Here is a 141,252-nt window from a genome sequence, read left to right on the forward strand (position 1 = left end):
GAAAATCTTAACATTTGTATATATGCCATTTGGTATATCTCTCAGAGGAGGATTTAATTTGTGACGAAAAGAGCTCAGATGAAAATGACATTGTATTTTGAAATAGTTATTATTTCACTTGATCCGCAAATATTCTAGTTTCTTCAGCACTTTCACAAAACCGCCAGCTTGAGCAGAGGAGAAAGACTCTAATAAAAGCTCTAATAAAGTCTGAGTGCATGGAGTTGGCATATACAGTTGAGTGAATTTATTTTGGAAAAATAAAATCTAATTTAAGGCCATTTACAAAGTAACTATTCATGAATTGGGTAAGTATAGTTAACGACCAGGAACCAAAACGGTTTATTTGTTGTATAATATAACTTAGTGATGTAATATAGCTATGTATTATGTATTTAATCTGCCAAAACAAGTATTTACAACTCCAGTGTGTCATCTTTTCTATTTAGGATTTTTAAAAAAGATTTTATTTATTTATTTAACAGAGAGAGATCACAAGCAGGCAGAGAGGCGGGCAGAGAGAAAGGGGGAAACAGACTCCCCACCAAGCAGAAAGCCCGATGCAGGGCTTGATCCGAGGACTCTGGGACCATGATCTGAGCCAAAGGCGGAGCCTTAAACCGCTGAGCCACCCTAGTGGCCCGATTTAGGATTTTTTTTTTTTAATGACCTATAGTTTAGTATATTGTTATAAGCTTTACAGAGTGTAAGAAGATTTTTTGTTTAAGCCCAAAGGGTCTAATTAACCTCATTTCATTTGGGTATATCCGGTTTAGGGCTCACAATTCCTGGTGATCTGGAGTTTTGTGGATTTCAGTCCTGTTACCCTGACTGCCTTCAACGAAGGACATCTAAAGAGTCTATGTGATTTCTGGTAACGGGTAAACATGTATTGGAGAGCTGTCCTCTCCAAAGCCTTCAGTGAGCTCAGGTGGGAGAGGTTAGGATGGGTAAGGTGTGGTCTTAGTCAGAACTTAGTCTTAAGAAATCAGGTAACTGAAAAATCTCCAGGCTGTGTGTGACAAGCACCATAAATGAGGTGTAAACTGAGGCACCAGCAGGGGTGTGAGGAGGGAGAGGTCTTTGTTGTGGGGGTAATTGGGGACAGCTTCTTGGAGGAAAAGCACCATCTGGGCTCTGGGTGGATGGGGAGGGCTTTTCTAGGGTTGGCAGAGACGGTCTATCGAGACTGGTGGAACTGAGCCAGAGGGATGCAGAATTTGTTTGAAGCTGTAATACTACAGGGCATTATTGGAAATCAAGGCCCAAAATGCTGTTACTGCCTTGATTAGAAGGGCTTTATTCTTTGGTGGGAATGAGTCACTGAAGACTCAGCAGACGATGATAAAGGAACACAGTGGTTTAGGAAGATTAATCCACCAGTAGTATCAAGACCGAATGTGATCTGCCTGGAGGCTTTAACAGCAGTGAGGTCTCCCTAGGACAGAATGCAAAGGAACAGGTGTGCTAGCTCACGGCAGGTAGAGAATTTTAAGGGCTATGCTTGAGGATGAGTTGATGTAGGTTGCAAAAACCATGAACTTGAGATATTGGGGGATATCTCTTTAGAAGTACTCCCCAGAAAATCTTTATTCAACATTGTCTTAGTCTGCGAATCCTTATTGAGCACTAACTGTATGCACAGCCGAGCTCTGTGCATGGTGCTGAGGGTTCAATGTTGTTATTGTCAAGGGCTTCAGGGAGCTAGCTGTCTGATGGGGACAATGACACAAACACGGAAAGCAGCTTGGACCTGAGTTCACCTCCTCTCTACTAAGAGCAGCCTGTGCCCACCTTAGGGAACTCTGGGACCAAGCTGTGGCCTTGACCTCATTTGTGGTTTCTGACATTCCTCTGCATTTTAACCCCTTCTGTCCTCCACATCGGATCTTCCCAGTATTTACTGTGATCTGCACCCCTCTTCCCTGTGGATTATCTCCTGGCCTGTGTACTGTGTGTGTGCGTGGGGGGGGTGTTTTTGACATACAATGTTACATTCAAGTGTACAACTTAGTGGTTTGACAACTCATTATCTTACGCTGTGTTCACAACTGTAGCTTCCTTGTGTCCCCACACATCCCTATTACAGTATCATTGACTGTATTACGCTCTGCTGTTTATTTCCACGACTCACTCATTCCATAACTGGAAGCCTGCATCTCCCTCTCCCCTTCACCCAATTTGCACAGCCCTCCCCCACCTCCTCCCCTCTGGCAACCATCTGTTTATAGTTACAGTTCTGATACTGGTTTTTGTTCATTTATTCATTTTTTCAGATTCCATTTGTGAGTAGAATCATATAGCATTTGTCTTTCTCAGTCTAATTTCACTTAGCATAATACTCTCATGGTCCATCCACGTATCAGATAATATGATCTCACCCTTTCTGATGGCCACGTGTTATTCCCTTGGGTCTTTTTCTATAGCACATCTTCCTTTTCCATTCGTCTATTGAAGGACACCCCCCTTGCTCCAGCATCTTGGCTATTGTAAATAATGTTGCAATAAACACAAGGGTGCATGTATCTTGTCAAGTTAGTGTTTTCATTTCTACTGGGTAAATAACCCCCAACGGGGGAAATACTGGATCATATGGTATCTCCATTTTCAAGTTTTTGAGGAGTCTCCGTACTGTCTTCCACAGTGGCTGTACGAGTTTGCATTCCCTTAACAGTGCACGAGCATTCCCTTTCCTCCACATCCGCACCGACACCTGCTTTTCCTCTTCTTGATTTTAGCCAATCTAATAGGTGTGAGGTGATGTCTCAGTGTGATTTTGTTTTACATTTCCCTGATGATGAGTGATGTTGACATCTCCTCCTGTGTCTGTCCACCATCTGTACTACTTCTTTAGAAAAGTTTCTGTTCAAGTCCTCTGCCTTTTCTTTCCCCCATTTTTTTTTTTCTCCAAATAGCACATACCTTCCCCAATGGATTGCTGTGGAGTTTTTTTATGTTGAGTTGTATGAGTTCCTTGTATGTTTGCATGTTTTAAATATTAATCCTTTATTAGATCACCTGCAAATATCCTCTGCTCAATTTGTTGTCTTTTTGATTTGTTGGTGGTTCTTTTTGCTGTGCAAAAGCTTTCTGTAGTCCCAGTAGTTTATTTTTTGTTTTGTTTCCCTTGCCGTAGGAGACCTATCTAGAAAAATGTTGCTACCTTTGACGTCCGAGAAATTACTGCCTGTGTTCTCTTCTAGGATTTTTATGGTTTGGAGTCTCACACTTAGGTCTTTAAGCCATTTGGGGTTCGTTTTTTTCCTATGGTGTTAGGAAGTGGTCCAGTTTCATTCTTTGGCATGTAGCTGTCCTGTTTTCCCAGCACCATTTATTAAAAAGGCGGTCTTTTCGCCATTGTATACTCTTGCTTTCTTTGTCATAGATTAGTGAATTATACAAATGGGGGCTTATTCTTGGGGTCTCTGTTCTGGTCTATTCTGATCTATGTGTCTGTGTGCCGGGACCACACTGTTTTGATTACTGCAGCTTTGTAGCGTGTCTTGAAATCTGGAATCGTGATACTTGCAGCTCTGTTCTGCTTTCTCAGTATCGCTCTTGTCACACAGGGTCATCTTTGGTACCATGCGATTTTAGTATTTGTTCTAGTTCTGTGAAAAATGCCTTTGGTATTTTGAGAGAGATTATATTTAATCTTTAGATTCTTTTGTGGGCTCCAATTTACACTGGGGGTTCCGGCTCAATTTTTTTTTAAGGTTTTTTTTTTTATGTATTTGACAGAGAGCCAGTGCACAAGCAGGGGCAGCGGCACGCAGAGGGGGAGAGAGAGAACAGGCCCCCTACTGAGCAGGGAGCCCGATGCGGGGCTCGATCCCAGGACCCTGAGATCATGAACTAAGCCGAAGGCAGCCACTTAACTCACTGAGCCACCCAGGCGCCCCTCCAGCTCACTCTTGACCTCCCCATTTTTCTCTCCACCCTCCCTTCCTGACTCTCCCCCAGCCCCCGACCGCCAACCGTGGACCTTGAGCCCTACCACCAGACAGAGCCTGCTTAATCACTGCCACAGCTGTATAGGGTCAAAACTCTGGGACGAACCCCTTCACGGACATGTGTCGGTATCCCCTTCGTGGTTCTGCTGCTGAATCCTGGGCCCTAATCCACAGGGTAACAGTCCTGTTGTTCCCACAAGAACTTAACCTATGTTTCAAAAGAATAATTTCACGCTTAGCGATGTTTCAATGGTTTTTGCAGCTTTTCTCAATCCCGGTGTCATGAACTCAGGACTAGGGGCTCAGCCTTTGTAGTCAGTGTCCCCACGTATGTGATAGGAGTCTGTGAGCCCAGACACATTTAACAGCATAAACAGACATCTTACGGACTGTGGTAACTGCCTGTTTTCCCTCTAAGAGTTGTCTACTAGTAGACACAAGCTCTTTAACAGCAGAGAACTTGTCTGTTCTCTTTACATTCTGTTCCAAACCCTGGGCAATGCCTGACACATAGGAAATACTCAAATGATTGCTGAGGGAGTGGGGACTCCCTTGGAATCTGAAGTGTTTAACCTCTGGAATTAGGACCCTGAGATCATGACCTGAGCCGAAGGCAGAGGCTAACCCACTGAGCCCCCCGGGCACCCCTCTTTTTAAGCGTGAATTGATTCCACCGTTTAAAATGAAATCCCAGTGGGTTAGGAGGAGACTCCAGAATGTGCGCTCATCCCCACGGCCCATCCAGAGAGCTAGATTGAAATTCTCCCTCTGTGCCACCTCCCCTTCCCTTTTCCCCTCCTGCCCCATCCCTGTTACTACCCAGGAATGTAAGCAATTTCCTAAGTGGACTTTGAGCACATCTTTTGGACTTGGCTTGTTCTAAGGTCACCGTTCAGAACCGCCCCAATCCCTGATCCTGCTGGACGACCTTGACCTCCGTCTCTGTGGGGCTTCCTTGTGGTCAAGTCTCAGCTCAGCGGCCAGTCCCGAGCTGCAGCAGCCTCCCCTCCGCCTGTCTGGGCGCTCCTCGCGGGGAGGCTGCGGGCCCAGAGCATCCGATGTGGTTTCTACCTCACGCGGTCCGCTCAGCCAGGCCAGGGCTCCTCCTCGGGTTATTCTGTAGAGCAAATCTGTTCCTTATGACCGTTATATCCTCTGCTCATCTAACTGGTCTAAACTTTTTCTCATAATAACCATTTTCTGAAATCATTTAACTTGGTAGATGAATACTATGTAAAGGTCATAATGTTACATAAGAGGCCATGCATTGCTTATTGAAATGAAGAACTAAACATTTAAAATTAATTGCTAAAATATCCCTTTATTAAAAAAAAAATCCTGAGTAATAAGTCATTTGGGGTACCACGCAGGCACACATTTTAATGTCTTCGAACCAAATAAGAACAATCTCAACATGCTTTGCCTTAGTGTAAAAATCAATTTATTATACAACAGCCATACAGAATGCTCATCTGTCTACAAAGGAAAATGGCTTCTCTTGCCTCCCTGTCCACCCCAATCATGATATTATGTTCTTAAGTATTTTCAAAGGAAAACCGAAAAGTGACATCCCCATTTTCTAAATAAGGAAGTCCCCAGAAACATCATAAAATGGTATGGAAGAATCAGAATGGTCTCTTACCTACAAAGTGCTGTTCTGCCCATCACAGTATCATTTTCGTTTCACAAATAAAAAAGAATACTTCTTTAATGGGGTTAGGGAGGACGTTCTCTCTCAATATGCCTAAATGCTTCAATATATCATGGCGATGGGTTGAAAATATCACTTCATTTCCATTTAACATTCTATTTTAAAAAAATTAGAATTTTTAACAGGTGCTTATAGTATTACATATTTTCATTCTTATTAAGAGTAAAAGAAAATTCAGTAACAAAGTTTTTGTTTTTCTAACAGTATATATAGGCTGTTTTTTTTTTTTTTTTTTTTTAAACTGCTTTAAGAATGTCACATTAAGTGTAGACATTTTGCTTTTTAAAGTTTCAACACTTAATGACTGGTTACAATAGTTACCTGATCCAGTTTTTGTGGCTAAGATTTCAGAGCTCTGTGTATTTGTATCAGCCCTTGAATGGTTTAAGGCTAGAAGTGTTTGATTAGAACTAAAGACCTAAGGGGAAGCAGGGTCCTGAAGCTTCTAGGTTGAGCTGGGAAGTGCAAACTACCCCAGTTTTTCCCTTTGAGAGGTTTCCCGCTGCCTTCTACTTAGGGCTGGTGGGCTCCTTCACTCTGCTGAAGGATGGTTTCTCTCCTTTCTCGGCCAGTACCAAGTCCAGGGAAGCCGCAAAGCAGCAGGTAAACAGAGCGGGGAGCACGCCCGGTGAGGTCCGGCTTCTCCCTGGGTCCCACTTTCCCCCTGGATGTACTTTGAAAACAGATTTTTAGCCCTCACTTGGGACCTAAAACTGAACTCGAGTCCAGTTCCTCTGAGGAGCTTAGTCCAATCCGTGTTTTGCTGCAGAGGAGAGGCCAGAGGCTGGCCCTTCTTTTGGAAAGAGTTTCTGGGTGAGAACGAAACTCAGAGCAATACTGTTAGGACGCGATGGAAGGAAATGGGGATGAAGCGCCCTAGAAAAATCAGTTTTCAACAACTTTTTATAAGCGTAAATACCGAGTAAGTGGGCATCAGAAATGCGTGTTGGGTAAAAACGGCCCAGGGGCCCGCAGGCTGCACGGGTGTACACGCAGCGCGCCTGCCCCGCCCACCAGCCCGGCCGAGCCCGCAGGCTGCACGGGTGTACACGCAGCGCGCCTGCCCCGCCCACCAGCCCGGCCGAGCCCGCAGGCTGCACGGGTGTACACGCAGCGCGCCTGCCCCGCCCACCAGCCCGGCCGTCACCCTCGGCAGAGCAGGCCAGGTCGGGAGAGGGGAGCGGACAGGAGCGGGAAGGGAGAAGACGCGGTCGGGGTCTGTGTCGTACCAGAGTCCGCACTCTTTTTCTAAACAGGGAAGAGAATTTTAACACTGGAAATCGAGGGGCCAGGAAGGACAGAAAGGCGGCCCTGGACAGTCCGGACCGGCCCAGGCAGCGCTGAGCGCGCCTTTCTGGCCCTTGCGCATCTGACCTCAACGTTGTGAACTCCAAGTTGTTTCAGAGAGAAGGAAGGAAAAAGAAAATATCGAATGTGGCAAGTCTTACCGGTATAAATCTTCCTCGCATCTTCAAAAACTACTCTTTCCGTTCTGGGTGCAAGTGAACAGTAAATGTTTAATACTTAGAAAAAAACAACATTACTGCTGCTCTCTGCTTTTGTGCTTGTTCTCAGGAGAAAGCCTGTTACCTGGGCAGGGGAGGGGTGTGCGGAGTTTGCCGAATTGGCAGTTTTCATTGAGGTTCATTACCAGCCCCTGGCTCAGCGCTGGACTCTGCATCATTCTCCTCTTCCCATTTTCAAAAAAGTTAACCTACAAAGCTTGACAGCAGTGTTTGGGGGTATTATCCACAAGCAGGCTCACAAGAAGTAGCGGCCAACTCAACATCTGTTTTGCCCCAACGGCTCTGACTTCTAAGTATTCCAGTGCCTTCTCCTTCTAGGGAAAAGGGAAGATTCCTGGATAAGAAAGGAAAGAGGCAGCCAGATTTAGATCCTGCTTTCAGAGCTGAGCAGGGTGTCTGTTCACAACATAACCTGGGGGAATTTAACATAGGAGGTAGACAGGAATCTATGAATAGTCACGAAAACCAAAATAAAACAGAGGAACGACTCCTATCCGAAGCCCCTGAGCTAGGAGGATTTGGCAGGTTTTTTCCTCCTTAGAAAAAGGAATTGTCAAAATAAAATACAAATTTCATTACCATATCACTAAGTTGAGACTTAGAGTCTGTCAAATTCCTACTCTACCTTCAAATTTTTGCTAGGTTTTCCTGTTTTCTGTGTTTTAATATTTTCTGGGGTTGGGACAAACGGACTGATGAGGTTATTGCTTAATAAGGACTAAGCGATTATTGCTTAATATAGATGAAGACCCTGTGGTTAGAAGGTAATTGACATTTTGTTTTCAACATTTGAATCTAAAGGAAACGTTTTATTTGAAGACTGGCTTCAGAAAACAAGGCTCCATGTTTCCTGGCTTTGCATGTGTGTAAGGCGGTACAGAGACAGTTTCTGGTGAGGGGGTTCAGTTTGTGGGGAGGAGGACAGAGAAGCTGCACCAGGTCTGAGGTGACGTGGTGTGCTGACGGAAGCATTCAGTTAACAGGTTAACCTAATAGCAGTATATTAATACATTCCAGGTACAAATGATTTATAAACTCAAAAGAAATTAGTTTATGCTAAAACATATATAACTTTCAATTCAGTCTTTGCTTTAAAACAAGCGAATCTGTTAGGCTATTATATATGCTTTGTCTGTCACTTGATGTTTACTGTGCTTTCTTGTTGATGACCCCATTAGTGGCGGTGAAGTAGGCTTTGGAGAAACCATTCTTCACTTCTTTCCCAGCAGGTGGCTCTTCCGTAATTTTCTTCACCGGCTTTTTCCGGTATGTCTGTTGGATGTGTAGATTTCAAAGAAGGAAAAGGAAAAAGGATTCTTGAATAAGACTTTGTCTCTGACATGGCGCATAATCGAAAACAGCTCATGATATTATTATATGATTATAACATGGACATATAAGAATTTTTGTAATAGGACAATTTTTAAGCTAATGGTTAAAAACAAAAGGGTAAAAACCAAGACAAATCTGAATTTCCATGAAAGGTTATTTCTTTCACCTTATCCATGTTGGTTAGGATTCCCGTTATGGGATGAGCGCCCAAATTATTCTGCATTAGTTGCTTCCTTGTAGTTCCTACAACTGAGATACTTTCCAATTCAAGCTGAAAAAGTGCTATTATTTTAGAAGTACTGGTACTTTGGATTCTGGCTTGATTTGAGTTTTGGCATATCCTTCCTAATTCTGACAAAATACCTGATTTCATTTTATTTTTGTCTTTTTTTTTTTTTTTTAAAGCAATGGTATCAACAAGGGTCAAGGCTGAAATTATAAACTCTAAAGGAGGAAGACTCCATTTGAAGGACAAGTAGGGATGACGTCCCAGGTGCCCATCCCCCCCCCCCCTGCTGGGCCACAGGCTCCTCCTCAACACCAAGCACCACATGTATTCCCTGAGCTTTCCTGGAACGGTCTGTGTCTGTTTTTGTTTGGGTGGCTTTGTTTGGTTCCATCAGTGGTTATTTCTTTAGAGATTCTCAAAGGACACTTGTATCTCTTATGAGACAAAGCCTAGCCCTTCCAATTTCAGAAACACAGGGGCTTAAAAACCTGTCAGAGGCTCAGGCTCCTACCGCTGGGCTCTGTACGAAGCCTCTGTGGGTTAACTTTCATCAAATACAAACTAAAAAGGAAAGAACCTGTTGTCTGAAGAAATATCCTTGATTATAATTTCGGAAAGTGCTGTTTTGAGTATAAATGTATGTATGTTCTCATTTCTTTTTCATGGAGCTTACTTTCCCTGCCCACCCCCTGGCCCCAAAACACACATAGGAGAGTAATTTAAAATCCACAGCAACCTGAGGCCGGTGCCCTGCTACGGCTTTCATCAGTTTTTTGTCTTAACGGAGTTTCATTTAAATTGTTGATTAAAAAGAAAATGACCATGAAGAAAAAGCCAATGTGACCTTTCCATGATGGCTGGCCTCAAAAGAATATTTTCCAAATAGTGAGTTTATAATATCACAGTGTTGATATGGGAACAATTTTTTAATACTAAACTCATTTAGCTTTTGTTTTTCTCCATTCAAACAGACTTCTGCGTTCACTTAGAAGACTTTGGTAGCGTGGTGCAAATACATCAACCAAACGTGTGACCTGACTGAATTCTAATAAAATGCCCACTAGGCTGGAATAGGGGTTATCTTTCAAGGGGAGGATGCGGGGCATGGAATTAGGAATGCAGGTTTCTCTGGTTCCTTTGGGTGCCTCTGTTCCACACAAGTCTGTGCTGTTATTTAATTGCGTTTATGTAAGGCAAAAGCCCAGTCTACTATGTTTTGCCGCTGAAGACTTACAGGTCACTTACCTGCATGTAAAAATTTAAGAAGAGGATGACTAACGTCAGCATGTAGGAAGACTGGAAGATGAGACAGCCCAGAGGGAAGCCGCAGGGCTTCACCACTGCACTCATGGTGTGCGTGATGGTGAGCACGAACTGCACCTGGTGGGGGCAGGGGGCGGGGTGGGGGGAGAGGCGGCGGGTGAGGCGACCTGGTAAGCCATAGAAAATCCATTTTGCAATGCTATACGTTGAGAACTCGACTTCTAGTACTAAGATTTGCAAAAATAAGATGCTGAAGCAACCCCCCATCCTATCCAGACATTTCACCTGAAGCACACTAGTAGGCGGCTAGGATTGCCCCTAGTTTTCTCATGGAAGAGTAGCAGTTGAATTCTTTAGATAAGAAGGAACTGGTTAAAATTAATGTCTGGGTTAAGGCATCTACATTTCAAAGCAAGGGATGAGCTAATTGTATCCACAGAGGACATTTTAAAACACCAGGTTTAATGCTTAAAAGGTTAATTTTAGAGAAAAATGGGCAGCCTCCTCGCCTAGAAGAGCCTCTGTCCAGGATGACCGATTCCTTTCCTCCGTCCCTGAGAATACTTAGATGTGTCCCATGGAGAAGAGCAGAAAGGGGTGACATACCAGCTGAGCCTGTGTGAGGTATTTCTTCCACCAGAGATACCTGTGCATGGACGGGAACACGGAAAGGCCGTAGTAGGAGTACATGAGGATGTGGATGAAACTGTTCAGGGTGGGTCCGAAGAAGCCTGTAACAGTCCAGTGTACAGTGGAAAAGTTACCGTTCATTTTCATCGAACGAGATTGGTTCTTCCTGTGTGTCATCAGGGAAGATGAGTAACAACTCCGGTACCAATTTACCAGAATTAACTGGTAAGTTCAGTTAAGTTAACCAGTAAGTTAACTGGTAAGTTCACCTTCGTTTCTATGTTACTGGTCCAGCAGGATTTGGCAAAAGTTGCCAAGATAGGACAAAACTGGGATGGTTTTTCAGCCAGAAGGTCAACCAAACAGGTAATTCCTGATCTGCAAAGGCTTTACTGTCTCTTACACCATCATTACTGTCCACAAATTTGGGAGAAAAGGAAACATTTGCTTAAACCTGGTGGCAGAGTTCCTTTGAAAGAGAAATGCCTCCACTTTTGCTAAACCTGTGATGAAGCATTCTGGTTGCGGGAAGAGGCTGCGGGTATGAGGCTGAACAAAGCTCTGAAGCGTCCAGGAGGGCATGTTGCTGTTTATATTTATGACTCAACCTGAAAGGGACCTAGGAAGCAGGCGCTGCTGGGGGAAAGCGCGGGGGAAGGTCCTGCAGGAGAGATGGCTGGGACAGAAGAGGGGTCAGTGAGTGAGGTTTCCCAGTGGCCGGGCCAGCTCCTGGACTTCTAGGACAAGGAATATCTAAAATCCAGTTTTAGGATCTATGCTGTGCCCTCCCTGCCCCTTCCTTCCTGAAGTCCCTGTAGCTGCCATCAACGGGAGGTGACTGGTGTTTCAGGAAACCAAAGGAAAAAACTAAGTTCTATGTTGGCTCAACTAGGAAGCAAAAGAATTTAGCTGCCAGAGGTCAGATGTCAGAGACGGGTTCATTGCTGGAGAGCGGGATACTCACGGTCATGAGGATTAAATCCATACATCCACGCACAGTGATTACAACGTGCCCGGCAAAGTGACTACTACTTACATGCCACCTCGGGATCCAGATGGAGGTGACTCCTGCTCTTGGAGGGGCTGTAGAACTAGGGGACCCCTAGAAGCTGGGTTCCCTTGGATGTATTTGTTTTACCTTATAAATTTTGTCATCTGGAAAAGGGGCAGGACATATCTGACTGAATAATACTGTATAAACTGAAAAGTTCTGCACCTATTTCGGTTAACCAATTTAAATTCTCCAGCCTGGTTTTCCAATTCTAGATCAGAGGTCTGGTTAGATAAACACAAATCAATGAATAAGAAATGAAAACGCTCACATCCAGTAAGTCCTTCACAAACGCTGGCTGGAATAACTTTGTACAGGGCTCGGATTTACATGAAAACAGAGTTTCAGAGAACCAGCTAGCATGGCAGTGGGATTTCTTTACTCACCTGAGTTTTCATTACCATGAATGAATGGAATTGGACTACTTGCTGTTTATAATTTTATAATATTTTAGGTTCATGAGAAATTGTCATACACAGCATCTTAACAGGAATCTGATGTCTTTAAACAGATTATGTGAGACGGTCATTCCGATACTTAGTGATTGTAATGAGATAGCTGATAAACACAAAAAATACTTAACCTTGATAATTCTTTGATATTGATTACAGCACAAGTCTATTGTGATCTTAACAAAACTGTAGACACTAGATTCGGTCTAGGGGAGGTATAAAAAACTCCCTCTTTCTGATTCCCGCACGCCCAGCAATTTCCTTTACACTCTGGTTTCAATGTATGTCTTCATGGTCACTGATACTTTTTAAAATGTCAAGAATGTTTGGAATACATCTTTAAAACCCCAAAATCATTTTGACTTAAGTTTTTACTTGTTCTGAGTTTTCATAGAACAGTTTTAGATTTGGGGATATAAGACAATCAGAAAGGACTGCTGTCTCTTTTGCGGGTCACAATGGACCCATTAGTGAACCGTGAAATTGCTGTAGTGAGAGTCATAAGCTTTATTAAAATGTGCAACAGAATTAACCACAATAACAGAACCCAAAAGTGCATCCCCCAGAACTAGGGGAAATAGTTTCTGAAATTCTTGTTTCATACAAAGTATATACATGTAAAGAGGCAGGGATATTATGTGTATTGTAGTTCTCAGTTTAAAAAAAAATACTGAAAGCCACAGAGAGATGTGGCCTTAATTCTTCAGAGTGGGAAGAGAGCCCTAGGAGTTGAAGTGACCCCAATCTGAAGCACTGCTAGGTGGAGACTGTGGAAAGTGCCAGATTTATTTCTGCAGGTGTCCTTGAGCCCCTAGGGTTGGGGTACAATTGCTCCAGCTGGGGTACATGCTCCTGGCCCTCAGCCTTAAAGATGTTTTTAAAATTTACAATACTCAGATTTTGCCAGAATCAAAGACCAGATAGCTAAACGGCCACTGGCAAACAGGTGCTTCTCTGTATAACAGTGCAGCCAAACCCCCATGGCTTCCCTTTTCTCTCTCTCCTGATCCATGTGCAATATTCAAGACATAGAGGTCTTAGAAGACCAACTACAGAGACCTGAATAATCAGTGAAAGCACTTACTTTGCCCACAAGGTATCCAGTTCAAAACGCACCACCAGATGTTAAACATGGAGGCATGATGGTATACGTGAAGAAAAGTAATCTGGCTGGTTTTTTTCCGCAAGACAAAGAAAATTGTGTCCAGGAACTCTACTGATTTGGAGAAGTAGTACCACCATAACACCTTGGCTACCTGTAAGGATGTGGAAACAGGAAAGAGAAAAGGTGAGCAACGAAAATGCCCATCCTGCTGCCCTACCTACCTCTCGGCAACCTGGGGGACACTGGGCTTCACTAGTGTGCATTTCTCTCTCCATCCCACAAGCACCTTGCCGGCCTCTCTACCTCCAGCTTCTCCTTATTCCCAGCAATCCCCCCCACTCTAGTGAAAATGAGTCAGGCCTCCAACACGCAGATCTGATCAAGGGAGTCCTGGGCACCTGCAGAGCACAGGTTCTTTCCCTGGTTTGCCCTGGCTGCTATTTCCAGCACCCCTGTCCGGCCACACTCCCCCATTCTCGGGGCTCACCCCTACTCTTTGAGCACACCACCCTACGCTGTCCAAGTGCTCTGCTTCCTCTCACTGGGCTTCCTTGCACCCTCGTCCCCACATCCGTGCTCCTTTCCTCTGGAACTCTACCTAACCCTCTGCTTGCTTTTCTTAGGCTTCATCAGCTGCTCCTTCATTTGCATTCCCCACTTACCTGCTGCCTCTGCCCTCAGTGAGGAGGACAGTGAGGTGAGGATGAAGCACAGCCGGCCCACCACACAGGGCAGGAACTGCCCATCTCTGCTCCGTGCTTGGCACTCAGCAGATCACTACTGTTCCTCAACACTGGGTTTACATTTTTTCCCCCCTCTTCCTCTAACCTATGTATGTTTTTATCTCTTTCTTAACTGTTACAGGGGCCTGGAGCCGTCTGTACACACACACTACGTCTTTCACGTCTTCTCCTCAGATTTAAAATCAAGATGGCGTATGAAGTGTTGACCCACTGCACTGTGCACCTGAAACTAATATTACCCTGTATGTTAACTAACTGGAATTCAAATAAAAACCTAAAATCAAAATGCTTTTCCTCCTCACTGAAGTGGTGGGTCCGGATTCCCCCTTCCCTTCCCTCCTGAGCCCCTTACAAAGTCTCAGGTACAGGGCGAGTACTTGAAAGGTGCTGGGGTTTTAGCGCTAACATTGAAACATGAGGGAGTGTGGAGAACAGGGACTTTGAAGCGAGACCATCTGCTTCCTGAGAACATAATAAGGTGTGGTGGCTTCCACCCTAATGTTGGAGGGTCTAGTTAAACTTCACAGACATCAAGCCAAATAGAAATGTAAAACAACAACCCTTAGAGACTTGTATGGTAACCCAAAAATGTAATGGTCAGTGAGAGAAATAAATTAGAAATAAAATGGGTGCCAAAAAAAAAAATGCTTTGGTGAGTGCTGTGAAGTGTGTAAACCTGGGGATTCACAGACCTGTACCCCTGGAGATAAAAATATATGTTTATAAAAAATTAAAAATTAAAAAAGGATGCAGAGAAATCTATATACCCTATTTTGTATTATAGCTTTGAAGATTTTTTAAAAAAGAGTTTAAAAATGTACATTCTTAAAGACTTTAAAAGACTTCTATCTAATAAACACGTTTTTTTTGCTATGGAAATTATCAAACACCCACAAATTCAAGGACAGTTAAGTATAAAGACCCTGTGTATCTATCACTAAGCTTCAGAGTTTTCAATATGATTCCAACTTGTTGAATCGGTTCTATTTCTAAACATTTTTACAGGGGTGTGGCATTATTACAAGCAAAGGCAGAGGGACAAGCAGGCTCCCCAGTGAAGTGGACATGGTGCTCTATCCCAGGATCCCGAGATCAAGAACTGAGCCAAAGGCAGACGCTTAACCCAGGTGCCCCATTATGAAGTTTCTCCATTCACTTTTCACTCAACAGTTTTATCACTTATGGATGACTGCTGAACACAGCCACTGTTTCACTAAGACTTGCAAAAGGATGATTTTCTAATTCTCTCATTAGGTGTTTTCCCTCTTCTATAGAGAAGAGCTTTTCCTCTATTTGGAAATTCACATCTGAAAAGCAAAGATAAAGGTTTCTTTCCCTTTAACTTTTTTCCCCTAGAAGGAGCTGGTGTTCTAGCAACCTTCAGACAGCAACAATGTGTTTTTTAGTATCATTTTAAACTCATGGTTTTTAAATAAATGTATCTCAGTCCATTCCAGTCAGTAATCTTTTTGAATTGTCCCATCCTGAGCACTAGGAGTCCCCTTCAAGGTGGCTCCTAGATCTTTTTGTAATGACCTGAGTAGTCCTGGACAGCTTGCTTACTTTCTGTCACAAGATGTCCTGGATTCTGCTTATACACTTTTCCCACCCCAAACCGGGAATTGGCCAATTCTCTAAGAACCCTAATCCCTTCTGGTGGAAAATTATATTTAGAAAGCACAATCTGGGTATTCATGTTCATTGCACCGGGTTGTCAGAGACTAACTAGGCCTTTTCTGGAGATAAGAGCTAAAAAACACATTTGTTTTTAGAATAAAATTAATTCTGACATTTCCAATTTGAAACTGATTAATGTTAGAAAAGAGATACTAATAAAAAAGTTAAACTAGGTTTCAAATAGTAATTGTAATGATATTAACATTATGTACTTATTCTACAGTATACCTATAACAGTCTCCAAAAAGCAATACCAATATTTTCATTAATAGAAACAAACAAACAAAAAAATACAGTGTATTGTTAAGATATATCCCCCTCAGGAATTTCAGTCAAAACACTATGTTTTTAAGTCACTTGAAATAATTCTGTAGGTGGTTATGTTACCAGCTTCATATATGGCTCTATTCATTTATTATTTTAGTTTCCAAGTTCTGGAAGGAAGGCTGCCTTGCTTTCTTTTCAAACTTAATTTTGTTTCATATTATGTAAAACATGTAATGGTTCCCAAATCAAATATGACACCAGGTACATTCAGGGAAGTCTAGCTCCCATTCCTATCCCCCTCTGCCTAGTTCCTTCTCCCAAAAGAACACTTTGTTAGGTTTTGGTTTCTTCTGTTTCTTTTCATAAACAAACACACACGCACATATTCATATCACTTCTTGTACTATACTATAAACACAGTCTGCAAGTTGTTTTTGTTTTGTTGTTTAGAGAATGTCTTGGAAATTAACAGTATAGAGATCTTCCTCCTCCTGTTTTGCAAAGGGTCCATTTCTGGATGTGCCCTGGTTTATTCAGTCAGTCCCCCATAGTTAACTGGGACATTTGGAAAATATTTTTGTTACCAAGTGTTTCTATTAGGAGGACTCTTTTTTTTTTTTTTTTTAAGATTTTTATTTATTTATTTGACAGACAGAGAACACAAGTAGGCAGAGAGGCAGGCAGAGAGAGAGGAAGGGAAGCAGGCTCCCCACTGAGCAGAGAGCCCGACGTGGGGCTCGATCCCAGGATGCCGGGATCATGACCCCAGCCAAAGGCAGAGGCTTAACCCACTGAGCCACACAGGTGCCCCAGGAGGACTCCTTTTCTTATGTAATATCCCAGCCCCATCCTCATATCTGGAAGGAGAAAACCTCTTCTCCTTATCAAGGAGAGATGCCTGCAAATGGTCAGTTAGCGTCTCAGGACTCACCCGGACATCAGCTTCCCCGGCACTGGCAAGATCTTGACACTGTAAGTTGTAGCCTCCTTCCCAGCTGGAGAGAATAAGCTGCCAAAGAAACAAAGGAGGAAAAATGAATGCTAAAATTTGGAAGGGAGCTGAATTTTCTATTCATGTTCCTGGCTGGTGTCTATGCAAGGTCTGAGTAGGAACTCCCCAGCACTTGAGTTTCTCAATCCTGTCCTCAAACACATGTGATCAAAGGATTTCCTTCTTGCTGTTGAACAGATACCAATGGTTGTATTTCTGATTTGGTATAATTTACTTCTAACCTTTACAGTGACCCTAAGGAACAGAATTTGGCTACCATTTGAGTAACAATATCTACTCCCATATTTCTACAGGTGAAATGTAGAATTACATGTAAACACCTGAGGAAACACTAAAAATTTTTTCAAAGACTTATTTACTTGTTTGAAAGGAAGAGAGAGTGGGGGAAGGGGCAGAGACAATCTGAAGCAGGCTCTCTGCTGAGCATGCAGTCTGACCTGGGACTTGATCTCATGACTGAAATTATGACCTGAGCCAAAATCAAGAATCTGACACCCAACCAATGGGGCCACCAAGTATTTTTTAATAATTCTTTAATATTATTTAATACTTTGTATTGGCTTAGACTGATCTTAACTGATCATCACCATAATTTTATGAAGTACATACTTATTACCATTTTACAGATGTGAAAACCAGGGCTCAAAGGTTTTTAAGTCATTTTCTTTATTGTGTTTATGCTCCTTGGTAATCAGTCATTTGTGTGATTATAACTGATTAATATCTATATCCCTCATCATGTTGAAAAAACAAAAGGCTCTATGAAGGTCTGTGCCTTTTTGCCCATCTTTGAATCCACTGTTCCTTGCCCAATGCCTAGTCCATAGAAGGCACTCAGTAAGTATATATAAGAAAATGAAATTTTTATAATTCTTTGTGGAAAATTTTGCCAAAAAAATTCTGTCTTTTCTTTCCTGCTATTACTGCAAAAACTCAAAATTCTAGAATATAAAGCATGTATATAAGTTACTTTCCCCTTCATTTAATTTATGAGAGAATGTTTAACCTTTCCAACTTAAATAATATGGAGCAGGTAATTATCTACAGTTGCTGAATGAAAAAGATCTCTGGATATGAAAAGAAACCTATACATCTGACGAGTCTGACAAGGCCTTTGAATATTCAGTAATTGTGTATATTGTGAAATGATCACAGGAAGTCCAGTTAACATGTCACATAAGGTACCAAAGGCCTACTATTTGTGGCTGTTCATCAGAGATGTGTCAAGGTACAGCTCTGTTGAAATACATACAGAGTACGGAGGAAGGGGATGTTAAAACTGAACATTAGGAACAGCTGAACTACTAAAAAAAAAAAATTTAGATTGTCTAAAACTACCTGACAATTTAAAATTTAAATAGAATTAAGCAGTTGGGGCTCCTGGGTGGCTCAGTCGGTTAAGTGACCGACCCTTGATTTCAGCTCAGGTCATGATCTCATCAGGGTGGTGGGATGGAGGCCAGCTGTCAGGCTCCACACTGAACAGAAAATATGCTTGAGATTCTCTCTCTCCCTCTGCCCCTCTCTGCTGGAGGCTCTATTTTAAAAAGGAGAGAGAGAAAAAAAAATCCTCCAGTGGCTCGCCATTATATTCAGAATAAAAGGCAAACTCGGTTTCCAAGACCCTCTATGAATCTGCCATCTCTCCACATTGTGGATCGCCCCCTCCTCTGGCCAGGGTGTTCTAGCTGCATCTTTATGGTCTTTGAACACCCCGAGTTTGTTCCTGCCTCAAGGCCTTTATGTTTGCTGCTCCTTCTGCATAAACACACTCTCCCCAAATCTTCATATGCTTGATTTTCATCATTCAGTGTCAAGTACCACTTGCTCAGAGAGGTCTTCCTGCCCCGCCAGCAGCCCAGCACTCACTGCTGCACAAGGGAAAGGCCATGCTGTAGAATCTGGAATAGACTCTGACACAGTGTGGGAAGTCCACACATATTTCTTTAAAGAATGTTAATAATTTTAGCAGTACAGTCCTAGCCTACGCAAACCTCTGAACTGTGCCTAACAAGTTAACAAGGTTAAATCAACCCATTACTCAACTAGCAGCTATTAAATATAACCCAAAAGTGTCAAAGACCTTACACTTGCCCAGGAAGAGTCTATAATCAGAGGAGACTAAGGGGCAATCAACAGTAGTGATTTTGAATCACGAGGTACAGAAGTGTGCACAGAGCAACGGCAGATAAGCAGTAGATAAAATTCATAGCGGGGAATGGGCTCAGGGCAGATGTCCCCACCTAAAAAGGAGCAGAAACCATTTATTTGCTTGAACACTAACGTACTGTCCGTTCCTTTAATGGTGAGTAGTATGCATTTTATTATTTATACAGCATTTTCACATTTACATATATAACTCCATATTTACATATATAACGCCTACTGTGTACTATCCTTTGAGGTTTTTAAGTCCAGAAATTGCATGTAACCCATCTTCCTATCTCCTTGGCTTATCAGGACCAGTCACAGTAGGGAACGGGTGCTCATCAAACGCTGGCCAAGCAGAACTGATAGATCCTTATAGCCCCCTCTTGAGTTCCGGAGGATAAGCACGGGATCTCCATCTTAAGGGTAAGTTGCCTAAAGGTCAAAGCCTAAGTAACTGCTCTCGAATTACAGGGAGTGAGTGACCCACACGTCCAGCAAGTGTTAGAGATTCTGGTGTCGTCAGATTTTCAGGCTGTTCTTCTGCCACAGGGGCTGCTTCTGAAAACAATCCGGGAAAGATAGTCTGGTTCTTCCCAGAGAAATCTTGCGAGCTCATCCCGTGAAGGGAAACTTACCTACTTGAAAAGCTCACTAAGAACTCACCTTTCAGGGGCACCTGGGTGGCTCGGTGGGTTAAGGCCTCTGCCTTCGGCTCGGGTCATGATCCCAGGGTCCTGGGATTGAGCCCCATGTCCAGCTCTCTGTCCAGCAGGGAGCCTACTTCCTCCTCTCTTTCTCTGCCTGCCTCTCTGCCTACTTGTGATCTTTGTCTGTCAAATAAATAAATTAAAAAAAAAAAAAAAAAAGGAACTCCCCTTTCAGAGTGAGGTAAATCAGGAGAAGTGATGGGACAGGACGGGAGAGTGGCTTTCCTGACCCTGGACTCGATCACCGGTCTCTGATCATGGGACGCTGGCGTGGAAAGTGATGGCTACGAACCGTTCTCAGAATGGCGCAAACCCGAACAAGGCACAGGTTAAACTCTGTGGAGGCTCTCGATGTCAGGCAGGGGTTTATGTCCTTTTAGAATTCGAGGACCAGGAAGGAAACTACACTCATGTCATAATCAGACATTTACACCTGGACACAAATGACTTTAACCTGGCTGTTCCCCCAGGTTTGCTGGTGTCCCCTGAGGCTGCTCGCTGGAGCGGGTCTCTTTGGCAGTTTTTGATTCTCCTTCGCAGGGATCTGAAGCAGCCTTTGGTTTACAGGCAAGACAATTGTTACTTGTTTTCTTGTAGAATTACTCGGGTTTGGCACGCTGCAAAGGAATGGGCGATGTGTGATGTAATGGGGGCAGCCAGAGCCCGGCTGGAATGGCAGCTGGCCTCCGCCATCAGTCCGGAGAAACAGCCCCGCCGCTGTCGCTGACACAGACACCCGAAGATGTGGGCAGTGGTCTTGGAGGGACTATGTATTTGTATTTCAAACCAACTGCATTTGATATGTAAGTTGCCTTAGAAACTACTTTGTCAGTCATTCAATAGCGATCTGGTCTCAGGCAAATCATGTACCTTTTCCAAGCCTCAGTATAAATCTGTAAAAGGAGAAAATCTGAACATCTGAGCTTTAAAGACCCAATCAGATCTAAACTGTGATTTTAAATTACAATGGAAGACTAAGGACTAAAGAAAGGGGCCTAAGTTGGGATGAGAAAAATTCAAGTTAGAAACAAAGATTTCCAAAACTTCCAGAAAGAATATAAGCAACCACTGAAACAGTTCTGGAGACCTTAAAGAACAGTACTGAGAGTGAGTGTGGACAGCTTGCTGGGGCGCTGCCTTGTGGCCGTGGCTCCATGGGATCACTTACCTCTGCCAGCATGTACACGGAGAGAAGCGTGATTCCCAGATTGTACAAGGTGAGGATACCCTTGAGGGAAAGAGCAGGTCTGGTCTTCATGTATTTGTTACCCAGCCATATGGAAAGCAGATACAGGACAGTAAGAAAAAAGGTGGGAAGGTAAGAGTCCAACATGAACCATCCTCGGACTCGGGAATCTGAAAAGAAACAGTGAGAATTCTGAGGAGCAGGACTTCTGTTCAGTTATAAAGTTTTACCACATATATTGAAAACATTGGGGGGGGTGGTCTTTTTTTTTTTTAATGGGAGTATGCCTGATACACAACTTAAGAGTGTCAGGAGTACAATAGGATTCAACATTTGCAAATACACTGCAAAACGATGACCACAACAAAGTCTAGTTAACATCCATCACCTTAGTTACAAAAATGTTTTTCTTTGATGAGAACTTTAAAGATCTACTGTCACGTTTCTTTGTACACACTCAATCCAACAAGGAACAGTAGGACGTGGCACTGACTAAGCTGGGTTTAGGTTACGGTTCAGAAGAACCACACCATGGGGGCGAGAGTAGTTAAGGAAGGTTCCATGGAGCAAAGAGAACACAGAGTGATAGGACAAGTAATTAAGGTGGGAGGTAGTAGTTCTAGCAACTTCTTTGGAAGAGTTACAATGTTTATTCACTCTAACTCAATAAATAGGAAGTACTACTATGCCATATGTGGGCAAAAACCAGCTCAGAAAGCCACAATAACTTGCCAAGACCATACAGTAGTGGGCAGCAGAGCTGGAATCTGAATTCATGTCTGATGCCTAGCCCACAAGACCTGCTGCTGTCTCCTCTGGGGAAGTCTGAAGTAGGCAGGAGAGAAGGGATATCAGTAGTATATAACACTGCATAAAACCTACATTCCTTGGAGCCTGCCAAAGACCTCTGAGCGGTACGCCAGGCAGAGCTCAGAGTTCAGCCGAGCCAGAGCGGTGGGACTGCACTGCAAGCAGGGGAAGCTCAAGAAGGCAAAGGAAAGACTCGGAGCTGATGATGCAGATGAGTGGGCAGAGAATACAACAAAGGACCTAAACCTGACCATGGACTAGAAATATAAACAGCCAGGAGGGAAGGACCAAGACACACCAAGTGTTCCTTACTCTGGAGAGTGAACACATAAAAATCTAAATAAAATACACAATATAGTTCTATAATATAATTAGTAACATTTGAAAAGAACTATACACACAAAGTGATTTCAGTTCTCTATTCTGTTCTTTTTTGTTGTTTACATAAAGAAAATAAACTGGCCCACAATTATAAAAAATAGCATGCTGTGGGACATCTGGGTGGCTCAGTCAGCTAAGCAGCAGCCTTCGGCTCAGGTCATGATCCTACAGTCCTGGGATCGAGTCCCACACTGGGCTCCTTGGTCAGTGGGGAGCCTGTTTCTCCCTCTGCTTGTGCTCTCGGTCTCTCTCCCTGAAAAATAAATAAATTAAAAAAAAATAGTGTGCTGTTTGTAATCTCTGCAAAAAAAGATGGAAGGAGCGGATTTTTCTAGCAGATCATGCCCTTTCTTCCTGTCTCTGCTTTTCCCCCTTCTCTGCCCCCTTCCTGCTCCATTCTACCTACCCCGCACACCCCAGCTTCTCTTACTCCACCCCACCCGACAGACAGTACTGAGGAAAATGCCTTCTCAAGCCATCACTGTCCTATCACCTGTTCTTTAAACCGCTCCAATTGTGGCAGAGATAATAAGGAAGGAAAGGGGTTCATTTCAGTGCCCATGTGACTAACAGATTACCTGTCATACAACTAGCTGGTAAGCACTGGTCGTAAAGGTTTGTGCTATGTGCCTGCCGCTTCCTAATGCCTGCCTCCGTATCTAAATCCTACGCAGCCTCTCAAGACCAGATAAAGGTCCTGCCTTTTGAAGGGAACTGTTTCCTAGCACTCTCTCATCACTACAGTTCCTCATCTGCATAACAATTCTCATTTTAGAATTAAGATATTATGACTGTAACTGTTATTGCAACTAACATTTAAGAGCACTAAGCCTTTCTATATGCATTCGTGTATTTAAATCTCAAAACCATCTAACGATACAGGTGACATTTCTAACAGTCTTACTGAGGTATAGTTGATGTACCTGCACATATTTAACATTTACAATTTGATGTGTTTGGCTTTAAGCAAACACTCACCATGCCATCACCACAGTCAAAGTAACAGACGTATCCACCATGTAGGAGATAATATTATCCCCAGTTAAAGTCTGAGAAAAATTGAGGCACAGAGAGTAAAAAGGTTAAATACTTGCCCTAAACTGCTACCCCACCTCCTGTTACAATGTTGTGGATTGAACTGTATCCCCCAATAGATAGGTTCTAGGCCTAACTCCTGAAACCTGCGTGAGTGTGACCTTATTTGGAAATAGGGTCTTTGCAGATATGACCAAGTTAAGATGATGTCATACTAGATCAGGGGGGCTCTAGCCCAGTGACTGTCTTATATAACGAGGGGAGATTAGGACACAGGGAGGAGAAGCCGTGTGAAGGTGAAGGCAGAGACTGAGGAGATGCATCTCCAAGCCAAGCAATGCCAAAGATTACTGACAACACCAGAAGCTGGGAGAAAGGCAGGGAACAGACTGTTCTCTAGAGCCTCGGAGGGAGCACGGCCCTGCCAACACCTTGATTTCACACTTGTAGCCTCCAGAACTGTGACAGAATAATTACTGTTGCTTTAAGCCATGCAGCTTGCAGGGCTTTGTTACTGAAATCTAGAAAACTAGAAAACCAGGATACATGGTTTATTTCCTTGTTTTCCACTTGTTTCAGATGGGGTAATTTGACCCCCCCCCCCAATGGTATATGCTCTGTGAGACAGGACCTAGGCCTTCTACTCTGTCTCACTTATGCATCTACTTAGTTCCGAGTTATTAAATATAGATCAACTGGCACAATGAGTCAAGCACATATTACAAAATGAATACAGCACCTGAAGTTTTCTTTTGTCATTGTCTTGTAAATGTTTGTCACATTTGTCAAGGAAGACAGTAACTGTCCCAACCAAAAGACAGGAACAAATATTTATAAGATTATCTTTCAGACGTGAGGGTTAGCTCTGCATGGAGGTCAGGTATTCGCCTGGAAGAAAAGCCCTTGATGGGAATATGGAATCAGTAAGTATGGAAAAGACGAGGGGACACCCAGAAGTCTACAAGGTAGCCTGCCAGTCACCTTAAGCTTGTGCCATTTTTAGGAAGAGGAAAATGGATTCTTGATGGCCCAGATGCTAGCCTCCCTGTCATCGTGGAAGTCACCTGATCCAGTTGTCAGCTGTCCATCTTACAATCCCCTCACTACAGAAGGACGTCCCATAAAAATGCTCAGAGCTGAGTACACGACTGCAACCCTATCCGGGACCCCCATCCACATAACTCCCGTTCACCGTGATCTTGGTAAACACAAAGCTCAGTGTGAACCCGGGTCAGAGAGACTGTTCCACTCTCTAGTGGCAGTGCCAAATATAGAAAGCCACAGTCCTCAAGAAACCCTGCATGCCCAAGTGAGAGCACTGTGCCCTCTGCCTGAACCGTTCCCCTTCCCACCCACGAGAACTGCGAGGCAGAGAACACAGTCGAGCTTCTGAGATACAGATATCCTGCCCTGCCTACCCACACAGGGTTGTCACAAAGATAAAATGCGGGGGGGGGGGGGGGGGGGGGATCGTGTGAGAAGCTTTTTCAAAGCTCCATACAAAGGCGCCTGGGCTGCCTTGGTTAGTGGAGCAGGTGACTCTTGATCTCAGGCCCCACGCTGGATGTAGGGATTACTTAAAATCTTTTTTTTTTTAAGCTCTGAACAATTGCACAGTATCATTATAATAAAACTATACAAACAGCCATTCATTTAGGAAAGCTTCTAAAGCCTACACAGAGACTGAGGTGGCCTAAGTAATCTCCACATGGTTCTGTTTAGATTTTTGAGAGACAGGAAAACGCCATTTCCCTCCACCTCTACCCAGCAGGGCTGGGGAAATAACTTAAGAGAACCAGAGAACTACAGAACTGTTCCCACAGTATGAACCAGCCGGGCTCATTCATCTGCAAGCTGTGAAGTGTGACTAAGAGGTCTGTGGCGCTGGAGAAGACCGTGCTCCGCGGCGAGGTGGTGACCAGGACATGGCAGCCACAACCCGGCCGGAGTGAGCGCGAAGAGGGGACACGCAAGCGCACAGACTGCTGCTGACTGCGCATGTGCGGAAGGTGCGCGTTGAGTGGGTGGTGCAGAAAGGAGTGGAAGTCGTGGAGCGCACAGGGACAGCCACAACCGCACTGCAGTTTGCCCTTGCTTGCGGCGGCTCCCAGGACTTTCACCCCAGGAAGACTGAGGAGAACTGAGGCTTTCTGGATGACCTGGGAGAAGGGTATCAAAGGTGAGGGAAATTAAATCTCTAAGTGTTGAGCACTGTCCTGTTGAAAAGACACCAGAAGTGAGGAAACCCTCTTCCACGAGAAGTTCTCGAGTAGCTTACTCACCTCGAGGTCCAAACATATTGTCCAAAAAAGCATTGATTTCATCATCCAAGGCCTTTAGGTGCTCCTGAAAAGGAAAAAAATAATTAAAGTGGGGTTTTTTTTGGGGGGGAGGATGAGGGGGAACTCTCAAAACAGACCACTACCAACAGAACAGCTACCAGAATCTCCCAGTCCTAGCTTCAGGGACTCTCGGATGCAAAACCTTAAGGAAAATGGACGAGTTAAATGCAGCCTCACCATTCATGAGCTTGTGTGGATTTGGAAGGAAATAATTCCTTTTTCCTTTCCTTAGGCAACAGGAGTCCTGGAAAACAGGCTTGGTACTTTTAAACACTGAAGGGTTATTGACCTTAATTTCATTTCCCTCTAAAATGCTTAGAGGCATAAGCTTTCCCATAAGCAACTTCTATTGTTACTATTAACAGAGGTTGTGTGCAAACAACACGGAGGGTCTGTACCTACAGGATATAATGTAATTGTTAAATGAAAATTCAGCTGAGTTGTATTTTACAAAGTTGAATCTAAAGCTTTAAAGGGGACTAATTTTTCAAATAAGGAAATTAAGCAGTACAGCTATTTTTTTTCATAACCTTCATATTTTGTTTTCAAAACTTTTTCTATTACATGAATATTTATTTAATACCATAGTAAACAGTGTCACTAGGGTCCATCAGATTATTATTGTCACTTTAACTGGATTTAGGTTGAGACAGGAGAATTTCTGTTAAGAATCTTATGGTTGCTAAATTGGCCACAGGCTCTTGGTTTAGCTCCTGTTCACTGCTCAAAATACCTGCTAAGGTGTTCCCTACCCCTGTTCAACGGTCTAGAGCACCATCTCAAGCAAAGAGAAGAAAAGGCAAAGCCAGGGTTCCTAGCAAAGGGATGTTTAAAGAAAATTCTGGGATCAGTAGATGGGTGAGTTGAGTGTGACAGCCCTCAGGACGTTCATCTAGAACATTCTGTATAATCAACAGCGGGAATGCAGTCAAAGCATCTCATTCTCAAAGAAAGTCTAAGTGCCAAAGAGGAGAATTAACTTATTGGCATTTGAGAAGATCTGTACTTTTGGTGATTGGCACCTATCATTTGGACCTTTTTTATTTGTGACTTTGATCCTGAGAAAATTTCCAGGAAACTTAGATTTTTGGGGACTTTAGGAAGCTTGGGAGAGTGGATGAGGATTAGTGGCTGACATCTGTTAGCACCTATACCTGCTGGCCATGTATTACGACCTTTATTATTTCATTGTACCTCTATAAAAAGTATCTGGGCTCAATCAAGCTTGGAAGTTTCTAGTGTTTTGATTTCCATGAAGGACATCTTGGGAGACCTCTAGATTTGAGAATGGTCACCTACCTCACATGACAGTGTGACAGAGTAAGAGTTGTGCTGCCATTAGAAAAGAGCAGATCTGTCCTGAGGCCTCTCACTCTTAAGCAAAGAATGTTAACCTCACTGATGAACCCACCCTCCTAACAAACACCAATGCAATCTTCCTTTCATTGCCACATCCACCTACACATGTTTAAGCTTTTTCAGTCTGTTTGCTTTGTCCAAAATCCATTTTCTTACACCTGTAGGTCTAAAAAAACTCTTAACTAAAGGTTACAGAGCTTATATTGGTTCTATGAGGTTGCAGAAATTTAGTCACAGTGGAAGACCAGAAATAAAAGAGAGGGGAGGATATGGAGAGAGAGCAGAGTGGAAAAAAATGAGTTACAAAGGGCATTCCACACCATTACCCTGATAACAAAACCAGAGGACACTAGAAAAACAAAACAACACAACAACAGCAGCAAAACCCTAGAGGCCAGAATCTCTGATGAACATAGACCCCAAAAATCCTCAGCAAAATATTAGCAACCAATTCCAGCAACACATTAAAAGGATAATTCACTAAAATCAAGTGGGGTTTATTCCAGAGATACAAGGGTGGTTCAATATTTGCAAATCAACTGGTATATCACATTAACAAGAGCAAAAATTTTTTAAAAATGTGATAATCTCAATAGGCACCATAAAAACATTAGACAAAATACAACACTCATTCATGAAGAAAACTCTCAACAAAGTGGGTTCAGAGGGCCATACCTTAACATAATAAAGGCTCTATTTGAAAAATCCACAAGGAGCTAACATCATCCTTGACAGTGAAAAGCTGAAAGCTTTTATCTAAGATCAGGAACAAGACAAAGATGTGTACTCTCATCACATTTATTCAGCATGGTACTATGAAGTTGTAGTAGGAATCAGGCGAGAAAAAGAAGCAAAAGGCATCCAGATTGGTAAAGAAGAAGTAAAACTGTCACTATTTGCAGGTGGAAAATCCTAATGAATCCACCAAAATCCATTAAAATGGATAAATTAGTAAAGTTGCAAGATACAAAATTAACAGAAAACTGTTCTATTTCTATATACTAATAATGATGTAGCAGAAAGAGAAATCTAAAAAAAAAATCCCATTTACAGTTGCACCAAAAAGAATAAAACATCTAGAAATAAATTTAAACAAGGAGGTGAAAGGACCTATACTCTGAAAACTAAAAGTCAACTGATGAAAGTTGGTAAGACACTGATGACACAAGCAAATGGAAAGATACACCATGCTTATGGATTAGGAGAATTAATATTATTAAAATGTCTATACTACCCAGAGCAATCTATAGATTCAATGCAATCACTATCAAAACACCTATAGTATTTTTCACAGAAATAGAAAAATACTGAAATTTGTATGGAACCACAAAAGACCTCAAACAGCTGAAGAAATTTTAAGAACAAAGCTAGAGGTATCAAAATTCCAAATTTCAAGCTATACTACAAAGCAACTTTAATCAAAAACAGTATGGTACTAGTATGAAAACAGACACAGAGATCAATGGAACAGAAAAGAGCCCAGAAATAAACCCAAACCTATATGGCCAATTAGTCTATGACAAAAGAGGCAAGAATGTACAATGGGAAAAGACAGTCTTTTCAATAAATGCTGCTGGGAAATATGGACAGCTATATGCAAAAGGGCAAAAGTGGACCACATTCTTACACCATGCACAAAACTAAACTCAAATGGATTAAAGACCTAAATGTGAGACCTGAAATCATAAAACTCCTAGAAGACAACATAGGCAGTAATCTCTTGGGCCCTACCCTTGGCAAAATATTTATGGATCTGTCTCCTTAGGCAAGAGAAACAAAGCAAAAATAAACTGGGACTATATAAAATAAGATTTTGCAGAACAAAAGAAACCGTCAACAAAACAAAAAGACAATCTACTGAATGGGAGAAGATATTTTCAAATGATATATCTAGTAAGGAGTTAGTATCCAAAATATATAAAGACCTAACTCCCCACCCAAAAACAAATACTCCAGTTTAAAAATGGGCAGAGGATGTGAACAGACATTATTCCAAAGATATACAGATGGCCAAAAGACACATGAAAAGGTGCTCGACCTCACTGTCAGGGGTAACTAACTGAAAACACAAGGGGATATCACTTCACACTCGTCAGACGGCTGGTATCAAAAAGACAAGAAATAACAAGTGTTGGTAAGGATGTGGAGAAAAAACCCTCACACACTGCGGGAAATTAAATTGGTGCAACGATTGTGAAAAACAGTAGGGAGGTTCCCCCCAAAGTTAAAACTGAAATACCATATGATCCAGTAATCCCATTACTGGACATTTACCCAAAGAAAACAAAAACACTAATTTGAAAAGATACATGCACTCCTAAGTTTATTGCACCATTATTTACAATAGCCAAGTTATGGAAGCGGCCCAGCTGTTCATCAACACATGAGTGGATCAAGAAGATGTGGTATATATATATATACAATGGATTATCATGTAGCCGTAAAGAGAGATCTTGCCATCTGCAACAACATGGATGGACTTAGAGAGTATAATGCTAAGTGAAAGCAGTCTGACAAAGACAAATACCATATGATTTCACTAACATGTGGAGTCTAAAACACAAAATTAAAAAAAAAAATGGACTCTAAAATACAGAGAAAAAATTGGTGGTTGCCAGCAGGGAAACAGGTAGGGGATGGGCAAAATACACAAGATTAAGAGGTACAAACTCCCAGTTATAAAAGAAATAAGTCACAGAGATGAAAAGTACAGCATAGAGAACAGTCAATAATATTGTAATAATGTTGTATGGTGACAGATGGTGGGTGTCTACATTGATCATGATTAGCACTGAGTAATTATCAAATTGAATCAATATATTGTACATGAACATAACACCGTATCTAAATTGTACTTTAAATAAATAAAATAGAAGGAACACTCCAATCCTTCAGTCATTAATGTGTGATTCATTAACCAATTACCTGACCATTACTATGTGCTAGCATAATCTTAGGAGCTGAAATACAAAGTCAAATAAGACCTGGTACTCATCTTGACACAGGATACTGATAAGCAAATCAATAATTACGATATTAATGTCTTCAATATGAGAGAAACGTCAGGGACGTGCTTTAAGAACAGAGAGGAAAAAAAATATTTGGCCATAAAAAGGAAGGAAATCTTGCCATTTGTGACAACATGGATAGACCTTGAGGGCATTATGCTAAATGAAATAGGAGAGAAAGATATCTTCTGACCTCACTTAAATGTGGAATCTAAAAATACAAAAACCAAAACCCCAAATTCATAGGTACAAAGAAGAGTTTGGTGGTTACCAGACGCAGTGATATGAGGGTGGGCAAGATGGGTACAAACTTCTCTGTAAAATGAATAAAAAAGAATAACTATATATGTTAATCAGACTTATTGTGGTGATCATTTCATATATATATATATATATATATACACATATATATATACACACACTGAATTATTATGTATATACTGAATTATTATGTTGTACCCCTGAAATGAATAACATAGAGGTAGCAAATTTAATATAGTTCTTTTAAAAAGAGAAGCTTCCCAAGAAGAGATGCTATTGCTGCTGAGTTCTGAAAGACTCTAGGACACCTTCTAGATGGAGAAGGAAGATCATTTCAAGAAGAAGAATCAGCACGTACAAATAGATTAAGACAGGACTCACTTGGGAATGTTTACAACCAGGGTCTCTACGGACCCACATGATAGGTGGAAATAAAGCCAGTATTAAGAAAATCAGAAACTTGAATAAAAATAAACTCTTCTATTTCTGGGTCATTTAATACAGCTTAGTAAGGATACAATCTAAAAAGACGATGAGATAATGAGAGATCAGAAGAACAAATGAAAATTTATCCCAGATTAGTAAAACATTAAGTGTTAAGTAGAAATTGGGTGGTGTTAGCCAACGAAGGATGAACACTTGGCCCAGCATGGGAGAGAGCAGCTTGGGTAACGAATTCATAGCCGCACCAGGTGCTATGGTAAAAGCGTGTTGGGTGATTTCCTAGGAAGAACACCATAACCCAGGAGCTAAGAAAAATCAACAAACTACACTACATGCAGCACACTTCACTCACTCAGCCAACATAGGGAACAACCATTATGTACTAACACTTTGCCAGACAAAGGAGGACAAAAAGGACTCAAAAGCTTACAGACAAAATGTGAAAGTGACACATACAGAGAAAGGCAAAAGCAAACACCTGAGAAGGAGGAAATACACAGAACTGCCCCAATGACGGAGGACCCTGATGGAGTCAGGATTTAAGGTACATTTTTAAAGATGGTTATTTGGACAGATTAGAAGAGGGCAACAGTACTGCCTTTACACCTCAGCAAAAGGAATGCCATCTTGAACACCATACTTCAGAGGGCCCCATGCTAGCCGTCCCGGGGTCGTGCCTCTCTCTCTATGCAGGAAACCCCATGAGCCTATGAAGATACCCATCCATGGCATCAGCTTCCCCTCCAGACTATGTTCTAAGTTCCCAAGGCCAAGTAATTCTCTGTCAAACAATTCTCTAACCCCACTTCTAAAACAACTTCAGGGGTTTCCCCTTGCCCACATAGTAAAGTCCGTGTGCTGGACTTTATCTTTATTGAAGTACAGGTGACACGCAATGCTACGTTGGTTTCAGGCATATAACACAGTTATCTATCACACTAGAGGCTATGCTATGCTCACCACAAGTGTAGTTACCATCTGTCCCTGCACATTGCGATTACAGTACCACTGACTATATTCCCTGTGTGCTATCTTTCAGGCCCATGACTTCTTCATTCCATAACTGGAAGCCTGTATTTCCTAATTCCCTTCATCCATTTTGCCCATGCCCTACCCTAACCCACCTTCCCTCTGGCAACCGTCAGTTTGTTCTCTGTGGGTCTGTTCCTGCTTTTGTACTGTTTTTTAGATTCCACATCTAAGTGAAGCCATGTGGTATTTGTCTTTGTCCATCAGACTTCTTTCACATAGCATAATACCCTCTAGGTCCATCCATGTTGTCACAAATGGCAAGATCTCATTTTTTATGGCAGAATAGTATTCCACTATAGGTATATTTACATTCATGTATTGATGGACACTTGGGTTGCTTCCGTATCTTGGCCATTGTTAATAGTGGTGCAAGAAGCAGTGGGGTGCATATATCTTTTTGAGTTTTGTTTTCTTTGGGTAACTACCCAGTGGAATTAATTTACATTTAATTTAATTTATGGCTGTGTATAACAAAGGCTGAAGGATAGAAAGGTTGGAAGTAAGCTTTATTTTGTGTATCCCTTTGCTTACCACAGCTGCTAAGAACGTAAAATGGTACAACCATGTTGAAAAACAGTTTAGTAGTTCAGTAAAACATTCACCTACCATATGATCCAGCATACTACTACTAGGTATATTTACCCAAGAAAAAATACAGCATGTATGCTTGCAAAGACTTGTATACAGATATTCATGGCAGCTTTATTTTTAATAGCTAAAAAAATAGAAACCTTCCAAATGTTCATCAATAGGTGAATGGATAAATTGTGTGTCTATACAACAAAAAACTACTCAAGAGAGTAAAAGAACGACTGATGCACACACAACACAGATGGCTCTCAAAATTATGAAGAAGCTAGACAGAGAAAGAGAGAGAACATACCATGTGTTTCCATTTACACGAAATTCTAGGAAACACAAACTTAGATACGTGACAGAAAGCAAATCAGTGGTTGCTTAGGGACTGCAAGGTGGACCAGCGCATCCTTCCAAAATGAAGGTGAAATAAGGACGTCGTCGCACGAGGCCTAAGTAAGAGAATCCGCAGCCAGCAGAACTGCACTACAATGTGTGCTGAAACTGTTCTTTGTGCCAAAGGGATATGATTCCATATGGAAAGGATTTACAGGAAAGAATCAAGAGCACCAGAAACAGATCTTTCTAATGGATGAGCCAGAACCCATAGCAAGGTGGCCTCCGCCCACCTCATGACATGCCCCATACCAGCCATCCTCACCCCTCAGACCGAGCTCCTCCCTACCAGAGGCACAGGGCCGCATAACCTCAGGTGATGTCCTGCCCCTGCTCCTTGTTCTTTGGCCACCTGGAGGCAGTGTGACGCATCGGAGACAAACCCACAGCCTTTGTGTAAGGCTGACTCCCTACACAAAGCTGAGATGGTCTCCAGGCTCTGTGCCACGCACCTCACCATGCTGGGGGACAGGCTGGCCAGGCACTCCTGCCTCAGCTACCTTTTTCTGAGTACCTGGAAACAGGAGAGCCATGAAAAGCATACCTACTTTTTTGCCAGCACAATGTTGAGTGGGACTCCCACCTCGTCTGAGCTGGGTCAGCGGGAGCTCAGTTTCTTCCTCCCTTTCCTTCCTCTTCCTCCTCTCTTCCCTCCCCCCTGCCTTCACTCACTCCTCCTTCTTCACATCCCTTCATTTATGTATTAGGCATTTTGTGGGTTTTAGCATTTACCAATCATGGGCATTATATTGTATACTGCGGTGATTCAAGATCTTGGTGTTTGTCCTCTTGTTGACACTGTTTTGTAGAACATTTTAAAGACACTTATTATTAATTATTTCCCACCACCAGCTTCTTCCTCACTTCTTTGTAAATGAGCAAAGGTTATTAAGGTCTTGAGACAGATTGCTGAGTTTGTAAGAAGACACAGTATCTAAATCCTTGACTTTAAAAAAAAGAAAAGAATTTAGAGAAAATGAAGGCTGAAGCATTCCATAATGGCAGATCGGGAAATGGGATCCAACCAGCCCAGGAATGGATCCTTCTCAGACTAACCAGACACAATTCTGAAACCTCCCTGGGACCCTCAGGGTCAAGGCGGAGCTGTACAGAACTGAGAGACAGGGACATGACATCTCCTTCCAGAGACAAGGGACACAAACCAGAGTACTGTTACATAGTGAGGCCTCTGTGTTGCTTCCAGGGCTCGGAATGGCTGTCTAATGCTGACACTTCATTTGGCGGCCCCTGAGGGATGGCTCCCCGCCAGTACGGTCGTGTGTCTGAAGAACAGGAATGTGTTTACATTCGTGAATGAAACTAGAAAGTTTAGAGAATGGCTAGAAGTGGACATATGAAATTCCCTTTCATGCAGCTGACTTCCCAGAATGTATATTTATTTGTATTTCACACTGATTCGTGAACCCGCTCACCATCTATCTCCCAGCACGGTGCTCTGGAGGGAGCGGCCAAGGACAAGAAATGGGTGAGAACTCCCTAGAATTCTCACTCATTTAGAAGAACTGAATTGTTACTGTTTCTCTTATAGAGTAATTTTCACAGACTGAAACCATCTAAGTCAGGTACGGAAGCATATTTGAACACTGAAACTGAACATATTTGGTTACCATACCTGAAGAGAACTATAAATGAACCGTAGTGATGAGGAACGAAAAGCAGGGAGGGAGACAAATCGTAAGAGACTCTTAATCTCAGGAAACAAACTGAGGGTTGCTGGGGGGTGAGGGGGAGGGATCAGGGTGGCTGGCTCATGGACATTGGGGAGGGTATGTGCTATGGTGAGCGCTGTGAATTGTATAAAACTGATGATTCACAGACCTGTATCCCTGAAACAAATAATACACTATATTAATTTAAAAAAACAAAACAAAACACAGCATCTGTTTACTAAACACTCATGTGCCAGGCATGGGACATATATTATCTAGGATTTTCACAATATTACTGCAAGTTGGGTGTTTTCCCAGTTTACAGATGTGGAAATTGAGACTGTGAGCTCAAGACGGGCACTGCTGTGTGAAATGCAAACCAAGTTCAGTAACAATCAGTGTCTTTTACACCTTCCGAGTGAGAGGTTTCAGAGCTGGGGTGGCAGAGGAAGGGTTCTTTGTAGAGTTCCCACTTAGGTTTCCTGCGTTGCAGGACATCTCAGAACAAGAAGCGGACAGAGAAAGGAGGGGTTGATTTTCTCTGCATCCTAGGGATCCCTGAGGCTGCAAGACAGTTTCCCTCCAGTAAGAAGATAAAAAGTTCATTTAGAACAGAATAGGTCCCTGTAGTTTTGCTGGCTGTGTTTGGTTTCCTCGAACAGGGATCTTTATTTTCTTTCACTCTAGTCACAACCCGTCAGGGGCTTCCCGGATCCATCTCTCAGATTACAAAGCAGGGAGGGAAGCCTCTGCCCTGTGGTGTCCAGATCTCTGTGGCAGAGCCTTTCTCCTCACCTGCTCTGTCCTGGATAGCACATACTATACAAACCGTCCCTGGCTAATTTATTGTCAGGCTCCTCCAATAGGTCTCCAACAGCCTACTTTATCGCCAGTTCTAAGAACAACGGGATTGCATAATACTCAGTGAAAGAATTAACCAAACTCTTCTCATTGTTCTAAACCTTTACAGGATTCACTTGATACTTCTATTTCATATTACTTCGCATTCCTACCTAGATTTTCATATGTGCGATCTGGTTTTCAGTGCATTGTGAAAGTTCCTTAACCACCCCCCCCCTTTTCTTTTCTTTTTGGTAAGATTTTATTTATTTATTTCACAGAGAGACAGAGAGCACAAGAAGGCAGAGCAATGGGGGTGGGGGGGGGGGTCAGGAAGCTGGCTCCATGCTGGGCAGAAAGCCTGATGCGGGACTCAATCCCAGGACCCTGGGATCATGACCTGAGCTGAAGGCAGCCGCTTAACCAACTAAGCCACCCAGGCGCCCAGATCCCTAACCCTCTTAACACCTGATATGTCATCAGGGTGTACTGGACCCAATTTTTTATTTTGAGTCTTTTTCAGATGATTCTTTCTTCCAAAAAACAAAGAAAAAAATTTCTTTTTATTTTTAAAGTAAAATAAAACTCATTCTATTTTGCATTTAACATGAGTCCAGTGGACTCTTTTATAAATTTAAGGTACATTGTGCAATCTTAGTGCTTTTATATTTTCTATATTTTAAAATATCTTGTTATTTATTCATCCCAGAAATTATCTCATTATTACTCAAGCATTTAAATTTGTGCAAAAAAAAAAAAAGAAAAAAAAAGAAAGAAAGAAAGAAAAAAGAGAAAAACTGTGAAAATGTAAGAATGACGGAACTGCTCAGGACAATGAAATAATCACAAGTCATCACTACTGCACTGTCCTTCATTTCTCTTCTTACTGTATCCCAGGAATGGCATTGTGCTATAGATAATATAAAAGAAATTTAGAAACATCTTTATAGCTTTTTAAAGCTCTCATTGAACACGCCTGAGGGTTCAGAATTTTTCATGCTCTTAAACTTTAATTATCATACAAATTAGCTGAGGATCTTGCTAAAATACAAGTTTTCATTAACTTGGTGTGGAATGGGGCCCACAAGTCTGCATTTCTACTAAACTGCTGGGTGAGGTTGATGCTGCTGGTCCACAGACCACACTTTGATTTAGCAAGGATTTAGACCATAGTCTCTTGAAATTTGTGTGGAATATAACAAAGGTAGTAACTACTTATGTGCTTTTATTATAAAAATACCAAGTTCTTGCTTATTTTCTGCAAATCTACTATGTATATTATATATACTACTGTATGAAATTAAAACTTACCATATACTAATTACATCACCACTCACTTCATCGGTATTTAGTAATTAACTCTGCAAACTCACTCAGACAGTATCCACAGTATTCCAAACAGAAATGAAATCACTGGTTCAGTTGTATTTTTCCTTATACTTGCTATGTCAGAATATGGTATTCAGAAAGTGCCTACTCAGGGAAGAGCGCAGAAGGACTGGTGGCCTCTTCTGATAAGATTATGTTTCTATTAAGGTATCGAGAGACTGCATCCACACTCTACATCAGTCAGTACTTGTCAATAAGCATCACCAGGTGCTTTTCATGTAAACTGCTGTCAAATTCAAACCTTATCCATCCTATACTTACACAACTCATTTCTTTTTTTTTTTTTACTTAAATGGGATTTTAAGTTAAAAAATCATAAAGCTAAAAAGAAGTTAAAGTTAAAAAGTTAATAAGTTAAAAAGAACATTTTTTGTTCTTTTGGAACTTATCCTCTTCATTTCAGCCCCAACTTTGCGCTCTGTTAAGATTACTCAAATTCTGGACTTCCAGGGAAAATGGTGGAATACAAGGACCCAAACAAAGCTCACCTCACCCCATGGATACAAGTAGGTAAACACCCACCTCCATGTAAATAACCCAGAAAATGACCCAAAGACTGGCACAACAGAATCTCTGCAGCTAAATGTAGAGAAGAGGCCACATCAAGAAGGGTAGGAAGGGCAGGAACGCAGTTGGGAGCAAAACTGACCCATGAGATTGTCCTTGGGGTGGGGGGGGGGGACACTGCAGGTTTGGGGAGGGGAGAGGAGCAGATCCCATACCAGGCACCCCAGACACAGGAGACCCACACTGGGTAGACAAAGCTCCCTAATATTTGGCTTTGAAAACCAGATAGACTTAACTTCATGAGTTCTTACAATCAGTGGGGCTTAACACCTGGAAATTCTAAGTCAGCAGGCTGGCTCTGGGAGAACCAGAGGGTGAGAGGAAACGAAGTTTACCTTAAAAAAGACAGCACAACAAACAGCCCGCAGAAATACAGTGTAGAAGCAGCAGTTTGAAAACCCCCTGGGATATATGGGAGAGAGATTCCTATACTCGTCTCAGAGCGTGAGCTGGACAGGCAGGGATATTTAGGAGACTTCTCCAAGAACAAATGAGCTAGCAGGTGCCATTTTCCTCCCCCACCCACTCATGCTCCTGTGGACCTGCCCCCTTCAAAATGCTCTAGGCCGGAACCCATCCAAAGTGGTACCACAAACTGGCATGTGAAGCAGCCCCACCAGGGGCCAGCAGCACTCCAAAGTGAAAAGAAGGTAACCACACACACCTGTCCTACTGCAGCCCCAGTGAGGGGCTGGGGGCAGACATCTGACTGCAGGCCCTGGCCACATACAGAAGCTTCTCAGGGGACAACACAGGGAGAGCCCCCTGCAGTTTGGGCCCAGTGTGGCCCCAGACCAGCCCACTAACACAGGGACTAAATCCTGCCCATGGCCAGCAAAGAGAGCCAGTGCAGATGACTGCACTGAAGGCAAATGAGGCTTAGCCACAACAGGAGACATCCCTGACAGGCATGGTTCTGATACATGGGACACTGCCCTGCAGGGCCCTACAGGACCTCTTCTTCAGAAGACCCCACGTTCCAGCGCAGGAGACATAGCTGACTTTCCTAATAGTAGAAACAGACACAAGGAATTAGACAAAATGAGGAGACAAAGGAATATGTCCCATATGGAAGAACAGGACAAAATCATATGAAAGGAGCTAATAAACCAAACAGAGATTAAATAATACACCTAATAAAGCATCTAAAACATTGGTCATTAAAGATGCTCCCCGGGCTTGAGAAAAGAGCGGAGGATCTCAGTGAAACCCTCAACAAAGAGAGAAAACGTAAAAAACATAAAAAAGAACCAGAGATAAAGAACTCAATAAATGAAATTAAAAATACACTAGATGGAATAAACAGAGCAGAGGAAGCAAAACAATGGATCAGCAACCAGAAGAGAGAGTGATGGAAAGCAATCAAGCTGAACAAGAGGACAGAAAGAGTAACAAACGAGAATACATGAAGGGAACTCAGCAACATCACCAAGCACAACAACATTCACATTATAGGGACCCCAGAAGGACAAGAGAGGGAAAAAGGGGCAGAAAATCTATTCAAGGAAATAAAAGCTGAAAAGTTTGAAAATATGGGAAGGAAAAAAACATTCAGGTCCAGGAGGCACAGAGACATTCCCTCCCCCAACAAAATCAACCCAAGGACATCCACACCAAGACACATTAGTAATTAAAATGGCAAAAAGTAGTGATAGAGAATATTTATTTATTATTATTTTTTAATGGGAAGTTAAATTTTTTGCAAGGGTAAAATGATATAGCTTTATATTTGGGGCCACAGAACACTTTAAAATATCTATCTATATATATATAGATATGTCACAGACATATATATAAGGAAAATTTTGGAAGGAGCCATATTAAATTGCTAACAGCAATTATCTCTGGGGGGAAAGAGAATGACATGGGGCAGGGAGTGGGTGAAGGGAAAGGGAGACACCCTTTACTCTGTATATGTCGAATGTCCTAGTTTTTAATAAGATATTAACAATATATTAATTGTGTAATTAAAAATATAACTAAAGGGAAGTATTGTTAATGGAATGAGTATCAAAGAAAGTTGTAGAATTTCCTTAAAAAACCTAGTCATACTTTTGAATAGATTTGTCTCTTCCTATTCATATGAAATAAAAAATGAGATTAAATAGATGACATCATGATGTAAAACAATTAAAAAATATAACCCTATGTAAAATTCCTGACCAAATACATGATAGGAATGTAAATTTTCAAATATGTATTTTATTATTTTGTATTGGTACAAAAAGACTAGTGATTACAGTAATCATCCCAAAGTTAGTTTGTTGTTGTTGTTGTTTTTCCAAAAAGACAGACAAAATTGACAAACCTTTGGCTAGACTAACTCAGGAAAAAAGGGAGAACTTAAAATCATAACTGAAAGAGAAGACATCACAACTGATACCACAGACACACAACCATGCCAGACTACTATAAACAATTATACACCAACAAACTGGTTAACCTAGAAGAAATGGATGAATTCCTAGAAATACAACCTATGAAAACTAAGCCATGAAGAAATAGATATCTGAACAAATGAATAGGAGTAAGGACACTGAATCAGTGATCAAAACCCCTCAGACACGGAAAAGCCTAGGACCAGATAGTATCACTGATTAATTCTACCAGAAATTTAGAGAATAATTAATGCCAATTTCTCAAAATTTTCCAAAAAATGAAGACAGGGCATTCCCAAATTCATTTTACAAGATCATTATACTGATACCAAAGCCAGATAAAAAACTACAGGAAAAGATTATAGACCAACATCCCTGATGATAATATAGATGCAAATTTCTCAAAAAAATGTGTTAGCAAACTGAATTCAACAGCACATTACAAGAATCATACACGATCAAGTGGGATTTATCCTCAGGTTGCAAGGATGGTTCAATACAGACAAATCAGTAAACGTGATACATCTTATCAACAGAATAAAAGATAAAAATCATATTTCAATAGATGCAGAGAAAGCCTCTGACAAAAATACAACATCCATTTACAATAAAAGTGCTCAACAAATTGGGTATAGAAGAAACACATCTCAACACAATAAAGGCCATTATGACAAGCCCACTGCCAACATTATATTCAGTGGTGAAAGGCTGAAAGGTTTTTCTCTAAAATCAGAAACAAGACAAGGGTGCCCAATCTAACCACTCTTACTGCACATAGTATTGGATCCTAGCCAAAGAAATCAGGCAAGAGAAAGAAAAGGCATCCAAACAGAAAGGAAGAAATCTTTGTCTGTAGAGGATATAATTTTATATATAGAAAATCCTAAAGATCCTGTAAAAAAATATGTAAATATTTAGAGCTAATCAATAAGTTCAGTGAAGTTGCAGATTACGAAAATCAACAAAATTGCATTTCTACACACTACCAAAAAAGCATCTGAAAAAGAAATTTTAAAAAAAATCCCATTCACAATGGCATCAAAAATAATACTTAGGAAAAATTTTAATCAAGAAAGTGAAATATCTGTACACTGAAAACTAGAAGATTTTGATGAAAGAAACTGAAGAAGATATAAATAGATACCTCACAGTCATGGATCAGGAAGAATTAATATCGTTAAAATGTCCATACTCTCCAAAGTCATCTACAGATTCAATGCAATCCCTATCAAAATTTCTATGGTATTTTTCACAGAAATAGGAAGAAAATCCTAAAATTTTCATGGAACCACAAAGACCCCAAATAGCCAAATCAATCCTGAGAAAGAAGACCAAAGCTGGAGGCATCAAACATCTTGAACCATACTAGGAACTTTACTACACAGCCATAGTAATCAAAGCAGTATGGTACCAGAATAGAAACAGACACATAGTCCAATGAACAGAAACAAGAGCCTAAAAATAACCTTCACATATAGTCAATGAACATTTGAGAAAGGATGGTCTCTTCAATAAATGGTGTTCTAAAAACTGAGTAACTACATGAAGAGGAATGAAATCGGACCTCTCTAATATTCACAAAAATTAACTCAAAATGGGCTAAAGATTTAAACCTAACACCTGAAACCATAAAAAATCCTAAAAGAAAACACAAGCAAAAAGCTCCTTGACATTGCTCTTGGTAACATTTTTTGGATGACATCAAAGCACAAGCAAGAAAAGCAAAAATAAGTAAGTGGGACTATATCAAACTGAAAAACTTCTGCAAAATAGAAGAAACAGTAACAGAATGAAAAGCCAAAGTACAGAAAGGGGGAAAACATTTGCAAATTGTAGTTCTGGTAAAGAGTTAATACCCAAAAATATATAAATAACTCAAACAACTCAGCACAAAAACCACCTGACTAAAAAAATGGAGAGAGGAAATGAATATTTTTTCACAGAAGACTTACAGATGGCCAAAATGCACATGAAAATGTGCTCAACAGGACTAGTCATCAGAGAACTGCAGAACTCTACTGAGACCTAACCACACACCTGTTAGAATGGCTCTCCTCAAAGAAAGCTCCCAAATGTTAGCCAGGAAGTGGAGAAAGAAAACGCTTGTGTGCTGTTGGTGGAAATGGAAATTGAGGCAGCCATTATGAAAAACAGTAGAGAGGTCCCTCAAAAAATTAAAAACCAAACTACCAGGATCCAGCAATCTCACTTCGGGATATATACCCAATGAAATGAAAACAAGATGTCGGAAATATCTGTGCCCTGATGCTCACTGCAGCACTATTCATAAGAGTCAATACATGGAAACAAACTAAGTGTCAGCAGATGGATGGATAAAAAAGAATGTGGTATAAATATCCAATGGAATAATATTCAGCTATAAGAAAGACAAAAATCCTCCCCCTTACAACTCAGATGAACCTCAAGGGCATTACGCTAAGGGAAGTAAGTCAGAGAAAGACATGGAATCTTAAAAAAGCTAAATCACAGAAATAGCAGAGTAGTAGTCACCAGGAGCTGGGAGGTACAGAAAATGGGCAGATACTGGCCAAAGGGTACAAACTAACAAATTCTTGGCTTCTAATACACAGTGCTGGGAATATAGTTAATAATACTCTATCAAATACCTGGAAGTTGTTGAGAGTAGATCGGAAATGTTTTCGTCACAGTAAAGATTCTGAGACGGGATAAAGGCATTAGCTAATGCTATGGTGGTAACCATTTTGCAATAGAGAAGACCATCAAATCATCATACTGTACACCTTAAACTTACATAACGTCATACGTCAATTACATCTCAAAGCTAGGGAAAAAAAAAAGTCACCAGCCCGACTCTCTACAGTAATTGGCCGTGTTTGGTTAAATCTTGAATCTTGTATAAAACACGTTAAGCTGGGGCGCCAGGTGGCTTCCTTGGTTAAGCATGTGCCTTCGGCTCAGGTCATGATCCTGGGTTCCTGGGATCGAGCCCCACATTGGGTTCCCTGCTTGGCAGGAAGCCTGCTTCTCCCTCTACCTGCAGCTCCCCCTGCTTGTGCTCGCATGTGCCCTCTCTCTCTCTCTCCCTCTCTCTGTCTCTGACAAAGAAACAAAAATACAATCTTTAAAACAAAACACATTAAGCTACCAAAACTCAACTATCTTCAAAAGATCAGTAACATCAGCAGCGTCACCACTAATATTTCACTATAGGACTTTAGAGATGCCTAGAGAAGGGTCCAAGAGGACCGGTCCTCCAACTCTTAAGTTACTCCGCTCTGCTTTGTCCACAAACACACCATAGGAAAAGAGGTCTGGCTGAAGAATGACCTACTCCCTACTAAAAGAATTTTCCTTCAATCAAAACAAATAAGCTCACACAGGACTTCCCTCAATGGGTTTGCAGCAGTACTCTCCTAAGAGTACTGGTCCAATTCCAATTTTGTTAACAGTAAAATAGGATTATTTTTCCCCTAGTAGTTTAAAATTACATAAAAAGCAAAGCCCCAAAGCAAGCCTAGTCTAGTGACAACCTCATTATTTTTATCATTACAAGTGTTCACTGTTATTATCGATATTTTAATACCGTACAAACACAGTAGAAAGACCAGAGGAAGTAAGTCCACCTTATCAGCAGACCACACTAAGGTAGTCGAGACACGTATACTAGGCATTTTAATCTCCATTTCTTGGCATCCAACTAAATGTTGCATCCTTTTTGGCATAAAATCTGAGAAGTTTTTATTGAAAAAAAATTTTTTAATGCTACATAAGATATTGGGGTTGCAGGAAAGAAGTGATTTGCCATCTCTCCTGCACAGAACAGAAAACAAGAGACCCGCATTCTCAACTTTTCCGCAGAAAACAGCATGGAATCTGGTACCTGCAGGGCTCCTTTGCATCAGTGGTGACACCGAGCAGAGTCTGGGATACCTGCCGTAAGCACCACTGATCTCTGCCAGCCAGCACCACTGGCTGCCGGCATTCTCTCAATGTAGTGGCAGATGTCTGGTGGGTACGGTGGCACTGGCTTCCCCCCAATAAAGGGGATCTGAGCAAGACAAGAGAAGTATCCCCACAGATGTCCTGAAATAACAGACCAGAATTACTCATGGACATGAATTATACAGAACTCCTGAAAAAACTGTCTGGGTATGGGTGTATGTCAAAGATAGAGGACACTACAGGGAATTTATCAGGTGCTGGTGAGAACACTGGCGAGACGTGAAAAGCATATATACAAATTACTCTGAGCTAGTGCTTAGATGTGTATCTCTGGCACATAGAACATTCCCTGGTTAACAAAGACAGGAGATAAATATATCTATCTGATTTGTTAACTCTCAAAAATAGATTTGAAACACCTTAAAAATGTATTCAAAATTCTTAGATGATTTGTGAATTAATTCACCAGTCGCGTAGATACTTACCAAGTTTAAGGAGACTGAAATTCTACTAGACAAATATATTTTCTTCACAGTGATACAATAATATTAGTTTATTTCCAGTTACTTTGCAAATTATGGCCTTCTCTCCAAGAGTATGGAAATAAAATCCGAGACCATACTTCTTTCATGACATTCTGGGCCCATTAAAAGATATCAAATAACTGCAAGTGTAGCGGGAATAAAAAAGAAATCTGCTGTACAGGAAAACAGTGTGTCAATTTCACAACTAGAGAATAAAGTCATTCACAGATTCAATACTGAATACGTAAGGAACGAAAAAAAGCTAATAATGATGCTAAGGTTACACTTCAAGATCCTCATAATGATTATTACTTCTACTTCCACAGGAAGTAGTGAGTGAATACAAAACTCCTTGGAAATTTAATCCAAAGCCAGATAGTTGTATTCAGGACACCCTGGAACTGTACCAGATTCTGAATTTGGGGACATGGGGAAGAATAAAGCTCTTTCACGATTAACAACAGCAATGAAAGGAAATTCTGTTTGTATGTGCCTTGGTTATCAAGTACCGACCAGAGGGGAAGCAGGTTGGCTATTCTGCATGTGTAAGTGGTTTCCTTTTGAATGAAAACAAGGAAAGTTTTTTAATGATTTCTTGAGAAAAAATGAGCCAGGTTATATTTCTAATTTTTTCTTTTCTTTTTTATTTATTCGAGAGAGAGATCACGAGTGGGCAGAGAGGCAGGCAGAGAGAGAGGGGGAAGCAGGCTCCCCGCTGTGCAGAGAGCCTGACGTGGGGCTCGATCCCAGGACCCTGAGACCATGACCTGAGCCGAAGGGAGAGGCCTAACCTACTGAGCCACCCTGATGCCCCTTTATTTCTAATTTCTTAAGCAATAATCATACCTATTTATTTCTGTGCATTCTGTTTATTTCTATATATTCTCAAAATACCTATAGTTTACAGTAGATTTATGGTAAAGTCAAAAGATGTGTTCTTTTATTGCTAATACTGAGCAAGAGACAGAATGTGAGTCATATGGACGATTCTATATGTTTCTTCCAAAGTATATAAACCCATCCAATAAGGGGACTTATTGAGCAATCTAGATTCTTTCCCTGTTGAATGAAATCCTTAATCACACACTTTGCTGTTTGGCAGTATATTATCATAAAGTGACAGTCGGAGTCACACTTCATTAAGTGAAGTCTTTTCTAAGAGGTGAAGGAAAAGAACACCCTTCCCTTAGCATTTTAATCCAGATAATGGAAGATCAAATTGAGCACAGTTGGCAGGCTCTAAGAAGAAAATCAATCACTGAAAGGCAAAATGCAGCCTGAGCTGTGTGGGAGGGGAAAAAAAAAAGGCCTTTGTTGATGGCCACTTAACCTTTATTGATGGTCAGAAAATTTTACAAACTAATTTTATATATGTAAATCTCGTGTTATTTTGAGCATCTTTGGGATATTGCCTTAGTTCACCTTAAGTAATTCATCAACATTCAATCATCAACCCAGCTTGGTCTCCCAAAACACTGAGCTAATGGATGAAGACAGATAATTCTATGGGGAGGTGGATGGAGGTAGATGAAGAGGTGATAAGTGTTATCTATTAAGAGATAAGAGGCAGAAGACAAAATGATCACAATTATATACCACATGTGGCTCAGCCCACTGCCTTTGCCAAGGTATTGTGTCAAAATAAAATTAAGGAAATCTAAGTGTCTGGCTCCCATTTTTTTCTGTTAGCATTGCATGACAAAATGTTCTCTCTGGGTTCTTCTTGCGCTATTGTTTGAACCCTGCTAAATGAGCACTTTTATAGAACATTACTACCCTTTTTCTTACTGATAAATCACTTTTATTCAATGGAGAATAGAAAGCATTTTGTCATGTTTTCTCTTCTTCTTTAAAGAGCAAATTAGAAGCTTCGAGCTTCCTTCCCAAATCCCTATCCTCCATACAACCAGATGGCCAACTCATTCTGGGCCCATATAAAAATTCTGAAGAAGCCACTACTGGAAATATAAAACACATAAGGAAATAAATGATTAAGTATTTTAGCTTCATGTATGTCTGAAGTATGTAGAACAAATGCATAGTTTTGGAAGTAAACTGCACAGGTAGGACTGAAATCAGGTAAGACCCAATGCCACCTTCTAAATTACTAGGATAATTTCTGCTCAGTAAGCTGGCTTACTTCAGTCAGTTCATTCATTACACATTTTTTTTAAGTTCAACTGCCTGTAAGTAAGCAAGGTCTTCTTTTGAATGTTTATCTTCAATGTAACTTTTAATAGGGTAGAAAAAACATTTTAAAGTGAATAAATGCCTATTTGAAATGATTATAGATGCATCATAAAAATTGGAATTGAGTTAGAGAAGCACAACCATTTTAAGTCATATAAATAATTTAAGAGACTATTACCAGGTTTTCTTTAAAAAGTGAGCATGTCAATTTATTCCTTTGACTTCCATAAAACAAACACACACAAAATACAGTTAACTTCATGACCTTAAAGTTTAAAAATATTTTCTTGGCAGCAGTCTTCACCTAGTTTTAGTTTTTCAGCACTCAAAGCTTGTTTTCTTGTTAAATACAGCTTTTTAGAGATGTTGACTACTATAGCAATAGTGTTTTCCCTCCCAACCCTTTAAAGGAAAGGATAAAGTCAGTGACACTACTGAACAGTGACCCTGGGCAGCAGAAGGGGTGGGTGAGAAACAGTCCTGAGTTTCCTTCGAGAAGACCCTGGATGCAGGCATGTTTTCAGGAAGATACAGTGGAAGTAGCAACTGAACGGTAGTTATGAGAGCCTGGCTTCCATTTCCCCTAGTGATTTGGCTGATTATTGCTTCCAGTGTTTTCTCAAATAACAGCCAGAATTAGTCACCAGAGAAGTAAAGACTTAAGGAAAGTTTTCTAGCCTGACTGTGTGAAAACAAATATGTTGCCTTTAGACATATTAGAAAAGTTAAAGATGTTTTGTTATTTAAAAGGAGAGAGTCAAACTGACTCATTTGCATAGCTTTTTTTTTTCCCCCAAAGATTTTATTTATCTACTTGACAGATGAAGATCACAAGTAGGCAGAGAAGCAGGCAGAGAGAGAGGAGGAAGCAGGCTCTTCGCAGAGCGGAGAACCCAATGCGGGGCTCCATCCCAGGACCCTGGGATCATGACCTGAGCCGAAGGCAGAGGCTTTAACCCACTGAGCCACCCAGGCGCCTCTTTGCATAGCTTTAAAACAGCCCTAGGACTGAAAATGTAGTGACTCCAGCAGCCAAAGGCAAGCTAGGCATAAAGGTCAGGTAATGCTGTGGTGGGCTACCTACATAGTGGGGTGGCATGTGGTAGGAAATCCTTGGTGATCCTTTTTGGCTGTAACAGGAGGAACAGTCAACTCCTATACTAATCCTGGACGTGGGAATGAAGAGTTATGATGCAGATATCTGGGACAGCCACCAAGGACCTGATTCTTAAATAGAGAGCCTCCTTTGTTTCACCAGACAAACTAGGAACTGTGGGAAATGGACGCTGTTTATCAGTACTTTATTCAGGTTCATTGTCTCAGTAATACAGCAGTCTCAAGTCCAGGAGACTTAGGAAGATGCAGCCGGGAACAATCAGAAGGAAACAAAACAAAACAAAACAAAAACAAAACCCGTCTTACAGTGTTTCCTTCCAGCTTCAAGGAAAACCTTACAACACGGACTTGCCACTTCCTCTAGCTCTTCCCTCTGAAGGACTGAAGTGAGCAGTCCGATTATCACCTAACTGTTCATTCTACCTTACTATTCCTTCAGTCTCTAGAATCCTCTAACATAGGAGTCACTTGAATGTATTCATAGAGAAAGCTATTTAATGCCATGACAGCAATGGTTACTTTAGCTTAAATCTTTTAGAATAAAACCTATTCCTGCCAAACCTGTAAGGAGAGATTGCATGTACTTGGCAGTGTCCAGAATGCAGGATAAAAAAATCAGTGTTATATATATTAATTAAAAATCCTATTTAACAAACACGAGCTTTCCCAATTCCACAGGATCTCTTACAGGGAACTGCCCACACATTTAGCCACTTAGTAAACATAACTGCTTCACTACAAAGCCAGTAATTGTTATAATGAGACAGAAAGCACTGGAATATGAATTAAGAAACCCAGGTTCTCATCTTGACTCTGGCACCAATAAGTTCTGTCTTCTGGAACCTCATTTACATAATACGCGGTCGGGGAAAACCACCTTCCCTTCTTCTGATGACTGAATCAGCTGCTGTTGAGCGCTTTTATGAGATTTTATGACAGGTATTCATGGAACACTGATACGTTTCAAGGTGTCCTACCTCATTTTAGAATCAGTACAATAAGTATACCTCTGTCCTGTTATCCATGTGTAATTCCAACACAATCCGTAGTTAACAGTATGAAATTTGACCTGTGGCCACACTCTTAACTCCTACAAAAGAGCTTCTAGCTTTGTATGTATCCCCCACACAAAAATTGAAGAAATACCAGGATTTCCTGCAAGTTTATAAACTGTAGCCTGGTTTCTTCGTAGGAACTTTAACAAAGCTGTATGAAGCATTCCTATTATAATCCAGCAGGGTAACAACTCTCCTTCTGAAGAGTAACTGGCGATCTAACATTGTTAGGTAAAATAACTTTTTTAAAATATCTGCAAATTTTATGTGATTACTTCTTCATTTCTTAAACTTACACTTGCTTTGTGAAAAATAACTTTTAAAAATACTACAGTAATATTAGTTCCTTTCCCATCACAGAGCACTATAAAGCCATAGAATCTGCCCTACATAGTCCAGACTTTTTCTGATGAATAGAAACATAGAAAGGAAAAATACAGAATGATATTTTAAACCTCAGATGAATCAACGAGCAGCTTGCTGGCTCTCACAATATCAGAGAATCACAGACATCTAACTCAACTTTGCACCCAAAGCCAGAAATAATCACTTTCTGCAATAATTCTGATAGAAATTCACCCATCTTACTGCAAAATACTCCAGAAAGTCTTCTGTCTTTAAAATGTTGTGTTTTTTGGAAAACCCTTATTTTGAGCTAAAACTCTTTTTCTATTATCCATCAATCCTACTCTCCTCTGAAATCAGACACAGCTGGTGTTTTCTCTTTCACCTGAGAGCCCTTCAGACACCGACAATAGGCAATTCACAGCATGCCTCACCTTTCCTAAGCGAGGTTACAGTGTCAGTGCGCCCAGCGTCTGCCACCCTCCTTTCCTTCCCTCGGTCTCTTCCCTCCTGTGTCCTCCGATCGCTCCCTCCTTCCTCCTTCCACAAACATTAGTTGAATGTATTAGGTATTAGACACATGTCCGTATACAGGACATGCGCTCTAGACCCTCACACTCTTTGGCATTCTCCTTTGGATTTATTCTCGTTTGTCAGCATCCCAGAGAAGTGAACATTTTCAGAATGTGGCAGAACTATTACCTCTCACACTCCGAACGCCATATTTCTATCAATATAACCACTTCCTTTTGCTTGTGCCTAGAAAAAAAACTTTCCCTCTCACACCATTTCCCCTTATGGACCTAATTTGGACTTCTTTGAAGGGATGGGGAGAATCTACAGACACATGGATTTCTTTTCTCTTCCATCCACCAAATGAGGACCATAAAGTTTCTTTATAACAATGTATAAATTGCTTTAGTTATAGAATGTCTTTTTCCTCTGAGGATTTGGTTTTGCTTTAGATCGAATGTAGTATTTTAACTCCATGAAAGATTTAAATAGGTCCTGTCATGGCTGCCCTGATAAGCTACTGATTGAACTATTTATTGACTCTTGAGTCTGGCCACTTTTTTTATTAACATATAATGTATTATTTGCTTCGGGGTACAGGTCTGTGAATCCACAGTCTTACACAATTCACGGCTCTCACCACAGCACATACCCTCCCCAATGTCCGTCACCCAGCTACTCTATTCCTATACCCCCACACCCCAGCAACCCTCAATTTGTTTCCTGAGATTGAGAGTCTCTTATGGTTTGTCTCCCTCCCCTGTCCCATCTTGTTTCATTTTCCCCCCTCGCTTACCCCCATGACCCCAACCCCCCCCTCTCAAATTCCTCCTATCAGTGAGATCATATGATAATTGTCTTTGTCTGATAGACTTATTTCGCTTAGCATAATACCTTCTAGTTCCATCCACGCCATTGCAAATGGCAAGATTTTTGGGTTTTGATGGCTGCATACTATTCCATATATATATTCATATATATATGAATATATATATATATATATATATATCACATCATCTTCATCCATTCATCTGTTGATTGATATCTAGGTTCTTTCCTAGATATTATCATTAGCTAGAAGCAGGTGTAGACAAATGGGCTGACTGGTAACCGGATAACTTCTGTCCATAGTATCTCTCTCAGAAGAATAAGTTGCCTCCAATAGTAATAAGGGTCATGGGGTTTTTCTTTTTCCTTCTTTTCTACTTATTAAGTGGAATATGAAGAAAAGAATTAATTGCCACTGCCACCTCACAGGGCTGCTGTGGGGATGAGTAACGACAGGAAATGTTCTTAGAACCTGGGACACGGTAAGAATTCAACTTAGTTGCTACTGTTGTCAGTATTCGGCTCTTCACTCTCTTTTTGCACATGGGAAAATATCCTTATTCCTTTAATGGGCACCAACAAAGATACCCTTATACAGGAAGTCCTTTCATTCTCTAAAACTGCATGGATGCTAGAGTCTGACTTTGTAAGGCCTGAGGTTGATTCAGTTGGCCAAGAGGAAAGGACTCGGGTTTAAGAAAAGCGAAGGCCCTCCTGCCTTGTGACTCATCTGTCCCACTGTGCTGTACTCAACAGATCTAACCTGAGAATATGGTGCAGGTGCCAAATCCAAGCTGACTTTTAACTTGGGAAAAAATGTAGAGAGTAATGAAATAAATATATCACATGTGTTGAAATTATGTCATATTTGTTTCACATCTTTTCAAGTTAATTCATTAAATATTTATCAAATGTACCTACTAGGTACTGGGAACTAACCGATGACGTCATCATTCCCTTTGCAAACCTCCATCATCTTCTGGCCCTCGTTCCCTCCTCAGATAGAACTATTGTAAACAATTTTATTTTTGTCATATTCATAATTTCTAATTATGAATAGATATTCACAAACAAAACCAGTACTGTTTTACACATTTTAAAGCTATATATGTTAAAACACACTTCTCTTTCTGCAGCTCAATCTCTTCGTGAGGACACATGCAGATCTAGTTCATTCATTGTAGCTGCTGTGTAATATTCCATCATGGGAATATTCGGTATTGTTATTTATCCATTTCCTTATGATGGAATCAGAGGTTGTTTAGACTTTTTCTATTACAAACAATGCTGCTTTATACAAATCTCCTTGTTTTCACAACTGAGACTTTCTCTGAAAATAGGTCTAGTTGTGGAATTGCTATGTTGTTTGATGAATACAGGTTTTAGTAAAAACTACCATATTGCTCTTATGAACTTTCAGGACTTGCTACTGTCCATCTTTTAATTTTTGCCAGGTTCAGGGTTGGGGCATGGTTTTAACTGGCATTTCCTTATTACTATTGAAATGGGATATTTCTTTAAAAGTTCCCTGGCTGTGCAGGTTTCCTCTCCAGTGAGCTACCATTTAATAATCTAATGTATGCTTCTAAGAATTGCTTATCTTCTGTTTATTTATAAAAGTCATTTGTATATATAATGATCTATATTGTTAATATAGACTGCAAATGCCTTCTCCTAGTCTGCTACTTGGTTTTTTAAGAAAGATTTTATTTATTTATTTATTTATTTACTGCAAGCATGAGTAGGGGGAGGGGAAGGGCAGAGGGAGAAATCTGCCCTTAATCTCAAGCCGACTCCGTGCTCAGCACAGAGCCCCATGCGCAGTTCAATCTCACCGCCCTGAGATCAGGACCTGAGCTGAAATCAAGAGTCAGACACTCAACCAAATCAGCCACCGAGGTGCCCCGTATTGCTTGTTTTTTTTTTAATCTATGACTGTGGTGTCTTTTATAGTCTCAATTTTTAATTTGGATAAGGTCAAACCTGTCACTTTTTGTGGTCTGTGTTTTTGCAAGTCATGCTGAAAATACAATGAGTATCAGGAAAGGCAACTGGTATAATGAAATAAGCAACAGGGTAGAAAGCAAGACACACGTATAAAAAGAGCTTGAATCCCCAATCCACCATTACTAGCTGTAGGACTCCAGATAAAACAGTTTGAGTCTCAGTTTCCTCAGACAAGGGACAGCTACTCTCCACGCTGTCCAGTGATCTGACAAGCATTCTTTGAGTGTCTGTTACCAGCAGGCATAAGCCTAGCCCTGAAAGTACAGGGGTAAACAAGACAAAGTTTGTGCCCTTACAGAACTTATGCTGCAGCAGGTGGGGTGAGGGAGGGCACATAATAAGATAATACAGAAGCAACTTACTCAATGACATCAACTGAGAGGATGCTGTGAAATGTTCTGCAAATTGGAAAGGGTACAGGCATAGGACATGCCGATTATCACCACTGGGGATGCTGCCCCAAGTTCCTCCGAAGGGGCTCACAAAATGAAGCTTCAATTGTTCTACTTCATTTGAAAATGAACTGATAGGGAATTAAGCCATACAAGACACAATAAGTCTACCACAGAGGAAAGAGGTTTATGAGAAACGACATTTATGCTGGAAGGCATCATGGACTTTGAACCAGAAACCCAAAGACTTCATTCCATTTGATCCAAAGCAGTCCTCCAGCCTTGCTGGGACCAGTCCTCGATGCAACAGCTGCATACCAGCCAGGCTGGTCTCTTGGTGTCCTCAACACATCTTATGGGTCTTCCACTTTTCCCACCTAATCTTAAGTCTTTTCTAACATTGTCTCTTCCTAGGTCATGCAAAGTAAGCCCTATATTGTCCGCTTATTTCATTTTTACCCATACACTTACATGTTTGTAATCTATTTTCACTACTTCCAAACCGACAGGAATAAAGTAGGAAAACAAACTATGTACACACATGCGTTCTCTTTCCTCATTATTTCAAATACAATATACGAATCTGTAATCTGCTCTATTTAAGGTTTAAATAATGAAATAATGACGACCCAGTGGGAAAGTCACAGTACAGAGTGGAAGATGTGTTTTTCTGTAGGGTAAATTTTTAAGGGTTAAGGCATTAGATTAAGCACTATTAAGAAGTTCAAGACACGGGCAATTTGATGTAGGCAGTTGGGAAAATAGCTAAAGTTTAATCTGATTATGGGGAGCTCTAAGGATTTTCTAAAATTGTGATTCGAATCCTTGAAACAATTTTCAAAATACATTCAGTTTCCTAACATGCATGCATCTAAAGGTGAGAACTATTCAGCAGAAAACTGGTTTTGAAACTAGCACATAGCTTGGCTTTTCATTTTTTGCTAATTAATAGATCGCATGCAACCTGGAGAAAGAGAACTAAATAGCAGATAATGAAATCTTTATTACTTTTTCAGTCTTTCCAGAAAAAGTCCTGAATGTTAAACTAAAAACCACAGCCACGGGAACATGGAGATTTTAAAAATGTAAGTAAATGTGCATTAATCAAGTTAAACAAACAAACAAAAAAATCTCTCTTCCAGACATAGAAAAACTGTTAGGTTTATAAAGATGAATAGAATTAAGTTTCTCTGGGTGACAGTCACCAGTTTTGAGTGTTCACTATCAGCTAGATGGTCTATTATGAGGAACTTATATACAGGTTATCTTATGTGACCCAATCTTCACCATGTGTTACTGTCTTAAAGATAAAGCAAGAAGTTACCCATCTTCGAGGGGAGATAAACTGAGCAGAGAATTGAACCCAGGAGTGTGTAGTTCAAGACATCACTTTTTCAGATGCTGACAACATGACGATGAGGGAGTATTGCCTCATTAGTTCAACCCCTTTATAACCTCCTTACCCAGGTTCTCTCAATCTGGGTATTACAGAAACCAGGTTAATCTTCCTAAATGACCCTTTCATCATTTGATTTTCCATTTCAAAAACCTGGTTTACCAAATCCAGAAGGAACGTCTTGGCCTCAGATTCAAGACTCTTCAAAAATCTGCCCTGATCCATCCATTCCGTACTCCTGTTGGTGCACAACCTTCACAGTTCAAAAAACCCTTCCTGAGCACCTAACTATAAGCGAGGCTCTGCAAGGACATGTGGCCTTGTCCGTAAGTTGCTCACAGTATAGCGTTTCTCAAATACGTGTTACTGCTTTCTGGGTCCTTCCTTACCCAGTTATTTCCCTTGAATGGAATCTTCTGTTTGATTCTACATTCCTCCTTTTTCCTATATATCAAAATCCAACCTAGTCAAGATCTAGTGTCAATCCCAACCCCTTCGAGATGCATATACTAAATATTTTTGTTAGTTCTTTCCTCTTAACCACTAGAATGCTAGATTTCAGAGTTCTGTGGACTAGATTCCAGGCACGTGAACTCCAAGCCCATCACACAGTGGTTCTGATTCGGAGGGTGTGACTTCATCTAGTCTGGGAATGTGCATTTAAACATGTCTGGCCAATTCCCAAGTTCTTACTCCTCCTACTCATGCTACCTCTCAGACAACGGGTTTGATTTTTTTCCTCTCCTCTCATTGAACTGACTGGTCTTCTGAGTACTACGGTGTCACAGACACAACCTTGATCTCAGCCTTATCAGTCCTGAGGATTCTGGTTCTTCAATTACCAACCACCTCCTGGTCCTGACCACATTTTTGGCTCAATAAAGAAGTAAAAGTTACCCATGCTGTAGGTCTGGACTTTTTTTTTTTTTTAACTGGTATTGTTGCTTCGTACTAGTGAGTTTGAAACAGCCTTCAGGCAGTTAAATCTCAAAGTTGTGATTCATGCCATTTCTTTTTAGGAGTCTGAGTATAGAAAAGACCAAGGGAAAGGGCGTAATGCTCACCCTGAAGAATACCAAGGAGTAACAATTCTCTAACCTATGGAGAAAAGGATGTGAAATAGCATCTAAGGGCAATCAGGTTATCAGAACTGAGTATCCTCTGATAAGCCAAAGCACCCTGCTTAAGCATAACGGCATCACTGACATTAACACACTCCCCCAGTATGCATTTCCAAAAACCAAGGAAGCTGCTGGCCCAAGAGGATGAATCCTCCCTGTAACAATTTAATGAAAGCCTCTGCAATGAGAGCAGAAAATGTCAAGTGTAAGCTCCCTCTTTCTTCCTACCGTGTCAGAGAACACTGCACAGACCTCTCAGAGGCAAAGAAAATAAGGTAATCAGAACTAATTTTTCTGGAAAATTGAAAATGTCCTAATTTTATTTTTGCATTATGGACATCTTCTGTTTTCTTCTTAAAAGCTTGAGTTAATTTTTAATCTGACTCTAACTAATTAACTCTAACTAATCTAACCTCAGTGTAACAGTTGATAAACTTTTGACCCTGCCAAAACAAGGGTCCCCAACTAGTCATAATGTCTGTTAAACTCAAAGATTCTATTAACCAAATTCTGTTTAGCAATATGAAAAAATCAGTAACTTAAATCTTCAAAGATTAAGATATTACAAGTAAACTCAAACGACAAACTGTCAATATGAAACAAAAGTTTATGTGCAAATCTACCACTGGTCTCTCTCATCAATGTGTTTTTTAAAAAGATTTATTTATTCATTCATGTATTTGAGTAGGGGAGGGCAAAAGGAAAGGGAGAGAATCTCAGATTGCTCATACGCACAGAGCCCCAAGCAAGGCTCAGTCTCACAACCCTGAGGTCATGACCTGAGCCAAAACCAATAATCAGATGCTTAACTAAGGTGCTCCTCTGATCAATGTCTTAATACTACCGTTACTCAATTGAAAATCAGTGACTGCTTTACTTAATGGCATATATTGCATATTTATTATTTAATTGTCTACTAGATGGGTGTGGGGCCTGTTTTAGATTCTCCCTCTCAAAAAAAAAAAAAAAAAACACACACATAAAAAACCCATATTTTTCCTTGCTTGCTCCATTTTTCATATATTTGAAATGCATCTTTAGATTTTATATATTGGTTTATATATGTGAATACATACATACAATCTATATAATATGTAAATACAGATATTATGTATATAAATATATATTTACCTATCTATTCAACCATCTAATAATTTGCAGGGAAGAAACTACATGGGGAAGTCATTCTGATTGTCCATTCTCATCTAGATAATGGAGAAGAGTACTATGGCTTTCATCACATTTATATGAGAAGAGTGCATTTACACTGATTCATGGATAAACTCACATGTTTTTGGATCAGAAGATTTATACCTGGTTTTGCTACCTCTAGTATGTGACCTTAGATAAATCATTTATTCTTTGAAACTCTATTTCTCACCTGTACACTAGGTATACTAGTATACCTACTGTATACTGCCTCTATCAAATTTTTGTAAGGCTTCAAAAAAGATAAGTGTTTTCCAGTGCACTTTTACACACATATATTAATAAATATAAAATAACATCACTACACATGTAGTGTATTTAAGTGATAACAAAAAGCCAAAAAAGATAATACATATGTAAGAACCAAAATAATCACTCAGTAAATTCACAAATGATAGCTTTGTTTATATTACCATTAAGATATTCATTTTTGGATTAGCAAGACAGGAAACAACATGTGTTGGAGAGGATGTGGAGAATATATTGCATATTTATTATTTAATTGTCTACTAGATGGGTGTGGGGCCTGTTTTGCACTGTTTTATATTCCACTGTTGGTGGGAATGCAAGTTGGTTCAGCCAATTTGGAAAACAGTGTGGAGATTCCTTAAGAAATTAAAAATAGAGCTTCCCTATGACCCTGCAATTGCACTACTGGGTATTTACCCCAAAGATACAGATGTCGTGAAAAGAAGGGCCATCTGTACCCCAATGTTTATAGCAGCAATGGCCACGGTTGCCAAACTGTGGAAAGGACCAAGATGCCCTTCAACGGACGAATGGATAAGGAAGATGTGGTCCATATACACCTCCATCAGAAAGGATGAATACCCAACTTTTGTAGCAACATGGATGGGACTGGAAGAGATTATGCTGAGTGAAATAAGTCAAGCAGAGAGAGTCAATTATCATATGGTTTCACTTATTTGTGGAGCATAAGAAATAACATGAAGGACAAGGAGAGTTAGAGAGGAGAAGGGAGTTGGGGTAAATTGGAAGGGGACCAGGAGAGACTATGGACTCTGAAAAACAATCTGAGGGTTTTGAAGCGGGGGGGGGGGGCGGGTTGGGGGGAATCAGGTGGTGGGTATTGGAGAGGGCACGGATTGCATGGAGCACTGGGTGTGGTGCAAAAACAATGAATACTGTTACACTGAAAATAAAAAATTTAAAAAAATTTTTTTAAAAAAAGATATTCATTTTTGGGATGCCTGGGTGACTCAGTTGGTTAAGCGGCTGCCTTACGCTCAGGTCATGATCCCAGCATCCTGGGATCCAGTCCCACATCTGGATCCTTGCTCAGCGGGGAAACTGCTTCTCCCTCTGCCTCTGCCTGCCACTCTGCCTGTGCTCACTCTCTCCGACAAATAAATAAAATCTTAAAAAAAAAATTTAAAAAAAAGTAAAGATATTTATTTTTAATCTCAGTGAGAATATTATTAGTTATAGATTTCACTATGTAAGAATAAGAACATAATCTGGTCCCATCTACAAATATTTGCATTATGAAAAGCAAATATAATTATGGAAATGTATATGCCCTCACTAATTTCAATAACATAATAAAATTATAGGTTTCACTACTTAGAAATGAAATAACCTGACCCCTTCCACAAATATGACTGTGAAATATAAAAATAATTTGTAAGAATACATATACATCATTTACTGAAAGGTTATACAAGCACATGTGCATGGATGAAACAGCTACGTTACTGAAACATGCCAAACTCAATTGTGATAAATAATTATAAATGCCTTAAAAGATACTGGTCTTTAAAAGAATGCTGTTGGGCGCCTGGGTGGCTCAGTGGTTAAGCCGCTGCCTTCGGCTCGGGTCATGATCTCAGGGTCCTGGGATCGAGTCCTGCATCGGGCTCTCTGCTCGGCGGGGGGCCTGCTTCCTCCTCTCTCTCTCTCTGCCTGCCTCTCTGCCTACTTGTGATTTCTCTCTGTCAAATAAATAAATAAAATCTTTAAAAAAAAAAATAAATTAAATAAATAAATAAATAAATAAATAAATAAAAGAATGCTGTTGTGAATATGTTTGCAAAGCAGATGTGCATTTCCAAATTAATCCTTTATGGTTGGTAAATGGGATTGATGAGAAAAGAACACTGCACTGGGAAACAGCAAAACTGGCCTTTGTTTTATCAACAAATAACTGTTTAGAATTTGCTACAGGTTAGGCATTAGCCTAGATGCTTGAGATAATTTCCTGAGCAAGGCAAACAAAAATCTGTCCTCGTGAAGCTTGCAAACAAAAGGGGACATGAAAGGACAGGTCATGAAAGGACAAACAAAAATCACATAATAATTAAAAGGTACCAAGTGAAGGGGCGCCTGGGTGCCTCAGTGGGTTAAAGTCTCTGCCTTCAGCTCAGGTCATGATCCCAGGGTCCTGGGATGGAGCCCTGCATCAGGCTCTTTGCTCCGCGGGGAGTCTGCTTCCTCCTCTCTCTGCCAGCCTCTCTGCCTACTTGTGATCTCTGTCTGTCAAATAAATAAACGAAATCTTTAAAATAAATAAATAAATAAATAAATAAAATAAAAGGTACCAAGTGCTACATAAATGAGTAAATCCAAGTGCTATGGAAAATATAGCAGTTTAAGGGGACCAGGCATATGTGAATATGGCAGGGCAGGTCTCAGTTTTAAATAGAGTTGTTAAGCTAGGTGTAGTTAAAGTACAAAGCAATAACTGAAAGGAAAAATACACTAGCAGGAATCAACAATAGATTAGAAGATGCAAAAGAACAGATCAGCAGTCTGGCAGAGAGCTTAGCGGAAAGCACCAAAGCTGAACCGCAAAAAGAATAAGAGAAAGGAGGACAGGTTAAGGGACCTCTTGGACAACAAGGGAAGGAACATTGTATTATATGGGCCCCAGAGGGAGAAGAAAGGGGCAGAAGTTATATATGAAGAAATAATACCTGAGCATTTTCCTAGAGAAGGAAACAGACTCCTAGGTTAAGAAGCACAGAGAGCTCCAAACAAGATGAACCAAGTAAGTCCACATCGTGATACGTAATAACTAAAATGTTAAAGATCACAGATAAGCAAAGAATCTTAAAAGCAGCAAGAGAGGAGCAACTAATTACAAAAGAAGAAGGGAAAAGGCCTTGTACTAATTCTTTCGCAGAAGCTTTGCAGGCCAGAAGGGAGTGGCATAATATATTCAAAATCCCGAAAGGGAAAAACAACAACAACAGCAACATATCTCCCCAGCAGCAAGATTACCATTCAGAATAGAAGGACAGAGTTTCCCCAGACAAACAAAAGTTAAAGGAGTTCATCACCGTTAAACTGGCCCTATAGGAAATGTTAAAGGGAATTCATTAAGAGAAAAAGAGAAAGTCATAATTGGAAGGAAAATTATGAAATTTTCAAAATTAGGAAATTATGAGAGAACAAAATCTCATGAGTAAAAGCAAACAGAGACAGAGAACAATCACAGAGCTACTACGCATGTTAAAGAACAGAAGTAGCAAAACCAATTATATCGTAAAGGTTAGTTAAAGGGAACTCAGAATAAAAACATGTAAATTATAGTAACAAATATACAAAATGTGATGGGGGAGTAAAAATAGGTTTTTTTTTTTAAGAATGTGTGTGAACGTAAGTGACCATCAACTTATTACAGACTGTTATATATTTAAGATGTTATATATGAACCTCATGGAAACCACAAACAAAAAGCCTATAATAATAAGTATGTTAAGAAAGCCAAACATAAAAGAAAGTCATCAACCACAAGGAAAGGGAACAAGGAAAAAAAGGAACAGAGAAGAACTACAAAGAAAAAAAAAAAAGAAACCAAACCTAGAAAACAATTAACAAAATGGCAGTGAGTACATACCTCTCAATAATTAATTTAAATGTAAATTGTCTAAATGCTCAATCACACTGGGAAGGTTATGTGCTATGGTGAAAGCTGTCAATTGTGTAAGACTGATGAATCACAGATCTGTATCCCCGAAACAAATAATGCACTATATGTTAAATAAATATATAAATACTAAATGATCAAAAGATACAGGATGACTGAATTAAAAATAAAAGACACATGGCACATACGCCGCCTACAAGAGACCCACTTCAGATCTAAAGACAAATACAGATTGAAAGTAAAGGGATGGAAAAAAATATTCCATGCAAAGGGAGACAAAAATAAAAATGCCAAACTAGCAAGAGTTGTATCAGACAAAACAGACTTTGAAACAAAGACTGTGGGGTTCCTGGGTGGCTTGGCTGGTTAAGCCTCTGCCTTCAGCCCAGATCATGATCTCAGGGTCCTGGGATTGAGCCCTGCGTCGGGGCTCCCTGCTCAGTGTGGAGTCTACTTCTCCCTCTTCCTCTCCCTGTGTGTGTGCATGTGTGTGCTCTCTCATATCAATAAAATCTTTAAAAAAATAAAATAAAACAAAGACTGTAACCAAAAAATGGCATTCCATAATGATAAAGGGATCAATATAACAAGAGGATATAATGATTGTGAATATCTACACACCCAACAATGGAGCACTTGAATACATAAATACTGAAAAATATGAAGGGAGAAATTGACAGTAATATAATAACAGCAGGCAACTTTAACACCCACTTACAACAATGGGTAGATCATCCAAGCAGAAAAATCAACAGAAAGGAAATAATAAAGATTGGAGCAGAAATCTATGAAATAGAGATAAAAAAAAAAAGAAACCAAGAACGTTTCTTCAAAAAGATAACAAAATTGATAAAGCTTTAGCCAAACTCATTAAGAAAAAAAAAAAAGAGGATGCAAATAAGTAACATCAGAAATGAACACCATAGAAATACAAAAGAATATAAAAGTTACTAAGAAAAATTATATGTCAACAAACTGGACAACCTAGAAATGGATAAATTCTTAGAAATGTACCATCTTCCAAAAGCAGTCATGAAGAAATAGGAAATCTAACCAGACGAAACTAACAACAAAATTCAATCAGTAATCAAAAAACTTTCCAACAAACAAAAGCCCAGGACCAGATGGATTCACGGTAAATTCCACGACACATTTCAAGAATTAACATCAATTCTCAAACTATTTCAAAAAACAGAAGAGGAAGGAAATGTCCAGATACATTCTATGAGGTCAATAATACCCTGACACCAAAACTACACAAAAAGGAAACTATAGGCCAATATACCTGATGAACACAGGTATCCACTTGTGACAAAAAATGCTAAACAAAGTATGCTTAGAGGGACCATACCTCAACATAATAAAGGCCATACATGACAAACCAGAGCGAACATCATGGTGAAAAACTGAAAGCTTTTCCTCTAAGATCGGGAACAAGATAAGGATGTTCACCTCACCACTTTAATTTAACATGATACTGTAAGTCCTAGCCATAGCAATCACACAAGGAAAGAAATAAACAGTATCCAAATGGGGAGGGAAAAAAGAAAACTCACTATTTGCAGATGACAGGATACTTTAGATAACCCTAAAGACTTCACCAAAACACTGTTCGAATAAAAGCATTCAGTATGGTTGCAAGATATAAAATTAATACATAGAAATCTGGGGCATTTCTATATACTAATAACAAAGCAGAAACAGAAATTAAGAAAACAATGCCAGTTATAACTACACCAAAAAGAATAAAATACCTAGGAATAAACTTTACCAAGGAAGTGAAAGACCTAGATGCTGAAAACTATACAACATGGATAAAAGAAATTAAAGAGCCCATATACAAATGAAAAGATACATCATACTCATGGATTGGAGGAATAATATTGTTAAAATGTCCGTACTACCCAAAGCAACATACAGACTCAGTGTAATCACGATCAACATACAACAGCACTTTCCACGCATCTCAGAATAAACAATCCTAACGTTGGTCTGGAACCACAGAAGACCCTGCACAGCCAAAGCAATCTTGAGAAAGAAGAACGAAGCTGAAGGCATTACAGTCTGATTTCAAAATATACTACAAAGCTACAGAAATCGAAACAGCATGGTACTGGCATAAAAACAGACACACAGATCAACGGAACAGGAGAGAGAGTCCAGAAATGAACTGATGCTTATGTGGGTTATTCAGTCTATGACAAAGGAGGCAAGAATATACAATGAAGAAAAGACAGTCTTTCCAGTTAATGGTGCTGGGAAAACGGGACAGCTACATGCAGAAGAAGGAAGGTGCCCAACTTTCTCACGCCATACACAAAAAGAAACTCGAGATGGATTAAAGGCCTAAATGTGAGACCCCAAACCATAAAAATCCTAGAAGAAAACACAAGCAGAAATTTCTTGACTATCAGCCTTATTAACAGTTTCCTAGATCGCTCTCGTCAGGCAAGGAAAACAAAGGCAAAAATACACGACAGGGACTGCATCAAAATAAAAAGCTTCTGGACAATGAAGGAAAGAAACAACAAAACAAGGCAATCTGCTGAGTGGAAGAATGTATTTGTACATGATATCTTTGATGAAGGATTAATTTCTGAAATATGTAACTTACACAATTCAACACCAAAACCCCCAAATAATATCAAATTAAAAAATGGGTAGAGGACCTGAATAGAAATGTTTCCAACTAAGACATCCAGATGGCCAACAGACACATGAAAATCTGATCAACTTCGCTCGGCATCAGGGAAATACAAATCAAAGCCACACTGAGATTTCACTTTACACCTGCCAGAATGGCCAGTATCCAAAAAAAGAAAAATAACAGGTGTCGGCGAGGATGTGGAGAAGAGGGAACCCTCGTGCACCGTTGGTGGGAACATAAAATGGTGCAGCCACTGTAGAAAAATTTTTTGGTGCCCCCAAAAATTAAAAATAGAGCCACCATATGATCCAGCAACTCCACTACTGGGTATTTACTCAAAAGAAAGGAAAACACGAACTCCAAAAGATATAAGCACCCCTATGTTTATTGCAGCATTATTTCCAATAGCCAAGATATGAAAGTAACCCAGGTGTCCATCGATAGATAAATGGATAAATAAGATGTGTGATATATTTGTATATATATCTCACAATAGAATATTAGTAAAAACAAAAACAAAAACCCAAAACAAAAAAGGGCCACCTGGGTGGCTTAGTCAGTTAAGCTGCTGCCTTCCACTCAGGTCATGATCCCAGCATCCGGGGATCAGGTCCCGCATCGGGCTCCTTGCTCAGGGGGGAGCCTGCTTCTCTCTCTGCCTCTACCTGCCACTTTGCCTGCTTGTCCTCTCTCTCTTTGACAAATAAATAAATAAAACCTTTAAAAAAAAATCTTGTCATTTATGACAACATGGAAAGACCTAGAGAGTGTGATGCTAACTGAAATAAGTCTAACAGAGAAACACACACACTACAGGATTTCATGTATACATGGAACCTAAAAAAAAGAAAGAAAAAAAAACGCAGAGGAAGAAAGAAAAGCAGAAACAGACTCATAAATACAGAGAACAGGTGACTGCCAGGGGGAGGAGGGATTGGAGGACAAACAAAATGAATGAAGAGGAGTAGGAGATGCGGGACTCCAGTTCAGGAATGAAGAAGTCACAGGGATGAAAGGTACAGCCTGGAGAATACAGTCTGTTTTGTATTGTATTGTAATAGCACTGTCTGGGGACCAATGATAGCTACGCTTCTAGTGAGCATTGCATAAGGTATAGGGTTTTTTGGATCACTGTGTTGTACTCCTGAAACATTAAAAAAAAAAAAAAAGAAAGAAAAGAAGAAACCTGTCTAGACTACTGCTTCCCCCAATTTTTTTGATCATAAGATCATTTTCTCTTAACACTTATGAAAGAAGAAGAAGAAAAAAAAAACATATTAAGAAGACAGCCATACAGCTTTCTGGCAGAAAGATCTGGCCAGGCAGCCAGAGGGAAGAGCCAGTGTAAAGGCTCCACTGATTCTGCCAAAATAACCCTGTGAAAGGAGAATATCCCATTTTGCAGATGAGTAAATAGTGTCTCAGTGTGATGGAATTAAGGCAATAGAGCTAGTCAGTAAAAACAAGCTAGGACTAGAAAGAAACTAGGTTTCTTGACTCTTGGTCCAACACCTTGCTGTTGTTTCCTGCCTCTGTTCACCAGGCTAGAAGAAGGCTGCTCTGTTTCCTAAAAAGCCCTGAGTAAGGTGTTACCACAGTTGTGGTGGTTGTTGCTATTATTATTAGGTCCACTGATACTTCTTGAAAGATAGTTAAAGCTCAAAGAATAATTTCATTTTTACCTTCTCATGGTTTATTATTGCCCTTCCTTTATCTGTGCTTCTTTCCTTGGGTGGGTCATTGCAATATCAGATTTTTAGTTAAAGGAATTCTATTTCTTTGGATATTTGATAAAGGTGTGAAACACAAGAATAAGGTATAAAATAGAAAGCATTGGGGCACCTGGGTGGCTCAGTGGGTTAAGCCGCTGCCTTTGGCTCAGGTCATGATCTCAGGGTCCTGGGATCGAGTCCCGCATCGGGCTCTCTGCTCAGCAGGGAGCCTGCTTCCTCCTCTCTCTGCCTGCCTCTCTGCCTACTTGTGATCTCTTTCTGTCAAATAAATAAATAACATCTTTTAATAAATAAATAAATAAATAAAATAGAAAGCATTTATAAATTAACATACGAAAGAGCTATGAGAGAATGGCGAGAATGCGGAGCCCAGCGATAGGGAGGTAGAGAGCGACCTCTCTCCAGAGGCAGGAAGGGGAGGTGAGGGGGTTGCCAGAAGGAAGGGAAGCGCAACACAGCGAGCAGACAAGAGGGAGACCTTGGAAACAAGTCAGGACCTAGCTTTAAGCTACTACAGGACAATGAGGACTCTGGCCTTGAAAAAATAATGAGCTTCAAGTACAAAGTTTAAAAACTAAGATGCTACAAAGGAGGAAATCTGTAAGAAAGACAATAGTGGAGAGGGGGCTGGAGAAGAGAGGAGATATAAAGAGAGTCTCAAAATGTGAGAAGATATACAATGAACAATAGAAAAGAAAAAGCCAAGCAAGAATCCAATTTCAGACACAGTAGACTTGAGAGCTGGTGGAATTACTAGCAGCCAAAGGGAACAGAGAGGACAATCTGAAAGCTGAGTAGCTGACTTGGTAACACTAGGTTTAAGGCGGCAGTGAGGTTCTCACCAGGAGAGAGAAGGGCCCAGCACACAGGAGGTAATTTTGGAAGATGTGTGTCATCTGGGCCTGTTTTGTCCCACAGGTGGCTACTGAGCTCCCGAATGTGCTGTCAGTATAAAACACATAACAAGATGTTGATTTCATATGGGGGAAAAATGTGCACTAGTTTTTTTTTTTTTTTTTTTTTTACAATGCTTGCATGTTGAAATAATACTTGCATGAATTGGGTTAACTAAAATCTGTTACTGAAATTAATTTCACCTGTCTTTTTACTTCTTAACACCACTATTAGAAAATTTTTAATTACATATACAGTTTGCAGATTCCTACTGGACGGTGTTGATACAGAGCATTACTAGATAGATTTCAGGATCACATAAGGGGATGAGATCCATGAGTAAATCAAAGACATTATTCTGAGATTTTTTTCAACTGAAAACAGCCAGATATGGGAGAAAGAACGCACGTCATTATAAAGATAATATTCACTGAATGCTCGAAGAACTATACTGGCCAGAGTTAGTGCATTATCTTCTTTGTTCCTTCCAACAGCTTTATGAAATGGTATCATTGTCTTCTTTTATAGAAAAAAAACTAAGTCCTAAACAAGTTAACCTGCCCAAGGTCACAAAGTTGTATCTTGGTGTTGGGATTCAAATCCATGACTCACTCCAGATCTCAAGGTCTAAACTGCCACATCATCAATTCCAGAACAATTTATACTCTGCAGCTCTTCAACTGTTAGATTTTAACTGGCTATATTTAAACTAACAACTTATTAGAATGGTTCACTGTCAAGAGTCAGAGACATACCAGAGATGTCCTAATTCGATTACAATACAAATGTATAAATTTGTAACTTCAGAATTTTGCTGAGCTACTCATGTTGGCATATTTTTACCATGTTGAGCTTAAATAAGAGCTTACTGGTGTAATCTCTTGTCCCTTAACAACATCTACTCCTAAATATCCAAAATGGTCAGGTTAGACGGCAGACTGTCCAAGGGAGAGGATTCTGGGCACAACCCTCTATAGTAAGACCCAGTTTTCTGAATATAACAAATTTACGATACGGAGCTACTTAAATTTTAAAAACCCTCTTTCAGACTATGATAGCGCTTGAACCTCCCAAACTGTGATTAAAATGTTTTGAAGGGATCAATTATACGCCAATTTTAAAAAGGTGTTTTTAAGGGAGCTGGATGAAATTGCAACTTTTTTGTTGAAAGAACAAGAATTAAGCTTACCCAACTGGATAGCTTTGAGAGAGGATTTATATTCCTTAAAAAATATATTCCTTGAGGAATAGACGGGGGAAAAATGTCTTGATATTTTGACTGGAATAACATAAAATCTCCTACAAATATAAATTGGGACCAAAAGAATGAGGTGTTTTTCATTTATGTTTGGTGGGTTGGATTTAATTTTAAAGACAAATGTATCATTCCTTCCTTTCCATCTTTCATCTTTATTACCTATCTGGCCATGACAGCAGTTATCACAGAACAGCTAAACATGAAGAGTAACAGCTAAATTACATCATTTTCAGGAACTTGCCCATGTAAATTTTACTAGGCAGTTCGGCTCAGATTATAAAAACACATGTCCCCAGGCTTAAAACAAAGGTTTGCTAAACATTTACACTATAGAAAGGGGAAAGCAAAAGGGAATTTGAAGGAAAAAATATAAGCTTTGGAATAAGACTAATTAGCAGACATCGAGAAAAACTACATTCACGTTGGACATGGATTCAAAGCAGTATCTCTCTGTATGGACCCAGTAGCTTATTTTGGAATTTAACCCTCAGAAACCTTCCCACTGCCAGCATCATTTTTTAAAGCGACAGGACTTTTATGTGGACATAGGCACAAAAATACCTCCTCGGAAAACCCAAAGTTTCTGAAAAATGGTTTTCTGAAAAGGCAGTATCACAACAGTACAGGGTAGAATTAACAAGAGCAAGCCCTTTATTTTGGCTGAGATTAATTCCCATGACTCTTCCATTCCAATTACGGTGAAATCCTTGGACTTTTCTTACTCATTACAATTCATAATAATCTGTAACAAAGGTTCAGGCCCCCAAGGAGCCAGTTAGCTCTAAAACTGCCTTATCCATCCAAGTGCAAAGGTGTCAAGGACATGAAGCGATAGACCCGGGCATTAAGAGATGGCTAGCTCACTCTTCTCACTGAGAGTCGCCACACTGAGTCCCTCATTTCCAGGAGCATCTCTCTTCTCAAACTTCCCTTGAGCTTCTCATCCTTATAGACTGTCAACTGGACAGGTAATCCTTGTAGCTGCTCTGCTGCTTCCCATTTGTACATCAGCATTAGTAGGCTGGGTTTGGGGGTTAATTTTCTCTTTATGAAGCACATATTATATGCCAAGCACTGTTATAGGTACTAGAAATACTAGCAGTGAACAAAATGAAAAAAATCTCAGCGCTGATATTTACATTCTAGTGGGGAACACTTGAGTAAACAAGATAAACAAGAGTCTGTTAAATAATGCTATAAAGGAAAAAAAAAAAAATGAAGCAAGAAGGGGGTTAGTTACTGTGGTGGGTGGGTAGGAAAGGCTGAAATTTTAGACAGGGTGGCCAGAGAAGGCGGAGACGGCTTCGCTTCACGTATAATCAGGTAGATGGTGTGAGCCTGAGAGCGTGGAGAGAGAGCAAAATCCGGGCCTGATCAGTGTCAGCCGGAGTGGGAAAAGAAAGGAGATTAGCATACTTTAACAAGCCCCATAGTGGAGAAGGAACCATATGGAAACCACATCACTTTCTCTTTTTGTAGTCACAGAACCAGGTTCTTCTGCCAAAACTCTCGGGCAGTTCCTGGGATACCCACGGACACACACGCACCCCTCTCTCTCCAGGACAGAGCCCCGTGGGCAGCAAAAAGCGGGGTGAATTCAGAGTCGAGTACTGGCCCGGGAAACTGGGAGAGTCGTCGTCGCAAGGAACACACCAGACCGCCCCCCCCCCATCTCCGTAAACAAATGGGAACCTCCCCGATTCCACGATGCAAAGCCCGGGAGGCCGGGGCAAGCACGCAGACACACCCCCGGGACTGCAGGCACGGCGCGGGGACGAGAGGAGGCATGGGTTCAACCGTTAGAGACAAAACCCCCAGAATTTCCGGAGGCAGGGTCGGGACCACGCGAGGGAAACGCCGGCCCCCCGGCGGGGGTCGGGCCGGGGAGGAAAGCACGGTGCGGGAGGCGAGCGGGAATGGCCGCCGCGGGAACGGGGGGCGGTTTCGTCGGGCATCCCGGGCGCCCGGCCGGCTGCGCGCTTGCAACAGGAGGCTGGACGCGAGCGGGCGCCTCGAGGTGCCGGGGCGGGACCGCGACCCCCAGACAAAGATCCCGAGCCCGCGGCCCCGGCCCGCGCGCCCACCCCCCCCCCCAGCCCAAACGTTCACCGCCCCCTCCCCAGGCCCACCGAGCGCCACGGGTTCCAGCAGTCGAACCCGCGGCTCCCGCGCTGCCGCCGTCCGCCCGGCCCCTTCCCGCCCAGTGCGTTGGTCGCGGAGAGAAAGGAGAAAGGCGGCGGCGGCGGCGCGCGGCGCCCACTCACCATGATCCGCTGAGGCGCGGCGACCCCGGCGGGCGAAGATGCGCTGTCCAGGGTAGCCAGCGTTCCTCTGCCCCGCGCTCCCGCCGCGCCCGCTCTACTTACCCACGCCCACACCCACGCCCGGCGCGCGCACGCCCGCCCGCCTCCCCGCCCCCTCGGGCTCGCGCCGCTCCCGCGCGGCGCTCCGAGCTCCAGGGCCGTTTCGGGCGCCCGCCGCTCCCCACCCCCTCCCCTCGCCGGGGGCTCGCCGGCCGCGGCGCGAGGAGGGCGGCGGGGGGAGGGGCGGGGCCCGGCGAAGCGGGTGGCCCCCGGCGGCCTAGCGCGCCCCCTCCCGGACGCCCGGCTCCGTCCGCGGCGCCCCCTGCCGGCCGGGTGGCGATTTGCAGGCGCAGCCGACGCCCGTCGCGTGGCGTGGCCCAACGTTCGCAGAGCGTCCGCGCGGACCTCCCCGCCGGCGGCTGCCCGCTGCCAGCCCCCGCCGAGGCGGCGGTGGCTGCGGGAGCTGCGAGGACCCGCAGCTGTAGAGGCGAGGGCTCTGCCCCTCCTCTTAGCTGGGCTCCGCGGTTTTCAAGCACACGTCAAAGGGAATGGCTTATGCTCCTGCGGGTTTGCGGGGTGTGGGTGTCTTAGATCCACGGAGCAGTCCGGCTCTCTTTGGCTTCAAGTCGGGCGCGGATCAGTCTGAGCCGGCAACTGCTTGTTTCACACGACGGTGCCTGCAGAGGTCTCATTCCAGGGACTTTTTAGTTACTACCACCAACGGTTAGTTGAACACTTAAGCGTGAACAGAAAGTATGGGGTCTTAGATGCTGGGCTTTTAATTTTTTGAAGTTTTTGTCACCCAGGTGGAAGATGTTAGGAAAGATAGACCTGTGCGTGCTGCATGACCTTTCCCGCTCTTTAGCGTTGGGAATGCTTGATTTTTTATGTGGCCGATGTAGTACACTGAAATGCAAGGAAAGGTAAATGTGTTTGTTGAGAGTCAGTACACCACATCTGCATGTACACGGAGGTCCCTGCCGTATACACTTAGCATTCCACACCTGAAGGACTGCGGGTGAGTTTGCAGTTTTGTGAAGTAGCAGAGTGACTAGCCATCCGTGTCAGGGCTAATTGTTGTCACATAACCTCCTAGTATTTAGAGTTAACTGTCGTTGGAGTGTTAAAAGTCAGTTAGATATTTGCTTATAAGGAGTGCGTAGCTTTAGACCATGAACAGGTAGGAATTTGTTAACCAAGTGTCTTAAAATCTTACAATCAGGGGTGCCTGGGTGGATCAGTGGGTTGAAACCTCTGCCTTCAGCTCCGGTGGTGGTCCCGGGGTCCTGGCATCAGGCCCCGCACCAGGGCTCTCTGCTCCGCAGGGAGCCTGCTTCCCCCCCTCTCTGCCTGCCTCTCTGCCTGCCTGTGATCTCTCTTTGTCAAATAAATAAATAAAATCTTTAAAAAAAAAAACCTTACCATCAATGGGCTCAGGAGTCAGCCCTGCCACGTAGTGGCTATGTGATACTGGCTTAGTTACCTAATTCTCGGTGTTTCAGTTTCTTGGTCTATAAAATGGGGATAAAAATAATGCATTATATATGGCTATTAGGATTAAATTAATATGAATAAAGCACTAGAAAAATGCCTGCAGCGAAACTACTAATTATTGATACTGTTTTTGATCTAATGCCTGTGGAAATCAGAAAGTGATATTCTACTTAAAGCTGACAGGCTGAAACCAAATAGACAATTTGATGCCAGTTCCATTCATTCATTCGCTTAGTTCATTCAACACAATCTCATTTACAACTGCACCAAGAAGAATAAAACACCTAGGATAAACTTAATGAAGGAGGTGAAAGGCCTGTACCCTCAGATAGTTAACATTTTACTTCAACTGTATATTAATGAATGGGCCTTCTAGAAAGAATAGAGTAGAAGAACCTAAATGAGGTTCAGATACTTGAAGAGCTTCTTGCTTGACCCAGACTTCAACCATGCAACCTGAGCAACTTCTTCAACATCTGGGAAGCAGACCAAAGGGATCCTAAGATTAACCCAGAAGTTATAGAAGGCAGCCTCAATTTATAAGCTCATCATTCTTTTAGCTCAAATGTAGTATTTGTAGGTGACTATTGGGTATCTAACATAAACCTAACATAAACATAATATAACGTAAATGCTGTGTGGCTTACCACAGTACAGATGAAGAACCTCAGAAGGGGAATGGTATACCCAGGGTCACATGGTCAGACAGTTGGGAAATGGGGAAGCCAGAATGCCATTTGAAACCTGTTGGATTCTTTCTATGATACCATGCTATTTTGAATAATCCTATCTTTAAGAATCCTTATAAACTTGGCAGAGAAACTTGCTTTCTGTGGTTTGGAAGAGCAGATGAAATATAAACTTCACAGCAATTTGAATTTTTTTAATTATGGAAAATTCCAAACATCTAAAAAAGGTATACATATTAATGAACTCCAACGCATCCATCACCTTTTTTAGAGATTATCTACCCATGACTAATCTTGTTTCATCTATACCCCTACCTACTTTTCCCTGTTCTATTATTTTGATCTTTTTTTTCCCATTCTGTTACTGTGAAGCAAATCCCAGATGTAATAATTTGTCATTGAATATGTCAGTATGTACCACTAAAGAAGAAATCTTTTAAAAAATACACATAAGTGTCCCTGGGGTGGCTCAGTCCATTAAACATCTTACTTTCAATCTCAGCTCAGTTCTTGATCTCAGGGTCAAGAGTTGGGCATGGAGCCTACTTAAACAAACAAATAAGAAAACACACAAAGTGACAAAACCATTGTAATTTCTTAAACGTTATCCATAACTTATTAATGACATTAACTATGGACATCAAGTATACAAATTTCCAAAATTTGTCTTTTTTTAACATAGCCATGGGTTGCTACATCTCTTGTGTCTCTTTCGTCTCCACTTTTCCCCTCCATCTCTTTTGATTTTCTTGCAACTTATACTGTAGATTTCCTGCAGTCTGGATTTTGTGGACTACAGCCCCAGGGAACAGTTTCTCATGTGCTTCTGACCTCTGTGCTTTTGTAAACTGATAACTGTAACTAGCTCTAGGGGCTTGATCAGACTCAGGTTAGAAATCTGGGGCAGAATACTTCAGAGGTGATTGTGTGTTTCCATCAGGAGGCACCTGCCAACCAATTGTCACTCTTTCTGTGATGCTTCGGCATCAGGTGATGATGCTCAGAGCCTACATCCACTGATTCATTAGGGATTGCAAAATTGTGACATTCTGGCTCTGTCATTCCTTCTTCGTTTACTCGTTAAAATACTTCAAAAAAATTGGCCATATGTGTTCTTTGGCTACCCATGGTGCTGTTCATACGAGAAAGACAAATTAGAACTTTAAAATGAAGAGCTGATTCCTTGTGGATGTAAAAACTCAGTTCAGAATTTAAACATGAAGGTAAGTTAAAAAATAAATCGCATTTGGAAATACCCAGGCTAGCTGCCAGTGTCAATAAAGACACCTTAACTGTTGTTGCCCAACTTGCTTATCTAAATAAGCCGAGTTCTATCTTAACTAGAGTGACTTTCACAGATTTCTTTGTTTATCCAACCTTTGAAAAGGAAAAAAATTAACAGAAGGCTTTAATGTGATTGATCCTTTCCAAGGGAAGAGGTCAGAACTCAGGAAAATGAGTTATGAAGAATCTTTTTGGAATTGCATTTGGTTCTGTCATTAAACTAGTTGGATAGAAAAGTACATATGACAATAACCTTTTTTTAGAGAGGGAAGGGTTACAGGGAGAGGGAGAATCTGAAGCAGGCTCCACACCCAGCGTGGAGACTGATGTGGGGCTCAGTCTCACAACCTTGAAATCATGACCTAAGCCAAAATGAAAAATCTGATGCTTAACCAACCAAGCCACCTAGGCTTTTCTTAACAGTCTTGAGTGTACTTGGTCAGCATCGTAACTAGTTCTGTTAAAGGTAATTTGTAATTACCTTAGTTCTACAAATACTTGAGCTTAGATTAGAATTTGCCTGAAAAATGTTCATTTCAACTGTCTTTTTAGCTTCGGTCACACAGTAAGCATTCAAGTAATATTTAATATAGACCTATCCCCCCCCCCATTTTTTAAAAGAAAGATTTTATTTATTTGTTTGACAGACAGAGATCACAAGTAGGCAGAGAGGCAGGCAAAGAGAGAGGAAGGGCAGCAGGCTCCCCGCTGAGCAGAGAGCCAGATGTGGGCCTTGATCCCAGGACCCTGGGATCATGACCTGAGCTGAAGGCAGAGGCTTCAACCCACTGAGCCACCCAGGCACCCTCCCCACTTTTTTGTTACTGCACACCACCTATGGTTTCTGTGACATTCTAATGAGAATCTCATTGGATCCAAAGACCTTTGAAAAATATATTATTATTATTGGCTAATGGAATTGCAGCTCCTTAGCAAATGATATCACTGATATTAGCAACATCCTGAAAAAAATGTGGTCTTTACTTTGTCATGGCCTGCACCATGCCAACACCACAGTGTTTACAAAACAAAACAAAAAAAAAAAAAAAAAAAAAGGAAGGGGCACCTGGGTGGCTCAGTCAGTTAAGTGTCTACCTTCGGCTCAGGTTATGATCCCAGAGTCCTGGCATGGAACTCCAAGTTGGGGCTCCCTGCTTAGCGGGGGGAGTCTGCTTGTCCCTCTGTCCTTCCCCTTGCTCATGCTCTCTCTCTCTCTCTCAAATAAAATTTTGGGGGCGCCTGGGTGGCTCAGTGGGTTAAAGCCTCTGCCTTCAGCTCAGGTCATGATCTCAGGGTCCTGGGATCGAGTCCCACATCGGGGTCTCTGCTCAGCGGGGAGCCTGCTTCCTCCTCTCTCTGCCTGCTTCTCTGCTTACTTGTGATCTCTCTTTCTCTGTCTCTCTCTGTCAAATAAATAGATTAAAAAAAAAAAAGATACATACTTCAGTTCATGTGTACCTGTGCTAGTCATCCTCCCCATAGGGAAAATGAATGAAGCACAGCAATGGGTCCAATTGAATTTGTACTCACCTGCCCTTTTGCATTAAGCTCTACAGCTTTAAGAGACAATATGCCCATAGCTAGAATTCCTGGTGTATCAATTTCCCTCATTTCTAGGGAACCAAAGTCTCTATATTCTTTTACTTTTTAAAGATTTTATTTATTTATTTGACAGAGAGAGAGATCACAAGTAGGCCAGGGCAGGCAGAGAGAGAGGGGGAAGCAGGCTGCCCACTGAGCAGAGAACCTGATGCAGGGCTTGATCTCAGGACCCTGAGATCATGACCTGAGTGAAGGCAGAGGCTTAATCCACTGAGCTACCCAGGGTGCCCCAAAGTCTCTATATTCTTAACTTTGATACAGAGTAGTCATTTAGGACCCTGTATGTGGAAGATGGTCTATTTTACCACGCAGAGGACTCGTCCTGCTCCCCTAGTCCATGCCTTCACCTCCAAACTCTAGCAAGTCCTGCAAGGCTTTGGACCTTGTTAAATGGACTTTTGCCACTAAGTATACATAATTTTATCATCCAGACTAAGCTGTATTCAGGAACCAGACTATCTCTTGGGATGTTAGCATGCTCTCTCTTATCTATCACAACTATTATATGCTCTCATACCAATCAGAGCACAGGAATAAACAGAAAGGCCTGATCACCTTTTGAATTCCTTAGACAAATAGTTTAAAACAAACAGATATCCTCTGGAACTAGCTGAGTTAATAGGTCAATAGCCTTTACTTGAGGAAAATGAAAAAACAAATAGAAAAAAAAACCCACATGTTTTAATGGGACTAAGTTAAGATCCTTTATTCTTCCAGAAGATAGAATTCAAGTCAAAATGTAAAATGTGAAATACTAGAGACCAAGGGAGAAGTACCTATTCTCAGAGACCTCTGAAGGACATCTAATGAAGTCTTTGTGGAGAGAAGGTAATAACAACTTTTAATTCTTGTCTACTTCTGCAAATGAGGAGTGCTGAAGAAACAAACTATTAGCTTTGAAATAAAGCAGAAATTCCTATTACAGGCCAAGCTGCAGTGGTGGGGTGGTCTTCTGGGACACATCTACACTTTATTTCTCTAGTAGTGTCATTTGACTCACTGATCCTGAGTATCTATCAAAAGTTTAATTGAGAGAGGAATTTTCTAATGGAAATTTATCATTTTTGTAGTCTTATTGGAATAGTCTACATCCATTCCTGCATTAAGCCAGATCTTTAGAAAGCTGAAGACATGGCCCAAATTACCTTAATGTAGCTAACTTTAAAAAATTACTTTTCCTATTAGAAGGGTCCAGAGATAAAGATACTTACAACCTATTTTTATCTGGCTTTAGTATGTGTGTTTGTACTAGAATAATCTTCACTTGTTCTGATTACTAGAATAATCATCAAAATGAATTCTAGGGGCGCCTGGGTGGTTCAGTGGGCTAAGCCTCTGCCTTCGGTCCAGGTTATGATCTCAGGGTTCTGGGATCGAGCCCTGCATCAGGCTCTCTGCTCAGCAGAGAGTCTGCTTCCCCCTCCCACCCCACCGCCGCCCTCTGCCTACTTGTGATCTCTTTCTGTCAAATAAATGAATAAAATCTTGAAAAAAAAAAAAAGAATTCTAAACAGTTAATCAAGGGATGTCTGAGTGGCTAAGTCAGTTGGGCAACCGACCTGCGGTTTCGGCTCTGCTCATGATCTCAGGGTCGTGGGATTGAGCCCCATGTCTTGGCTCCTTGCTCAGCACACAGTCTGCTTGGGATTCTTTATCTCTTCCTCTCCCTCTGCCCCTCCCCCCAACTTGCTCTTGTTTCTAAAACAAGCAAATGAAATAAAATCTTTAAAAAAAAAAAATGGGGGCGCCTGGGTGGCTCAGTGGGTTAAGGCCTCTGCCTTCAGCTCAGGTCATGATCTCAGGGTCCTGGGATCGAGCCCGGCATTGGGCTCTCTGCTCGGCAGGGAGCCTGCCTCCCCCTCTCTCTCTGCCTGCCTCTCTGCTACTTGTGATTTCTGTCTGTCAAATAAATAAATTAAAAAAAATAAAAAAAAATGAAGAGTTAATCAAGCAGCAAATGCATTCAAGAAAGCCAGATCTCATTTGCCCATTCCTTCATCCACCCATTCAATAGGTTTTTCTGAGTACTTTTTGTCTATTTGCTACCCTCATGCCTCCTTTGGTAAAGAGTCTCTTCAAATCTCTTGTCCAATTTTTATTGCATTGTTTCTTTTGTTATTAATGAGTTTTGAGAGTTCTTTATATATTCTGGATATAAATCCTTTATCATATATGCATAGTACAATATCTTTTTCTAGCTTATGGCTTCTTTTTTCTTTTTACAACAATGCCTTTCAAAGAGAAAAAAAAAATTCTTAATTTTGATGAAGTCCAAGTGTTCGTTCTTTTATGAACTGTGCTTTTGGTGTCGTATGTAAGAAATATTTGCCTTCCCAGGGCCACAAACATCTTCCCCTTTATATTCTTCTAGGCATTTTCTAGTGTTGTGTTTTACATTTAGGTTTATGTGGTTTATTTTTACTAAGTTTTTATATTTAGTGCAAGAGATAAGTCAAAGTTCCTTTCTTGATCTCCCTCCCCGCCCCCTTCTTCCTCCTTCCTTCCCTCCTTTTTGGTATATGGACACCCAGTTATTCCAGCGCCATTTGTTGGAAGGATCATCCTTTATTCTTTTGAGTTGCCTTTGCTCCAGAAATCAACTGACCATACAGGTGTGGGTAAATTTCTGGACTTCCTGTCCTGTTCTGTTGATCTATGTGCCTACCTTTTCACCAATACAGACTGTCTTGATTACCATTTCTTTAGGGTAAGTGTTGAAATCAAGTTTTGAAAGTTTTCCACTCTCTTTCCCAAAATAGTTTTGGCTATTTCAGCTCCTTGGCTTTCCCATATAAAATTTCAGAACCAGATTATTAATTTTACACCAAAATTTTTAATGGAAAGTTCGATTGGGATTGTGTTAAATTTGTAGATCAATTTGAGAACTGACACCTGAATAATAAGTTTTTCAATCATGAATTAGTATTTCTTTTCATTTTTTAGATCTTCTTTGACTTCTTTCATCACTGTATTCTAGTTTTAAGCATATCTGGCATATATTTCATTAGATTTATACTAAGTGTTTCATGTCTACTGGTGCTATTGTAAATGATTTCTTAAAATTTCAATTTACGATTGTTGCTAGTACAGGGAATAACTGCTTTTTGTAGATTGACATTGTATCTTGTAACCTTGCTTAACTTATTAGTTCTAGAAGCTATTTTGTAGATTCTTTGAGATTTCCTACATATGTGATCATATCATCTGTGAATAGAGATGGTTGTATTTCTTCCTTTCCCATCTATATTCCTTTTATTTCCTTTTCTCAGTTCATTATACAGACTATAACTTCCAATACAATGTTGAATAACAGTATGACAGCAGACATTTGTTACTTGTTCCTGGTATGAGGCATAAAGCCTACAGGCTTTTGGTACTAATTATGATGATGGTTTTGGGGTTTTTTTGTAGATGTTCTTTATCATGTTGAGAATTTTACCAAATTCAGCATCCATTTGTAATAATATCACAATTTGTAACATTACATTTGCAATACTATTTATTACAAATGGATATTGAATTTGGTAAAATTTTTTGCCATGTTTATTTATTGAGATCATTATACTTTTTTTCTTCTTTAAATCTGCTAATATGGTAAATTTTATTGACTAATTTTTTTTTTAAGATTTTATTTATTTGACAGAGAGAGATCACAAGTAGACAGAGAGGCAGGCAGAGAGAGAGAGAGGAGGAAGCAGGCTCCCTGCTGAGCAGACAGCCCGATGTGGACTCGATCCCAGGACCCTGAGATCATGACCTGAGCTGAAGGCAGAGGCTTTACCCACTGAGCCACCCAGGTGCCCCTTGACTGATTTTTGAATGTTGAATTAACCTTTCATTTCCTGGATAATGCTCAGTTGGTCTTTTTAAAAAAAAATATATATATATTTTTAAATTCATGTGATACAGAGAGATACAGAGAGAGAGGCTGAGCAGAGAGAGAGGCAGAGGAAAAGGGAGAAGCAGACACCCCGTTGAGGGGGGAGCTTGACGCGGGGCTTGATTTGAGGATCATGACCTGAGTGGAAGGCAGACACTCAACTATATGAGTAACCCAGGTGCCCCATGGTCTTTCTCTCTCTCTCCTTTTTTTTTTTTTAAGATTTTATTTATTTGTCAGAGATAGAGAGAGACAACGGGAGAGGGAACATAAGCAGGGGGAGTGGGCGAGGGAAAAGCAGGCTTCCCTCTGAGCAAGGAACCTGATGCAGGGCTGATCCCAGGACTCCAAGATCATGACCTGAGCCACCCACGTCTTACATATTGCTGGATTCCATTTTCTAATATTTTGTTGAGGATTTTTTTTTTTCATCTGTGGTCTTAAGATTTATTATTTTGTTGTTTTCTTCTAATGTCTTTATCTGGTTTTGGTATCAGAACGAAAGTGGCTTGGGTGCCTAAGTGGCTCAGTTGGTTAAGCATCTTCCTTTGGCTCAGGTCATGATCCCAGGGTCCTGGAATTGAGACCCCCATCTGGCTCCCTGCTTGGCAAGGAGCCTGCTTCTTCCTCTCCTGCTCCCCCTGCTTGTGTGTTCTCTCTCTCTCTCTCTCTCTCTGACAAATAAATAAGTAAAATCTTAAAAAGAAAAAAAAAAGAATGAAGATGGCTTGATTAAATAAGTTGGAGGTGCTCCCTCCTTTTCTATTTCCTAGATGATTTTGTGTAGAGCTGGCACTATTTCTTCTTTAAAATGTTTTGCAGTATAAGGGCACCTGGGTGGCTCAGTGGGTTAAGCCTCTGCCTTCGGCTCAGGTCATGATCTCAGGGTCCTGGGATCGAGCCCCACATCCAGCTCTCTGCTCAGCGGGGAGCCTGCTCCCCCCCCCCCTCTCTGCCTGCCTCTCTGCCTGCTTGTGATCTCTGTTAGGTAAATGAATAAAATCTTAAAAAAAAATTGTTTTGTAGTATATAGCATTGAACCCGTCTGAGCCCAAAGTTTTCTTTCTTAGAAAAATTTCAGGGGCGCCTGGGTGGCTCAGTTGATTAAGCAGCTGCCTTCGGCTCAGGTCATGATCCCAGCGTCCTGGGATCGAGTCCCACATCGGGCTCCTTGCTCCACAGGGAGCCTGCTTCTCCCTCTGCCTCTGCCTGCCATTCTGTCTGCCTGTGCTCGCTTTCGCTCGCTCTCTCTCTGACAAATAAATAAATAAAATCTTTAAAAAAAAAAAAAAAAAAAAAAAAGAAAAATTTCAGGGGCAACTGAGTGGTTCAGATGGTTAAGTGTCTGCCTTTGGCTCAGGTCATGATATTTGGGTCATGGGATGGAGCCCCACATCAGGCTCCCAGCTCAGCAAGGAGTCCACTTCTCCTTCTCCTGCTGCCTCTCCCCCTGCTTGTGTGCTCTCTCTCTCATGAATAAATTTTTTAAAAATCTTAAAAAAAAAGAAAGAAAAATTACAAATATGAATTCAATTTCCTTAAGATCTAGGACCATTCAGTCATTTGTTTCTTCTTGAGGGAGCTCTGGTAATTTGTGTCTCTTGAAAAGAATTCATCCATTTTATCTAAATTGTCAAGTCTATCAGCATAATGTTGTACATGATCATACTCCCTTCTTGTCCCTTAGGTGTTGGCAGGATCAGCAATGATATTCCCTCTTTCGTTCCTAATATTGGTAATTTGAATTCTGTCTTATATTCACGGTCATTCTGGCTAGAGGTTTACCAGCTTTACTTCAAAGAACCATCTTTTGAAAACTAAAAAGTCAGGAAACAACAAATGTTGACAAGGATTTGGAGAAGGGGGAGTCCTCTTTAACGCTATTGGTGGGAATGCAAGCTGGTACAGCTACCCTGGAAAACAGTATGCAGGTTCCTCAAAAAGTTAAAAATAAAGCTACCCTACAACCCAACAATTGTACTACTGGATATTTACTCCAAAGATACAAATGTAGTGATCCGAAGGGGCATGTGCACCCGAATGTTTATAGCAGCAATGTTCATAATAGCCATACTATAGAAAAAGCCCACATATCCATCGACAGATGAATGGATAAAGAAGATGTGATATATATATATTATATACATATATAGGAATATATATATATATACACATATATAGGAATATATATATACATATATAGGAATATGACTCAGCCATCAAAAAAAAAAAGAAATCTTGCCATTTGCAACAATGTGGTTGGAACTAGAGGGTACTATGATAAGTGAAATAAGTCAATCAGAGAAAGACAATTAGCATACGATCTCACTCCTATGTGGAATTTAAGAAACAAGGCAGAAGATCGTAGGGGAAGAGAGGAAAAAATAAAATGATGAGATCAGAGAGGGAGACAAACCATAAGAGACTCTTAATCATGGGAAACAAACTGAGAGTTGCTGGAGGGGCAGGAGTAGGGGATGGATTAACTGGGGGTTGGGCATGAAGGAGAGCACGTGATGCAATGAGCACTGGGTGTTGTATGCAACTGATGCATCACTGAACTCTACCTCTGAAACTAATAATACACCCTATGTTCACTAATTGAATTTAAATAAAAAATTATATCAACAAATAAATAAATGAGAAATGAAAAAAGAAAAAAAAAAACCCAGCAGGCAAAGAATCAACTTTTGGTTCACTATTTTGTTTATTGCTTTTTTTGCTTTCCATTTCACTGATTTCTGCTCTTTCCTTATTATTTCCCTCCTTCTCTCGTTTTGAGTTAATTTACTTTTTACTTTTTTTACTAATTAACTTTTTTTTACTTTTTACGTTTCTTTCCCACTTTCTTAAGGTAGAAACTTAGATTATTGACTTATAGTTTTCTTCTTTTCTGATACTAGCATATATAGTATAACTTCCTCTAAGTGTTGCTTTAGCTCTATTCCCCATACATTTTGATATGTTGTGACTTCATTTTTACCCAACTCAAAATATTTTCTGCTTCCCCTGTGACTTCCTCTTTTACCCACGTACCATTTAGTAATCTTTCTTTTCCAAAGATTTGGGGATTTTCCAGATTATCTCTTTGTTATAAATTTATAGTTTAGTTCTGCTGGGGCTAGAAAATATACTTCATGCAGTTTTTTTAAATTCTTTTAAGTTTTCAGAAGCATTTCAGAATGTGAATCTAGGTTCACCTGGGTGCCTCAGTCGGTTAAGCATCTGCCTTCAGCTCAGGTCATGATCCCAGAGTCCTGGGATCAAGTCCTGCATCAGGCATCTTGCTCGGAAGGGAGCGTGCTTCTCCCTCTGCCTGCAGCTCTCCCTACTTGTGTGCTCCCTCTCTCTTTCTGACAAATAAAATTAAAAAAAAAAAAAAAAGAAAACTTTCATTTTTTTTCCTCCATTCAATCTTTAAAGTATACTATAGCAGAAGAAAGGAAGGACTAGCTTTCTCCCTCATTGAAACAGAGTCCCTGGGCACCTGTGGTGGCTCAGTCGTTTAAGTGTCTGCCTTTGGCTCAGGTCATGATCCCAGGGTTCTGGGATCGAGCCCCACATCGGGCTCCCTGCTCTACAAGAAGTCTGCTTCTCACTCTCCCTCTCCGCCTCCCCCCTGCCTGTGCTCTCTCTCTCCCTCTCTCATGCGCTCTCTCTTAAATAAAATATTCTTTTAAAAAAGAAAGAAAGAGAGTCCCTGCTCTCTGGCCTTTAGCTGATTATGCACACAGAAGGCTTCGGTGAGAGGAGACTCCCTTGTGAGATGAAATCAGAAGCCTGCCATTCAGCCTTAGTCAAAAACAAAACTGGTTGTGAAAATGTGTTAATTAATGTGACTACCTAGGAGTTTTCAGTGCTTTTTTTTTTACTTCCTCTGGCTCCCTTGCCAGGAAGATTTCAGGAGAAAGCTACTCATCAACCCAAAGAAGAAGCATAGAAACTCACATGCCTCTCTTCCTTGCATTTGTTCTATGGAACGACAGAAATATCTTCGTTCAGCTGTAACTGGTAGACACAGTGATGAAGAGATCAGTGACTTCCAGAAAGACATACAAAACACCTGCTATGAAGCCATCTTTGTTAAGGATATGAAAGATGCAGGCACTGTACTTCAAATGGAATTAAAAAATAAAATAGGGGGCACCTGGGTGGCTCAGTGGGTTAAGCCGCTGCCTTCAGCTCAGGTCATGATCCCAGAGTTCTAGGATCGAGTCCCACATCGGGCTCTCTGCTCAGCAGGGAGCCTTCTTCCTCCTCTCTCTCTCTGCCTGCCTCTCTGCCTACATGTAGTCTCTCTCTGTCAAATAAATAATAAATAAAATCTTTTAAAAAAATAAAATAAAATAAAAATGGAATAAAAAATGCAGGCACTATACTTCAAATGGAATAAAAACTGACCAATATTTATCCGTGGTCAAGTGAATCCTCCTCCCACTGCCTGGTGCTCCTTCCTTCACAACCTCACAGACTCAGAGAATTTTCTCCCCAGACACTGTTTCCCAGGGGAAAACTGACCCGTGGGAAGGAGTAACTGAATATTTGTGGAAAACTCCAAAATTTCAAAAGAATGGGCAGCAAGTAGTTGTTTCCATTTTCAATAGTTATCAGTTCCCACTTTCAATAATTATCAACCAATAACCAATTAAATTTTATTTGAACCCTCACCAACTTCCCTTAATCCCATCCTAGCCTTTTTTTTTTTTTTTTGAAAGAAAGAGGGTGCGCCAAGGGGAGGGAGAGGGAGAGAGAATCTGAAGCAGACTCCACACCCAGGGTAATACTTGTTTCAGGTATTCAGGTCCGTCATTCATCAGTCTAATACAACACCTAGTACTCACCACAACACATACTCTCCCCAATGTCCATCATCCAAACCAGCCCATTCCCCTACCCCCTCCAACAATCCTCAGTTTGTTTCCTATGCTTTAGAGTCTCTTATGGTTTGTCTCCCTCTCTGAGTTCCTCTTGTTTCATTTTTTCCTCCCTTCCCCTATGATCCTCTGCCTTGTTTCTCAAATTCCTAATATCAGAGAGATCATATGATAATTGCCTTTCTCTGATTGGCTTATTTCACTTAGCATAATACCCTCCAGTTCCCTCCATGTCGTTGCAAGTGGCAAGATTTCATTTTTGATGACTGCATAGTATTCCTCTGTATATTCATACCACATCTTCTTTATCCATTCTTCTGTCTATGGACATCTGGGCTCTTTCCATAGTTTGACTATTGTGGACATTGCTGCTATAAACATTCAGGTGCATGTGCCCCTTTGGATCACTACATTTGTATCTTTGGGGTAAATACCCATTAGTGCAATTGCTGGGTTGTAGGGTAGCTCTATTTCCAACTTTTTGAGGACCCTCCATACTGTTTCTCACAGTGGCTGCACCAGCTTGCATTCCCCCCAACAGTGTACTTTTTGACTTTCATGGCTTTTGTGCTTGGGGCCACGAGCGCTTGTGGTACTGCATATGATCCTAATGCTGCCCTTTGAGGCCTTGTTATAAACCAAGCACGTGGCAAGTGCTTTGCATATGTTATCTCATTTAATCCTTACACTAAGCCAACAAGTTAGGTACCAACATCACATCCCCATGTTGTAAACAGAACCCTGAGGGATCAAGCAATGAAATAATTTGCCTAGGAATGCACAGTTAATAAGAAACAGCTGAGGCCCAATAACACAGAATTCTAATTCTGATCGTGGCACTTTTATGGATGTTCAAAATATTTCTTAGGTTGCAGACAGAAACGGAATGCCACCGTAAAGGTCCATGTGGTCTATCTAAACCAGCAGGCCTGTATTGAGTACCTTCTGCGTTCACGGAACTGGGTAGGAGTTGGGCAGAATTGGCAGATAAACCCTGTTCCATTACTGCCTTGCAGACAGTCAGAATCCGGAGGCGGGGGCGAAGGAGATGGACACAAGCAGATGCGATGAAAAGTGGGCCACGGTGCGGGCCACCCCGGAGCTACCGGTGAGAAGTGATGCACAACAGAGAGGGAAAAAGAATTCTAATTTGGGAGATTTGAAAAAGCTTTTGGAGGACATAGGAGCTTCAGTGCCCCTGCATGAGTAGTAGGATATTAGCCAGCAGAGTTTAGGTAGCTGGAGAGTAAAGACGATGAATATTGAAGTATAATACTGCATTCTATTGACGTTTTCTTGGGGCCTTTGTTTCCCCCTGCTGATTTGGGGGCATGTATAAAACAGCTTGCAGCTTTCCCGGCAACTCAGCACCTTGTAGCATAGGTGGGTGGGAGCTAATCCCTCACCTGCTTCCACCCCCTTTCCATCATCCATGTCAACTGCGAATCAACTCTTTGCTCATCTCCCCCCTCCCTTTTTAAAAAGATTTTGTTTATTTGCGCGAGAGAGTGTGGGCACGTGAGAGAGAAAGCGAGCATGCGCAGGAGCAGGGGGCGGGGCAAAGGGAGAGGGAGCCTGGCTGCTGGGCTCCATCCCAGGACCCCAGGACCGGAGCAGAAGTGAAATAAGTCAAGTAGAGAGAGCCAATTAATATATGGCTTCACTTATGTGTGGAGCATAAGGAATAACACGGAGGACATGGGGAGATGGAGAGGAGAAGGGAGTTGGGGGAAATTGGAGGGGGAGACGAACCATGAGAGACTGTGGACTCTGAAAAACAATCTGAGGGTTTTGGAGGGGAAGGGAGTGGGGGGGTTGGGTGAGCTTGGTGGTGGGTATTAAGGAGGGCACGTATTGCATGGAGCACTGGGTGTGGTGCATAAACAATTCTGGAATACCGAAAAAAATTAAAAAATAAATAAAAAGAAAAAGAAAAGAAAAAGGCAGACTCTTAACCAACTGAGCCACCCAGGTGCCCCTCCTGGGCTGTTTTAAAAAGCCCAGGATTGTGTTAGGATTACGAGTGGCTGTGCTCCTTGTGGCCTGGGCTGCCGTTTATCTTATCAGCTTGCTTCTGACCTAAAGCATCCTTCAGCTTTTGCTGAGGTCAGGCAACTTGCCAGCTCCACCTTGGCAGGAGAGCCTGGGTTCCCTGGATAACTAGCTTTGTGCCTCTCTGATTACAACCTGATTATAACCCTGGATTGTTCCTGGTGAGCGGTGACGGCTGTCACTGCGGGAGGCAGTCAAACCCTCTGCTTCCTGGCAGATCTGGCAGAGATTCCTCTAGGTCTGTTACATTAGGAAACAGAACTCCTTTTTCCAGCTCTTGAAAGGACTACTTCATTTTACATCTTTATTAGAGAAACCTGTTTCTCTGGCTCTAGAAGGTTAAGTGAGAAGGGATAGCTGAGCAGCAAGTTTCCCATTCTATTTTGTCACCATCAGCTGCAAAAGGTTAGCCTCTAACTGCCTGGACCCTTTTCCCCCAGCCTGGTTCCTCCCCTTTCCCATCTCCTCCCAGCTACAGTGGCAATTGTGTTCTCAGAAAAGACAGGTTTTAATATTAATCAAAGCAAACCCTAAGTAGAGAAGTAAATCTACTAGTATCCACTCCTGCCCTCCAAAGCATATGGGACAATGATTTTAAAATTAAAAGCCAAAAGCAAAGTAGTTTAATGATCCGTGCTAGCAGTTCCTACAGTTAATTAGGATAGTTAACAACACTGCCTACCATCCTGTACTTGGAAGATCAAAGAACTTCAAAGTCATTGTTGCTAAATTATTTCCAGTGACTTTTATTACTACAACATTTTTAGTATGTAGTAGTGACTAAGGCTATCTACCCAATATTTCTGGTTTTCCTCCCCTATGCACGTATCCTACTTCCAAAACTCTGCATTAGATGACACGGCATGTGATTTGCTTTGGTTAAGAAAATGTGAGCAAATGGGGCACCTGGGTGGCTCAGTAGGTTAAGCATCTGCCTTCGGCTCAGGTCATGATCCCAGGATCCTGAAAACCAGCTCTTTGGGGGGTTGGGGGAAGGCTCCCTGCTCAGTGGGGAGCTGCTTTTCCCTCTCCCTCTGCTTGCCACTTCCCTGGATGTGTGTGTGCTCTCTCTTGGTCACATAAATAAATGAAATCTTTCAAAAAAGAAAATGGGAGCAAAGATAACAGATGCCACCTCCAGACAAGCTTTGAGAGCCAATGCATGACCGCCCAAGGTTTTCTTTCCCTCTGCTACGGTGGCTGGTGACTTTCAAGGTCGTGGCTACTCTGTCAACCAGATTCCCCTTATAATGACAACACTGTGCGGAGCCCCAGGACAACAACACAATGGACACAAACATGAGCTAGCAATAAACCTGTGCTAAGTCTCTGACCCTGGGATCGTTATGGGCACCATTACCCAGCCTCGCTTGACTGATACATAGGGTTCCTTAAAGCCTTCTGAGGATAAAAGCAATGAGCCTCCAGATAACCTGCAGGATAGCCTTCAAAAAGTTTTTGGCTTAATGAGTGTGATAAAACACCCTCTACAAATTTGAGGGACTGAAGAGAATTTTGCCAAGCTTTCCAAAAAGGCTCACTGTCCAATCTTCTGGTAACTTGCATAAGGTATGGCACACATATAATATATATTGTGTTATATGTTATATAACATATATAATATGGCACCCTATAATAAGGTTTTTTTTTCCCTAGAACATTAAAAATGTTATGAAGCGACAAGACAACACAGAGGAAATTAACCTTGTATTTGATATTGAGAAAACTTTTAGACTTTGGTTCTTAAGACCTCTTATGCCCATATTCTACAAGACTAGCGCTTTTCAGATATATTTGCTATCCTTGAGAGTTAGAACAGGCAAGTGTATTACTCAACTAAACAAACTTTTGCTAAGCAAGCTTCCCCGCGCCAAAGTTACATTTTAGCACCCTCTGCTGAAGAAATTATGTGTGCCTCTGATTGGTATGGTGACTCCTGCCTCTGTGATCTTTCTGACTTGTGCTTTTCAAATATAAGCTCTGGAGAATACATTATTTACACTCTACTAAAAGAAATTTCTCCTTTAAACAATTGCCTTTTTGGCAAACTATCCACCTATCAATGGTGTCTTCTGCAAATCGTGGAGCAAAGGAAATGCAGATGCACATGCAGTCATCAACATGAGTATAATTTACACATTCACAATGTAAAAGTACATCTGGTGAAAATTAGACATTTGTAATACCATATTCTCTCCCTGGCAACACCCTTTGCCTCCCATGCTCACCTAGGGCTTAAGAGCTTCCAATCCCTCCATAATGTCTTCTGAGTTATTTGCCAAATCCCACTACAAATTATGCCATTCCCAACTAGTCATTCAACAGACTATGGGACAGGCACAGCGCTAAGGGCAGGAGTTCCATTTTCAGCGAAAGGGATGTTAAATCTGTCCTCTGAGAGTTTACAATCTTATTGCAGAGCTGACTTTCCAACAAATGAAGCGATCGATGAGTGTTTAATTATGGACTGCAACATGTGATTTCAAAGGATACAGTTCCCTGGGACTATGCAGCGGGGAGAGCCAACGGACATGCGCTAAGTCACAGAGCCGTGACCGAGCTGAGATGAACAGAGGCCAATGGGCAGGTGCCAACGAGCGCAAGAGCGGGGTGGGCAGGAGGTGGGAGGGCATTTCAGGAACGGCAAGCAACAGGTGTAACACTCCATATTCAGAGGGAGCCTGACTGGTTGTAGGAATGAAAGACAACAAGGTTCCAGTAAAGAGATCAAGGGAGAGGGGGGAGGGACAGGAGGCAGGGTCAGACCAAGGTCATGGGAGGGAGTTTTGCTCTTGGACTTAAGAATGCTGGGGCTGGTGAATGGGGGTTGGGGGTGGGTAGGGTAGATGCTATCAGCAGGACACCATCAGCTCTGTGTCACAAAATGAAATGATTCCTATTGGGTAATAACACTGGATATAATAAGAGTCATCTCCCTTAGACTCTAGAATTGAACCGGGTACCTGACATGAGAGTTCTCCATGCTAGGTACTGTTTTTCCAATCACACCTTTCAGTGGGTTCTATGGTTACTGATTGTTCCCTGAGAAGACCCCCTATGCTCATTTTAAATGTACTTTCTTCCTTCCCTCTCTTCTTTCTCCACCTATAGACGTGCCAATAATTTTTAAAAGTTTGAGTAATCTCTACGCCCAACTTTGGGATCCAACTCATGATCAAGAGCCACCTGCTCTACTGACTGAGCCAGCCAGGTGCCCCCAAATGCCAATCATTCTTAAAGACCACCTCTTTGGGGGAGCTTTTCTCTGAGTTTCTCAGAAGGAATTCTCTTTCTACTTCCGTAACATACGATCTGCATTTCTACCCAACACATTTCACACTTCTCTCTCCACGAAACTGTAAAAAAATGATAGGAATGATATCCTCCTCATCTTTGGATTTCTTCCCCATATTTATTGGATCATTCAGCTAAACTTGATAAATGCCTTTTTAAAAAAAAAATATTTTGTTTATTTATTTGACAGAGAGAGAGAGTTCACAAGGAGGCAGAGAGGCAGGCAGAGAGAGGGGGGGGAAGCAGGCCCCCTGCTGAGCAGAGAGCCTGATGTGGGACTCGATCCCAGAACCCTGGGATCATCACCTGAGCCAAAGCCAGATGCTTAACCCACTGAGCCACCCAGACTCCCACAATATAATCTTTTAATCTGGTAATCTATAAAGTCAAATATTCTATTGGTCATGATGAGACCAAGGAAGGAAATGAACATCAGCCATAGGCACGTTCTTGCTTGTGACAGTTGCTGCTATCTGCATAGATAAAAATCTGTTCCTATAGTTAGCTGTGTTAGTTGCCATAGAGAAGCTGGGGTGTGTTCAGTGCCTAACTATAACTTCACCCACTTCTAAAAATTCAACCATACTTATGTGGATTTCCGGGAGGTCAGGATGAGAGTAGGGGACAGTGTATGAAGATATTTTCCCAAGTAATGTCTAGAGGGAAAATTTGAATTCTTTTCCTCTCCCGGGTTCCTCACTCCTTTTACCCACACAGTTCGCCCTTCTTAGTGATATCTCTTGAACCCTTCCTCTCCTTTCCTTCCCCATGGCCTCCCCATGCCCTGGCCTTGGACTTCATTAGCCCACAGTCACACTTCTGCAGCTTTCTTAAGGTCACCTTGAGGCTTGTAGGTGAGTTGAAATTTCTCCTCTGCTCTCTTAGGGTCTCCAGATAGGTCTAAGGACCAAACTGACATAAAACAGTTTAACAGGAGGAAAGCATACAAATTTTGTTTAGTAATTTTACATGTACATGGGAGCCTTTGTGAGAAAAAGGAAGACCCCAAGAAGCAGTTAGCATCCAAGCTTCCAGTGTGGACAAAGAGCAGTTAGTTGTAGAAATATGACAAGACAAAGAGTTTGGGGCCAGACAGTTGATGATGGAAAAGTGTCTAGAAGATCAGGCTTCGTTAAACCACGTTTATTTGTTCAGATTTCTCTTGACCTCAACTCTCTTCTCTGGTGATAAGGATGGCTTCCTTTCCCCTGGTACTGGGAGGACATCCTTTTGCCTGGGAATTTTCTCTTCTGCTTTCATAAAGAAAAAGGAAGATCTGAGTGCCTACCCTGTACATGCTTTTTTCATGTGCCTTTAATTCAAAATATCAATATGCCAAAGTGGCCTATTTGGGGATAACGTGCTTGGAAGCCCTATAGGACCTAAGGTCTTTCCACCATATCCTTAACGCCACTGCTGGATCTAATCCCCCCCCACAAACTTTTCTCTTCTTTTCTCAAGATTCCTTCCCCTTCTCTTCTCAGACTTTCATGCCTCTTTTAGCTTTCACATTTCCAACAAAGCCTGACTACTCTCGTGCACAACATCCAGACACCTCTGGAGATCTTCTGGCTGAACATCTTTATCCAGAGTTCCCACCATCATGCTCCAAAGCCAGCATGGCAAATGTTCCCTTGTTCCCCAAGTCAAAGATTTCTGTTCAGGATGCTGACATCCATTCAGTCACTTGGGCTAACAATCTGGAAGTTATCAGTGGCTCTTTCTGTATCCTCAGGAGCACAGACAACTCATGGATCTTGTCTCCCTAGTGTTGGGCCCCTTCTGCCCATCCTTTGCTATACCCTATGTTCAGTTCTTATGGCTTTTTGCTCAGATGAGTAGGATGGGAAAAAATGCTGAAAACATAACAAGAAAATACAAGAAGGTGCATATTTTTATCTTAAAAAGAGAGTAAGCATTGTGCCTGGGTGGTGCAGTTGGTTGGGTGCACAATTCTTGGTTTCAGCTCAGGTCATGATCTCACAGTCATGAGACTGAGCCCCACATCAGTCTCCACAGTGAGCAAGGAGTCTGCTTGAGTTTCTCTCTCTTTCTTCCTTTGCCCCTCCCTGCTTCACTCTCTTTCTTTCTGTCTCTCTCAAATAAATAAATATTTTTTAAAAAGAGGTAATATTTACTATAAGGATTGACCCTGAGGGCCTCACTTGTCCTTATGCTATATACATAATAGAGTAACAACTAATACTAATAGTAACTAATACAAATGGAGTAACAGCCAGTATCCTGAGGGCATATCAGGGGATCCACTCTCAGTGTATCTTTATGCACTGCTGTTTCCTTGCTAGGAGTGGTTTTCTACAGGCTTAATTTTTGTAAAAAGCAAGACTTTAAAATAATATGTCATCACCAAAATGGCCAGGAAATCTTTTGTAACACAAGAGTTTTCTGGTTTTTTCCTTCATGAAATATCATCAAGTTTTTTTTTTTTTTTTTCCTTTTAAATGATGGTGTCCAGGTTGGGTTCCTGGGAAGGAAACCTTGAGACACAGCCTGTAGGATGATTATCAAGGGCTGTGCCCTTGGTTTCAACCAGAGGAAAAGGTAGGAAAAGAAAGTGGCAGGAGGCATCAGAGGGAGAAGTCACTGCAGGCCAGTGACTCTGCAGCTGACCTCATGGGAGCTCTGGAGCTGTCTTGACTTGTGCTCAGATGGCCAGATCTTTGTGTTCCTGTGTGGATCAGTCCTCGGATGTGGCCACGCCATCTCCACGGCTGGAGCCACAGTGTATGGCACTGAGAGGTGGGTGAATAAGGGTGGTAGATCAGTGTCCATCCCGGAAGCCAACTATACCAGGTTTGCTGGTCTTTTCTGCAATGAAATGATAAACTAGCTTTCTATAACATAGTACGTAGCTGACGGTTTGGAAAAATAACCACATTTAATCTATTATCTCAAGATAAAGAGGATATCTTAATAAAGGAGAAAGCAGTTACTTTTAAAAGAAATGCATGCTACGGAGAAGACATTTTGAAAACACGTCCACCATTATACGACTTAATTGTCAAAAACCACCCAGTTGTGTCACACACAGAATTGAAACCAGAATTTTTTCACTTGTCCACAATTTTCCAAACAAAGAGTCCTCATGGGTTTTTTTACTTACTTGTAAAAATGATAAAAAGGCAACATCTTCCAATGAAGGTTCAAGAACAACAAACATAGGAATGATGGAAATTTGCTAACTGAATATTTATAAAAATCTTTGTATGCCAAGTGGATGGGACTGACAAATGTGGATCACAATTCAGAAAGTCAGGCCGAGATGCTCTGCTTTCATCTGGATCTTTTTTGAGGCATCTTTTACAATTATGACAAACTTGAAATTAATTATAAGATACAGTGAACTTAGATCACGGAGCTGCTGAGTCTCAAAGCATTAACCGTTTTCAAAAGATTTTTTGTAGCAATGAGGACTGTTTGGTGATGGTTAATGGGGGTGAATTGTGTCCCACAAATAGATCATTTGAAATCCTCACCTCTAGTACCTCATAGTGGTTTTATTTGGAGAAAATGTTGTTGAAGATAAACATCGGTTAAATTAACGACAAGTCCTTACAAGAGAAGGCAGAGGCACAGAGGGAAAACAGTCATGTGATGAGTTGGCAGAGATTAGATCTATGCTGCCTCAAACTAATGTGTGCCCAGGAATGGAAGAGGCAAGGAATGATTCTTCTTTAGAGGCTTCTGAGGGGGTATGGCCCAGCCAATGCATTGATTTGGCACTTCTGACTTCCAGAACTGTGAGAAAATGCAGTTCTGATATCTTAAGCTACCCAGTTTGTGGTACTGTGTTACAGTGGCCCTAGAAAATGAAACAGTGATACTAAAATGTTTTCTAGCCATTAGATCATAAAATGTTTAACACTTACATATTTTATCTCGTCTCTCTTTGGAAGTACATACACATGTATTAAAGGAGAGCTAATTTTTTTTTTTTTTTTTTTTAAACTAAGAATGGCGGGGCACCTGAGTGGCTCAGTGGTTAAGCATCTGTCTTCGGCTCAGGTCATGATCCCAGTGTCCTGGGATTGAACTCCACGTCGGGCTCCTTGCTCGGTGGGAAGCCTGCTTCTCCCTCTGCCTTTCCCCCCCATTGTATTCCCTCTCTTGCTGTGTCTCTGTGTCAAATAAATAAAATCTTAAAAAAGAAAAAAAAAAAAAAAGGTAAGCCATAGAAGGGGGAAAATAGCTTGAGTATGCCCTGGAAGTTGTGTTTGAAAAGTTATTTGTAAAAATAATTTGAGTCCAAGAATGTTGAGTTTCTTAATTCCAGGCCTTGGGGATTTCTCTAATCTCATTTCAGGATTTGAACTTTTCTGGGTCAGCCAGATCAGGCAAAGCTGACCCGGGCTGACTGCCTGTTTATTTTTGGTTCCCCCCCTTACCCTATGGTTTGACTTTCTGGTGTCTCAACTCCATGCTCCTGATAGTCTTCTAGCCCTGAGCCAGGGACTCCACCGTCGCCCACCCAGAGTGGTGGCCCCAGCCACTCAGCATTCTCTTCAGGACCTCTGGAGCCATCTCTGGGTAAAGGAGCCCTTAAATGCTAGTGCTCCATTCTGGATTTCCAAGTCTGTCTCTTCTCTGATCTTGGACTGGTCATTCTTCATTATCTTATCAGGTTTTTGGATTTTTTTTTTTTTGACATTTAGAGATTTTCTCAATGCAGATTATTAAGTTGTATTCTGCCAGAGTGTTGGCCCTATTTTGCTCATATACTACATTACCAAAAGCATGATCAAAAACTGTTTAGGGACTCCTAGGTTATGCCCATGATCTCTTAACATCTTCAATCCCCTTCACCCCCAATCGCTCCTCCACTCTACTGCCAGATCATGGTTTTTTGTTTGTTTGTTTATAGGATTTATTTATTTGAGAGAGAGAGAGAGACCAAGAGAACAAGTGCGGGGAGGGGCAGAGGGAGAGAATCTTCAAACCCAATCCTTACCGAGTGCGGAGCTGACAAGAGATCATGACCTGACCCTAAACCAAAAGTCAGACACTTAACCGACTAAACCACCCAGGCACCCCCAGATCAGTTTTTTTTTTTTTTTAAAGATTTTATTTCTTTATTTGTCAGAGAGAGAGATTTTGCACAAGAAGGGGGAGCAGCAGGCTCCCTGCTGAGTAGGTAGCCTGATTCTGGGACTTGATCCCAAGACCCTGAGATCATGACTTGAGCCAAAGGCAGACACTAAACTGACTGAGCCACCCGGGTGTCCCAGATAAATGTATTTAAAACATTTCCATTATTTCCCTGTTCTCAAAAAAAAAAAAAAAAAAAAAAAAAAAAAAAAAAAAGGACTCAATGACTTACTGAGTTGTGACTTTGTACTATGTCAATTTAGCTAAGCTGGGATTCCCCAGAATTTCCTTTCTGGGATGTTTCTGGATCACTGTTGGCCAACAGAGACATTTTGGATGCTATTTGGGAGGCAGAAATGAAGCAGCTGCCAATTTTTAAAAAATGTTTTAATGGCTTGCGGGAGGTGCCAGGCGCACTGGGTCTGACCTGCCATTACCCCACCTGTTGTCATGGAGAAACATCCAACCCCAGTTCCTGGGCTGCTGAGCTGAATGGTGTCATCCCCTCCCCCTCCTCAAATTCAAGTCCACCTGGAATCTCAGAATGTGACCTTATTGGGAAATAGGGTCTTTGCAAATGTAATCATATTGTATATTCAAATGAATATCCAGATGTAGCCCTTGTAGATGACGCCCTATATTCAATAACTAGTGTCCTTATAAGAAAGCCACCTGAAGACACAGGAGAGACAGACACGTAGGAAGAAAGCCTCACTGAAAGACAGGCAGAGATTCTGTGATGTAGCTACAAGCTGGGGAAAGCCCAGGCTGGCCAGCCACCCCAGGAAGTGAGGAAGGATTCTTGCCTCGAGCCTTTGGAGGGACTGTGGCCCTGCCAGCACCTTGGCTTCAGACTTCCGGCCTCCAGAACTGTGAGAGAATACATTTCCCAGGGTTTGAGCCCCCCAGTTCGTGGTACTTTGTCATGGCAGCCCCTGGACACCCAGACATTCCAGTTCCTAGCAACGTCCTCTTCTGTCCTGGACTGAGAGCGTGTGCACAGCCATAATGAGGGGTGCCAGCTTCTCCTACCATCACTTGTGGTGTCAAGGATGGTGACAGGGAGAGGCAGACGTGGGTACTAGTTAGTCTTTCTGGGTACCACTTGTGCTTGCTGGTCCTAGTTTGCCCTTTGCTCTCTTTCCTATCCAACTTTCCTTCTCATCTGCCAGTCTAGCAACTGTAGGATCAACACTAGACATGGAGGCAACTGCCTGCATAGACGGTCCACCACTCACTCAACTGCCCTTAATTCTTAGAGTAATTCCCTTATTCCATACCGGACATGGTGATTCTACTTCTCTGGTGAAACACTAACAGACTGTTTTCCAAAGTAAGTAAAAATGAACTGAATGAAACCAATTCTGTAATCCAGTTCCTTCCATTATATTAGAATACACTGGGTTATTAAAATTAATACCTAACTTTTGTTGAAGACCTCCTAAGGGCAGAGTACTATGCTAAGCAAACTCTTTATAGCATCTCGTTAAATGCTCAAAACAACCCTCCAAAGAAGGGACTGATAATATGCCTATTTTATAAATGTTTACAAATGTGGTAGTGGTTTAAACTTTTAGAGAGATGAACTAATTCAGCTAAGTCAGGTTTTATATCCAGAGTCTAATTACAGAATAGGAGTTCTCAAGCACCATATTATACCTCCACTCCAAGTTCATTAGAACTGAAAGGAATTGTATATTGTCCATGGAATCTTGAGGTCCCCGACCCACCCTTATGTATACTCACAAAATATATTATAATGACTTCAAGACTTTGCCCATGTTTCTTCCCATATCTCCCCCTTTTCCTAAGAACTAGCCTGATGTTACCATCAGTCTTGTGGTCCAATGGAAATAAAATTTTCTTTTAAATCAGACTGATCTCGGTTTGAATGTTGGCTCTACCCATTACCTCCTCCCAAATTTTTATATTCCCTGAGCCTTGATCTCATCTGTAAAATGCCTGTTACCACTACAATAATATTCAATATATTCACTTATATGCACGTCTGGCTTCCTCTGCTAGACAGTAGGTCTTCAACTTTGTAAAATTAAAACCTACAGAGAATGTATTTTGCATTGTAATTCAATTCTCTCTCTCTCTCTCTCTCTCTCTCTCACACACACACACACACACACATAGATAACTAAAACAAATTTCATGAGTAGCGCTTGCCCCTAGTACTTATAATACACAGTGATATCTTTTTTTCTATTCTACTTTTTAAAGTACTGATCATGACATATCCAACTGATTTTATGGCGCTCAGAAGAGTCAATGTTGAAAAAGGCTAAGCCAGTCTAAGTTCTTTTTTGTAAGAGAGCATATCTGATCTATTTTGTATTGCTACTGGCAAACACAGTGCCTGGTACAAAGTAGTATTTGCTAAAAACTTACCTTAGGACTGTGTTTTCCTTGAAGGCAGGAATCTCATCTTTTTAGTTCCTATGTAACCAGTAAGTACATGTAGCATAATTCTTCTCATAATACTTAGAGATCAAATGACAAATTCAGGGCTATTTCCAGGCTTTTGAGATCAAATATTTCGACCATTAAATATCCGACTAGCACCTACTATGTGGTACTACATAAATGCTGAATGCAAGGCTTCTTCCCTTAATTATCTTAATTATCTGGAATTGCTAAAAGGGAACCCGGAATAATGTTGCCCAGTTGAGAAATTAAAAAAAAAAAAAAAAGAGTAAGACACATGGAGGCCAAATGTCACCTTTATTAATAATAAAGACTAGGTCAGAGAACATATAATAATGTGAGAGCCAGTCAGGCCTGCTAATTAAACCCTAAGTTGAGGCAATGCTGAATAAGTGGGGCCCTCCCTACGCTGAAAGGCTACACAGACAAGAGGCTTAGGACAGCTCACACCCAAGAGGAATGTGGGAGGAAACAAGTTGAGCAAACCCACTTTATTTTTCCTAAACGCACTAATTAGGTAAGTTACTCTTCCCCAGACCAAAGACACAGGGAATAAAAGAGCACAGAGAGTCTAGACATTACCAATTGAGTTTCTTCCCTTACGGAAGGAAAGAGCAGGGGAGGAGGAAATGCTGTCCTCTAAGAATCAGAACATGTGTGTGTACATATATAATGTGTGTATATATGTGTGTATGTGTATATATATATATTAAATGATATATATGTATGCGTGAAATATAAATAACATAAAGTAATCCAAGGAATATCACAAGATAGGTACCTAATTAATTTCTGAATGTAGTTTGCACTAGTGCTTCTAAAAACCTAGAGAGTATTAAACAGTTAGAAACTCTCTATATCCTCCTGCCCACCTCTCACATGCCTGGCATGAAACCTGAGAATCTGCTTTTAAAGCTTCCCATGTACAGGTCAGGCCAGGAGCCACTGGCTTAGAGGAGCTGGACAGACAAATGAATAGGAAGCTGGCAGGTCTTACTGAGGAGGAAACTGGACAGACATTGAAGGATTAGTAGGCTTGAGGTCAGAAAGAAGGGCGGTGGGGCATTTTATACAGGGATGAGAACAGTAAGTAGACTCAAGAAATAATCATAGCTTGAGAGTGATTTCAAGACCTTACCCTTGAAAATCCTTACAGAATTTATCCTTGGAAACATGATCTGTGCTCATATAGCAAATGATGAGACATAATGGGTTTAGTGGAAAAGCCCTTGGACTTCTGAGAATTAAAAGACTTTCATTCTTGGTTATGGGACTTCACCACAGTCACCACATTCTTTACCTGGACAGCGAAGGATCGTTTGTAAAGAGAGAAGTTCATAAAGCATTCTAGGGAGATGACTGCATTGTCTTTCACACTTCAAGATAGGGCACAGCCCTTCCCCTAGACGCTCAGACTACAAACCTGGGAGTCATTTTTTATTTCTTTCCCTCACCTGTTTTCACACCTAGTCTATCAGCTAATCCTGATGGGATTCTCCTTCCAGAACCTACCCCAAATCTTTCCACTTGACACCATTCCATTGATTACTACCCTAATCCAACATATCTTGTCTTTTCTTTCCTCTTCTTTTTTCTTTCCTTTCCTTTTCTTTCTTTCTTTTCTCCCTTCTTTCCTTTCTTCCCTGAGATTATCCCAGAGTTTTGGATTCAATAGGTCTGGGTAAGTCCTGAGAACTCACATTTCCAGCAGGTTCCCAGGGGATCCTAACGCTGCTGGTCCAGAGACCACTCAACAACTTAGAGCAGTGGTTAACCACGGGTGCACTTTAGAACCACTTGGGAGCTTTAAAAAAAAAAAAAGTGTGTGCTTGGGACTGACCTCTAGAGAATCTGAGTCATTTGCTCTGGCCATTTGTAATCTTTAAATCTCCCTAGGTGCTCTGAAATGTTGAGAAACACTACCAAGGCCTAGAGGAATGGCTGTTTGTTTGCTCCTTGTACCTTTTGCTCTAGCTGCTGCTGTTACCTGGTATACTCTTTCTTTAGGTATTTCCATGGCTGGACCCTTTAGGTCTCAGATTAAATGTCACTTACTCAAATAGGCCTTCTCTGATCCCCCCAGTATAAAATAACACCCCCCCCTTTTTTTTGTTATGCTCTCCTGCTTGTTTTCTCTTTTCTTTTTTTAAAGGTTTTATTTATTTATTTGACAGAGAGAGAGATCACAAGTAGGCAGGCAGAGAAAGAGGGGAAAGCAGGCCACCTGCCAAGCAGACACTCCGATGTGGGGCTCAATCCCAGGACCCTGAGATCATGACCTGAGCGGAAGGCAGAGGCTCAACCCTCTGAGCCACCCAGGGGCCCCTACCGTTTGTTTTCATTACAGGAATGAGCGGTTAGAGATTTCCCTAGTTATGCTTATTCAATCTTCCAATATAAGCATCTTGAGTATAAACACCTTTGTCTCATTCACTGCTGTATCCTTAGCATTTAGAAAACGGGCCTCTGTTACATATTCAATACATGGGAATGGAAGGGTAGATAAGAAGCTTTAAAATAAATTATTCCTGCTGTTGTTTTCAACTATTCAATTGGGCTTTAATAAAACGTGTTTCATTTATGCAACAGAATTAACTTTTTTGATCAATATATCACAACTGCACTGGATTCATTCTCTTCATAGGAACCCTGTATTAAATCTTCTGCAGTCATTATCCCTTAATGTATTTTCATACGCAGTATTTATTCATAATACTGCTGCTTAGGGAATACAATTTATGGGGCAGCTGGATTACGGCCAAGATATATTTGTGAAATCAAGAGATTCCTGCTCAGATTTTGTTGGCTGGTTTTTGGAGACAGAGAACAAATGAAAGGAATTTGCAGAAGAACAGAAAGGTACTTCAGGGAGCAACGGAGACATAGGAGAACGGGAAAGCTATTACGGTACCTTGCTACACATTTATCCTCTCTTCTTGGGGCACATCTTTAACGAAGGAATATAATCTGGCGGAACTGAAGAGTTTTGATTGCAGGTAGAGATAGAGTACTTGAGAGTATTTAACTCGTCTTGTTTCACAGTGATTTGTTCAAGCCAGCGCGGCAGAATCCTCAGCTCTGGGTCATGGGCAGCTTGGTTTCAATTAAGTCCCTGAATTGAATTTACAACTCAGGCGAATTAAGGGCTAAGCAGATGTACTTAAGTCCCTCGCGGATCATTTCTGAAATATATTACTCATGAAAACACAGACCAACATCTGTTACGGGAGGAAAAGAGAGACTCCGTGCCTCTGGCTCGCCTTTTTGGCACGGAGGTGAGTATTTCCTCAAAAGCCCAAGTATCCAACATGCACCCCCAGCAATAGGCTAGGTTCACATGCAACCAGTTTTCCAGGCAGCTGCCTCCCCTTTTCTTCCCTCCTGCGGCTCCGTCGATCGTGGAACAAAACGACTTCATGTGTGGGTTAATGGTTGCAATCACCAGGGCGCTTTCGCACAGCGCAGCACAGTCAGCCAATTAACGCGGGTTCCGAGAACAGCAAACCGCAGTCGGTAGACAGAGGTTGTGGCTCCAGAAAAACCAAAGACACAGGGAGGGAGAAGCAAAGCGTCCAACTTGGCGGTGCATTGTGGGAGTTGTAGTCCCCGCGGGGCGGCCTCCAGTAGTCTCTACTGGGCTCTGCACTTCATCTCCCAGCGGGCCCTGCGCCGCGGAGGAGGAGAGCGGTGGGCGTGCTCGGTGCTGAGCTACTGCTGGGGGAGGGGACTGGGGTCGAGAAACTGCGGCGGCCGCCGTGGGAGACGTTAGCCGCTGTCTCTGGGAGCTGAGGGGCCTCCCACCTCCCACCCTCGTCCGCCCCGGCGGACAGCGACGAGGGCCGAGTGGCCGCCGCGCGTCTCTGTGCTCGCCCTGTCTCCCGTCCACGGGCGCGCGGCGTCCGCCATGGAAGCACATCCGGCTGTCGCCGGGGTCTCCGGGCTACGCGTCCCCGACTCCCCGGAGCGATGAGGGGGTAGGGGCGCCCTGCGTCGCGCCTTGCCGCGCGCCCCGCGGGTCCGGGAGCGAAGGAGGGCCCCCTCCGCCCCCGCACCGCCCCCGTCCCGCCCCCTGGGGGCGCTGCCGAGGGGGCGCCCGCCGCCCTTGCCGCCCAGCAGCCCCCCGCGCCCGCCGCTGAAGCCCAGCACGCGCCACCGGCCCGCCCGCGCCCGCCGCTCGGCAGCCCGGCGCCGACCGCCGTCCTCCCCCCAAGATGTGGCACAACATCGGGCTGACCCTGGTGGTGTTCGTGGCCACGCTGGTGATCGTGCTGCTGCTGATGGTGTGCGGTGAGTGGGGCATCCGCCGCGGGGCACGTCCACATGCCCGCGCGACTCGGGGGCTCACTTGTTCGGTTTCTTGTTTTTGTTTTTAATGGCGTGGACGGACAAGTGTCTTAAAATCGTCTGCTGTCCACCTAGCGCTAAGGACCGAGCCGGGGGAGACGTGTCCCTTCCCCAGGAGAGGCCCGCCGGCATCCTGGAGAGGGAAGGAGCGGGATCCCTGGCTGGGCATCCTGACTCGGGGTTCAGCCAGAGACTGCTTCACGGGCGGCGTCTGCCCCTGATTGCCGTTCGGAACCCTGGCTGCCCAGATTTTAACCTTGGCCTGTATTCGAAGGTGAAGGGATTGGTGACTCCTTTTCCTTTTTCAGAGGTTCTGACCCTGAGGATCATGAGAGGTTTCCCTCCCTTCACTTAATCAGAGGTAGTAGGGACAGAGTTGGGTTGGAAGCGCCCGGGAAATTGTTTACTTCGAGTTCAGGCTTAAACTGAATTCCAGGCAGCAGTGTGGAGGCGAGGCAGAATTTTAAAAACACCGGCGATATTAAACTTCCAGGGTCAGGTAACCTAACTCTGTTTGGTAATTACGGTGCTATTTTGTTTGCTGTGATTTTTTTCTTTTCTTTCTCAGGATAGGAGGATGTAAAACTTTTTCAGGGTAATATTAGCACTATTTTAGATCTTCTTGATTTCTTTATATACAATAACTGACAACCACAAGCCCCTTAGCAGAGTGACTGAGGGATTGTGAAAATTTGGGAAGTACTGAGAACCCGGTGTCAGTGAGTTTCATTTTTCATAATTCCAGTATGTATTGGAGGCTAGTTCAGCCTTCGATGCAATAATTTGTCAGAAATAAAAGTAAGTACTGTAGGGCTTATTCATTTCACGGTTAATGTACTAACTGCTCTGTATCGGCTGTGTTTGGAAAGGATGTGTGCACTTACGCAAAAGGGTTTTATATATATTTGTATTTACAGTTGCATTTTATTATATATATATATTTGTGTTTACGTACTTGTATGTTTATTTTAAATTTTCTTGCCATAGGAAGGAACCAGAGTTAACAGCCTTTCTTTTCTGATGATAAAACAATTGAACACCTTTCTCTGTTTCCTGCTTGTGACGGCAGGATTTGGGGCTAATTGTAGATATGTAAGATGCTGAAAGTAAGGAAAACCAGATCTGTGTGATTTGTTTGCCTGTGAGGAAGGAGGATGCGAACTGCTTGGAGGTGGGGATCTGTGTGGCATGTAGACCATACAGCCTTGTATAGAATATTTGCCGAATCTGTCTTTGGGGGCACCCAAATTCCCCTTTGCTACTTAACATCTTATTTGTTCTCTCAGCTCCCAATAGCTAGTTAACTTTGATTTTACTCATTTTTCTAAAAATGCCTTGCCTTTGGTTTCAGATAATACTGTGGAATGAGAGGTGAGGCGTGGTAAGTAAAACACATTTTATTTTGATTGGAAAGGTCCAGAGCTAATAGCTTTATGAAGAAAGTAATTCAAGCACTGTTTTGTTGGGAGAGCTAATGATGGTGTAGTGTCATGTTTTGACTGGGTTGGACCTGGGGCTTGGAGAGTGGAGGGCAGGCTCCAACTAGACTTGAGACTGGGGAATCTCAGGCATTGTGTTAGTTTGTGAGTACGCCGTAACAAAATACAACAACAGAAATGTATGTCCCCCTACTTCTGGAGGCAAGAAGTTCAAGATCAAGCAAGGTGTCAGCAGGGTTGATTTCTTCTGAGGCCTCTCCTTGGCTTGAAGATGACTGTCTTCTCCTTGTGTCCTCATGTAGTCTTTCTTCTGTGTGCCTGTGCCCTAATCTTTTCTAAAAAGAGGCCAGTCATATTGGATTAGGGCCTCACCCTTATAGATTCTTTTAACCTTAGTTAACTCTCTAAAAGCCCTGTCCAAGTACAGTCAGGTTGGAGATTAGAAACCTGTGACACAGGCCTGCCCCGAGAAACTCCTTACCTACTTTAATGTGGAAGTGACCGGCCTTTTGACACAGTGCTGCCTTCTAAATTTTCAGGTTTCTCAGGAGGTTTTCTTTCTCTTGTGAGTCTTGGTTGTGTGTACTTTTCTTGCCTCTCGTCCATGCTGAAATGCTTTCCACTCTCACCATTCACTGAAGTGGCCCTTGTCAAGGTCAGTAACAACTGGCCTCGATATTACCAAGTCTGTGGTCACTTAGTCCTAATTGTATTTAACCTCTCATACTCATTCTGTACAAGTGAACATTCCTTCTATGAAGTATTTCTCTTGGCTTTTGTACACTGTGTTTTCATACTACCTTCCTGATGTAGGAAAGACATTAGGATTCGAAGCCAAGAGCCAAGAAAGAATTCTTGAGATGTCTTTGGTGCAAAAAGGTGATTTTATTAAAGCACAGGGACAGGACCCGTGGGCAGAAAGAGCTGCACTGGGGTTAGGAAGTGTGCTCCATCATATACTTTGAAGTTGGGAGGGGTTAGGGATAGGTAAGTCTCTAAGGAATTTTGGAGGCAAGATTTCCAGGACCTTGAGGGGGCTACATTTGGGTGGGAAAAGGTCATTTATTACTGTCTAATAAAACCTTAGTCCCATAGTGCTTAATTGTTTATCTTTTCCTGGCTTCTCATCCCTTAGAATTTATTTATTTAAAAAAGATTTATTTGAGAGAGAGAAAGTTAGAGGGGAGGGTGAGAAGCAGACAGCACCAAGCATGGAGCCCAGCATGGGGCTTCATTCCATGACCCTGAGATGAAGACCTAAGCCAAAACCAAGGGTCAGACGCTTAACCGAATGAGCCACTCAGGTGCCCCTCACTAGAATATTTTGTTAAATGTTTTTGGACCACAGTCTTTGATAGGAAATACATTTTTCCCAGTATGTTCTTAAGTATATAAATTACATATATCTGTTTATTTCTACATCTGTTAATCTAGCTATCATCTTTCTGTCTCTGAAATAAAAATTTTATGGACTAGTACTTGCCCTTATTCCATGAGATATAGTTATTTTCCATTATATTTCTGTAACATTATAATACAAATATATATTTTTATTCCCTTTCCTTCTGTTCTCTCCCCATGGTATCTTATCCAGCCCTGGAGATTTAAATATTAATTGTAACTAATGACTCAGTTTGACATCTCCAGCTCTCACTTTTCTCCTGTACCCCAGGCTCATGCATGTATCAGCCGTTTTTTCTTGATAGCCCCATTTGGAGATATAAAAAGCATCTCAAACTTTATCCGCCTAAAGCAGAACTCTTGATTTCTGTCACCTGTCTTCTCCTTTGCCCCCATCCTGTCTCAGATGTTCCCAGCACCCAAGGATGTGGGTGTCTTTGGTTTTGCCCTTTTCCTTTGGTCCCATCCCTTTTCCCTTACAAATACCAGCTCTATCTGGAAGTGTCTTCAGTTTTATGTCTTTAAGAAATGTGAAATATGTTCTCTCCTCCATGTCTGTGATCACCACTCCCATCCTCCTCTTCGGCTTGCATTAGTTTCCTAACTAGTGTCCTTTGACCCCCTCTTTTCTTTCTGATGAGGGAGCAGAAGTCTAGCTGAAGACAAAGCAGAAGCTAACACCTTGCACTCCGTCCTGCCATGGGAATGTGCGTGACATTCTTCCAGGAAGCTCCCAGCTATCTTAATGTTAATACCTTGCTAGAGGGGAAAACAAGCTTAACTTGAAAATGGCAAGGCCTCTGGTATCTCTTGGTCTTTCTTAGCATATGAAAGTTCTTTTGAAATCTGCCTTTTTTCCGTACCTCCCCCAACCCAGAGTTTATCATCAATTGCTCCTCACAACCCCAGTGTAACTCCCTCTGCCCTCAGGTCCTGTCTTTGTTTTAATAAAACCACCTTTTAGCATCAGAGATGTCCAAGAAGTCTTTCTTGGCCCTTACCTCAGAACCTCACCCCACCCAACCTCACCTATATTCCATATTAGTACTCTTGTGTTAAGACCGGGTTTTCTCAAATGTTTTTAACAAAAGAAAATTTCAGAAGTTAACAGTCCTTCAATCCTCCACGCCACTGTTTCCTCTACCTATTTACTTCTATATTCGTAAATAATTTATTCACAGCTAGTTCTTGATTTTGCAGGTTTAGACATTATTTATTAACCATGGTGGAGTCCCCCCTTCTCTACCTGCATGCCGTAAGTAATGACAACTTGTGATTCATCGGAGAGTCAAGATTTAAAATTTTACCTTTTTTTTTTTTTAGAGGTGGGGCGGGGCAGAGGGAAAGAGAATCTTAAGCAGGCTCCGTGCTCCTTTGGAGCTCATTTGTGAGACTGTCTCACAACCTGAAGATCATGAAGTTGAGAGTCGGACACTTAACTGACTGTACCACCCAGGCGCCCCAAGATTTATATTTTAACTGTGTAAATAGTCCCTGCTGGTTAAAGAGTGTAACATGACTACACTTAACTTTCTTATGTGGTTCTTCATTTCTCTTGAAGTTAACAGTTGCCTTTTTAATTTACCTAGGATTACTTTTTTGTGTGTGCCCCTTGTTGATTCCCTGGTCCCTTTCCCCTGCCCAATCCTAGAGCTCTCTCCTTCCTTCTCGGCCTGCCCTTCACTTTCTCTGCTGCAGACCCTGTTTCCTGGACCTCATTTCATCATCTTGCTCAGTTTATAATCTTGTTTTGCAGGAGCACATTTTCTGTTAGCTTTCTGAGGGAGAATGCATGGAAGATTTTTTGAGCTAATGCTTACCTGAAAATGTCTTTCATTGATGTCCTATGTCTTTTACTGATGTCAGAGTTTCTAGAAAAAAAAAAAAAACAACTCTATACTTGATTGATAATTTGAATAAGTTTCAAGTGGTAGATAATTGTCATTCAGAACTTAGAAATGGTAACTTCACTGATAATCTCGCTTCCTGGACCTGATTTTAAGAAATCTGATGCCTTCTGTTTCTTTGTCTTTGTAAGTAACTTGATTCTCTTTCTAGATGCTTTCTGGTAGTTTTTTCTGTCATTGTTATTCTGAAATGTCGTACTGATATGTCTTCGTATGTTTCTTTTCCTTCTGTTTTCCTGGGCCCTTTCAATTAAAAAAAACTTGGGTTAGTTGGAGGTTGGACCTTATGGGCTGATTTCTCTAGTATTACCTGTTTATCTCCTATTTTCTATCATGTCTCCTCTCCCTTCTGGCATATGTTTTGGGTTTTAGCTTCTCTTACGTTTTTATTTATCCAGTTTTTAATGTCAGAACTTTCTTGTTTTCTGATTGCTTTGCCAGCATCTGTTTTGCATTATGTAATATGTTGTTTCTATGACCGTATTAGTTACACAGTTGACCCTTCAACAACATGAGGGTTGGGATGCCAACCCCCCCACCCCACCCTGCACAGTTAAAAATCTATGGATAACTTTTGACTTCTTAAAAACTTAACTACTAATAGTCTTCTTTTGACTGGAAGTCTTATTGAGAACAGAGTGAACACAAATTTTATATATCTAATGTGTTCTTGCAAGAAAGTGGAAAAGAAAATGTTATTAAGAAAGTCATAAGGAAGAAAAAATACATTTATAGTACTGTACTATATTTGTTGAAGAAATTCTGGACCCACACAATTCAAACCTGTGTTGTTTAAGGATCTATTGTAGTTTCTAATAAGGTGTTTTTCTTCTCCCTGCGCAATTGTCTTTGTTTCTTCCATGTATTTTCTTTTTTTTTTTTTTTTTTTTTAAGATTTTATTTATTTTATTTGTCAGAGATCACAAGTAGGCAGAGAGAGATAGAGAGAGAGGAGGAAGCAGGCTCCCTGCTGAGCAGAGAGCCCAATGCGGGACTCGATCCCAGGACCCTGAGATCATGACCTGAGTCGAAGGCAAAGGCTTTAACCCACTGAGCCACCCAGGCGCCCCCTATGTATTTTCTTATGGTTTGTTTGCTTTGGACTCTTTGTGATTGAAGATTTTTACAAATGGTCAGTGCTCTGTTCTGTATTCTTATTTATGGATGAGGGAGTAAAAGAAGGTAATAAATTCCCAGTGTCAATTCTGGCAGCAGGTTGGCCTCTATCTGGAAATGTCCGTGTTATTCCATCTTACCAGAGGGGAATGCTCTCATTTTCGGGTGTTATAAGCTTGGGTGCCCGCATGACAGTTTTGTAAATAGACTCTCAGCCAATCCTTTTTTCTTCCTTTCTCAATCCTTCTTCCGGCCTGAAATCCTGATCTTTCCTTAATTCTCGATTGGATTTTGGCTCCAGTTGCTGTCCTTTTTCCCCCGCCATCCAGACTTCTGTTTCCTTTGGTCTGCTAGATCATTTACCACTCTTTTAAACATGCTTAACACCTATCCTCTAGTGGCTCCATTTCCCTTGAAATACAATCTAGATCCTTACTGTGACTACAAGGATCTGAGGGATAGAGTCCCTCCTGCTTCTCCATGCCCCTCCCCCCACCACTACTCTCTTGTTGTTCCACACAGGCCAGCCTTGTTCTCTCCCCAGGGCCTTTACCCTCAGTCTTTTCTGGCTGTTCATGTGACTGGTTCTTCTTCAGCCGGGTTTCACATCAACCGCCCAGTCCACCTAGGGCGACTCATCCAGTTACTCTTTATCTTACTGACCCTTGGTTTTCTGAGCACTCAGCCCTTTCTGAAATGAGCTGTTTATGTGGTTTTGCTCCCATCAGTTTGGGCTCCATGAATACAGGGACCCTGTTTGGCTAATTCACTGCCCTGTCCTTGGATTTTAGAGTAGTGCCTGGCATGTAGTAGGTCCTCATAGTTGAAGGAAGAACGAAGAAAAATTGCTCAGTACAAATTACTTCAATACCCATTACAAATTACAAATAAGTCTTAAGTGTGGTACAAACCAAGTTTGTCTCAAGATGGATGAATTTTATATTACTCAGTACACCCGTGATCAGATGCTGTGGCGGTGCTCAGGGGTACCCAGAAATTAACAAGTGTAATTCATGTTCTTGAGGACCTTATACTCCAGGAAGGAAGGTACGTATATGGGAGCTTCAGTACAACCTAGGCTTCTGAGCTCCAGTTTCACATACACGACTCTGCTCCTTTTTCTTGTTTCACAGAGAAGCTCAGAATCTTTACCTAAAACAACTGCTTGTTTTTAGGTTATGCGTGAAATCTTGGGCATTGTTTTACCTTCTTATTCATTCCCAGTTATTGGGCCATATATCATATACCTGTTCATCCCCCAAATATTTGAGCATCTCTTACAAGCTTGGTTCTAAGAAAAGCCTACTAATGTAGGTATACTGTATTTTATGAGAAATTCATCAAGTTAGGTGTGTGTATTCATTCCCTGGTAATTACCTTCCTTTTTTTAAATGGAATTCCCATCATTTTTTTTTGTTTAAATTCAGTTAATTAACGTATAGCGTATTATTAGTTTTAGAGGTAGAGTTCAGTGATTCATCACTCTCGTATAATGCCCAGTGTCATTATATCATGTGCCCTCCCTAATGTCCATCACCCAGTTACCCTATCCCCCCATCCCCCTCCAGCAACCCTCAGTTTGTTTTCTGTGATTAAGAGTCTCTTATGGTTTGTCTGCCTCTCTGATTTTGTCTTATTTTATTTTTTCCTCCCTTCCTCTATGATCCTCTTTTGTTCCTTAAATTCTGCCTATGAGTGAGATCATATGACAGTTGTCTTTCTGATTGACTTATTTCACTTAGCATAATACCCTCTAGTTCTATCCACATTATTGCAAATGGCAAGATTTCACTTTTTTGATTGCTGAGTAGTATTCCATTGTGTCCGTACATGTGTGTATATATGTATATGTATGTATATATCTATCACATCTTCTTTACCCATTTATCTGTCCATGGGCCTCTGGACTCTTTTTGTAGTTTGGCTGTTGTAGACATTGCTGCTGTGTATCTTTGGGGTAAATACCCCATAGTGCAATTGCTGGATCGTAGGGTAGCTCTATTTTCAACTTTCTGAGGAACCTCTATAGCTTGCATTCCCGCCAACAGCCTGGAGGGCTCTCCTTTCTCTGCATCTTTGCCAACATCTTTTGTTTCCTGTCTTGTTAATTACAGCCATTCTAACTGGTGTGAGGTAGTATCTCATTGTGGTTTTATGAGTGATGTTGAGCACTATTTCATGTGCCTGTTGGCCATTTGGGTGTCTTTGGAGAAATGTCTGTTCCTGTCTTCTGCCAAATTCTTGATTGGATTATTTGTTCTTTGGGTGTTTGATAAATTCTTTATAGATTTTGGATACTAGCCCTTTATCTGATAAGACATTTGCAGATATCTTCTCCCATTCTGTTGATTGTTTTTAGTTTTGTTATTTGTTTCCTTGGCTGTGCAAAAGGTTTTTTATATTGATTAAGTCCTGTAGTTCATTTTTGCCTTTGTTTCCCTTGGCTTTGCAGACCTGTCTAGCAGGAAGTTGGTGTCCAAAGTCACACAGGTTGCTGCCTGTGTTCTCCTCTAGGATTTTGATGGGTTCCTATCTCTCACATTTGTGTCTTTCAACCATCTTGAGTCTCTTTTTGTGTATGGTGTAAAGAAATGACCCAGTTTCGCTCTTCCTGCATGTAGCTGTCCAATTTTACCAACATCATTTGTTGAAGAGACGGTTTCTTTCCCATTGGATACTCTTTCCTGCTTTGTCGAAGGTGAGTTGACCATAGAGTTGAGGGTCCATTTCTGGGTTCTCTATTCTGTTCCATTGATCTGTGTGTCTGTTTTTGTGCCATTTACCTTGCTATCTTGATGATGACAACTTTGTAATAGAGCTTGAAGTCTAGAATTGTGATTCCACTGGCTTTTTCTTTTCAACATTCCTTTGGCTATTTGGGGTCCTTTCTGGTTCCATATAAATTTAAGGATTATTTGTTCCAGCTCTGTGAAAAAAGTTGATAGTATTTTGATAGGGATTGCATTAATGTGTAGATTGTTCTAGGTAGCATAGATATTTTAACAATGTTCTTCCAATCTATGAGCATGAAATGTTTTTCTACTTCTTTGTCTTCCTCATTTTCTTTCGTGAGTGCTCTATAGTTTTCTGAGTACAGATCCTTTGCCTCTTTGGTTAGGTTTATTCATTGGTATCTTATGGTTTTGGGTGCAGTTGTAAATGGGATCAACTCTTAAATTTTTCTTCTTTCTCCTTTGTGTATATAAATGCAGCTAATTTCTATGCATTGATTATGTATCCTGACACTTTGCTGAATTCCTGTATGAGTTCTAACAATTTTGGGGTGGAGTCTTTTGACTCCATTTGGATTTTCCAGGTAGAGTATACTGTCATCTGTTTGACTTCTTTGCCTATTCGGATGCCTTTTCTTTCTTTTTGTTGTCGAATTGCTGAGGCTAGGACTTCCAGTACTATGTTGAACAACAGTGATGAAAGTGGGTCTCCTTGTTGTGTTCTTGACCTTAGAAGAAAGCTCTCAGTTTTTCCCCATTGAGAATGATATTCGCTGTGAACTTTTTGTTCACAAACAGTTTTTGTTTTTGTTGTTCTTGTTTTTGTTTTTGAACTTATGGCTTTTAGGATACAATTACCTTTATTTTAAACAGAAACAAACTTTCTTTGCCCATGGCTTCAGGAGCAATCATCAAGTACTGATTTCATCTCAGTGGGATAATAACTATATTTGGTCTTTGTCCCTGGTCTCTGGCAGAAAGTTCCCCAACCCTTAGAATTTACTGAGTGAGGGGCACCTGGGTGGCTCAGTGGGTTAAGCCTCTGCCTTCAGCTCGGGTCGTGATCCCAGGGTCCTGGGATCGAGCCCCACATGGGGCTCTCTGGTCACCAGGGAGCCTGCTTCCCTCTCTCTCTCTCTGTCTGCCTCTCTGCCTACTTGTGATCTCTGTCAAATAAATAAAATCTTTAAAAAAAAAAAAAAAAGAATTTACTGAGTGATGGTAGCATCTTCTGTTATTTATAACAAGCCTCTTCTGACCATGCCTGGATTTCTGCTCAGGCTGTGGCTCAGGGTGGGGCCCCTAGGTGGTTTGAGGACAGGGGCTAGTCACTAAAAAGACTAAACGGGATTAAAGAATGAGAAGTTCAGCTCCATCCCCTGACCTCCAGGGAGGGAGAGGGTCTGGAGATGGGGTTATAAACACTCTTGAAGAAGGAGTATAATAAACGTATCTAAAGCCACATTCTTGATCTAGGAGCCTTCTCTATCTCCATAAATGGCAACTTTGTCACGGCCATTCCAGTTGTCTTTGAGGCTTCCCTGACCTCTCTGTAAGACATAAGCCTCTCATATATCTACCCCCTTTCCCCTTACAATGCTCTATTTTTGCCTAGAATTCTAACTTAAGGGGCAAATACGTTTCAGTGAGATTGGTATTTGGAACATAGTAAGTGCTGCGTGAGTATTCAGATGAATGAATTTTTGGTCCTTGAAGAATTGGCTAGGATGAGGTTATAGATGGAGGCAGGAAGCACATGGATTGTAGCATTTTATACGCATCTCCTGCAGAATTTATGCTTTCTGATAGGCAGTGGGGAGCTAAGAGTTTTTATCAGGAACTTAGAATTTTGTACGCTCACCTTCATACAGTGTGAGGAGCGGGAGGCTAGAAGTAAGGAAACCAGATAGGTTGGTCTTAAGGTTGATCAGAGTTAAATAAAGGAGGTAACTGTGTTGGGGCTGGGAGCAGTGTTGGTCAGACTGTAGCCTGGCCCAGCAATGCCTGCCATTTCTGTCTGCTCTGCCTGCCCCTGTGTCTACAAAGCATAGGATATTGAAGTCTTTAAATCACAGGAGAGTATCCATGGGGGCCTACATGAGAGAGAAGTAGTTGTCTTGGTGTGTAGATTCCCCTTCCTCCAGGGGTTGGCTTGGCTGTGCTCCCTAGTTCAACGTGGCTTAACAGACTGTGGACAGACTGAGATTTGCAGGCCTTGTTGAGTGCCCGGTTCAGGGTTCCTGCTGTGCCAAACAGGGTCAGGGAGTTAGTGACCAGAGCCGCACTCTGGCTGATCTAGCTTTACAGACTGCCAGCACTGCCACTTACTAGCTGTGTGACTTGAGCAGCACGCACAACCTCTTAATTTCAGCCCGCAGACAAATGCAAATAATAGAATCTGGGAATACTGAAGATTGATCTATTTCTGCTTATGTAGCTCCCATTCAGGTACAAGTGAAGAAATAGGAATTAACTGGTGTGTGGAAAATAGTTTTTCAAAGATTAAATCGGGTGTTAGAATGATATACATTTCAAAGATAATGAGAGAATAAGGCAAAGCGTGTTCATCACAGAAAAGTGTGGAGAGAAAGTACAAATTTGATAAGTTTAAGCAAGTATACGCAGTGGTGTGACCAGCACCACAGTCGAGATAACAGAACATTTTGAGCACTCTGGAAGATTCCCTCATGTCCTTTTGTAGTCCGACCTCAAGCTCCTTGGAACAGTTGCCCTGCTTTCCATAACCATAATTTTGCCTTTTCTAGAATTTAATGTAAATGGAGTCATGCAGCAAGTCTTTTGTGTTTGAGTTCTTTCACTTAGCATAAGGCTCTTGAAAGCCATCTGTATTGTTGTATATATCAGTGATTCATTTTTTTAAATTGATGGTTAATATCCCATTGGATGGGTATACACAGTTTGTTAATCCAGTTGCTTACTGGTGGATGTTAGGGTTTTGAGTTTGGGGCTGTTACAAGTATTACTGCTATTGTTAGTATTCATTTACAAGTCTTGGTGGGGATATATGTTCTCGTTTCTCTTGGGTAAATTTATAAGAAATTGCCAACTGTTTTCCATTGCCAACAGCCATGTTGTCAAGTGTCTGTTTAAATTCTTTGCCCGCTTAAGAAATTGCATTGGTCTTTTTCTTTTTAATTTCTTATTTTTTATAAACATGCATTGTCTTTTTATTATCAAGTTGTAACCATTCTTATTTATTTTGGGTACAGTCTTTATCAGATACATGTTTTGTAGATACTTTTCTTTGAAGTAATTTTTTGTGTTTGGTATAGGTTAAGGATCAGGGTTCTTTTTACATAAGGGTGTTTTAGCATCAGTTATTGAAAAGGCAGTTGTTGGAAATCACTTGATCATCTCTATATGGGTTTATTTCTGGACTCTTCTTTTCCACTGACATATATGTATCTTTATGCCAATTGTGTAGGTTATGCAGTGTTATTGTTTTCAAAATGTTTACTGTTTTAGATCCTTTGCATTTCCTTATGAGCTTTAGAATCAGCTTGTTAAAATAGATCTATTCAAGTTGGAGAGAATAGACTTGTTAATCTTACAATCCATGGCCATATTGTATCTCTTTATTTTTATTTTTACTTATTTATTTTCTTAGGACTATAATTTTTCTCAGCAACATTTTATGTATTTCAGTATATAATACAGTTCTTGCACTAATTTTGTCAAATTTAACTGCAAAGTTTTCATAGTTTTGATGCTGTTGTACATGGTACTCATTTAATGTTTGCTGTAAATATATAGAAATACAAATGACTTTTGTATATTGGCAGTATATTCTACAAAACTGCAAAATTCACTTATAACCTTTATTTTTTTGTAAATTCCATAGAATTTTTTACCCAGAGGTTTTATACCAACTGCAAATGAAGATTGTTTTACCTATTCCTTTCAGTGTCTATGTCTTTTAGTTTTTGCCTCATTGAAAGAAATGGGTGAGAGCAGATCTTTCTCTTTGATCTTTTGTAGAGAAACAGTCTCTCACTGTTCAGTTTAATGTTAGCTGTAGTTTGTAGATATTCTTTATCAGGTCAGAAAAGGAAACTTTCCTTCTTACTTTGAAATTTTTTTAAAAATTAGCAGTGGATGTTGGATTTCTTTTCACATGTTTTTTCTGCATTGAGATGATCATGGCATTTTTCTCTAAGTCTGTTTGTATGGTGTATTACATTAAATTTTGAATGTTAAAACATTCCTCAGATAAGCCCTTTTTATATATTGATGGGTTATGCTTTTCATATATTGCAGTATTTGATTTACTAAAAATGTAAGGTTTTCCCATTTACATTCATGAGGAATATTAGTAGCTTTCTTAAATGCCTTTATCTGGTTTTGTCACAATGGTCATGTAAGACCTAATCAGTAAGTTGGGAAGTGTTCCTCTTTTAATTCTTGTAAGAGTTTGCTCAGAATTAGGATGTTAGTTTTCTGTTGCTGCATAACAAATTACCACAAACTTCACAGTTTATGACAACATATAATTATTAGCTCAGTTTCTGCAGGTTCAGAGTCTGGATATGGCTTAAGCTGGGTCCCCTGTTCTCCATCTCACGGGTGCATTCAGTGCCTGTCTCTTAGGACTGCTGACAGAATTCAGTTCCTTGTGACTGACTGTAGCACTTAGAGTGGCTTGCTTTAAGTCAACAGGAGAATCTCTGTGATACCAAGGAAGGTCTCAGTCTCTCTTTTAAAGATTTATGCTTAATTAAGTTGGGTCTACCTACTGTAATTTCTCTTTTCAGTAACTCAGAATCAACTGATGGAGGTCTGCAAAATCCTTCTACGTTTATCACATAACCTGCCCCATCACCCTTGCTGTATTCTTTTGGTTGGAAGTAGATCACAGGTTCCATCCCCACGTGGAAAAGGTCACACAAGAGGTACACATGGCTTGATTCATTGAGGTTACTAAGCTAAATCTGCCACAGTGTGTATGATTTCTTTCTTAAGTGTTTGGTAGAATTAATCTGGGCCAGGACTTTTCTTTTGAGGAAATTATTAAGTACACATTGAATTTCTTTGCTAGGTACTGAGCTGTTCTAGTTATCTGTTTGTTTTGTGAGTTTTCATAGTTTGTGCTTTTCAAGCATTTTAATCTGAATTGTGTAATTTTTAAAAATAAAGTTTGTAATATTGTCATTACCCTTTTAATATCTGTGGGATCTACGGTGATGTCTTCCTTTTCATTCCTTATTTGTGTATCCTTTTTTTTTCCCCCACATGATCAGTTTGGCTGGAGGTGTATACATTTTACTGATCATTTTGAAGAATTAACTTTGATTTGTGTTTTTCCCCCTTTATTATTCGTCCATATTCTGTGTAATTGCTTTGCGCTTTTCTCTTTATTTTCTTCTACTTATTCTGAGTTTAATTTGTACTTCTCTAGTTTTTCATGGTAGAAGCTTAGGATATTGATTTTAGGCCTTTTTTTTTTTTTAATAGTTAATAAATCTCTTTGTGGGTATTGCTTTTATTTTATGTTTTTTAACCCAAAACATTTTTATTTTAGTCTTCAAAGAACAAACTGTTCTTCTTTTTCCAAGATAATAGTGGTTAATTTACAAAAGTGGGCATTTACAAATGCATCTTCAAAATATTTCCCTTTAACGTGAAACTTGGCTTTATAGAATCCAAACATTAAAAGGTTAAAAAATTTTTTTCTATTTTGTTATTATAGGACAAAACAGAGAAAGTCCAGGAAATCCATTCATACTTCAGAACCTTCTCTAGGAACTAGCATTGTTGTATTATTTCCATTTAGCAGAATTTCATCTAATTTAGTGATCCTTCTTCCTTCTGGTGTGATTTCACTCAGTGACATCCTCCAGTACCATATTGACAAAGTCCTCAAATCCCAAGAGTGCCAACCATTTTTTTGTCACTTTATATCACAGTGAATTCTTCATCCTATACTTTTGTCCACAAGCTTTAGAGGCAGCAGTTGCAATGGGTTAGTGGTAGGGTTAGCTGCCATGGCTATGCCAGAAGTCACGGGTATTGCTTTTGATCTAAACAAAAAATTTTCCTGGGGGTCAGGGAGAGGAGTCCTGGGTGGGGGGATGGGCTACGTAGGCGATGGGCATTAAGGAGGCCATTTGTTGTGATGAGCACCAGGTGTTGTATGTAAGTGATGAATCGCTAAATTCTATTCCTGAAATCAATACTACTACACTATATTTTGACTAACCTGAATTTAAATTAAAAAAAAAAATTCCATTCAAACTATTTTTATGTTTCACTTGTGATTTCTCTTTGGAATGGATTATTTAGGAGTATGTTGTTTAAACTTTGAATATTTGAATTTTTTCCCCAATACTATTTTGTCATCAATTTCTAGTTTAATTTTGTTATGGTCAGAAAATATATTTTGTATAAAAAAATAAGAAGGTTTACCCTTAAAGTTAATGAGACTGATTAATGTTATATTTTGGTAAATGTTCTATGTACACTTGAAAAGAATGATTCTTTTATAGTTATTGAATAGAATGTATTGTATATGTCAGATCAACTTGGTTGATAAGGCTGCTCGGTGTCTTAAAGCAGTTCTCTCCATTTATAACTATATTATGTAGCAGGCATCTTCAGGCTCTGAAATGGGTTAATTGGTGAAAGTCATTATACCCTTAAGTTCATGGGTAGTTTTGTCTGCGTGTTGGGGGGCTGAGACCATGGAGATTGGTTGATTTGAGTGTCTCCTCTGTACCAGGTACTGTTGAAGACATAGGGAACAAAGTGGAAGACATTGATAAACCATACATTTCCTTGTCTTCAGAAACTTGTGTTTGGGGGGGAATGGGAGACAGTTATTAATGCAGTGAAGGGTGGAAGTGAGTGTGGAGTGCTAAAGCAGTCACCCAAGACGACAACATTATACTGAAGAGAGTGCAGTAGAAAGGTATAGAAGTTATGTACAAATGACGTTCAAAATTCTTAATAATGGTGGTAGTAGTAGCCTTGTGTCTCTAGTGAGCCCGTGAGAGGAAGGGACTGGAACCTAGGAGACAGTGACAATGGGTAACGTTTGATAGGTGTTTCTTAACGTGCCATGCATTCTCTTCACTGTTACCCTTTGAGAGTGGGTACTATTATCTCCATTTAACGCAGGAGGAAACTGAGGCACATGGAGGTTAACTGGCTCAAGTTGCGGTTAAGTTGCTGAGTTGGGATTCTTGGCCAAGCAGTGTGGCTCCAGCCTGCATGTGAGCTGTCAGCCGTTATACTGATAATCCAGTCGACAGAGAGTAAGGATTTGGTGTAGGCTCGAGAATGGCATTGGGAATGTAGAGAAGGAAAACAGATGGCAGAGGGCTTATTGAGGTAGAATCTTAAGCACTAAGGGAGAAGAGGGGTCAGTGTGCTGAAAAGGAACTGTTTCTCACCAGAGAGATGGGGAGAGAATGTAATACCCATAACAGAAATCTGAAAATCGAAGAAGGAGCTGCAGGATATATATATACTTTGTAAAGTTGTCTTCAAGCCAGCCAAGCCAATTCCTGTCTGGGGTTCAAGAAAGGTGGGAGGTATGGAGGGAAAATGTGGTTAGCATTTGTCATAGAGGTAACATGTTGATCTGTGGGTGCGTCGTGGTCACCAAAGAGAGAAGAAAATAGAGAAGAGGTTGTAAAAGGCAACTTAAAAAATGTCCTGTGTGTTGGATCGGAGAGTTTTGGATGTGGAGGTGTTACAGTTCAGCGTGTTGATTCGGTAATGGTATCTCCAGGGGCTCATCATCCCCTGTTGCCCAGTGTGTGGTCACGAAAGGGGCGTGTGCCGTAGAGGGTATGATATGGTGGCACGAGGAGCATGGCTCTATTTTTACTTCGCCTTGTCTGTGGCCTTGGATAAATTATCCTGGAAGTGAGCCTTAGCTGCCTTCAGAGAAAAATAAAAATCAGAGGACTGAAAATGGAAAAGAGCTTTGTACAACTTGAGATTGGTATTGAGGCAGTTAGTTAACCACTTAGGTGCCGTTGTGAACGTGGGATTATGTAACTCCATTGGAATGATGCCCCAAAGACAGACATTTGTGATTATACTGTAGGTGGGCTTTTGACCCAAGAAGATCCTGGGGAGTGAAATAAAATTCTCAGTCTATTTAGTGTTTTGGGCTTTAGCCATACTTCCACCATGAAGATCTGAGAAATTAGAGAACACTTAAATTTTGTTGCTCTCTTGCCTAGCTGGCCTTCTTCAATGGCTGAGTCACTTTGAGCCTTTATTTTCTTATCTAGAAATTGGTGATAATGATTCCCGTCTCATTAATTCAGAGGGCAGTTGGGAGGATTACAGGACTGTTGAATAGAAAAGCACTTTGTAAACTGAGAGCTCTATAATTACAGCTGTCCCTTGGGTTTGGGTTGTGTCGATGGTGTTGGTTCATCTCTCAGGTTCATCTTGCTATCACTACCCTTCCACTGCCAGCACCTTTATCTTGCAGAGAAAAACAATGTACAGTGTGTTTCATGAAACTCATCCTTTGAACCAGTGCTTCGTTATTGGCACACACAACTGAATGCTCCTTCGCTTATCCCAGAATATACACCCTCTGTTGCCAGCCAGTGTTTCTGACATACGGTGCTTATCACTGTGAGACTGGGGCAAGGCACTCACTTGCCTTTTAAACTGTGGAGAACTGCAGGGCTGCTTTCATCAGTCAGTGTAAATTTCTGATTCTGTATACATATAATGGTGGACAGTTCTTCTCTCCCCACTTCTCCCACTTCCTCCTTCCCATTTCTTTCTTACTAAATCCCAGGACGGGGTACAAAACATACATCCCGTACAGGAATGTCAGGTAAGCCCTTTCTGGTGTCTTTGTATCTGGTCTCAGTGGGAGGAACTGTATGAGCTCTACTTCCCAACAGTTCCTGTCGGCTGTAGGCATGCAGGGTACAGGGGTAAGACCTTTTCAGTAAAAGGTAGCTTTTTTAGTGATTATTATTCTTTTCATCCCACTGCCCCACAAAGATACATACACATACCTGGTAGAAGTTGGTCACTCGGGGCCAGAGTCCAAATTGAGCTGGTGTAGTTACATGGGAAGTCAGAGTTGTACTCCTCAAAGCTTTCTAGCAGACTATGTTGAGTAGCCAGTTGGAGTGATTTTGTTGTAAATGGCTGTCAAATGGTAATCACATATCTTTAGGGTCATTCCATTGGATAATAAATACTTTTGAACTGGCCTTACATTTACTTGTGTTCTTTTCCCTAAAAGAGAGACTGTGACTGCCAGCCTCCTCTGGTCTCACCTCACCCGCACCGGAAGTAGTTCTTAGTTCAGGAGGTTGAGGACCTCTTGCAGCGTGGACATTCAGTAAAGGTTACACTGTGTTGTGGTTTTGAAGGAATCAAGGCAAGAAGATGGAAGAGTTTATCCAAAAGAAGAATTGCCTGCCTAGCTCAGGGATGTTTTGTTTTCGAGTGACTCATTCGTGGGGACCATCCTCCAGGACTGTTGCTAAAAAAAAAAAAGTAGAGGAGACTGCTTTCCTGGATTCTTTCTGTAGACTCTCCTGTCCACTCCCCTACAGTCTCTAAGATCGCATTCCAGCTCTCTGGCATAAGCCCCGCAGCCATGCTCGTGATCCCTAATACAGGTGATGTACCCTGACGCTGGGCCTGGGTCTGACACTAGACCCAAGTTGGGATGGAAGTCCTGGTTTTTGGGTTTTTTTTTTGTTTGTTTGTTTGTTTGTTTTTTTTGAGGTTATGAACTGAAAAGTCTTTCGTAGAACAGGGAAGAAGCAGCTATGTACAGGGGAAGCAGGAGAAGAAAGTGAAGCAAATGTGTAGAGAGAAACAGATACTGCTGTGAGAATGACATTGGTGCACAACAGCCTTCTCCTAGTTGTAGCAACCTGTAGTTGTTCCCCATGTAGTCTGTAAAGCTGACTCTCCTGTAAGCAAACAATAAATTCCCTCGCTTTGGTGAAGATAAGTCAAGGTTTCTGTTACAAACCGTGTATATGACTTTCTACTTTGTTTTTATCTTAAGACCAGTATAACTTAACTATAGATGAATAGAGCAGCTACCAGAAGTATGTGAGTGGACAGTTTCGTTAAACTGAATGACAATTTGACCATTCAATGATAAGTGCAAAGCATTTCCTTTCAGTACTTGTCCCAGAGTTAAAAAAAAAAATGTATTATCATTGTAGTAACTGTCTTACTAGCAGCTTTATCTGGCGCTGTTGTGGTTTCCTTGGGTATATACCCATTGGGTTAATAATGGTTCTTTTTCTAAAATAAATGAGCATATGTGTAACTTTTTTTTTTTTAATCAAACTGCCTGGAGTGTTTAGAATCATCCTTTGTTCAGACTAATAATGCTCTTTGTAGAAGCATGAGATCTTACTAATGTGGGTACTGTGATATGGGAACTCCCTTTTCCCACTTCCTTCTGCCATCTGTCTTGGAAAAATTACAGCTCTGTTAGAACTTAAGTCATTTTACGTGGAGAGCAACTTGTTGACCTTCCCTCAGTTTAGTAAATACCACCGCAGTTCTTATCTACACTGCAGTTTGTCTTTTAGCTTTGCATCCCGCCCTGTCATTATAATAAGTCCATAACAAACAAGCCCGGTGAATATTTGTTCTTTTTGGCTGCCCAGCAGATGAACTCTGTATCTCAGTCAGGGGAATTCTCTGCTTCAGATGTTTTGTGGGAAGCAGTGGGACAGCGCACATGCTCCCCTTCCACTCCCAACCCTGGCATATGCTAATACCTGATAGATCAGAATGCAGCGCAGGGCGGGGTGGTGCTGGGGTGGGGGGGTGGGTGTGGGGGGTGGGGAGGGTGCAGAGATTAGCATGCCTTTAAAGTTTTCTTATCCCAGGTTGGGGGAAACAAATGAGAGGTGCGAAAAGGAATGGAAAAGGAGTGGTTTAGCGAGTGGTTTAGCACTGTGTGGAGGGTGGGGGGAGGCAGTGTGAGTGTGGAGGTAGTAGTAGCCTGACCTGACTTAACTGCTCTGAACTCAAGCAGCGCATTGGCAACCACATTCCGAATTTGATTTGAGATTGAATCCCTTGCATAGGTTGTTGGCAGTGATTTAAAAAAAATTTTTTTTTGTTTGTTTGTTTCATTAACCTTGAGAAAGAGAGTTTGTGATCTAGCTGAATGCTGTTGTACCATCCCAAACAGACTGCAACAGGTGTCCTTAATGAGTTCCTTACTGTGTAGATTTCAGTGCTAGGAGACTTCGCTTTCTCTTAACCATCAGCACAGGGGCACACTAGTAATTTATGATGGGACTCCAGTCATGCCAGCCCTTCTCTATAGTCTCTAGTCAAAAGAGTACTTCCCTACTTTTTTTTTTTTTTTTTGAGATTTTAATTATTTATTTGACAGACAGAGATCACAAGCAGGCAGAGAGGCAGGCACAGAGAGAGAGGAAGGGAATCAGGCTCCCCATTACGCAAAGAGCCCGATGCTGTAATGTGGGTCTCAAACCCAGGACCCTGGGATCAGGACCTGAGCCAAAGGCAGAGGCATTAACCCACTGAGCCACCCAGGTGCCCCTCCCTACTTTTCTTTATGGTCATTTCACACCTTGTAGCCACAGTTGGAGTGTTTGTTCTTTATGAGGTCAAGACTGTGGTCTTTGAGAGTCAAAACTCACCTGAGTTAAGGGTTTTCATTCCTGTTTGTTGAAATCAGCTGCCTTTAATAATTTAGGCCAATTAATGGCATAGCCATATTCAAAACAATGTAAGTATTCATGACTGACTTATTAGTTTCTGACTTGTTTTTCCTGATTCTTTTATTAATCAGTCATATTTGTCTATTGTGGAAAAATCTTGTAAGTATAGGGAAGTATTTAAAAACAAACAAACAAAAAACCCGTGCAGGGCTTTTTATTTGAGGGGGGACACAAGCGGGCAGGGGGGCCAAGGGAGAGGGAGAAGTGGGCTCCCCGCAGAGCAGGGAGCCTGATGCTCCCTCGGGTTTGATCTGAGGACTCTGGGATCAGGACCTGAGCTGCAGGCAGACGCTTAACCAACTGAGCCACCCAGGCATGTGTGTGTGTGTGTGTGTGTGTGTGTGTGTGTGGTGTCCCCCCCCCCCATGCAGGGTTTTTTAATTAATCTGCAGATTCAGTTGTAATCCCTATCAATTCTCATTTCCTTTTTTGCAGAGATCCACAGTATAATTCTAAAATTTATATGAAAATGCAAGGGACTCAGAACAGCCAAAACAGTCTTGAAAAAAAACAAAGATGGTAGACTTCAACTCTCAATTTTAAAACTTTTTTTTAAAAGATTTTATTTATTTATTTGAGAGTACAAGTAGGGTAAAGGACAGAGGGAGAGCAGACTCCCCACTGAACAGGGAGACCATGTGGGACTCCATCCCGTGACTTCAGGATCATGACCTGCGCCAAAGGTAGATGCTTAACTGACTGAGCCACCCAGGTGCCCATGTCATTTGATTTTTGACAAAGGTGTCAAGACAGTTTATTGGAGAGAAGAGCAGTCTTTCAACAAAAGGTTTGGGAACAATTTGATATCCACATGCAGAAGAATGAATTTGAATCTTCTCTTGCTAAAATTAGCTAAAATAGACCTAAATATAAGAGCTAAAAGTAAAACTGTTAGAAGAATACATAGGTGTAAATCTTTGTGACCTTGGATTAGTCAGTGGGTCCCCTAGATATGACATGAAAAGTAGAAACAGCCAAAGAAAAAATTGATTAGATGGGTTTTATGAAAGAAAAAGATATATTAGGCTTCATCATATTTAAAAACATTTATACTTCAAATAATCTTGTCAAGACAGTGAAAAAACAACCCAGAGTGGAAGGAAATATTTGGAAATCATATCTCTAATAAAGGTCTAGTATCAAAAATATATAAAGAGCTCAGGTCACCGGGGTGGCTTGGTGGGTTAAGCCTCTGCCTTCGGCTCAGGTCGTAGTCTCAGGGTCCTGGAATCGAGCCCTGCATCAGGCTCTTGCTCGGAGGGGAGCCTGCTCCCCCCACCCCCTGCCCCTGCCTGCTTCTCAGCCTACTTGTGATCTCTGTCAAATAAATAGATAAAATCTTAAAAAAAAAAAAAATATATATATATATATATATAAAGAGCTCCTACAACTCAATAATAAAAAGACAACCTGCTATAAAAAATGGGCAAAGCAATGGAATAATTTTTTTTTAAGATTTTATTTATTTATTTGACAGATCACAAGTAGGCAGAGAGGCAGGCAGAAAGAGAGGGGGAAGCAGGCTCCCCGCTGGGCAGAGAGCCTGATTCAGGGCTCATCCCAGGACCCTGAGATCATGACCTGAGCCGAGGCAGAGGCTCAACCCACTGAGCCACCCAGGCGCCCCTGGGATAGATAATTCTCCGAAGAGGATATATAAGTAGACAATCAACATGTGAAAAGATGCTCACCATCTTTAGTCACGAGGGAAATGCAAATAAAAGCCACAGTGCTACACCCACTCAGATGACTGTCACCCAAAAGGTGGACAATGGAGAGAGTTGGTGAGGATGAGGGAAACTGGAGCCTCGTGCAGCTCCAGACGTGGGGATGTGGAGTGGTACAGCTGCTTTGGAAAACAGTTTAGCAATTTCTCAAGTGGTTAAGCGTCAAGTTACCACGTGATCCAGCAGTAGTCCTCCTAGGGATATACCCAAGAGAAATGAAAATCTGTCTCTTCAAAAACTTGTACACAAATGGTCATTGCAGCCAAACAGCAGAATCTGTTTTCTTTTATACCAGCCCCAAAGGAGAAGCTACCCCAATGGCCCTTCACTGCTGAATGGTTAAACCACATGTGATGTGTCTGTACAATGGGATATTTTTCCGTGATAAAAAGGAATGAAGTGATACCTGTGACATGGATGATGAACCTTGAAAGTATAGGTCAAGTGGATGGAGCCAGACCTAGAAGATGACATGTTGTGATGGGAAATGCTCGGAATAGACAAATCCGTAGAGACAGTTCCATTACTGGTTGCCAGGGGTGGGGGAGGAGGAAATAGGGAGTGACCGCTGATGGATGTGGGGTTTCTTTTGGGGTTGGTGAAAATGTTCTGGGCTTTGATCGTGATGATGCTTGTACAGCCTTGTGAATATACTCAAAACCACTGAATTGTAACCTTTGAAAGCAAATTTTCTGCTATGTGACTTGGATCTCAATTAAAAGAAAAGATAATTAACAAAATAGAAGCCATGTCCGATCCCACTGCCCAGGGACCCGCACAGCTTACTATTGCTTACTCAGTGCCAGACAGCGCGGCCCTGTAGGCCTCCTCTCATTTAATTCCCACTGTAGCTTTGTGATCTTCTTTCAGAACTGGGGCTCCTGATGCCTCCGGAGTTCTTTCTGCTAATTCGCTGTGCCCACTTTTACGAAGAGCTGTGGGTGAAAAAGAGAGCATGCTGACTTGGAATATTAGGAAAATACTACTTGAAGTGAAGTGCATTACTCACATGGTTGACGAAAGTTCACTTATGGTGTGGTTCAGTTAGCATTCAGCGCTCAAGCTTCAGGGAAAGCAAGCCCTTGAGAAATCGCATTAAGCCCCTTAAGTTTTAGTCTTTTAATACCAAGGAGCTTGTGTTGTTCTTTTTTCTTTTTTTCTCTTCAGAGACTGCAAGAAAGAAACAAGTAGAATTAGAACATCCTTAAGTGGTCGTTCAGGGTGACCTGGTATAATACAGGGGTAGAAAAGCTGCTTGGATTTTGTCTTCGGAAAATGCTGCTCCTCAGAACATGCTATGGTCCATTGCTTTTCTATTAAACTAGAGAGTTGAAAGTAGAAGGCAACACCAGCGTGGAAAACTTTGTCACAGTGGTTACTTTTGTTTGCTTTAATAATTAAGGCGCTTAACATTTCAGAGCAACTAGTCATGGCTTCAGAGGTTTTATCCTGTCTACTCATTTTATTGATTGATCCTTACTCATGTGAGTCTGAAATGTAGTGAACTTCAGACTCCTTGCAAAAACAAACAAAACATGGTCAGTAATTTTTATTTTTAAGGAGAGTTCAGACTTTTTAATGACTCTGACTTGAAAATATACTGTATTTTAAAAAATCTTGTATTTCAGGTAGTGGTGCTCTGGCTTTATTCTTTCATCATGTAATTAAAGAACATGTATTAATTTCCTTGAAAAATGTATTATTTCTAGAAACTTATGAATAGCTTGATTCTGACAGAATTTCTCAGAGAAGTGCCTTGACCCCTGCCACATAATGGTTTCACATTGTGGTCAGATCAGACTTTCTTTTAGTAAGTAAAACATAACTGTCCCAGGGAAATGCAAAGTATCTTCTTTTTTCCCCCAATAAAGTGCTCTCAGAGATTTGATTTTAATATAATAAACACTTGGACCTAGATATCATAATGTCATCATAATTTTAATGTAGATGGAGCACGCTTGGGTTCTAAATTCCTTGAAGGCAGAAACTTTTTGCCATTCTTGTGTAATGTCAGAGTTTATTCTTGTGCCTTGTCCATGGTTTAAAAAAAAAAGTAAAAAATATATTTACAATCACATACTTGTTGATACTATCTATACTGTTTTATAATATATCCCTGACACATACACAATTAACTGGCATGTCCTCCATTGATAATATTGTGTGTAATAATTTTTCTTAATGTTTCTGTCTCTTTTTAGGTTGGTATTTCGTATGGCATCTTTTTTTATCAAAATTCAAGTTTCTGCGGGAACTGGTGGGAGATACAGGATCTCAGGAGGGAGATCATGAGCCGTCGGGCTCTGAGACGGAAGAAGACACTTCGTCATCTTCTCACAGGATCAGATCTGCTCGGCAAAGAAGGGCACCTGCTGATGAAGGCCACTGACCCTCGCTCTAGTCCTGTACCAGTGAAGGATGAAAGGCAGTGGGGAGCCTCTGTCTTTAATGACCGGGCTATACAGTTTGGTAAAAGATGGAAGAACATTTTTACTTGGATTTTAAGTCCAATTAAAAGAAAAAAAGATTTCTAATGTTAAGCCATATGAAAATAAAGGGAATTAAAACCAAATCAGACCATTGCAGATTTCATCTTAAAGGTAATCTTTTGCTTTACTAGCTTTTCACCTGCATACTTACTCTCTGGCTCCCAGTTTATTACCTTCCACTGGTGTGTCTCTGGTAAACATTACATGCTTGAAAAACCGTATTTTATCAATTCTGTAATGTATGTTGTGTTTTTGTTTTTGTTTTCACATTTTACCTTGTCCGAAATTGGGATGTATCTCGTAATTACTGTGAACCAGGAGAGGGTCATGATGTGATTATCCCAGCCTGTGTGTGTGTGAACTTGCTAACAGCTTGTCCCAGCATCGTCACGGTATTGTTCGTACCAAATGTGTCAGGTTTAATTGGCATTTAAAGATGTCTTCAAAAAGATTGCACTATGATTCAGCATTGAAACGAAAAGTGATTGTGTACGCAGAAAAGCATGGAAACAGAGCCGCGGGGCGTACGTTCGGGACTAGTGAAGCAAACGTCCGGCGCTGGAGGAATGACCGCCACTCCATATTTTCTTGTAAAGCGACAACAAAATGCTTTACGGGACCCAAGAAAGGAAGATACCCACAAGTAGATGAAGCCGTACTGTGTTTTGTCAGTGAGATGCGTGCACAAGGATTGCCTGTCACGTGCCAAGCAATGCGATTGAGGGCAGGAGAAATGGCCAGAACCCTGGGGGTCGACGAAACAAAGTTCAAAGCGACAAGAGGCTGGTGCGATCGGTTCCTGCGCTGAGCAGGGTTATCTTTAAGGCATCAAACATCGTTTTGCTCCAGACTTTCTGCTGACAGGAAACAGAAGACGGGGGTGGGGCACTCTTTCAAGAAACGCGGCATCCCCAGTGCGCTCAGTGACACCAAGAGTGCTGTTCTGTAGAAGAATGTGGACGTTGATGGCTGTGGTCTGAGCAGTGATTCAGAAGAGTTGGACTCAGAATATGAGGTTACAGTTATAACCTAACCATACTTCACACCCTCTTTATGCACAAGATTCATGTGTTAAAAATCTGCTTAAAACCATTTCAATAAATATAAACATTCTACACACTATGAGAGCATTGTGTCAGTTTCATTGCCTGTTACTTCTTAGTGATACATATGGTGCATCTTGCAGTTGATTGTATCTTAAATAAAAAATAGTTTGTAAATTTATTTTTCCTTGTGAGGTAGCAGTTATTTATTGGGGCACTTAATCCTGCCTCTTACAATGCTGTTAAAATAGTTATCCTCTATGAGATAGTTGGTTTTGTTTTTTTTTTGTTTGTTTGTTTGTTTTTTTTTTTTGCAACATATTCAAGATTTTATAGCAGTGACTTAGCCTAAGAATGGTCTTCTACTTCAGGAAAGCAGGATTCAATTCTCCCTTTATATGGGAGGGCTTCACACTCAAGGCATGTGTTGTGGAGAAGGTCCTTCTTCACAGACAATTCAGTGACGAGACCTCAGAGGTCCTGGGTACCAAGGGAAACAGAATGGGTGCAAATGCCCACTTCACTGGAAAAGAACTTGCCAGGTGTCCGTGTTTGTCTTCACTAAAACTTGGACTGAAGGTTCACCAGGGAAGAGAGAGATGGATTCAACAACCCTTCCTGTTCAGTGTTACCACCCTGCTCAAGAGTGGATTGCAAAGCCAATTTCTTTTATGAATCCAAGTTCCTTTTTGTGTGTGTGTTTACCCTTTTTTCCCTTAAGAACTAGCCATCACAGGGCATTACCTCTATGTTATGATGGTGTATGATACCTCATACTCCATGCTGATGGTTTTGCCAACAGACCACTTGCACTCCTGAGGTATGCCTCTGCCGTCACTAGTCCTTTGGTCTTACACTGAAAGGGAATTTATAGAGCATGCACTTAATTTTAAACATTTGCTAGGGAAAGATCCCCAGCTGCCCAGAGTTGGGCATAATCTTTCTGTCATGTCCTTACTGGATGCATTTTTCTCTTATTCTGTGACTATAGAGATTAATAGAACAGTGACCTAAGTTTCAGGCATGCATTTTAGTGCTTCATACCACCTGGATATCAAATTTAAAATGGTCCTCATGAATGCCTAAAATCTTCTTGGTATAGGAGGCTATTTAATGAGATCTTTCATAGTCTAAAACTTGGAGCTGTGGATTCTGCTTTATAGGGGATACCTTGGATTTAGGTGATAATAGTGGTTGAAAAACCTTAAATAACAAGTGAGCTTCTATACTATTTCAGTATTAAGGAATGATGGTTTCTCTAACCCCACATAACCTTCAAGGGTCATCATAATACTACAGACGAATCCACGGCGGGGGGAGGTGTATGTGTTGGTATTATTTATTAACATTTATGTTTCAAGGATATCTTTTTTAGTAGAATTTAAGGAAGGAAATATCCTGTTTAACTTGTTTGGAAAATATATCCAAAAGCATGTTAATCTCTTAACACCCCACCATGTTTTAATTTCTCCTCAGAGAGTCAAAAGAAAACACTGGTGCCAATATGAAAATTCTATAAACGAACTTCTTCTAAAACATGTAGTGTTCTCTTGGACTCCCTGCCCCCCCCCCCAGTAACACTCAACATAGTACATATTCCTATGGCCACTGAGAAAGGCAAGAGGAATAGTAACACAATTATCTGTGTGGTACAGTGTTTTGTTCCTTTTCCTAGTTCAGTGCTTTTGTAACTGCTCTCAGCCAGGACTTTCCAAGTACCTTCGCAGTTTCTCAGTGAGAGACAGACTGGCCTAGGGTTAATTTTGCAGTTTGGCAGGCGAGAATTCTACCACTGAACCACCCATGCAATTTTGCAGTTTGGAAAGATGCTGAGCATTAAGAGCACATACAAGTACCCGTCTTGTCAGAATGCTCACAAACGGTGATAGCCATTATCTGTGCCATCTTTTGAGGATAAATTCTAAAATCCAGGACTTTCAGCAGTGTTGTTTCATGTTCTTAACCAATTTCCCGCATCTCTGTCTCTGAAACTTTTGTAAAAATTGCCTGTATTAAACATACTGGTTTGCATCGCTCTGATTTAAACGCCAAAAAACCCCACTAAATATTAATGTGGCACTGTTCAGTGAGGTTTTTAATATATAGGTTAAGCTAAAAATAGAATTCATCCCATGGATTTTGTAATGTTGTTTTCATGGTGGAAACATTAAATAAGTTGTTTTGGTGAATAGCTAATTCACATATGTGCTGACCTATTTCTTTAGATGATACTAGGTTTAAAACCACTTCTAACTGTTACTTTGCGGAAAGGAGGGAATATATTTGCGGAGAGGTGGGTGAACGATATTCATGGTTTCACAAAAAGTTATTTTAAAACAAAATGTGTCAAAAGATTTGAAAGTAGTACATTTTTATTGTTAGGAGCAACCTATTTTGACATTATTTTAAGGCAACAGTGCAGTATTTTTTAAAGTCTGTCTTTCTTACGAGGTATGTTTTAATGTAACATGTAGCCTGTGTAACTTTAGATTTTTGACCAGTAAACTTCAAGTGCTTTTATATTTAAAGTCGACTTTAAAAAGGTAAGGTTATAGACTTTCAAGCAACTAATGGAATAGTATTTTGTTATGGAGTCTAGAATTAAAGCGACATGTACGGGTGGCTTTTAAAGTATCCGCTATAGCTTTTAAAGCATAAAGAATGCCATTTTATCTTACTAAGTTACATTTTCCATTTGTTAATGTGTGCTGCCTATCTTATGACTGGTGTTTGATGTTACACTCCAAGTTATTATGACCGTGTTTGATGTTACACTCCCAAGTTAATTCTGCACTTAACCATTCACCAAATACTGCTGCTGTGGTTTCTTACTGGAAACATTCTGTGCTGTGCTATGATGCATTGTCATTCAGCTGCTTGACAAATAGGTTTATAAGGAATTAGAATTGTGTGCGTTAATAGTAGCTTTATATAAAAAAATGTAAATTCAGAGTTAAGCAATGTGTGTAAATGATCATTCACTGTTTTTGTTTTGGAACTGGTCAGAACTATACCTAAGCTTCTGTGGTTTGTTTGATGTTTTTAACTTTCACTTTAAACTGCCCAGAATAAATTAAAATGAAAACAGAAGTTTGGTATGTGTCATTGATGACCTATAGTAAGTATGTAAAGGTACCTGGGGCGTGAGGGGAGTTGAAGAGCAGTCATTTTTACCAGTGGTGCATCCTTCACCACTTTTCAAACTCTAAGGATCTATAAGAATTAAGACAGCAATAGTATTCCTGGTGCCGTGAAAATAATTGACTTGGAACCCAAAGGACATACAGCATTGGAGCGAAATTGGTTTATGTGTGGCCTTTGGTTTTCTTTTCATACTTTAGCCAACACCCTCGAGATTGTTTTGATACTCTGTTGACCTTAGTCTCACATTTTTCTTAGTATTAACTATCCGGAAGACTAAGTGACAACAATGACCAAAGGCAAGCGAAAAGATAGAGGAATGCTTTGAAAACCAATTTGAGGTGGGAAATCATTAATTGCAGTGGCTAGGAGCCAAGTTTTTCATTTTTGTCTAGCAGTGCTTAACTGCCAAGAATATAGAGTAGGGAAGTATGGATCTTGCCGGGGTCAGGCACTGGAAGGTAGAGACCTAGGCTGTCAAAGATTGCTGAAGAGCAATCTAACGGGCAAGGCCAGTAGAGATTGCTGGAGATTGGCTGTGGAAGCTGGACTGTAAGAGAAGTCTGATCAGTAAGACACTGATAGATCGGGTGAATAGAAGAGGTAGAGATTGGAGATAAAATGAATGTGACATTTGTGTGTCATGGATAAAAGGAAGTTTGGGGTAGAGGTTAGACTTCTAGAGGTGAAACAGTTTTCTGAGCAGAGTCATTAAAAATATATAGTCCTAGAAAAGGAATCTGAACTCATTCTAGTTTGTATGTGGACTATCAGTATGATCACTAATGCGTGATGGCTAGAGTTGGGGTGGAGAAGAGGACCAGGCACTGGGGATCAGTTCAGACACTTGGAAGACTGATCGTGAGGTCTGGGATGTTAGATGGTCCTTAAAAGGAGGAAAGGAGTTCCTGAAAAGGAAAGAAGAATGATTTTGGATGGCCGTGAGAATGCTTTCTCTTCATTCTGGCCCCCCCTGGGAGGCCTACAGGCCAGTATGTGATGGTTATGTGCAAGTGAGTACTTCAGTTACAAAAATGATGCTGCTCGTGGAGAATGTTGGGACGGGGAGGAGCGTGGAGGGAAGGAAAGCAGAAGCTTCTCTAGAAGTCTTGGAGGAGTCAGAGTTTTCCAGGTGGAGGATGAGAAGAGGATTCCAGGCAGAAGTAAAGCATGTGTGAAGTCAGAGTTATGTGAAGATGCTTTGTTTGGAGAACGGTAGATGGTTGTTTCTGGAATAGAGAGTAGTTCTAGGGCACAGTGGTTTGAAACCGGAGAAGTAGGAAAGATCTAAGTCACAAGAGACCTCGTAGGCAGTGGCAAGGGCTTCGAAGAGCGTGCATTGTGTTGGAAAACCTTGAAATATGTTGAGTTGAGCAAGAGCGTGGATTCACTTGTTTAACGTGTATTGAGTGACAACTCTTGCAGGCGCCCAGACTGAGTACATATGACCCTGAAGCTCATGCTCACTGGATCAGGGAGGGTTGCTTCAGAGGCACAGTGGAGATGGATATACCTTAACTTTTTAGTCTAAGAAAATAGAATGTTATTGGGAAAGAGTGACAACCATGGGAAATGGGACAATATGAAGAATCAGCAGGACCTGAGATTGGGTTGTGAGGCCAAGTGAAGGACAAGGGATAAGTAAAGGATGATTTCAACCTTTGGGTTTAGTTTGAGAATTGGTAACATTAGGGGATGCATGTGGAAGAAGCAGTCTGTGGTCGGCACAGGGAGGAAGATGGGGGACAAGAGTCCAGTTACGGGCATATGTATTTGAGTTGGATATGCTTAGGGGCCATGGGGTGGACAGAAACACTAACCAGTTGTAAAAATGGTCAGACAGGATAGGGTTGAAAATACAGTCCGATCACCAGTATGTGAATGCATTGAAGCTGAAGGCAAAAAGCAGGATCTACAGGGGGAGGAGGATCGAGTGAGAGGAGACCCAAGAGATGGCCCCTAACGAGTAGAGTACTAATATTGAAGGGGCTGGTGAAAGAAAGACCATTAGGATGGTGAGAAGGACTGGGGAGAAAATCAGGAACCTACCTGGAGGACAGTAATGTGCTGGAAGCAAACTGAAGAGTGAGTGTTCCACTGCTACATAGACAACGATCCTGCTCACGTCTGCCCACGGAGGAACTGTAGCAACAGGAGACTTGCAATAGTCCAGGCAGAAGACGATGTGAGTCTGTGGTGGTAGCGGGGACATGGAAGAAATACCATGGGAATTGAGGTGACAGGGCTTGGTGGGTGAATAGACAATGGGAGGTCAAGGATAAGGATGAACCCGTGGTGGGTGGTTGGTGGAGGACGTGGGTGGAACATAGTCTGGGGACAAGTCCAGGTACGGGTAAGACCAGTGGAAATGGTCCATCTGAAGAAACATAGGATGAAGTCAGGAGAACTGAATTCCTACCCACATGCTGTTATCTTCATAGGCTGGTTACTTAACCTGTTTCCCGACCTACCAAATAGGAATGATAACATCTAGGATTATTTTAAGGAGTAGGTTAAAAAAACAAAAAACAACCTAGATAAGCATATTCCTTAGAGTAGGCAATCCATAATAGCCTTCTCTTCTCTTCTTACTCACCTTTGTAAACAGAGAAGCCTTCTTAAAGCCAGCTTGGTTTAGGAGTTGGTCAGTCCATTGAAAAAGTCCATTGAAATGGGGAGTCAAGAAAACATACCTTCATCCTACACTATCTGAGTTAACACCAAGGCTGTTTTCTCACTGAACAGAGATCCATTAGAGTTTCAATCTTGGTTTCTTTGTAAACGTTTAGTCTTACAATCCTGCAATTTCTGGTTTCGTTCTCTTCAAATTGGAATAAGAACAGAAACTTGCAAAGATTTTTACTATGTTTTCCCATTTTTTACAGTTGCCTCACTTGTCTCTAGATGGATAGGATTTTAGCATCTTGTCTTTATCAACTTTTCACAAAACATTCAACTAAGTTTACATAGAACTAACAACATTTTTTACACTCATATTGCATTGTAGTATTTAATTACAGAATTATAATATTGGAGACTACTGAAATAAGCAGGTTTGGGAACCATTTTGATCAAACAAGTCATTTGGTGAGAACAGAAGTCCAGGAGCCTGGCGCTCTTCTAGAGTCTTCATATCTGTATCTATTCCCACCCTTTCCTTCCTGCCTGGTCCCTTAAGAGGACAAACCCTTAGAGGACTGCCTACCTGGAATAATCCCTCTTGTGCTTTGGATCCTATTCTCTTGCCTTTGCAGCAAATTGACATTGTTAAGTTAGTTGGCCCTTGAACAATGTGTCAGGAAGTCAAAGATCTGCTTAGACCTTTGGACTCCCCCAAAACTTAATAGCCTACTGTTGACAGAAAGCCTTATCAGTAGCATGAACCGTTGATGAACATATTTCATTAATATGTTTCATGATATATACTGTGTTCTTATAATAAGCTAGAGAAAAGAAAAGCTAATCATAAGGAAGAGATAGTACATTTACAGTACGGTGCTGTTTGTATTGACAAAAATCCTTGTGGACGGGAACAGCCCATGTAGTACAGACCCGAGATGTACAAAGGGCAAACTGTATTTCTCCTCCGTATCCAGGCTCTCCCACCTCTAAAAGTGGGCATTAAGCATATTGTATCTTGGAAGGAGGAAAGCACATTCTCCTCCCCCAGCAGCCAGCCTTCTCTGGGTAGTTGCCTCTGGGATGCCCAAGATGCAAGATCTGAAGGACATTTTCCAGCCCTCAACTTGGCCTGACCTCCCAATAGCACCTGCTGTCCTTGCTCATTCCTTGAAACATTCTTTGGGCTTTCGGGATGCAGGTTTCAGTACTGCCTGTCTGGCCCTGCCCCCTTCATCTCATTTGCAAGCTTATCCTGCAGTTTAATGGCCTCTGGCCACCCCCTCCCCCAAGTAGTAGCCCCCTTCTCCTAACCCTGTGCTGTCCCCTCAGGCAGTCCTACTTGTCATTTCAGTTACCAGCTCTTCCACCAGTGGGACCACATTATCTCTTGAGCCAGCTGCCTCTTCAGTAGCTCCTCTGCGTGTCTTACAACTGGTCCAGCTCCGCACCTGCAAGGTCAAATCCGCGGCTGCTTCTGAGCCTGCTGCTCTTCCAGCGTCCCTGTAGAGTCGCTGAAGTCGACCCTAGGTACCCTTGATGCCCCATATTTTAGCACTTCAGTTTTGGTTTTACTTCTGAAATAGTCCTGAAACCACCTGTTTTTCTCATTTTCTTATTACCACCAGTAGGCACTGTATTGTGTACTGGTCACAAGGAGGGGTGTTTCTGCAGTTAGACTTCTCTAAGCCTCATTTTGCATCTGTAAAATGGGTGTAGTATTAATACTCCTCTCATAGGGTTTTTGTAAGGATTAAATGAGTGAATACACTCAGTGTTTAGGAACAGTACCCAGTGGGGGGCGCTGTCCTTTAAGTGTCCTACTCTCCATCTTGGCTTGGGTCTTGATCTCATGGTTGGGAGTTCAAGCCCCGTGTCGCACTCCATGCTGAGGCGTGGAGCCTCCTTTAAAAAAAAGAAAAAGAAACAGGGCCCAGTGTATGCTGAGTAATCCCTACTGTTGTAATACAAGGATCACTGCCGTAGTGGTCTTCTTAAATCCATGACAACCCTCTCAATTCTTTCCTCCCTGTATTCACCAGAATGATCTTTCTGGAACTCAAATGTGACCCTGTAGTCTCCTCACTTGTGACATGTGAATGACTTCCCATTGCTCCTAAAAAAGGGGTGAAAAGCCCTTCACACGCCCAGTGACCTGCTCCAAGGTGTCATTGACCTGCCTCATCTCACACCACGGGCCCTCACTCTCCACAGTGCTGTGGGCTGCCCCTCAGGGACACAGCACCCCTGCCCCTTCCTGCTGTCCCTGGACCCTTGCTCTGGCTCTTTGTCCTGACTTGAGCACCCGCCTCGCCTCCCCTTGTCCCCTGGTCGTCCCCCAGGCGTCTCCTCTCAAGTGGCTTTCTCAGGGAACCTCCTCTGAACACCAGCCTCCTCCTCTTTCCAGGCTGCTCATGTGTGACCTGGCCGTCTTCCTCCCCTTCAGTGGCCCCACCAAGAATGAAACGTTCGCGGGTGGATGTGTGTGATTAAACACCATCATCCACACTGTGTTGAATTAGTCAGTATTCCAATATAAGGCAGAGCCTCTATGGAAATTGCATTCTAACCGGCACTCTAGTCAATCATTTAGTTGGAATCTCAGTCTAAAATCAGAGGCCTATTTCCTGCCTTGGGCACATCTTCTGAAAACAGTTACTGGTATCTTTAAAAAACAAGGAAAGAAAGAAAGACAGACAGAAAGAGAGGGGAAGGAAGGAAGGAAGGAAGGAAGGAAGGAAGGAAGGAAGGAAGGAATGTATGTATGTATGTTCATGAGATACTTATTTTGCAAGCCCCTAATTCTGTGTATTCTGGCTGGGTTACCCCTCTGTCCTTTATGAAAAGGTCCAAAGATCCCGCTGGAAGAGCAGCTTTTAACCACAAGATGGCGACAGATTTCCAGCATTAGGGGAATGTTCTTTTGTATTCCTGTCAAGGGTGTGGGTGCCGTTAGACCGGGCCTTGATGGGTCTGGTAGTTACAAGGCCTCCTGCTTTGGATCACATGTATTTTACTTAATCGTCATTTCTTAAAGCAGCGAGGGTGAGCATATAAATCGATCAAACCAAAACACTTTTGAGAGCAAAGAGGAGGGGGGCAAGCTGTTCATCACAGGGCCAAGACAACAGATACAAACCAGGGCCCTTCTGGCCACACAGAGACATCTTCTCTCTCTATTCAAAGCCGAGGAGACAATATTTAGAGTCCCGCTGATTCCTACTGACTAGGGCTGCAAGTCCTAAGTCCAAAGGAGCACTCACGCATCAAATCTGAACTTCTCTTCCCAGTGTCTGGTCCCAGAAATGAGACCGTTTCAGAAAATGAGTGATGGATGGGTGAGATTTGTTGGAGATAGTGAGGCTCTGTTATTAGCAGCATCTTTGATGTCCATCATACTTTTTTAATATATTGCCTTCCGCGAACTGCACAGCTTTGCGAGGTGTGACGACATCAGGGAAAATATTAGCAGCACCTCGCAGGTAGGAGCAATGGAGGGTCAGAGAGGTAAGATAGCTTGGCCATGGATGTGGGAGTGCCAGCCCCGGGCTTCTGTCTTGTTGCTCAGAGAAAGGAAGCACAACTGCGTTTTCATAAAATAAAACGAAAACCAAGCAAGCAAAACCAAATTACCTGAGGTCAGTTAGTTCAAAGGGAAATGAATCCATGTTTGAATGCAGACCCAAGGTGAAGCCCTAATTTATGGGAGCAGAGATGGCGGGATAGATTGAGAAAGTCCTGGTGTCTCCTGTCTTCCGTTTCCTCCCCACTCCTCCATTAGGACCATGGGCCGTTGTGTCCTCTAGTGCTGGCTTTCCCTCACGGCAGGTGTGGGCTCTCGAGGGTTCTAAATCCGGCTTGTCCACCAGGGAGCAGAACTTGCAAAGCGCTGGTAGGGAAAAGACATTTTAGGGAAGGTGACCCAGGTACCTGTGGGGAAATGCACTTGGATTCCCAAGGATTGGAAGCAGGAACTAGCTCCCCATTCTCACAGATCCCTGGAAGGTGGCAGATATGTCTGATGGGGGGATCTGAGCTCTAAGCTCTGGCTTTGAAAACTACAGCCAGGTTTTCCGCAGCCCAGATAGTGATGCTGTGTGTGGCTCTCACAGGGCCCCATGTTGAGCGTTCTCGAAGGCAGCCCTGTTGGACTGAAGGATAAAGGCTTTTGCTAACTTTTCTGGATTGCGAAGGGACCTTTGGGCACTCGGGGAGGGAGACGTGTTTGCCAATAATGACTAATACTGAATGTCTCACCAGCCCTGGCGAACAGACTCAGACTCAAGTTCATTTGATTTAGACACGAAACAATACATATAACAAGTCTTGCCCTGAGTGTTGTCATGTTAGTTCATCTCATTAATGATGACATGTAACAACAGGCTCTTAGTAGTCCTCCTCAGACCCAAAAAAGAAACACGGAAAGAACCCCAAGGCACTGCCCTCTCTTACCTTTGTTTCTAACCCAACCATCGGCTCTTAGCCCTGTGCTCTGGGCGGCTGCCGAAGCCCATCACCACCTGGGAGACCTTCTTGGTCCTTTAATTCCCCCTGTCAAAACCACATGTTCCATGAAGGCTTCCCTGGACCCTGTGTTCCTGGGGCTGGTCTGGTTTCCTCTAGAAGAGCCCTTCCCCTCTGTGTGTCCTGCACCACCAGTGTTTTCCACGAGGAGAATCACAGGGATGCTTGCTAAATGCAGAGTCTTGACCCTTTCTCATTTCAGTCCACTGAATCAGAATCTCGAGGAGGTTGGCACTAAGAGTCTGCATTTTTAACAGGTTTTCCCCCTGGGGATTACTATCCTTTTTTTTTTTTAAGAGCCCCCACCCCCGCCCGCCCAATCTCCCTGCTCTGAAGTGGGTCAAATAGTGTCCCTCCAAAACTCATGTTTGCGTGGGGCCTGCAAATGAGACCTTTTTTGGAAGTGAGATCTTTGCAGATGTAAATGTGCCAAGATGAGGTCATAGGAGATGGGCCCTAGTTCAAGGACTAGTGTCCTTGTTAGAGGGGGGCTGGGAGGGGAAGGGGATGCACACACACAAAGGCACGGAGGCAACACTTCGGGAAGGTGGAGGCAGAGGCTGGGGTGATGCATCTAGAAGCCTCAAAATGCCAGGGACTGCCCGCCACCTCCAGAAGCCTCCTAGGAGAGAGGCATGGAATGCCGTATCCCTCAGAGCCCCCGAGAGAAGAATCAGGCCTGCCAGCGTCTTGCTTTCCGGACTTCCAGCCTCCAGAACCTCGAGAGAATGCATTCCTGTTTGTTAAATGAAGCCCTTTGGTGTGTGGTACTTTGTGATTGCAGCCCTAGGAAATGAGTAACACCCTCCCCTTTCCTACCTCCCATTGTCTGGACTAAACTGGCTTCGCTTCCCCTTTCCCGCTACAGGAAGTTATGCTTCCTATTCAGATGATTTTCGTGTTAGAGTGCATTCTGTGAAGTTGGGCAGTGGCCCTGTGGTTCATGTGGGGCATGTCCCTTACTGCCTGTGTCTTTGGGAGGCTGAGCTCATCCTGTATGAGTGCCCCATCCCTTCTTCTCGGGCAGCTTGGCTGCGCTAGCATTGTCATTAGGGTGGGAACTCAGGGCCCCACCGCAGGTGCCCCCCTTTCCTGCCCCAAGGAGCCCTCGCTCTGGGTCAGCCCAGAGGGTAGCTGCGGGCCCCCCTTGAGATCCCCTGAGCTACCTCCGAGACATTCTTTTAATCCATCTCTTTCCTGCTTCACTCAGCCTCTGGTGGTTTACGCTGCCGGCAGCTAAAAGACCTGATTGTCGTAGGTGGACAGTTTCTTTTTTTTAAAAAACAAGGATGTGTGTTCCACAAAATCTAAAGATGCACAGTAATGTTCCCTCCTCCGCGGCAGGACCTTGGGGGCTGGTAAGTGTTCCCTCCTCCCCATCTTCCATGCCCTTGTGGTTGAGAGCATTTGTTCCGCCCTAATTTTAACTAAGGAATTGTTATTAGTCACTCATTCATCATCATTATTATTATAGCTTTTTTAAGAGTTTATGTTTCTTTCCTTATCTTGGTTTCTTGCAATCCATTCTTCTTTCTGGCTTTAATTTATTTTCACCTAAGACTTTACCTCCTTCAGAAGTTCCATTGGCAGGTACCTGGGTGGCTCAGTTGGTTAAGCGGCTGTCCTTTGGTTTCAGCTCAGATCATGATCTCAGGGTCATGAGATCGAGTCCTGCATTGGGCTCCTCACTCAGAGGGGGTTCTGCTTGGGATTCTCTATCTCCCTCTGACCCCCCCACCCCCCACCAAATGCATGCTCGCACATCCTCTCTCACCTCTCAAATAAAGAAAATCTTAAAAAAGAAAGAAAAGGAATTGCCTTGGTGAAGATCTTCTTGTGGTGCAGACTCTGTCTTGGTCTGGATACGTCTTTATCCTGCCTTCCCTCATGACATGAGCTGAGTATAGAATTTTATTTTATTTATTTATTTATTTATTTTAAAAAGAGATTTTATTTATTTATTTGACAGAGAGAGATGGCAAGCAGGCTGAGAGGTAGGCAGAGAGAGAGGAGAAAGCAGGCTCTCCAAGGAGCATAGAGCCTGATATGGGGCTCGATCCCAGGACCCTGGGATCATGTCCTGAGCTGAAGGCAGAGGCTTTAACCCACTGAGCCACCCAGGTGCCCCTGAGTATAGAATTTTAGATTGGAAGTATTTTTCTCAGCATTTTGAGGTTATGATTCCATTGTCTTCTGGCCTGTATTTTTGTAGAAATTAAGAAAGCTATAAATGATCATCTTTTTGTAAGCTATCTTCCCTCTTCCCCAATACACACCAGTTTCTTTGCTGTATTACAGTTCTACCGCCAAGTTTCTAGGGGTAGATGTGTTTGAGTCATGTTGCTTGGAGTTGTGGTGTTTCTTAGGTCCTTCTTATTTCTGGAAAATTCTCACTCATTGCCTTGGAATTATTTCTTCCCTATACTCTCTATAGTCTCCCCTGGGCCTCTGAGTAGACGAATGCTGGATCCTTTGTATTTTTCAAGTCTTTATCTGTGTGCTCCATTTTGTTGGATTTCCTTATACTTCCCTTTCAGTTTGTTAATTCTCTCTTCACCTGCATCTAATTGGTTAACCTTTTACTTGAGTTCCAATTAAATTTTCATTTCATTGTCTGTTTATATGCATACACAAAATTTTATTTTATATAAATGCATCATGTGAACTTGTCAAACGCACGCACACGCACGTGTGTGTCTGTGTAAAATCTTTTTCTCTCTCTTTTATGTAGCTCTTTCCCTTAGTCCTCCAATTCCTTCACCCCTACTCTATGTAACTCATGTGAATAATGCAGTGTATAGTCTCCTGTGTATTTGCCTTGGTCATATCATCTTAAACTAAGATGATATACACAAATACATATAACATATATTTATACACAAATACATATAACATATATTTACAGTTATTTTTTGTTTTAAAAAATAAAATTATACACTTGACTCTTGATATATTACTCAAAGATACCTCATGGAAATCCTTCCAAATCTACCTGTAGAATGTTAATTCATTGGTTTTAAGACTTGCTTACTATTCCAAGGTGTGGACATACTATAATTTATTGAAACACATTCCAACAATGGACTTTCATTTTGCTTGTTCTCATAAGCAGTGTTCCAATACACATAGTTGTACAAATAGCGCTATAGACTTGTGCTTTTATTTCCATGGAATGGATCAAGGGTTGGCAAACTTTCTCTGAAAAAGGCCATAGAGTAAATATTTTAGGCTTGGTGGGTCATGCAGTCTTCTCTTACCCCTGCCTTTGCCCCGAAGAAGACATAGACAATATGTAGACAAATGAGTGGCTGTGTTCTAATAAAACTTAATTTGTAAAACCTGGTAGTGGGTAAGATTTGTCCCCCAGCCATAGTTTGCTGGTCCTAGGGATGGATGATCAGAAGTGAGATATAATGTATATTTTTAAAATTTATAATAGTAATTACCAGGTTACTTTCCAAAAAAGCTATAATAATTCACATGTCCCTCACCAATACCTGAAATTACCATTTTCCCTGAATCCCAACTACAAATAGATATTATGACTAATTAAAAAATGTTGCCAATCTGATGACTGTGGAGTAAATAAGTCACTATAAATTTAATTTGCATTTTCTTTAATATTACTGTTTGCCTAGTTTTTTCATATGTTTGTTGGCCATTTGAATTTTTGTCATCTGTGACAAAAATTTTTCTGAGTCTCTTTTTATTAGTTTTGTTTATTGTATCTTTTGCCATAAAGCATTTTAAAAGATTACAGAGCTAAACATATCAATCTTTATTAAGTAACTTGTGGGTTTCCAGGCCTGGTTAATAAAGTCTCTGCTATCCTTACTCTGAATGCATAGTTACCTTATTCTCTTGCAGGATTTTTATTTAATTTTTATATTTAAGTCTTCTATCGATTTTGAACTTATTTTCATATGGTATAAGATAGTGCTGTCGGCTTATATTCTTTTATACTCATATATGGCAGATCCCTGAGGTTTTGATTCCCCAAGAGTAATATTTTCCCCATACCCAAGATGCACAAATGACCAAATTTCTTGTCTCCTTCCTGGGCCAGTGCACAAAAACTTCTAGTCCCCCTTTCATAAACGAGGCTTAGTGATTCATGCCTGAGCTTGGGTCCGGTTCCTCCACCCCCTGCAGTTTGGAGGCCAAGACTATTGCCCATGTTGGACCTTCACACTCCAGGCCCCAGGGCCTTTGTCAGGACCCTGTCCTTGGTGGTCCTCCATACTCCCATGCTGTCTCAGCTCCCTTTCACTGCTCTAGTTTTTATTTCTCTCCTTGTTCCTGGCCCCTGGTCATCTCCCATTCTGTCTTTGTAGCTGGTTTATGAAATACTGCAATTAAAAGCAAATACTCTTACATCCAACTATTCTGTGTGTTTGCAGTGAAAGGGAAGGCCTTTCTTTGTCACCTTAGTTTCTGCCTTTCCCAGAAAAGATCCCCAATCATGGATATATATTTTGAACATTGGAAGCCAAATATATAGCACCTCTGGGCTCTGCATAAAATGGGTCTAACTCTCCATCCCTCCTGAGGTTCCCTACCATGGCTGCCTTCAAGTGCTGTTTCAGCATTGCTAATTCTCATCAGATGTCAGATCCTATTCCAGATATATTAGCCAACTTGCCCAAGAGGCTCATAATCTTTTGCATAGTTGCTTTTCAAAATGTTACAAAAGTATTTGGTTCAAATTCTTAAGTACTGTTGTTAAACCAATGAGTTATGCTTCTGAGTGACTAAAAGAAATGAGCTTGAGGAACCTGGGGATAGTGGCCCGCCGAAGTATGTGGTCCGGTCAAGATCTCATGTCACATTGTGTTTGGTGGAGCAGTAAAGGAGCCAGGAGTTGGAAGTGGCTTATGCTTTTTGTTGTTGTTTCTTTTCGTTTGCTTATTTTTTTGCTTATGTATGTGACGAGAGTGATTTCCCTGGAAAAATTTGCTTAGGCAACAGATAAGAATCAAGAAATAGCTCAGCATTTTTCTGAGCACAGATGTTTCATAACATCTCATGTGCCTTAGGGTAAGCTTAGCAGAGCTTAGATGATATGTAAATTGGATAAAATGTAAGGTATGACTATGAAGTCATGCTACTTTGGGGGGCATATTTGTGGAAATAAATTGTATTGTTTTATTACATTTTAGTAATAAGAATTTCATGCTGTTATCTGTTTCTGGAGAAGTACTTGTTTCTAAATGATTGTTCAGACACACCTAGAAATCATCCGCACACTGAAAAATGTAATTTTCAAAAAGTCTGCTTTCTTTCATTTTTCTCTTTAATTGATCTTAAAATTGATTTTTTAAATATTTTTAAAAAAAATTTATTTATTTGACAGACAGAGATCACAAGCAGGCAGAGAGGCAGGCAGACAGAAAGGAGGAAGCAGGCTCCCTGCTGAGCAGAGAGCCAAATGTGGGGCTCGATCCCAGGACCCGGGATCATGACCTGGGCCAAAGGCAGAGGCTTTAACCTACTGAGCCACCCA

The 141,252-nt window shown here is 41.5% G+C and overlaps 2 protein-coding genes, 1 long non-coding RNA gene and 1 pseudogene across 3 annotated transcripts; 2 read left to right on the forward strand and 2 right to left on the reverse strand.

The window, feature by feature from the left end:
• Positions 1-5,371: 5,371 nt before the first annotated feature.
• On the reverse strand, positions 5,372-68,989 carry ELOVL2 (ELOVL fatty acid elongase 2). Its single transcript, XM_045067011.1, has 8 exons — positions 68,789-68,989; positions 25,504-25,567; positions 20,978-21,165; positions 16,871-16,948; positions 13,232-13,403; positions 10,621-10,745; positions 9,997-10,131; positions 5,372-8,462 (listed from the first exon to the last, which is right to left on the reverse strand). The coding sequence occupies exons 1-8, from the start codon at positions 68,789-68,791 to the stop codon at positions 8,337-8,339; spliced, it is 891 nt and encodes a 296-aa protein (XP_044922946.1). The 5' UTR covers positions 68,792-68,989; the 3' UTR covers positions 5,372-8,336.
• Positions 9,984-14,268, forward strand: LOC123388056. Its single transcript, XR_006602591.1, has 4 exons — positions 9,984-10,114; positions 10,655-10,869; positions 13,244-13,435; positions 14,117-14,268. It is a non-coding gene; the product is annotated as an uncharacterized LOC123388056 (long non-coding RNA).
• Positions 68,990-99,226: 30,237 nt separating the features above from the next.
• On the forward strand, positions 99,227-128,555 carry SMIM13 (small integral membrane protein 13). The gene is made up of 2 exons (XM_004753711.2): positions 99,227-99,822; positions 124,135-128,555. Exons 1-2 carry the CDS (start codon positions 99,747-99,749, stop codon positions 124,320-124,322), a joined length of 264 nt encoding a protein of 87 aa, XP_004753768.1. The 5' UTR covers positions 99,227-99,746; the 3' UTR covers positions 124,323-128,555.
• Positions 114,212-114,478, reverse strand: LOC106005901 (annotated as a pseudogene).
• Positions 128,556-141,252: the final 12,697 nt, after the last annotated feature.

Source organism: Mustela putorius, unplaced genomic scaffold (assembly GCF_011764305.1).
Source record: "Mustela putorius furo isolate JIRA1106 unplaced genomic scaffold, ASM1176430v1.1 tig00003870_pilon_pilon_pilon, whole genome shotgun sequence".
Lineage (NCBI taxonomy): Eukaryota > Metazoa > Chordata > Mammalia > Carnivora > Mustelidae > Mustela > Mustela putorius.

Coding starts and splice junctions, on each gene's coding strand:
- ELOVL2 (XM_045067011.1), bottom strand. Junction 16,949..20,977: donor CCGTGTACATGCTGGCAGAG/GTAAGTGATCCC, acceptor TTTCTTTGGCAG/CTTATTCTCTCCAGCTGGGA. Junction 10,132..10,620: donor ACCTCACACAGGCTCAGCTG/GTATGTCACCCC, acceptor TGCCCCCACCAG/GTGCAGTTCGTGCTCACCAT.
- SMIM13 (XM_004753711.2), top strand. CDS start 99,747: ATGTGGCACAACATCGGGCTGACCCTGGTGGTGTTCGTGGCCACGCTG. Junction 99,823..124,134: donor GCTGCTGCTGATGGTGTGCG/GTGAGTGGGGCA, acceptor GTCTCTTTTTAG/GTTGGTATTTCGTATGGCAT.